This window comes from Gossypium raimondii, chromosome 1 (assembly GCF_025698545.1).
Source record: "Gossypium raimondii isolate GPD5lz chromosome 1, ASM2569854v1, whole genome shotgun sequence".
NCBI classification, from domain to species: domain Eukaryota; kingdom Viridiplantae; phylum Streptophyta; class Magnoliopsida; order Malvales; family Malvaceae; genus Gossypium; species Gossypium raimondii.
In genome coordinates, this window is record NC_068565.1 from 51,899,164 (window position 1) to 52,017,836 (window position 118,673).

At 32.6% G+C, this 118,673-nt stretch overlaps 8 protein-coding genes, 2 long non-coding RNA genes, 1 other non-coding gene and 2 pseudogenes across 16 annotated transcripts; 7 read left to right on the top strand and 6 right to left on the bottom strand.

The window, feature by feature from the left end:
- Positions 1-25,936: 25,936 nt before the first annotated feature.
- LOC105786542 (auxin transporter-like protein 2) lies at positions 25,937-31,035 on the top strand. The gene is made up of 9 exons (XM_012613029.2): positions 25,937-26,244; positions 26,357-26,566; positions 27,356-27,541; positions 27,629-27,741; positions 27,875-28,058; positions 28,230-28,327; positions 28,920-29,127; positions 29,781-30,038; positions 30,131-31,035. The coding sequence occupies exons 2-9, from the start codon at positions 26,384-26,386 to the stop codon at positions 30,350-30,352; spliced, it is 1,452 nt and encodes a 483-aa protein (XP_012468483.1). The 5' UTR covers positions 25,937-26,244; positions 26,357-26,383; the 3' UTR covers positions 30,353-31,035.
- A 3,925-nt stretch (positions 31,036-34,960) lies between these two features.
- LOC105786545 (30S ribosomal protein S31, chloroplastic) lies at positions 34,961-36,088 on the top strand. Its single transcript, XM_012613031.2, has 3 exons — positions 34,961-35,164; positions 35,256-35,320; positions 35,837-36,088. Exons 1-3 carry the CDS (start codon positions 34,999-35,001, stop codon positions 35,969-35,971), a joined length of 366 nt encoding a protein of 121 aa, XP_012468485.1. The 5' UTR covers positions 34,961-34,998; the 3' UTR covers positions 35,972-36,088.
- An 803-nt stretch (positions 36,089-36,891) lies between these two features.
- On the bottom strand, positions 36,892-40,398 carry LOC105786544 (receptor-like protein 7; annotated as a pseudogene).
- A 2,481-nt stretch (positions 40,399-42,879) lies between these two features.
- LOC128032512 (uncharacterized) lies at positions 42,880-44,378 on the top strand. Its single transcript, XR_008188787.1, has 2 exons — positions 42,880-43,135; positions 43,449-44,378. It is a non-coding gene; the product is annotated as an uncharacterized LOC128032512 (long non-coding RNA).
- A 779-nt stretch (positions 44,379-45,157) lies between these two features.
- Positions 45,158-49,208, bottom strand: LOC105787128 (receptor like protein 27-like; annotated as a pseudogene).
- A 2,513-nt stretch (positions 49,209-51,721) lies between these two features.
- Positions 51,722-52,200, top strand: LOC105786547 (uncharacterized). The gene is made up of 2 exons (XR_001131390.2): positions 51,722-51,852; positions 51,985-52,200. It is a non-coding gene; the product is annotated as an uncharacterized LOC105786547 (long non-coding RNA).
- A 1,760-nt stretch (positions 52,201-53,960) lies between these two features.
- LOC105786548 (uncharacterized) lies at positions 53,961-63,980 on the top strand. Of its 5 annotated transcripts, none has more exons than XM_052620982.1 (24): positions 53,961-54,448; positions 54,545-54,654; positions 54,852-54,924; positions 55,130-55,191; positions 55,353-55,494; positions 55,821-56,039; positions 56,176-56,242; positions 56,849-57,248; positions 57,507-57,678; positions 57,770-57,930; positions 58,279-58,378; positions 59,006-59,080; positions 59,203-59,337; positions 59,767-59,856; positions 60,061-60,243; positions 60,331-60,435; positions 60,633-60,791; positions 60,943-60,987; positions 61,107-61,325; positions 61,673-61,779; positions 61,858-61,914; positions 61,991-62,072; positions 62,582-62,832; positions 63,691-63,980. In XM_052620982.1, the coding sequence occupies exons 1-23, from the start codon at positions 54,308-54,310 to the stop codon at positions 62,741-62,743; spliced, it is 3,066 nt and encodes a 1,021-aa protein (XP_052476942.1). In that variant the 5' UTR covers positions 53,961-54,307; the 3' UTR covers positions 62,744-62,832; positions 63,691-63,980. The 5 variants fall into 5 exon arrangements, with proteins under 5 accessions (XP_052476942.1, XP_052476945.1, XP_052476950.1 ...); XM_052620985.1 differs by having other exon boundaries at positions 62,000-62,072; XM_052620990.1 differs by having other exon boundaries at positions 62,024-62,072.
- A 398-nt stretch (positions 63,981-64,378) lies between these two features.
- On the bottom strand, positions 64,379-67,028 carry LOC105786550 (ran-binding protein 1 homolog b). The gene is made up of 4 exons (XM_012613038.2): positions 66,758-67,028; positions 66,505-66,656; positions 65,998-66,123; positions 64,379-64,941 (listed from the first exon to the last, which is right to left on the bottom strand). The coding sequence occupies exons 1-4, from the start codon at positions 66,928-66,930 to the stop codon at positions 64,712-64,714; spliced, it is 681 nt and encodes a 226-aa protein (XP_012468492.1). The 5' UTR covers positions 66,931-67,028; the 3' UTR covers positions 64,379-64,711.
- A 1,684-nt stretch (positions 67,029-68,712) lies between these two features.
- On the bottom strand, positions 68,713-73,398 carry LOC105786549 (ERBB-3 BINDING PROTEIN 1). 2 transcript variants are annotated; one of them, XM_052620996.1, is made up of 10 exons: positions 73,235-73,398; positions 73,002-73,119; positions 72,819-72,903; positions 72,582-72,731; positions 72,325-72,478; positions 69,952-70,167; positions 69,722-69,858; positions 69,543-69,634; positions 69,262-69,441; positions 68,713-69,018 (listed from the first exon to the last, which is right to left on the bottom strand). In XM_052620996.1, the coding sequence occupies exons 2-10, from the start codon at positions 73,090-73,092 to the stop codon at positions 68,942-68,944; spliced, it is 1,182 nt and encodes a 393-aa protein (XP_052476956.1). In that variant the 5' UTR covers positions 73,093-73,119; positions 73,235-73,398; the 3' UTR covers positions 68,713-68,941. The 2 variants fall into 2 exon arrangements, with proteins under 2 accessions (XP_052476956.1, XP_052476957.1); XM_052620997.1 differs by having other exon boundaries at positions 73,002-73,115; positions 73,235-73,391.
- Positions 73,399-76,050: 2,652 nt separating this feature from the next.
- Positions 76,051-76,123, bottom strand: TRNAA-AGC (transfer RNA alanine (anticodon AGC)). The gene has a single exon. It is a non-coding gene; the product is annotated as a tRNA-Ala (tRNA).
- Positions 76,124-78,359: 2,236 nt separating this feature from the next.
- LOC105786551 (omega-3 fatty acid desaturase, chloroplastic-like) lies at positions 78,360-81,362 on the top strand. The gene is made up of 8 exons (NM_001309354.1): positions 78,360-78,835; positions 78,943-79,032; positions 79,164-79,230; positions 79,329-79,421; positions 79,505-79,690; positions 80,427-80,507; positions 80,599-80,736; positions 81,186-81,362. Exons 1-8 carry the CDS (start codon positions 78,360-78,362, stop codon positions 81,360-81,362), a joined length of 1,308 nt encoding a protein of 435 aa, NP_001296283.1.
- A 10,080-nt stretch (positions 81,363-91,442) lies between these two features.
- Positions 91,443-93,062, bottom strand: LOC105786552 (trihelix transcription factor GT-3b). The gene is made up of 2 exons (XM_012613046.2): positions 92,294-93,062; positions 91,443-92,205 (listed from the first exon to the last, which is right to left on the bottom strand). The coding sequence occupies exons 1-2, from the start codon at positions 92,579-92,581 to the stop codon at positions 91,714-91,716; spliced, it is 780 nt and encodes a 259-aa protein (XP_012468500.1). The 5' UTR covers positions 92,582-93,062; the 3' UTR covers positions 91,443-91,713.
- A 10,820-nt stretch (positions 93,063-103,882) lies between these two features.
- Positions 103,883-112,951, top strand: LOC105786553 (probable methyltransferase PMT7). The gene is made up of 7 exons (XM_012613047.2): positions 103,883-104,355; positions 105,287-105,701; positions 107,081-107,370; positions 108,405-108,788; positions 111,398-111,644; positions 111,759-111,897; positions 112,587-112,951. Exons 1-7 carry the CDS (start codon positions 104,184-104,186, stop codon positions 112,743-112,745), a joined length of 1,806 nt encoding a protein of 601 aa, XP_012468501.1. The 5' UTR covers positions 103,883-104,183; the 3' UTR covers positions 112,746-112,951.
- The last annotated feature ends 5,722 nt before the right edge of the window (positions 112,952-118,673 follow it).

Below are 118,673 nucleotides of genomic sequence, written 5' to 3' on the forward strand. Positions count from 1 at the left end.
AGATTAAATCATGTTAAATTAAAATATAAAAATTAGTTTTTCAAGTTTGAGTCTAGCATTGGGATGAAACCACAATTAAATCATTTCATTTATGGCTTGATCAAAAGGAGAAGTGCTCTAAGTCTACACAAGATTTCAATAAAAAAAAGACTCGAATTTAAAATTAAGTCGAAGTTGTTGAAATAATTTGAAAATTTTAAACCCGTATCACTATTGAATTACAGGGGATACATGTAACCATATGAAATGATCAAATAAATGGGAAAAGTATTATATACTAAAAGTCAGATTGTATTTTGATCAAAGAATAAACTGATCATTTTTATTAAAATTTCCATCCATTCCTACAGTTAAAAACTGGTGTTTCTAACAAAATAGTCAAATAGTTATACGTAGTGTGCCATGTATACCTTATTTTGACATGTAAGGACATATTTTTAACGATAGAAATTAATGAAATTTTTAATAAAACTTACTCTTTAATTTGAAATAAAAAATTTAACTTACCTATTTCTTAAATAAAAGGTACAAAAAACAATCTAACTCTTAATACGAGGTCCTCAATAATACTTTTATCAAGAAATTCTTAACAGCATTTTTCAATTAGGACAGTTGTTTTAAATGGTCTTATTAATGCTCCAAGCCCCATAAATGTTGGCACATTTAAGGCCCATCTCAGATGCAAAGCCATTTTTATCACTTAGTTCAAAAACAGGCCTGGCCTAAGTTAGAATCCAATATTACTCCAGATTCAAAAGACCCACTAATTTAATGCCATTTGCAGTTTGCTTGTAGTTTCTTTTCCTGTTGAAATCGAAGTATAATTCATGTTTATTTTATAGTTCATAGAGTAATTACTTCCGGACTCGTACCTGTCCTCCCAACAATATCATCTTTTAATTCAAATTCCAATTTTCTTATTGAAAGTACAATGTACTTTATCATTGCATCGGACACTTGTTGATCAATTCTTTTTATTATTTTGTAAAAAAAAACATTTAGCGATTATATAAAAAATGAATCAAACCCGTGTAAATTCATCACTATCAAAAAGAAAAATCCCTTGTACTAGAAACTGGGTTCCTCAAACAACATCAAAATCAAGGGATCTCTATTCACGCACTTAGCCATTCGATTAGTAACCACATTCTGAGCTCTCAATATATGGCGAATTCTAATTTTCCAATCTCGTTTGAACAAACTACTGATTAATCATAATTCAATCAGACTACTATTAGCAACGTCACCCTCTAGCAAAGACTCCACTAGAAGCACATTATTACATTCTAGTTCTAACTGCTTATAACCTTTCTCCCATGCTATGCATAGACCCTCAATCATGGCTCTTACTTCAATTCAAAAAATCATTTTCTTACCCACCATCATTGAAAATCCATACAACCATTTCGCATTCATCAATTCTTTTATAAATAATATCCTTATTTACACTAATAAATACGTAACAAAACCCTAAGCCCTAAGCCTACTATGGAGAATCCATTGACTTCGCCAAGAATCTCTTTTTACAAATCCAAAATCTTCAATATATGCAAGTCTCTAATGTGAGGTTCTTTCATGTCTGCCACAAACTAGCCAATCCATTCGTGCAAAGGGAGGCAAACGATAGTGGAAACTAAAGAAGAAATTCACTTTAAACATGAAGTTGTTATCATTCTTATACAGAAAAGAAAAAAAAATCCATTAACTCGAAACTTGAAAAAGACTTTGCCGTAGATATTCTTTTCATTTTTTTCAATGCATTTTACCTTCAAATGTTTGAGGAGATATCTACCAAACTGGTTCATCTGCACATGTAGCAATTCCTAATGTTTTGTAGGTCATGGATCCCACTTATTCGTTTTTGGTGGAAGACTCTTTTATATTTGGTAGGGTGTTCAAATTTTAGATTTAAATTTAATTTAACAATTGAATTAAAATTTTTAATTAATTGGTTGGTGATTATTGATTATATTTAGACTTGTTCATGGATCGAGTCGAAAGTCAGAGGGTTTGGACAAAAATATAGACTTGAAGAATGGATTTAGACAAAAAAATAAAGCTCGTTTTCTAAACGAGCCGGGTCTCAGATAAGATTTTCTGGCATAGGCTCAGTCCGAATTTGCAAAAAAAAAAAATGCTGCAATTTTTACTTTTTTTTATTGTTTTGTTATCATTTCGCTATTATATTACTATTATTTTGTTGTTATTATTTAGATATTTTATAACTCTTGTTTTATTATCAATTTTGCTGCTATTGTAGAGGTATTTGTTTGCTAAGTTGTACTTATCTTAGTATTATTTAAGTATAGTTTTTTATTTTTTTTCATTTATTGGGAAACATTTATTTTAATGTTTTTAGTGACTTTGATGTGTTATATTTTTAAATTTATTTTTATATAAAAAATAATATAAAATTTTTTAATACGGGCTGGATGAGATGGGCTTGGGCAAAATTTTAGGCCTATTTATTTTTACTTGGCCCTGCCCGAAGTTGGCTCAATCTATAGACAACTCTAATTATATTTCATTGGAAAAGTCTTTTTATAAATTTCGGTTTTTGATTAATTCTATTTGGATCAACTGAATTATTGATTTAATTAAAATTAAACTCTAATTTACTGATCAAAATAAATTTTTTCGATTAATTGTCATTATAATTCAATTGATCATTGGAAGACATCTTTTAAAAATTTCGGTTTTTGATTAATTCGTTTCAAAGAAAGGTTAATGACTAAATTACCCGTTTAATACCATATTATTTAAGTCATAGTTTACATATATAAAACATTTTAGTCATTTTAATATGTTTAAATTTTATATTTTGTTTTTAAATCCGATTAGTTTAAGTAATGAAATTTAGATCGGTTATTAATCAAACCAATCATTTAAATATCTATAATATCGAATAACCACGCTAAGTCTTGATTAAATTTGTGATTAAGCTAATTTAAATCTCTAAATGGAGTCAAAACTCTAACCCTAAAGCTTTTACTTAAAGGGCATCACAAGAACCCTTGACCTACTAGGAGTTGGTCATGAATGCCACTTATTTGTTGTTATAGCAAAGTTAAAAAAAAACCTTTAGCTTTGTTTCAAGGAACCCTAACCCTAAACCCTATATCTAAATGAAGTGTTTGGATATGAAAAAGTTGTGGCAAGGGGGGGACTAAAATGAATAAGAAATGCTAAAGACAAATAAAAGAAAGATAAAGCACCATTCAATGTCCCATGCTGAATATAACAACCTTAGAAAGTGGGTCAGAAAAGAGCTGAAAGCAAGGCAAAAAGACAAAGCAAAGGTAAAGAGGTTTTCACGTGTAAAGTGGAGGGAAGAAGAAGACACTCTTTAAATCCTTTATATGAATATTTTGAAATAAAGAAAATTTAGTCACACTAATATTATATGCCAAATAAGCAAATAAAAATGCTAAATATAAGTAGGAGTGAGGTTAGAAATTCTTTTTGGAGGAGTCAAAAATAAATTATAAATGTTTGGGAGGCAAAATGAAATTTTATAACTGTACTAAATTGTATTCTTACAATTTCCAAAGGGGCTCTAAAACAATTCTACCACTTGGGGGGGACTTGCCACTAAGTATGGGATTGTAAGATTTTTATTTATATTGTAAGTTTCTTCAACATTATTTTAAAAATGCCCAACAATCTAATCTAATGAAAAGTGTTATTAATTAGACTTCAATTATTAAATCAAAAGAGAAAAAAACTAGATTCTTCGGATTAAAAGTAAATAAACTAAATTTTAAATGCGTGAAAAATATAGGGGCTCAGACATAATTAGATCATACATATGTCCCCTACATCCAATAGTGGCTAGCCCCCTATTAGGCCCATGAAGGCAATTAATTAGTGTTAAGTTAGTGATAAGGTATAATATACGAATCTAGGTTTGAATTCTGGGGATAAAATTGTTAGTAGGGACAGTCACGAATATTGAACCTGAACCTTAAAATAAACATAAAAAATACCCCAAAAGTAAGGATTTATAATTTTATTTTACGATTATTCAATCACATGAGACTATATGGAAATCAGATCAACTATGTTCAACCTATAATAAATTAAATGTTCGTGGAATGTTTTAAAACTATTTTTTTCTAAAAGAAAAACCCATGTTACCAATTTTGTTGACAGCAACTATCGATGATATTAATTTGGACCTAATAATATTGTGACAATAAGTGAAAGGACCAAATACTATTAAATTAGACTATAAAGGATTAAATCTAATTTCAGTATAATAAAGGGACTAAAACCACAATTGAACCTTTCAATCACCTGCAAATTGGCTCATGTGTCTCGTGAGCTTTTCTTTTTTATAGCTTTGTGGAGCCCATAATAAGCCATTTACTTACCAGTGTGAACCCCCCCCCCCACCTCTTTTTGTAGTCAAATAATAATGGGGTTAGAGGAATCCTCTTAGTCAAAAAGATGCCCACAAATTCAATGGTGCCTATAATCTGAAAGGACAAATCGAATTGGGAAAAAATAATCATTTGATAATCAGTTTGATTGGATTCCATCAAAGGGTCTCCAAATATATCAAAAGATTCTAGGCTAAAAACAATTCTAAAATAGGCACAAGAGATAATAGGTTGTTATAGGGCTAAGTTTATTAATTATGATTTTGGATACACGATACATTTATCGCTGATAAGGTTAAAAATAATGTTTACAGTAAAATTAATTATTGTAACTATAAAGTAAAAAATTTCACCGCATCACAGTCATCACTCATTTAAAGGCACACTAAATTATGCATTTTCATTTGCCAAGTTGACAAGGTTATAGTAGCTATTGTAACAAAGACATTAGAAATGTTAGAAGAAGAGAATAATTCACATAGACAAACATGGAGGGATGAGTAAGGGTGGGGTATAAGGAGAGAGATGGTCCGAAGTTTAGATCATTTCAAATCTAAATTAATTCTGGGTTTTAGTCATTTTAGGTTTAGATCATTTATTTTATTGATCGAATGTTTTAGATCAAGTTATTTGAGAGTTAAGCCATTCAGGTTTTAGGATTTGAAACTTGGGTTTTGATAATTTTAGGTTATTAGCAGTTTTAACAAGGATATTAAGCAAGAAATGTTAGAAGACAATGATTCACAAGGACAAACATGGAGGGATAAGGATGGGGTATCGTTGAATGGGTTCGATTGATTTTTGATTATTTTGAGTTTAAATCATTTATAATTTAAGGTTTGGGATTCATTTCAAGTTCAAGTCGTTTTGAATTTAGACTAATTTAAATTTGGGTCATTCGTGTTTACTACTCGAGTATTTCGAGTCATGTTATTTCAAATCAGATTATTTAAAGTTTAGGGTTCGACACTCGCATTTGAATCATTTCAAATTAGTTGTTTGTATCTCTTATTTCAGATTCAATTTATTTTTAATTTTAATTATTTTTCAAATCCAACTAAATAAAATTATATTATTTATTTTTATAATCAAATTCAATTAAATTTGGAAGGGAGGTTCCAATGTTGAATGTTTGTCTTGGATAGCTCCAAATGATTAAATACACACCCAAGCTACTTCATTCGATTCATTTTATGTCATTCAGAGGGGCCATTAATGCTCGAATTGACAATCTATGAAAATTATATACATCATAATTTGCCCCTCTAAATGTAGCTAAATTGACATAAAAAAGATTATCAAATATATAATATGTTCATAAGGTGATGATATGCATCTAAGTGAACAAGCTCATATTTGAGCAATAGGTCCATTTGTGGGGTGTGGGGTACCATTTAACAGCTAAGAAAATAATTGGGGTTTGTGAGGGGAATAGTCAAGCTGTAGGAGACATAAGCATTTAACTCTAAATTAACCCTTATCTTCAAACATCTAAATGGATCCCACATGTTATTTATTGGATTTATATGGGACGGAATTAGAAATTATTTTTGGAGGATTATAATTGAATTATTAATTTTTATGAGATTAACATGTAATTTTAATGTACAATGTTGTAAGAATTAGATTGATGATCAAACTGATTAAACCATCGATTTTTGGTTCAATTAATTGAACCATCAATTTATCTGTTATAAAATTAAAATTTTCTAGGATCAGTAAGGGTGGACGTTGATCACGAGTTTTAAAGCTGTTTTATACCCAAAACGAGGATCGAACCCCTGACTACTGATTAAAGTAAAAGAGACATTTACCATCTCGCTTAATTTTTATGTATAGATTCAAGATTCAACTGATATATAAATACAAATTGTTACCTATTTTTGAAGAATATTATATAGGTGTTGATGGCCTAATGGACCTTTAACAAAACCCAAAACTAGTCCTCCTAGTTTTGAAAATAATGGAAATTTTAGCAGGTAGAAAACATTGAAAAGATTGATGTGAAATTGAAATCCAGGCACCCTTTTCTTTGTTCCCTCATTAAGCCTAGAGATTTTCAGGTTTTCTCCATTGAATGGAATATGACGTGAAAATGAAATTACACCTGTTAATGAGACAAGTTTCGTTGTCTTTTAACTCGGTTGATATTAAAATTGTTATCAGTGTAGAATAATGTGAATTTATGTGTATTGAAACGCATTATCCTTCTAATTAAGGGTTGAAGAAAGACTATAGGTAATTCCAAGTATTATATAAAAAAAGGTGTTGGTGTTCCTCTTCAATTCCTCACTTATTCTTTTCATACTTATTTAAATACACTTTAATTAAATTCTCTGAATATCATTATCGTATTAATCATATCTTTTATTAATGTAATTAAGAGTTTGGATGTTAAATTGTAGCTCGAATATGAAATGAAGTATACTTAAAACATGTGAAATAAATTTTAGCGAAAATATGTGATTGATATAATACTTGATACTTTCATGACTCAATTAAAATATTTTAAAATTTAAGAATCAATTTAAAATTAGAATCATAATTTAAGGATGTTTATTGTAATTAACCCATTAATTATGTTATTGATTTGACTAATTATGAACCAATAATGCTATATTGTTTAGAACATAATCGCATCAGTTATCAAAGTTGATACTACACTGAGAAAAAAAAATACATGGTTGAAATATTATTGTAGTTTAAGAGTGGGTTTGGATGGACGGTGCATTTACCTGCGATTAGTGTAAAAATAACAGTGACGGCGAGATTAAATATTGTAGCGTGAGACAAAAAGTAAGCTAAGCGCACCGCACCTCACCGTTCATCAAACCCACCCTAAATATTTAATTGAAACGATATAAAAGTTAACCCATAAATTAGAATGCAATTGACCTTACTATTATGGGTAAACATACATTTTGTTAGATGAATTTGACTTCTAGATTGAAATTGGTATTTAAGATTTTAATTTTATCAAATTAGGTATTTGAACTTAGTTTTAATATTTATTTTGGTATCTAAAGTTTATTTAGGTCCAATTAGGTACCTAAACTTGGTTTCTTGATTTAAATTGGTACTTAAACTTGTCTGAACCGATTTGAACTATAAAGCCAAGTTCAGGTACCTAATTGGGCAAAAAAAATGTTAGGTACTAAATTGAACCTTGAGGCCAAGTTTAGCTCCTAATTGGATTAAAAAAAAAACCCTTAGGTACCAATTTGAACCTTAAAGCTAAGTTTAGGTACCAAAATGTATATTTACCCTACTTTTATTCATTAGCCAAATTTTTTACTGAAGACCTTTTTGAACAACTCTCACATGGCTATGTAACCAAAAAGCTAGGCATCCGACAAGTCTCCTAATCCAATACCATCACCATTATCATCTTTCCCATGGGCCAAAAATTTCTTTTATATCCCTAATTTAATTACTTTTTTTTTTTTGGCCTTCTCTGAGAATTACACTCGAAATAAATAAAAAAAAACCCAAGCTTGTTGAATTTCAAAATATATAGCTTTGAAATACACCAAATACATATTGAAGTTGCAATTTTGTCATGCAAGTTGACAAATTAATTTGCCCATATTGCAATTGCTATATTGAAGTTGTCAACACACATATATATACGGTTGTAACTTGTGTAGATTTTAGCTTACTCTAAATTTCTTGGACAAAGAATTTGTGTTTGCTCACTAAATTTAATGTGTATTTTTTTACAATACTAGGGGTAAGGATGGGGATAACCAGTGGTGGATTCAGAAATATAACTCAGGGGTAGGGGCGAAGTTAAAATTTTTTAGGGGTAGGGATTAAATGGTATATTTTTATGATAATAAAAATGCGATTTCGCCATTTTAATAGCTTATAGGATTAAATCAAATATTTATCATTTTTTGGGGCTAAAGTATAATTTTATCATTACTAATTTAAAATTTTATAGATTATAAAGAGCCTAAATAAAAAAAAATCCATTTTAGGGGGGTTGGGGCCCCTGCCAACCCCCTAGATCCGCCCCTAAATATAACAAAGTTGAACTCTTTTCAAACGAGTGTCTGACAAGAACCTTAACCATCGTTCCATTCAAGTCAAGACAATTTAATATCTACTTTTAATTTCATCCAATTAAATAAATTTCATCACTTTATATTAACTTCATTAAATCATTTTAAGGTGAAAGATGGCATGAATAATTTAATTATTTTAAAACAAAATTAACTTTGAGATTTTGTGATTGAGTTGTATATATTTTGAGCCAATTTTTTTATTTACGAGAATTACTCAAATGAATTAGCATAAGTTTGGTTATGTAATTTGATACCAATTACAATCCCCATAATTTGGAAATGTTAGAGAATTGGTCTTAAAAAAGTTCAAAATTGAAGGGTGAACTACATAAATATCACTTATATTCCGGTCACTCAATTATTAAAAGTTACATTATGGTCACCCACATTATTGTAATGTTACATTTCGGTCACTAGTCCATTAACTTGTGTTACCCCCTTAATAAAATGATGATGTAACACCGTTAACTCAAAGGTCAATAGTTAATTTTACCCTTGAAAAATAGCTAAAAAAATCAGTTTGACACTTTAAGAATTTTCTAGAGATAATTTTAAAAATAAAAAAAAACCTAAAAATTATTTTAAAAACTTGAAAATTCATAATTATTTTTGGTGTACAATATACCAATAAAAAAGCTCATTAAACTACTAGTATTCGGTGGATTCTTTGCAAACAGTTGCAAGCCCTCATTCTGGTCAAAAGCCAACTTTGCAATGCGATCAACTTCCATGTTTTCTTCTCTAAGGAGATGAACAAATTTTCATTGAATCATTTCTAACCAAATCTGTTGAATTCGCTTGATAAGTGCTGAATGAGAAGGCCTTGTAAACGTTTCCTTAATGGATTGTATAACCTCCATGCTACCTGTCCGGATTGACACTTTGTCCCATTTCTTGTTTTGAAGAATAATCAATCCATGCAGAATACCCCATAATTCAGCATTGAATACAAAACACCACCCCAATCTTCTATTAAATCCAAGAATCCACTGGCCATGATGATTCTTCAGCACTCCACCTGCAACAGCTTCCTCCAAGTCCAACTTGACTGCTCCATCAATATATAATTGAATCCAATATGTTGCCCATGTATTTGACATTCTGGCATTTATTTTTAAAAATTATAATTATATAAAAAATTCAAAAGTTTATAAAATTCTAATAAACTTGAGATGTACATTTAAAAATGAATTGGCACGAAAACTCATAAAAATTAGATATTTAAATTAATAAGTATCGAGTGTAGTGATAATGCATATTGTATTTCTAATGAAAACATAAGTTTAAATATTGAAAATAATATCATTAAAAAAATCATAAACTCTAAACATAAATAATAAATCGAAGATAAAAAAATACCGAAAAAAGAATTGCATATTTGAGCCTAGGAGGGCCACGTAGGAAGGATTCTTTCATGAAAATTTCTAGTTACGTGTTTGTATCATTTTCACCAAAAGTAATTATTAGTCATTTAATCACCAAGACAAAATTTTGTGGCCACAGTATGTTTTAGTACGTAAAATTGGTAGTTGAGATTGCCTTGTCCACCTTTCTCTCCACATGGTGTCGAGTGGAGGATTATTGATGGAAACTCTAATTTATTTTTAAGAATCGGATTTATATTCTATCTATTAATATTCATAATGTATAAATTTATATTTAATTTTTTGTTTCGTTTTGTTGATTGAGTCGTAACTTGATTGGTATAGATATTGTTGCCAGTACATGAGGACGTGGGTTCAAGTGCATTGAAGCACATTAAGTACCGGCATCCGATACCTCACTTAGATGATATGCTTGACGAACTAAGTGGTGCCAAGTTATTCATGAAGATTGATTTAAAGAGTAGTTACCACTAAATTCGTATGCGAGAAGGCGACGACTATCCTCATATTTAAGGGTTGGGGAGGGGCTATGAATAGTTCTAGGCATTGTGTGAAAAAAAAATCAGATATGATCAGAACCTATAATGAGACCATATAAATCAAAACTCATCTAAGACTTTCGTATCTAAATCCCTGAGCAGAAATCTCCAATATAGTGGTTTGCTCTATTTTCAAAAGTGTACCACCGATTGAATCTTCGATTCTCAATTCAACCGGCCGATAGGATCCAATTTTGATAACACTGCCCTTCCTAACGAAATCTAGCTTTTCGTCTTGTCTTTGCTCTTAAAGATATTAATTGGGTCCAATTTCTGTTTTGTTCTTATTCAAATTATGATTTTGTTGTTATACTTAATATTAGGGGGGAGCCAGAAATTCAGTTTTAAAAAGTGAAAATAAAATTTTAGAAGATTGGAGGAGCTGAAAGTAAATTTTTTATTTAAATAGTGCTTAAATTTAATATTTTACAACTGGAAGGGGCTAATGTCGCTATTAATCCAATTAATGTTATGCCTTAGTCAAAATCACTAACACTAGCTTTAATTGGTTGATTTAACCATAATTTTACATTTTCACGCGGAAATAAAATTTTAGAATTGGAGAGAGCGGACAAAGGTACAAAATTTATTTTACAAAACCTTAAGTTAAATACTTAATAATTAAAAATAACTAAAATTAAGGGTGAATGTAATTTTTTAAATGGACCAAAATTTAATTATAAATTTTAAGAGGTCGAAACATAATTTTATCCTTTATTAAGTTATAATTTCATAATTTTAAGAGATTAAAAGGATTTTTTTTCATTTTGGGACTAAAATGTAACTTTATCATATATATTAATTTATAATTTTATTATTTTAGAAGGGCTAAGTAAAATTGATATTATTTTACTTAATCAAAAGTTGAGAGACTTCTATCCATCAACAGGGGTGAAGCCAGAAATTTTTTTTAGGGAGGACCGAAATTAAATTGTAATTTTACGATAGTAAAAATATAATTTCACCATTTTAACAGCCTATATCTTTATAATTTTTAAAGGATTAAATTAATTTCTTATCATTTTTAAGGGGGTCAAAGTGTAATTTTATTTTTATTAATTTAAAATTTTAAAAATTTCAAAAAACCTAAATAAAAAGATTTTCTATTTTAAGAAACCCGAGCCTCTATTAGCCCCTAATTTCGCCCCTATCTATCAAGAGGCGAAAAGAGAGTGACCTTTTTAAAATGATAAAATTAAAATTTTATAGTTTTCAAATCCACTAACTTAATTTTCTGGCTTGCCGTATGAACTATTGAATTGCTTGCAATATCGACAAGTGAAAGTACATTAATAAATAAATAATGAAGAAGAATCACATGGCATCATTCTCATTTAATTTCCATTCCCCCCATAGTATAACAAAATTTTATAATCTGATCCTCTTGCCATATCAGATTTTGGGTTCAAGAAACATGCACGTCGCAAGGCTTGGATTTTTGAACCACAAACTTGTACCAAAAATCGATGAAATTTTAAGCATAAAACATACACCAAGGGGCATGAACTTAGAAAAATATAGAGAATCGAGGTTTATATCTAAAATTTCAGAGTCAAAAGTTAATTATGATTTTTACTCGAAGTTTGCAATTTAAATGTGAAAAGATAGACAAAAAATATGTTTGCTTCGATTTTGTGAAATTCCCTACAGTTTTTGTCGCTGTTGATCTTTGCATCGGGAAATTCTTGCTGGCTGACACCATCGGTGGCGCCGCCTCCGTAGGCGGTTTACTCATCAAACGAGGAAAAGAAACTGTCGTTGGCAATTAATAATATAGAATTTGATGGCCACCTTAAGAATCGCTACATTAATAAGCAATGTTGTTTAAATCATATTTCACCAGCTGGTTAGTTTTATTAGATTAAAAATTGTCATGGTGTTCGTCATTATTGATCCGCTATTCGATTAAGATCAACCCAATCTTTTTTATTTGAGTTTGTACAGTTCACTTTTATGAGTTTGCACGTGGTAGATTCGTATTATCATGTAAGCGAATTCATACTTAGGGAACATGTGTTGACCCTAGAATATGGTTCGTGTTGGCATGTATGGAGACCTATTTAGCACGTTACATCCATGAACCGTGTCCTATAAATAGGAAAATTAGCTTACATGGAAGATAAACTCACAAAAACACTCAAAAGAAATCAGCCAGAATATTAACCCCTAGAAATAAGTAGGTTATGAATAACTTGAAATTGGATTAAAAAATCAATTTTTTTTATCTATTTTAAACAAAATTTTAATATATTTTTTAATTAAACTGACGAATTAATTCAATTAATGGTCTACTTTATTTGATCACCTATCCGATTTTGATTCATTGCTAATAAGCATTTAAATTCCTCAATTACACTAATTATTAGCTTCTATTTTCCTCACAAGTTATTATACTTTTATATATTTAAATTTTCATTTTTACTTGTTAAGAATTTAATTCTTTTATTTTTCAGATTTCAAAATTAAATCGTTCAAAATTTTCATATAAAATTCACTAATGTTAGTAATAAAAAATGACGTTATAATAAAATTGAATTTAACAAAAGAATTTGAATGTTAACGATTAGACTTGCATTTTTATATTTAAAAATCTTGAGAAGAATAATAAACCCATTGCAAAGGCCATTTTCCGAATCATAATTTAACCCTTTGCTCATCCTAAATACACTCTCTCTCATTTTCCGATGCTCATCAATCTTGCCTGAATTTTTTTTGATAGCATCTTTGGCTATATATATATATATATATGTATGACATATAGACACATATTCCTCTTAGTTTTTTTCCCTTTCTAATTCTTCGTAGACCCTAAATTCCATTAGAACTCGACCATTCCTTGGTACACAAGTCCCATGCATGCCTTTCCAAAATTAGATCAGTAATGCGTGCATATATATATATTCATCTTTAATACTAGACGTGGATAATGATGATAAAACGATCGCAAAGTAATAAGAAAAAATACACATAGATTTTACGTGAAAAGTCTGAGAAATTCACTAATATTGAAAAATAAATGATACAAGAGGGTTGGAAAATCATGTTCTAAACAATTCTATACAGATTCATTTTGTGCTGTATGGTCCATACAGATCCCTTTATTTTGTCACCGTATTTATTTCTTCAACAAGTAACGTGATTGGGGTCACACAATCTCTAACATCATCGCAAACAAATATATTTTTTTGGTAATTTTCGTATTCGTTTTATATCTATATTTAGAGTTCGTGGTTATAATTTCTCTTATCGTTTTTAAAATTCGAATTTACGTTTTTTCTTTAATAATGCAACATACTTTACCATTCCACTCAACATTTAATACAATCAAATATACTATTGATAAGAATTGACATGCACTATACATTAGATTCTCCATAATATATATATATATACACACATATATGACATAGAGGAAACACATAATTCGAATCCTTGTAAATCGAAAGATAGTGGAAGCACATTGGATGTTGTGTAATTCACCATATAATATATACTTACATGTACATTCAATTTGGCTATTTATCAACCACACGTAACACTGGCAAGTAGTACAACAATAATAGGTTAGGCAAGGTTTTTATTCCAAAATAATGCAAACAGCTGGCATGGGATGGGATGGCAGCATAATTTATGAATGATAATACATGATCAAATGTTTCGATTTATCTCAGCATTAATAATTAGATGTGAAATTTGCATCTAATTTAATTTATTTTTACCTTTCTTGGTAGGGGTTTATCAATCATGTAGATAGAATATTATTTACAGAATATAAATATGATAAAGGGCCAAAGGCAAATTCTTGGGAGGAGTTAAAAAAAGAAGAAGGTAATTTTATAATTTTAAAAGGATTAAATTATAAATATATCATTTTGAAGGATCAAAATTAAATTACAATTTTCAAAGGTAAAAGATAATTTTAATATTGTATAAATCTAAAATTTTACAATTTTAAAAGGTTATATAAAATTGATATTTTTATATCTCAATTTATTGCTTGACGCCGTTCTTGAATATAATACAAAATATTAAAATTTGATATCGTTTGTAGATTTAGTTTTTTTGAGATAATGCTTAAAATTATCCATAGTCCCACCCTAACTCATAAATAGGAGGATAATGTGCTTTAGCACACTTAAACCCACGTCCTCCTGCATTGACAACAATGCCCATGCCAATCGAACTAAAACTCAATCGACATTTCTATAGATTTTATTTAAAAATATAAAAAAATAAAAATACCCTAATAATTGTAAAAGAACTTTAATCAAGCGCGATTAACTTGTGAGACCAGTTCAATCAGATACTTAAATATAATATGGATAAGGATAAATTCCAACAAAGTATATGTATATATGCTTTTCAAATTTAGTCCCACGCCTAGTTCCAAAGCTATAAAAAGTATATGCTTTCATATAAAGGTGGATAGAAAACTCATACAATTTCCAAAGAAAAATGAAAGGTAATGCTTGAATGTGGAATTAAGTGCGCAAAGTAGAGCAAGAGTAAGTAAGCCATTTATAGCTTTGATATTAAGACTCCCCCATAGGCCAAAGCCAGTAGGGACCAATACTAGATGGTTAGGTACAAAATAGTATATATGCTGGCCCTCCCTTTACACATCAATTGTCTTTTGAAGGTCCCCCATTCATTACCAAACCAATGGATTGCCTCTTATCCAAACCGATGATTAAAGATCATAGCAATTAATTTGAAAGAATGGTTGGATTTGTTTTAAATTGGGTTAATTTGGATTAAATTGATTTTGATTTAAAAGTTTTGGGGTATGTGTGGTTTCAGGTTTTTTTTCATGTTAGTCAAATTTAAGTTTCTGTCATTCCGGATTGTTGACATTTTATGATAAACTAAATTAGGTCAATTTAAATTTAAATTAATTGAATTTAAATTTTTTTCTTTAATCAAAATTGTCGGTATAGATAATTAAAAGGTAAATTATAAAAAAAAAGTTATATATTTTTGTTTGTTTTAGATTACATTTTAGTCACTTATATTTGAAATGTTACGTTTTAGTCACTTACGTTATCGTTTTGTTATGAAGTGGTCACTCTACCGTTAAGCCTCGTTACCTCTCTAACGGTACATGGTAGTCCAAATGGGTTTTAAATGCCAACTTGGATATCCAGTTGTTGGGATGAAAATAGGTTTTTAATTAAATAAATCTAATTTGGCATTGAAAACCCATTTAGACTGCCACGTAGGCTCGCCGTTAGGGAGATAACGGAGCTTAACGGTAGGGTCATCACTTCGTAACAAAACGATAGCGTAAGTGATTAAAATGTAATCTAAGGCTGATAAAAGTGATTATTTTTATAATTTATTAAATATGACTTAATCTCCCTTTCCGATTTTCAACTTATGTTTTAATTGTTTTAGACATGATCCCTCCAAATATGAAAGAATTTGAGGGGAAAACAAACCAAAATCACAATTTTTGGGGGTCATTGGATTTGCCAAATGCTTGACCAAATCATCAAATTCATTTTAGGATGCATGCATAACACTGATAATTAAGAAAATTATCTGAAAACTGACCATTTTCTTCTTTCTTTTTCTTTTTTAAATGATCGAATTTCATTAAATTAAAGTAGGGAGTAGTTAGTATTAATTTATAGGGGCTGCAATGATTTCAGGTTCAAAACATATGGTTTGATAGAAGCGGTGGATATGGGGAATTATTGAAAATATGAAAGGGATACACAATAATATATTGTGCTATGTCATAGCATATGGTACTTATGTCCCATCTCATTATTCTTTATGAAAACTTAGTTTAACCATTAGTATGTCTTCTTCATTTATTAATTATATTTATCTTCTAGGATTACATTGACCATAAATTATAAATATAGGCTTTTAATACTATAAACTATACCCTAAAATCTAGGTTCCTATAAACATTACATTGAATAGTCCATAGCCCACTATAATTGAATATAAAACATGCTTCATTTGCCTGCATCGAAATTTAGGGTATGCAAATGCTTATTTGCCAATGAATCGAGTTTAGAAATAGGTTAGGATTTTTACACGACGAAGATAAATTTAGAAGTATGGGAGTTTGGGCTCTAAAATACTTTTCAGTTAATTCAAGAGCTTTTTAATGAAAAGAGTAAAAACATAAAGGTGGAGGGAAAAAGATGAATAAGAGGAAGGATATAGGCATCTCGTGAGTAGATAATATTGGTGTTGTCGTAGTCAATACCTAGCTCGATAAGATATTGTTCACTTTGGGCATACATGCCCTCACAGTTTTGTTATTGGGAGCATTCATACACCCTCAAAAGGTCTCTTACCACTTAAGTGTTGTTACCCTTTTATATAGCACATGCTTTTCCCGTGCTTTGCTAATGTGAGATTTGCCTAAGGTTTTACATTATAAATGTCATAACCAACACCCAGCATGGTAAGATATTTTCCGCTTTGAGCGCACATGGCCCTCATGGTTTTGTTATTGAGAGTTTCTATACACCCCAAAAGGCCTCTTACCACTTAAGTGTTGCTACCCCTTTATATAGCACATGTCTCTCTTGTGCTTTGCCGATGTGAGATTTGCCTAGGGTGTTACATTCACCTCCCTTAGGGACTCAACATCCTCGCCGAGGTTTGCCCCACCATCGCTCAAAAAGCATAATGAGTTGCTCTGATACCAATAAATGTCATAGCCAACACCCAGTCCGGTAAGATATTGTTCATTTTGGGCGCACATGGCCCTTACGGCTTTGTTCTTGGGAGCGCCCATACATCTCCAAAAGGCTTTTTACCACTTAAGTGTTGCTACCCCTTTATATAGCCCAGGTCTCTCCTGTGCTTTGCTGATGTGAGATTTTCCTAGGGTGTTACATTCACTCCCCTTAAAGACTTAATGTCCTCCCTGAGGTTTGCCCCACCATCACTCAAGAGGCACAGCGAGTGGCTCTGATATCAATAAATGTAATAACCAACACCCAGCCTGGTAAGATATTGTCCGCTTTAGGCGCACATGACCCTCATGGCTTTATTCTTGGGAGTGCTCATACACCTCTAAAAGGCCTTTTATCACTTAAGTGTTGTTACCCCTTTATATAGCCCAAGTCTCTCCCGTGCTTTGCCGATGTGGGATTTGCCTAGGGTATTACATTCACCCCTTAGGGACTTAGTGTCCTCGCTAAGGTTTGCCCTACCATCGCTCAAGAGGCACGACGAGTGACTCTGATATTATAAATGTTATAGCCAATATCCAACCTGGTAAGATATTGTCCGCTTTGGGCGCATATGGCCATCACGACTTTGTTATTAGAAATGCTCATACACCCTTTTAGGTTTAGCTACTCATGCTGAAAAAAAAAAGATGAACATGGAAATGAAAAGTAAAGCATCCATTAAAGTAGAGGTTGAGGAAAATATAAAAGTTGAGATTTTTATGGAAGAAAACTTAAAGAACACGAAACTAAAAGCTTAGATAATGTTGGTTTCACATATTATCCTTTGAAAATCATATATGGGGGGAGTAACCTAATACTGTTTTTAGTATGTTTTTTTCTTTGCAAACGAGTGCAAGTGCTATGCAATAGTAGTTTTCCCTTTCAAAAAGAGTTAGAGAGAGTCGTTTATTACTTGATAATGACTTTATTATATATGATTCCAATCATGCATTTAAGGAAAAACTATAGTTGCCAATAGGATCGTGGTTTAATTACATAGTTGAGGTTATGAGATCTCAAAGATTTCAAGTTCAAGTCTCATCATATGTAAGTTCTCTTGAAATTTATTAGGAGTTAAATCTCACCTTATGTGGGTGCTATCCAAATTTATTCTAGTTTAGGCTTGGATATATTTCAATTATATTTGCAATTCGGATTTAGTCATCTGTGTCAAAGGGTTCTTTATTAGTGGAAGTATGCCAGAGGACTTCAATGTTACAAACATTGTTCTCAATCCAAAAGTAAAAAACCAAGAGACTATTGTCCATTTTAGACCTATTAGTGCATGCAATTTCAATTACAAAGTCATTGCAAAAGTCATGGAAAATATACCTAGAACAACCCTACTGCTAGTGGTGCCTCCTTTTTAGTCAGCTTTTAGGCCAGGACATCATATCCAAGACAACATTATCATTTCTCAATAAGCCTTCCATTTTATGAAACATGTGAGAAATGGGAAAAAAAGAGGTTGTGGTTTTTCTCACCAAAGCCTACAAACATGTCAAATGAAGTTTTCTCGAACTTTTTTTTACGTTAGGTTTTCGAGAATGGTGGGTTCAGAGAATCATAGAGTGTGTAACCACCACTTGTTTCTCCGTGGTTGTAAATGGAATAAGAGGAAATGAATTTCTTCCATACCAAAGATTGAGGCAAAGTGACTTGCTATCACCATCATATCAATTGGTTTAATGCTTGTTGCTTGTCTTGTAGGAACTTTGTGTACATATTTTTATTTTGCTCCCATCTCAAATCATTAAAGAGATTATAACATTAAGGTCTAATGTGACCTTATCACAAGAATAACATATTGGCCTTTTGGCATTTTTGGGGTGTGATTTGTTCTTGCTTCTAATTTCGTTTGGTAGCAATGTGTATGGGCACATAACTAGCTGACACATGACAATTGCTTCTGAAATTACTAAAAAATCATATAGCATTGTAATTTGATATGGCCTACTAGATCATAGTAAAAACAAGTAAGGAAAAAAGGTTTCTTTACTATTATCAATAACCTAGGCTTTTGTGTACAATTTCCTTTCTTCCAACAACCAAGATCTCATCAAATTTCTCATAACTAGAGTCCAATTTCATCAAGATGGTTTGATCTACTATCAACTATTCAAATCAATAACAAAGCTATTCTTCTCTTGGATAATTTTTTCAAGGTTCTCATTAGCCTTCTCTAGATCAACAATCACAAAATATTTTTCTTTTATAACCTCAAAAAATTTTAGATTGACCTCCTTTATATTAGCAATTTGTTGACTCAAGGATTTGTTCACATCACAAACCATTTTCCATTTCTCTAACCAAACTAGATTTATCCATGGGAGGGGGACATAGAGTTGAACTCCATTCCTTCCATTGCACAAATAGCAAATGCAGGCTCTCACAAGTACTTTATGTGTAGCTCTAATGCTAATTGGAAAAATTCAAAGTTTGGTAGTAAGCTATGGCAACTTAGGGTGGGTTTGGATGGGCGATTGGGTGCGGTGCGGTGCGTTTAGCTTGCTTTTTGTCTCACGCTACAGTATCGCTACAGTATCTAATCTCACTGCCACCGCTGTTTTTACACTAACTGCAGGTAAACGCACCGCCCATCCAAACTCACCCTTAGTGTGCTACGCAATGTAGATAGAAGCCTTGTCACACAACCTAACAAATGCAAAGATAATGAAATAGCAAAACACAAAATGTTGTTAACCTAGTTCAAACTTAACCTACATTTGCAGGGCCTCGCGTATAGAAGAATTCTACTATAACTTCACAGTACAAGTAATGGATTAAGCCTAATCTATCCTAACATTTGGATAATTGCAACCTCACCCAAGTACATTTATGAACCCCCTCCCAAATGAGCCTTTCATGCTTAAAGCCCTCAACTCTCAAACTTACCAATAGTAAGTGAATAATAAACACTCAAATGTGCCAAACAACTATACTTTACCAATTACCCAATGAACATAAAATATGCCCTAAGCCTATGTAACTTCCATGAAATAGGCACATATATATTCTATGAATATTGGCTTCTCTTTCTTAGTTTTCTCTCTTTATAGTGTGGATAAATACAACATATATCAATACTCTATCACCAAGTCATTATTTGAATGCTTCAAGTCAATCTTCAAGTCTCTTTCTTGGACTAAAACTTCTCCAAGATAAGCACAAAGTAAAAAACTACCAACTTTAAAATCAGATGCATCAACTATCTACAACATGTGGTTTATGATGTGCCAGCATACAAAACCACACTAGGAAGAACACCGCAAGCCATGGACCAATATATACAAAGAATCATTCCTTATATATTTCTTTTCATGCAAGTAAATATGAATAACTAGGCTATTGCATTTTTCTTAAAATACAATAATTTGAGAATTTATAACGATAATCAATTATTGCTTTCATATATCATATGTATCACTTAATAACTAATCGAAAAATCAAACAAGAATATATTTAGATAGCTCTAATATATTGTCAAACTCACATATGGTGTGACTTAAACTTGAAATATCAAAATTCTCAAAGACTTTCTCTTGTCAATAATCAAGGGCGAATCCAAGGACAATGAGAGACATTGGTCCCTCTTGATTAAATGAAAAAATTAATCTTTTTGACCCTTTCGTCAAAAAATTATAATTTAATTTCAGTCATTTTAACGCTTGTTAAATGAAAAAAATATCATAATTTTGAAATCCAAAAAATTAATAATTCAATGTCCTTTTTACCTCTTTAATTAAATGAACAAAATTTTTTATAGTCTTGACTCCTCTTAAAAATTAATTATTTAACTTATTTAACTTTACCCTTTTAAAATTTTATAATTTCATCCCAATTCCATTTGTAAATGAATAATATATGGTGTCCAATATGACCATACACATAACTGAAAGGCTAAGTAAGCAAAGGCATCGATTACTTGTCACCCTAAGCGCACTAACCCTGATCCAATAAAAGGCATTTTCTGTCTCTAGGTTCCCACTAAACCCTAGACCCTCCTAGGCTTCTACTCCTATATTTAATTAAAGATTCCATTTTTTTTTATCATTTTTTCGGTAATAAGCATGCTTTTTAGCAGAAAACTTTGGGGAGGGCAAAGATCCACTACACATTAAAATTCATTATTACAAGATGTACTGCCATGGAATTTTAAGCTAGTGTTCATGTAACCATGTTCATTAATTGAATGGTTTGGCAGACAACTTAATTACAAAGTACTTGTCATGTTGAAATTAACCTTGTCAACTTTGATATTACATGATGCCTAGTTTTGAAGAACCAATTCGGTAGAATGATTGAAATTTGCATTGGATGTACATGATGGTGCATAAACGTGCCAACAATGCATGTTTACTAAAGTTAAAAAATCACTTTAAATATTTATTATAAATTTAATTAGTGCCTAAATTAAAATAATAGTTAAATAATTTTCCATTAATGCTTTTAGATATAAATTAACTTATTAATTTTGACACAAACTCAAAAAACTGAAGTCGTTAATATAAGTTCATCATTAAAAATCAACGACTCAAGTTTGACTAATCCAAATTAAAAAAATGACTCAAATAAAAATTATTCGAATCTAAAATGATTTCAACTTAAAATAGTTTAAATCCAAAATAACATAATCTAATATGACATGAACTTGAAATAACCGCAGGTGCGACACTAGGGGTGGCAAGGGCTCTCCCCCCTCCAAATGAATAATTTTACTTTTGGCCCTCCCCCAATTTTTTATTTATTTTACCTTTGAATAATCAGAACAAGTAATCTAAAATGACTCGACCCCATAAGTTAAATTTGAATGAAAAGAAGAATTAAAATGTCTTGACTCGAAAAACCGAACAAAAAAAAACTTAGATAACCTGACTTTAAAATATTCCAAACATAAAATTAACCTCAACTCGAAACAATCTTTAACCCAAAATTGATATAATTCAAAACTAATTCAACGCAATGAAAAGTAGGTCTAAAGCAACCAAATCCTCAAACAATTATGTGTCAAATAGCATTTACTCAATCTGGATTTGCTGTAATTAATGACTGACAAGTGTACATGATCTTACCTACAAGGATAAAAGTTGAAAACAACATGATTAAAACATCTGTGATAATCTTTCTTTAAAGTCTTTCACAGCTATCCATCAATATGTTGAAGACAAAACCCAAAGGGAGAAAAGAAGTGAATTTCAAAAGATTGGGAAATATGAGGGACCCATGTGAGAGTCATAGATGCAACATAATACTCCGAATTTTGGTACTCTTAGGAAACACCAAAGCAAATTAAGGAGTAAATTTCTATTCACTAATCATTACTTCTCCCACTAAATCATATATGCCAAAATAAAATTTTGTTAATTGGTTAAATTATGATTCTAGTCCTTCTTATGTTTAAATTTAGATTTTTATTTTATTTTTTTATCAAGGATAAAAGAAAGAAGTTGTCTAGATTTGAACTTGCGACCTAATGTCAATAAAAACTTACACAATGCAAGTCTTTTGACATGATTTAATCTTCTATTTTTATAATATCATTAGTTAATCCAAAATAATTAACAGTGTTAATCATTCCAATTAGAATGCAAACCAAAATAGTTCACACTTAATTGTATTAATGATTTGAATTATGGGTAAATTACACTGAATGCTTCTTTAGTAAGCTCACTAAGTGACACAATAGTGAGAATGGTTTGTAAGGAGATTGGCATTTGAGCGTGTAATGGATACTTGTCTAGGCAATGCCTTATAAGTCACAAATGTAGGTTGAAGATAAATTGCATTGTCTTCCTATATTTGATTTTTTTTCATTCTTTCAGTGTTTACTTATCAACGCATTAATACGTTTGAACAGCATTAACTTCTTATATTTGAATTATCTTCAAGTTTAATAACCATAACCAATTTCATTAATTCTCGTTAACTTTGTGATGGAAAGATGATGCGATAATTCAAATATAGGAAGTTAACGCTGTTCAAACGTATTAATGCGTTGATAAGTAGACATTGAAAGAATGAAAATTTCAAATATAGAAAGATAATGCAGTTCATCTTTAACCCACGTTTGTGATTTGTGAGGCATTGCCCAGAAAAGTATCAATCACAAAGTTAACAAGAATTAATGAAATTGGACTAGAATAGACAATCGTGGCTAGTTAGGTGTTGATTTTGTAATTTTTTTATAGTTGGGTAATCGAAAAAGAAACATAAGTATAGTTGAGTAATTAACATGCGGTGTAGTTTACCCTAATACAATAAAAATATAAAAAAATTATGCAATAATCATTAAAATTCTTGTTAAATTCCGTTGAACACTGATTTAAATTGTGTGGCGTGATTTCCTACCCAACATTAAATTAAAAAATTAAAAAAAAACAAATTTCATTCAAAACATAATAGATTTTCACTTTAAAAAACCTTAGTTTTTCATGTCGAGGTTCACTTTATTATTAGTCAAAACGATTTAACTCGATCACTTGAGAGTTTTTTGTATTTTTTTGGTGGGCAAGTGGAAGGATGGTGTTGGGTGGCGAACCCTCACCAAGCCGACAAGTTAACGCTTAAAAGGGGACTACGTGGGGTGTTTTGTATGGAATATTATCAACATTTCTTCCATTTAACATGGACTTTCTTCCGCCCTTATACCTGGTGGCTCCACCATTCCACCACCATTTTGCCACCGTCACTTCCATCGTCATCTCCTCCTTCATTAATTATTTAATTTGGATAATTAGGGTACAATCTTTTATGATAAATTATGTGATCTCTTATTATAACAATAAATTTATGTTAAGGCTATAAAAAATTATACTTAAAGTAAATCATATAAACATAAATAAAGGGTTAATTTTTTAAATAATTTTAATGGTTTTAATTTTAAAAATATTTTTATTATTTTAAAAATTATATTTTAAAATTTTAATTAAATGTTGAAATGCCATCCACTTGGTAATCCACATGTATGCCATATCAACAAAGTTAAAAAACGTTAATTTTTCCATCTATTTTAGGATGATTTGACAAAAAAAACATAAGTTTAAGAGCTAGAAAAGACTAAAAATTAAATAAAGTGCTAAAAAGGAGAAAAATTAAATAGATGACTAAAATGATTTTTTATAAAATTAGAGGACCAAATAAATTATTATGCCTAAAAATATTATTCACCCAAAAGTGAGTGTGAATGTGATGAATTATAGTAATAACCAATGATACTTGCACACATCTATTGTATTTATATTTGAGATATGATATAAAAATGGAAATCAATGTAGATTTCATTCATGTTTATAACTTCTGAGTAACTATAAAGTAGAATTAAACCAATACTAAGGATAAACGTATTAATTGTAACTAAAATCTACACATTTCATCAGCACATGACGAGACTAGAGATCTACACATGACAATTGTGCATAGTTAGACTTGAATCTCAACCTTTACCATCAATATCAAGACCCCATTTGTCAATTGCATTTTTTTTTCCTAAATGAAAAGTAAATTGAAAAGAGAATCCAAGAGTTGGAAGGACGAAATTATAAAAAATGAGAAACAGGACTTGGAAGTTGGAAGGATGGAGAAAATAAAAGAAGGTTGAATTGTGAAGACAATGAAGAGAGAGGGGTCCAAGCATGTACACAATAATAATGGGCCACATTGTGCGCGTGTTTTCCTTTAAAAGCGTGCCGCGTCGTCTGTGGGTCCATCTCGGCTTGGCGGCTCCAGCCATTCCTTTTTCCATTTTCTCCGGCCGCGCCGATATTGACTTCTTTTACATTTTCTTTTTCAAATAATTAAAGCTTTAATTATAAGAAAACCTTTAATCACTATTAAAATATATTATTTTTTTAACTTAAAAAATCTGTGTTGTGAAACATAGTCAAAATCACAATAAAATAATAATTTACTAACACATGCTTTGTTTTTTAAAAGAATATCCAGTCGATTGAGTCTTAACTCGATTGGTACGTATATTGCTGTCAATGTAAGATGACGTGAGTTTGAAAACGCTGAAACGCATTGTCCTCCTATTTATAAGTTGGAGAGTAGCTATAGATAATTCTAGATATTGTGTCAAAAGAATAGATATTATCCCAACCGAAAATGAATATAATGGATTTTTAATGTTTTTATATTTTCCAAAAAGAGGAAAAAAAGTGAAAATGGGCCTTAATTTTCAATGGTTGGTTGGGTTAGGCAGCCCATTAGGAAAAAATCATTTATTGTGATACCCACTCGCCTCTGGCAAGCGTGGAAAGAACAGCATCATTTTCCCTCTAGCAAGTGAATGCACGCGCGAATGAAAATGAGTGGGAGATTAGAAAAAAGAAACCAGCATCAGAAAACAAGTTAGAAAAAAAGAAAGAATTTAATTGGAAACAAAATTTAATTATAATAAGAATCCCCGGAATTATTTGACTGAGATTTGGATTTGGATCTGAGCATCATTTCTTAATAAATAAATAAATAAAATAAACAACCGAGAGTTTTAGTTCGATTGATACGGGCATTATTACTAACGTAGGAACACATGAGTTTAAGTGAACAAAAACGCGTTATCTTTCTATTTATGGGTTGAGAGGAGCTGTGGGTAGTTCTAGATATTATGTCAAAAAAAGCATATATGATCAAAACCTATAATTAGATTATAACAATACGAAGGATATGGATTCAATCGCACTTAAACCTATTTGTAAGGAATCGATTATAATGTTTTTGAAGATAAGGACTAATTTAAAATTTATCCATAGTCTAAGCACCTCAAGTAAAATTAACCCATTATATATACTAATGTTAGCCGTTTGAAGTGAAAAAGTTCACCAACGGGGAAGAGGAGTCTGTATATAAAAAAAAACCCAAAGCTCTCTATTTTGTGATGAGAACAACGTCTAAGTCACTTATAGATCTCTAAATCCTCTCAACTCAAAAGAATCGAATCGCAAGTGGAATACGCAGAGAATTTTTGGGTTTTGTCACTCTCACCCCTTTCTTCAACCCTCTTTCATTACAGTCCTACTATATATATATATACATATATATAATAGGAGCTGAATAGGAGCAGCCAAAAGGATCTTTTCTTCAACACCATTGTTGAGCTGAGAGAAAAACAGAGAAAAATTAGAGAATTCTCTCTATATATACATATACATATAGAGAGAGACAGTTCAAAGGTTTGTTTCAAAGTATTTTTTTTTCTTTCTTTCTTTTTTCTGGGTTTTGTTTTGTTGTGTCTCATTGATTGTCTTTTTTTCTTTTTCTTTTTCTTTTTTTTTTATGTTGCAGATCTAGTAGATTGGTAATAAAAAAAGAATGTTGGGACAAAAGCAAAGTGAAGAAGCAATAGTGTCGAATTATAACGAAAGTGAACAACATCATGTTGAGAATAGAGATGAAGAGAAAGAAGAAGAAAACCAGTCATTGTTTAATGTTAAGAATCTACTTTGGCATGGTGGTTCTGCTTGGGATGCTTGGTTCAGCTGTGCTTCTAATCAAGTACACCCCCCTCTTTCCCCCACTTACCCCTCACCACCATTTCTTTTTTGTGTACTAGAAGTCACCCAACTTCTTTTTTTTTGTCATCTAATTATGAAAATTTACAAGATGACCACTCAATTATTCAATTTTTTTTCTTTTTTATCACCTATTGACTAATAAAAACGAAAACACCAAAAATTTTCAAGATAGTTAGGTGACAAATTTTTTTTACCCTTTCTTGTTATACCAACTCGACATGTTGATGAAAATATCTTTATATGACATGTCGTATGATTGACAGAAAGTAAACACGTGGAGGGTGAAAATATTAACAAAAGTTAATGATTGTTCTTAGGTTTTTAAATTGAAAAAAGTTCAAATTTTAACTTTTTTTCATATAAGGGCTAAATCTTGAATTATGCTAAAATACAAGGAGTGTAGCATATTTTGACTTTTTTCTCCAATAATTTTTATGGATAAAATATGCTTTGTGCCTTTGTATTTTGAAAAATTCGACATTTAGTCCATATACTTAAAAAGTTAAAAAATTTTATCTTTCACTTAAAATCTTTAATCCAATCATTAAAACTAATAGTATTTTTCATCAAAATTTACCATATATGACATGCCATATGTTTATAATCTGGACTAGAATTTTCAAATAAAAAAAAGTAAAAGGATTTAATTATTTTCAAGTATATGGACTAAATTTTGAACTTTGTCAAAGTACAGGTATTGATAGTATATTTAGACTCTTTTTCTTTTTTGTCTCTTAAATTTACATTATTTATTTTTTGATTCTTATAGGTAGCACAAGTGTTGTTAACTCTACCATATTCATTTTCTCAATTGGGCATGCTATCTGGGATTCTGCTACAAGTTTTCTATGGAATTATTGGAAGTTGGACTGCATACCTCATAAGTGTACTCTATATTGAATATAGAAGCAGGAAAGAGAAAGAGAATGTTAACTTCAAGAATCATGTCATTCAGGTCTCGAACACTAACCGTTAAATATTTTTTAAAAATATTTTTTTAGTAGTAATGCTAAACTAAATCGTAACTTTTTAAAATTTGCAGTGGTTCGAAGTGCTTGATGGGTTATTGGGTCCATATTGGAAGGCATTAGGACTTGCCTTCAATTGTACTTTCCTCTTATTTGGATCTGTCATACAACTTATAGGCTGTGCAAGGTTTGCATCAATCTCAAAACTCGGGTTTTTTAGGTCAAATTATAATTTTGGTCCTTTTATCGTAGAGGATCAAAACTATAATTTGACTATTTATTTTATTTTATCTTATTTTGATGTATTGGTTTAATAACAGTAATATATACTACGTTAATGACAAATTGGACAAGAGGACATGGACCTACATATTTGGAGCTTGTTGTGCAACAACAGTTTTCATACCATCTTTTCACAACTACCGTATTTGGTCTTTTCTTGGCCTTGGGATGACTACTTATACAGCTTGGTACTTGGCTATTGCCGCCCTCGTTCACGGCCAGGTAAAATTGTGCGGAACCAGTCGAATCGAGTTAAAAAATTTGAATTAAATTTTTTAAAGATATTTTAAATAATTTATTTGATCTCCATCCCGGCCGGTTCGATAATGATCTCCCATTTCGTGCACTTGCAAAACTACCTTTTTCAATGTTTTTTCTTTGGTTATTTTTTAGGCTGAGGGCGTGACGCATAGCGGTCCGACAAAGCTTGTGCTTTATTTCACCGGAGCCACCAACATTCTCTACACTTTCGGCGGACATGCCGTCACCGTGTAAGTCCTTTTTTCTACTTCGTGCTAATTTAATATTGTTTTTGAAAACCACTTTTAAAAAGTGCTCGAAACTTTGATGAATTACGACGATTTCACTCTTTCTTTTTTCCTTTCTTTCTTTCCTATTCTCCATTTTATCAAGGTCAAGATAATATAAATTATGGGGTTCAAAAGGCAAAAATTTTAGACTAAAAGGACCTAAAATAAATTATATGTTTTCAGTAAGGGCCAAAAGTAAAATTTCACCATATTATCCAATGCCTTCCCCATTTCTTTAGGAAGATTTAACAGTGAACTGAACATAGGGTTAATTATTCAAGTTGGTCCCTCTACTATCCTCAACCTTTGGATTTAATTTTATATGTTAATTTAACGTAGACCTTTAGCTGACCATAATTTCTCTATCGTAGGCTCAATAGTTCATAGTTCATTTCACCCCAAGAAAATTACTAAAATATTAAGAGTATTTTGGTCATTTAACCATGCTTCATAATTTATAGTCAATATAATGAACATAATTATTGTTTTTTATCACCTTCTTCAATTTCAGGGTAAAAAATAACTATTTGGTTGAATTTTTTTTTATTTTCAGGGAAATTATGCATGCAATGTGGAAGCCTCAAAAATTCAAGTACATATATTTATTGGCCACACTTTACGTTTTTACCCTTACACTTCCGTCAGCTGCTGCCGTTTACTGGGCCTTCGGTGACGAACTCCTCAACCATTCCAATGCCTTCTCTCTCCTCCCTAAGAATGGCTTCCGTGACGCCGCCGTTATCTTAATGCTTATTCACCAGGTTGGGTCTATTTCTGTTTTTGATCCCTCCATTTCATTTTGGTATATAATTTAGTTTCTTTACATTAATAATGTCATTAATACGTAAAAATTGATAGTATTGTTAACTACTACAATTAAATTGATGGTGCGAATTTCCATGAATGCGTTAACGCTATTATCAATTATCAATTAACACTGGATGGGTAAAAAAATTGCAGGTCAAGTTGGTTTTCGATCAAATCAATTTGGGTCAAGTTTTAGGTTCATTTCTTCTCATGTTTGAGTTTTGTTCATTTTAAGTTTGGGTTATTTTCAAGCTGGGTAAAATTATAAGTTCGGATTATTTTAGGTTTTTTATCACTTTAGTTTTGGGTTATATAAAGTTTAAGTTATTTCGAGTTTGAATAGTTTTGGGTTCACATTAATTTTTGTTTAGGGTTAGTTTAAGTTTAAGCTAATTCAAAGTGAAGCTTTTTAACTTTTTTACGATCAAATCAGGTTTAGATTTAAGTTGGTCGGGTTGGATACTTTTAACACTTTAACGACATCTATTAAAGTGTTATCCATTCGGATCTACAAATAACATTATAGAAGTAGAATGATACAGTATAATTAAACCTGTATTTCAAACCAATTTAACAAATTGTGACATCATGAAATGGGGTATTGCAGTTCATAACATTTGGGTTTGCTTGCACACCGTTGTACTTCGTGTGGGAGAAAGTAATAGGGATGCATGACACTAAAAGCATTTGTTTGAGGGCATTGGCACGGCTGCCGGTGGTGATCCCGATATGGTTCTTGGCCATCATCTTCCCATTCTTCGGCCCCATCAACTCGGCTGTCGGCGCTCTTTTGGTTAGCTTTACCGTCTATATCATCCCAGCTTTAGCCCATATGCTCACCTATAGAAAAGCCTCTGCTCGGCAGGTATAAAGACGAATTGGTGAAATTGTGGTTGTAGTCCCTGTATATTACTAGGATTTTTATTTACTTACTATTTTTTTTCTTTGGTGAAACAGAATGCTGCAGAAAAGCCACCATTCTTCATGCCAAGTTGGACTGGAATGTATGCATTAAACGCCTTTATTGTGGTGTGGGTTCTAGTGATCGGGTTCGGGTTCGGGGGATGGGCTAGCATGACCAATTTCATTAGGCAAATTGACTCTTTTGGCTTGTTTGCCAAGTGTTATCAATGCAAGCCTCCAACGCCAACATCACCAGCTGCTGCTATGCACCATTAAGCTCACTCTAAACCAACATCAACTATTCCCCGTTTTTCTCCAGTCAAATTCCGATTTTGGTCCCTCTATTATGCTCAAATTTGAAATTTAGTCTCTACAATTTGAAATAATTTGATCTCTCTTTTATAAATTCATTAGTTAGCCACAAATAGTTAACAGTATCCAGTTAAAATGCCAACGTGAATTTTTCCTAAAAACACCCATTCCAACACCAGAAGAAAACATATCAGCATGATGAATGAGACGGGTTGTTTTTAAGAAAAAGTTCAATGTTGGCTTTTTAATTGGAATAGATACCGATGTTAACTACTTGGACTAGCTCATGGCATTATAAAAATAAAAGGACAAATCATGTCAAATTAAAATACAGAGACCAAATTCCAAATTTAAACATAGTAGAAGGACCAAACCGAAATTTGACCTTTTCCTCCATATCCCAAAGAGAGAAAAAAAAACCCACCAATGATTTCCATGTTTTCCTCCATATGTTGTATCATATATTGGGGGAGATAGCAATATTCTCCCCTACATGCTTAGTGTGCTGGATTTTTGCCCTTTGCTTTTCCTATTTTTTCTTTCAAATTTCTCCATTAAATTAGTTGATAATTAAAAAAATAGTGTGTTGAATTTGTGATGATTCCTTTGCTATCCAATTAAATCATATATAAATAGTATTATGTTCAGCTTTCTCCCTCTTTTCTCATCCTTAATAACTTATATTAATGTCTTTTTGTAGTGCTAATTATTACATCTATCATGCTTTCGAAAATATTAATTATAAAAAAAATCAACCATAGAAGTTATATGAGATGGTAAGGGTCTCTCCTATCTTAAACAGGGGTCGAGGGTTCGATCTTCACCTTAAGTATAAAAATAATTTGAAAACTCGTGGTCAGCATCTATCCCTTAATAGATCTATAAAATACAAAAGATTAATTATTGAGTTCACTCCGATAGATATCTAAAAAATTATGTTTAAATCTATTGATAATAATGGGTTACCCGCCCCCACATTTCACATGGGTTACACGTTAGCTCATTTGCTTGTCACGTGCCACTCATTACTCCTAAATATTCCCCCTTCATTGAATTTCACATGTGAACATACGATGCCTACACGATATGCATGTATTATTTTATATCATCTACAATCATACTTGGCTAATCATTTCTATCTTTCAGCATTGCTGTCAATTTTAATTATCTGTTTATTTAGATATTATGTTAGTTGTCAATTGAATCTTCACTCGATCGGTATAAGTTAAGAGGATGTGGGTTCGAGTGTGTTGAAGTACATTATCCTCCTGTTTATGAATTGGGGATGGACTATGGGTAGTTCTAGGTATTGTATCAAAAAAAGCAGATATGATCAGAACCTATAATGAGATTATTCAAAAAATATATATCGTCAGTTAGTCGAGCTTTTAGCTCAACTGGTATTGGTACTGCTTTCTGTGCAAGAAAAAGAGAGTTCGAGCACCCTTAAGCGAATTTATCCTTCTATTTAAAGGTTAAGGATAGATTATAGGTAATTTTAGGCATTGTATAAAAAAAATATTGTTAGTCTCAGTACTTAAATGAAATTTGAGTTTAGGGTTAGTATTTTTTATCATATTATTGAGACTATTAGTATTTACCGTCAAAATTTACCATCAACCAACCTATATTATACCAATTTTACAAGTAAATCATTATGAAAAAGAGAAAATATACATGATAATGAACAGATTTCGTCTTGATATCAACAAATGGATTGAATTAAAATTTGATGTATTAATGGTATATTTTGACTTTAGTAGCTTTTATAAAAAAATAAATCACCTAAAGGGTCTTATATATTTTATTTCTTCTAGCACATGCAACCCAAAGATATAGGTTTCTTTGCTTTCTTTTTTGTTTTATAAAGAGAAAGTGTGTGAATGTCCCCATTTGAAAGTGCTGAATCTGATGGGGCTAATCACAAAGTTTGATTACAAGTAATTAATAAAGAAAAAGGGGAGAATGGGGAATCAATTGCAAGCATGATTAGGGTTTCAATTACCATGTTTTAGGTTTCCTTTTGAAGCTAAGTCAAAACCCACTTTGGTATTGTTGCCTTCCTTTTTTGATGATTAGGTAAAGTAAAGAAATTTGACACAACTTGTGATTCATGTGGGAGAGTTGGTTCCCATAAGATCTTGTTGGTATTGACCAAATCTACCCTATCATTTATATTACTATTTTTATGATTAAGATATTTTTTTATGTTCGTTTTATGATTGTCCGACGAGTTCTCTCTTTGAGAGTGCAATGCACCTTACTATTTCGCTTAGAATTCTAATATCATTTTGGTTTACATAGAAAAAGGTTTAATTGTGGTTTCAGTCCATTTACCATGCTAAAATTTAGATTTAATCTATTTATTTTAATTTGATATAATTTGGTCATTCTATTTTTATAATGTTATTAAAATGTCCAAATTAATAACACCGTTAATTACTTCTGCTAAAGCGATGTTGTGAGTTTTCCTTTTTAAAACAACCTCAGGTATTGTCATTAAAACATATTATTGGTTAAATAGAGTTGATTGAATTTCCACATGAACTCGACTATGAGACCAAATATCAATAAAAAACATCTGGTTATCACTTTAATTGCAACAACTATAAGTATTATGAACTTGTGCATGCTAATAACATTACAAAGAAAAGGTCCAAATTATATCAAATTAAAGTAGAGGGCTACAACCATAAATAAACCAATAAAAGCATGACATTAATGAATCACAATTGAAGTATATAATTTGTTGAAAAATGGGTTACTTAAAATAAAGCTGTCAATCTTAACTTGTAAGGTTTTTAGTTGACCATATTTCAAAGCAAGTTTATGAGAAATATAATGAAGCTTAATTATTGCCCTAATTACAGCTTTTTAGAGATTTAAACCAATTGTGTGCCTTGTTCATGGATTAAAGTAAAATAATATAAACAAAAAAAGGAAGAATTAAATGCTTTTAGTATAAGCATCATTAAGAATGGATTAGATTGAAGTAATTTAAGATTAAAGGAAGATTACGACAATAAGCAAGGTTTTTTTTTTTTTTTTTTTGCTTAGCGAAAGCTGCAGTTTTGTCAGAAGTTTAGTTAAACCCAAATCTTGTCTTTTCAGTTACTTGGTACTTCAATTTTGTCAGGTTTGTCATAACCATAAAAATTCTTTATGAGTTAATTGCATCAAATACCCTCAAATTTTGACCCTCATTCTAAATTGATCCTAAATTCCTGAATATTGCAGGTTGGAGTGGACTTAAGCATGTAATGTCCACAAGTGAGTATAATTACTTCATTAGCTAGAAATTGAAATAAATAAAAAATAAAAATAAACTTTTTATGTTGACTTGAATGGTTAGTTTGAAAATTAAATCCAAATAAATATTTTAATGAAATAGTTAATAATTTAATTTCAAAATATCATAAATATAGAATGATCGAATCATGTCAATTTAAAATATAAAGATTAAATCTTCAATTTAAGTATAGTAAAATGTGATATATATTTAACGATCCTTTTATAGTGGAATCCCATTGGATTCTTTTAAATCAACGGTTGAAATAAAAAAGGAAAAAAAGAGATACAAACCCACCGTTGATCATGCCATGTAGGATTTATATTGAGGAACATGAGTTTAGCTTTTAACCGATTCAACTGGTTTTAATACCAAAAGAATGAGAGAGATAGGGGCAAGCAAAATCCGATTCGTTTTGAAAAACTCGATAAAAAATTTAAATTTTGAATTAAATAGTTCAAGTTATTCGGATCAACTCGAAAAAAAATCAAATTTTTCGATTTAACTCGAATATGAATTACACAATTCGAATTATTTGAAAATTCGAATAAGAAAAGGCAAAACTATGTCGTTTTGATAAATGTTTACCTTTTCTAAAGTTAAAAGTCAAAACCATTAAGTTAAAAGAAAAAACTACATTGTTTTGATAAATGTTTACCCATCAACTTTACTTATGTAGTTAAGTAATCTTGTACTTCGTCTACTAGTTAAATAATCAGTCCATGTAAACGTAACATTAAGTATAAATAATAGGATTCGTTAACTCAACTTGAAATTTTTTACTCGATTTGAAAAAATTTCAAATTGAGTTCAGTTGCTAAAACATGATTCGTCAACTCGACTAACTCAAAATTTTTTAACTCGATTCAACTCGACCGAATGCTCACCCCTAGAGGGAAACGTATTCGATAACCAATTTAACAAGTTCTAAGTCATCAACAAAATTTCCTAGTTTCTGTGACTTGATCAAACTGCTACAGTTTTCTTGTTTCTATATTTTAATCACACCTGTTGATTTAATTAAAGCATAGGAAGGGATTAAATCAAAACATTTTAAAGTTTAGACACCCATCTAAAATTTGATCCATGATTGTCTAACCTTATTTATACTTAGGCCGGGATCCTACAATGGGTCAATTTACACCCCCATTAAGAATTGTTTCAATGATCCATGATTTAATCTGGGCTTAGAACAGACAAGGGATATATTGGGATTGGGCTAAAACCTGAAAGCATATATAAAACCCAGAAAAGATTAAGTCCTTTTTTGGTGATATATATGTGATAAGTGATAACCTTATCATCAAAAGAGAAACCAACAATGGCGTCACTACTACTTGGAGCAGCTCCAATCTCAGCTCAATCCCTTAACCTTTCATCAGTTTCTCGTATCTCTTCATCTCATTCCCAAACCCTTGGAACTTCATTATCAGTTTCAAATTCATCCTTTTCACTCTCAGCAGCTTCTTCTCCTTCAATCCCCTATGGTAGCTAAAAAAACATAATTTTGTTTTTGTTATTTTTCTGGGTTTCTTTTGAAGATTACAAATTTTAGGTTTTATTTGGTTTTTTTTTCAGTGTACTGTGGCAGAGGGGATAAGAAAACAGAGAGGGGGAAGCGGTTCAATCACTCTTTTGGCAATGTAAGTGTTATGGTTAAATTCTGCTAATAGTCCCTGTACTTTACTAAAGTTGTGGATTTAGTCTATGTACTTTAATTTGATCAATTTGAGCCCCTGTACTTATGAAATTGGTAATTGTAGTCCCTCTGCTTTTCTAATGTAGAAAATTTAGTCATAACTCAAAATAGTAGTAGTTCAATTCATTTGATTAAATTTAGTTACTAGTCATGTACTATACTTTCCGAATTTTGACATTACACATATAGTATGTTTGTCGCATTAGATTCTGAAAGTAGCAAAACTTACTGAATTTAACAATTCTCATTCGGTGAACACTGGAATTTTATAATTTGAAAAGTACAAAGTCTTAAATTGACCAAATTAAAGTACAAAGACTAAATCCACAACTTTCTCGAAGTACAGGGACTAATGATAGAATTAAACCTAAGTGCTATTGTTATTATTAGTCCCCATTTTTTGTGAAATTTGAATAGATTTTGATTTTGTTTTGTATATATGCATAATGAAATTGAATAGGCAAGGCCTAGGGACAAGAAGAAGGGGAGAGGGCCACCAAGGGTGCCAGTTCCACCAGCACCACCGAGAAAAGATAAGTTTGATGATGATGAGAAGATAAAAATTGAAATTGATGAATCCCTTTTTACTAGTTAATGCTTAATTTCTTTAATTTTTCTATTGTAATGTCTTAAATTGAGAAAACTTGTTGTGTATGCTGTAATTTGCTGTTGTTAACATTACTCTTTTAATTTGAGTTATTCTTCTCTGCTATTGAGTTTTTTTGGGGTTCATTTTATGGCAACTAAGTAAATGTAGATATGTGTATTGAGAAGCAGATTGTAGCAATGGCAGCTCTGTTTTGGGTTGTGTTGGGAAATGAACATAGAAAGCTGAGGTTTTAGTGCCTTGTGTTTGGTTGAACCAACATGTTTTCCACTGGTTTCATTTGGATAATGTATGTACAAGTGGATGGTTGAAAATTATAGCAACACCACGTGTGATTTCATTGTGTTTATGGTTTGTGGGAGAATTAGATTGGCTAGTTGATTTGATGGTTTGATTGGTTCGACCAGTGGTATATAACCGAATATAGAGAAAATTGTTGTGAATTGATAAAAAAAAAAGGAGGGAAAATCGATGGTCTGACCAATTAGATCATCGGTCCAGTTCTGGCTTTATGCACCAAACTGCATCCCTTAATCCTTTGAAATATTTGAGAACAAAGAAACCAAATTGCACCACTACCCCAACTATAAACATGCACAGGTTGTGTTGGTTTTTTAAGGTTTCGAGTTTTTTTGTTTTTGGATATTTTGGGTTTGGATTGTTTTAAGTTCGAATCATTTAGAATCTATTTGGTACTGTCCCAACTTCAGTTCATAACATTTCCAGTTCTTCTCTGTGGCTCCTCCTAATCACTGAGTACTTGCCGGCGGTGTTAACGGTTCTACTTCCGATATCACGGCTGAGTGCTTTTGGACTTAAAGATTATTGACTTTGCTAATAACAGACTTACTGGAACCATGCCTGCAAATTAATCACTGTCCAGAAGCTTGGACATTGACCAGAAATCAATTGTATTGGTAGAAGATAATTCAACTTATTTAATCGAAAAGAAACAGGATACACATATTACAAGCAAAATAAAAAGGGGAGAACATAACCAGCAAAAACAGCATACGGTGGAAACAGAAACCAGAAACTGGATAATACAAGGAAAGAGATAGCTAAGTACCTCTTTTAACTTATTCCCTACTCCTTAATCCCAATCTTTGCTGGGTCCTCCCCCTTTGGCTCTGCTTTGCTCTCCTCCCATGCTTTTTTGTTTCACAACCAAGACGAGGGAAAAGCCTGGAGAGAGCACAATCGATACGCTCGAAATACCAGATCCTCCATCTCTTCCAATAGATAAGAGGTACAATGATAGTTCCCAACCCAAAGATAAACCCTATCTCGATACTTAAATGATTCCAGTGTATAATGCTCCCTGTCTCAGAATCTGAAGGGCTGTCTTCTTTAGCTGGTGGCAATCCGCACTTTGTCTTCAAAGGAGGTCCACATAATCCGGCATTGTTCTCAAATGAAGCTTCTGGAAATGATTGAAGTTGGGTGCTCGTTGGGATTGGACCCACTAGCTTATTATTTGAGACATTAAGACATGAAAGGAAATTGAGGTTTGCTAGCTGCAAAGGGATCTCACCGCGTAGGCTATTGCTTGAGAGGTCCAAGGACTCAAGCTCTCGCAGGTTTCCGAAAGATGATGGGATTGGACCTGTGAAAGCATTATGCGAAAAGTTAAGGCCATGAAGTTCTTTGAATTTGCCGATTACTTCTGGTATTAGCCCTTCAAAGTTGTTCCATGAAATGTCAATGGAGGTGAATACGGGCAGGATCTTCACCAGCTCTAACTCTAAACCTTTGGTGGTAATTGTTATTGCATCTTGATATCTAGTACCGCCTCCAGAACCAGAATCTACAAAATGGAGATGTTTGAGCTCTAACAGGTTACTATATGGGTTATGCTGCATAGCATCCCACGTCCCCAAACATGTCAGATGCAGTTTACCACTAAAATTGTTGGATGCTAAGTCAAAAATCTGAAGCATTGACCATCCACCATTATTTCCAGAACAATCAATGTGACCGTTAAATTTGTTGGAACGTAAAACAAGGACATGCAACTTGGCTATATTCTTCAAATGCCATGGGAATGAGTCATTGATCTGATTGTTGCCAATGTCTAAAACCTCCAGCATTTTGCAATTCCCTAGTGATTTTGGAACCTTTCCTTCCAGTCGGTTTTGATTGAGTTTGAGAGTTTGTAACTTACAGCTTTTTGAAAAAGTGTCAGAAATGATGCCACTGAGATTGTTTTGTCTTAAATCCAATACTCCAAGAGATCCGCTCATCTGAAAGAGGCATTGAGGAATTGGCCCACTCAATGAATTATTAGACAAATCGAGTACTCTAAGAGATGTACTGCTGCATATCGATGGAGGGATACTCCCATGAATGTTGTTATTTGAGATGGAAAAGAAAGAAACATGCTGGAGGGAGTCACCAATGTGAGCTGGTAAAACAGAGCTGAAATTGTTGTCTGAGTAATCCAGAAAAGTGGCATCTAATGTAGGAATTGGGATTTCCCCTTGTAATTGGTTGACATGCAGGTCAATAATCTCAACACTAGAAGTTATGTTCTTCAAAGGTCTTTCGAACCCAACAAGAAAGTTATCAGAAAGATTTAGGCGCGCAAGATCTATTGGTTTCCAAATCCAATCAGGTATTTTCCCATGAATATGGTTGTTTGAAAGGTCAAGATACATTAAGCTGGACTGATTTTTCAAGAAACCAGGGAACTCTGTTAAGTTGCAAGATGCCAGCCCCAATCCGGTAAATGTGGGGAAAGAAAGCAAGGAAATATTAGTAGCAGTGGCATCAATAGACAACCTGTTATGCGAGAGATCAAGAGAAAAAAGATTCCCCAAGTTCTGAAAGGCATTCATTGGTATCAAACCGTTGAAGTTGTTTGAAGAAAGATGTAGGGTTTCTAGACCACGGAGTTCAAACAAAGACGTTGGAAATTGCCCTTGTAACTTGTTGTTGCTAAGATCAAGGGTATTAAGCAGTGAAGAGGCCTTATCATGAAAGTCACCAATGCTGCCATTGAATTGATTGTGAGAAAGGTCAAGTCTCTGCAGTGATGGAATGCCAAACAAAGTTGGTGGAATGGTTCCACTTAGCTTGTTGCCTCCTAAGTCAGCATTTTCTAGCTTTGAAAGGCTTGACCAGTCAGTGGAATGAATTGTGCCGACTAACTTATTATGAGCAAGGCTTAGGTTGGTAAGATTCCTCGATGAAGAGAAGGACGGTATTGGACCAGAAAAATTGTTATTGGAAAAATCCAAAGAGACAAGTTGGGTAAGTTTCTCAACTGCTTTGGGTATGGGTCCGCTGAAATTGCAATCAGCAAGCTCTATTATTGTCAGTCGTCCTAGGTTATCGAGAGATTCTGGAATTTGCCCCCCGAACTTTGTGCCGCTAAGTGCGAGAGCTTGAAGAGAAGCATTGAGAGGAAAATTTGGAAATGAACCTTTGAGTAACATGTTGTATGACAAATAAAGTGTCTGTAAGGTAGGTATCTGGAAAATTTCATCTGGCAGTCTTCCTTTCAACCCAGTGCTACTAAGACTAAGGGAAGTCAGGTTTGGGAATTCTGCAAAGAATTGTGGAACTGAAGCAGACAAGTTGTTGTAGTCCAAGCAAATTACCGAGAGAGATTGGAGCTTGGAAAGTGAAGAATGTATAGGTCCTGAAAGATAACAGTTGGACATGCTCAACACTTGCAACTCAGTCAACGGCGATAATGCCCGACACCATTCATTCCCCATAGCTGATATATTTACGCTATCAAGATAGAGAAATCTTAGCCTCGTCAGATTTTGAGCAAGCATCTCTAGGTTCGGCTTCTCAAGTTTCAATGGTTCTCCATTCAATGAATCTGTAGATAAATCGAGAGTAACCAACCTTGTCAAGCGTGAAATCTTAGCTGGGATTTGTCCTGTAAAGCCAGCTTTGGATAAATTAAGATAACTCAAATTCTCCAATTTATCAAATCCAGCGGGAAAAGCAGTCATGAACTGATTAGAAGCCAAATTGAGTCGCTGAAGATGTTGAAGACGAAAAAGACTACTTGAACCGTCAATTGAGCTTGAAATTGCTCGGTTGCTCAAGTCAAGACCGATAACATGACCACCGCCATCGCAACTTACACCATCCCAGGAACAGCAATCCATGGCTTGATTCCATTTCATCAGCTTTCCTAATGGAATAGGAGATATAAAAAGATCGGAGCTGCTTGTCAAATTCAAGTCGAGCAACAACTGTTTTTGATCGTTTCGACATTGACCAGAAACTAAAACTAAGTTGCTAATACTAAGGAAAATTGCAAAATATGAGCTGAATAAGAGCCATGAAAGCAGTAAAATCCTCATATTTCTCTTTTGTGAGGCTATTGAAAGATGAATGAAACTTGTAAGAGACGTTGAGTATATAAAGAAATGGGGGAGGGAGAAAGCTCGGATGCTATAAGACTATGAATACTCGAGGCACTTTGGGTGGGTGTTTATTTTAGTTGCGATAGGTTTAACTTTTTTTTTTTTATCTTACGTTGCAGTATCGCTATAATATTTTATTTCATTGTCATTGTAATTTTTACACTAATCCAAATAAACTGCCGTAAGATTGAAAAAGTGATTAATAGGGAGAGTGGAGAAGAAAATTGCAAACGTCTCACTTGGTCTAATAATGAGAGAGAGAAGAAAAAGGATTATAGAGTGGTGGGTTAATTTCTCCATCAACCCTGGCCAAGGTTCTCCTAACATTAAATAATTTGGTTATATTTCAATACATGTAACATTTTAGGTCCCATATCGAAAAGACTGACTGAAGAAGAAAATTAAAAGGTTGGTTGGATGTCCATATATCATTTCATTAAGATGAATTCTTAGGTTTGACTTCTCAAGTTTGACTACAAATTAAGATACATTAAGAGTAACTATATCAAGCCTGAAATCTCAATTGGAATTTCCCCTATAAAACCACCAGCTTTGGACAAAGGAAAAGAAAAATAAGGTTAATAATGAATACTTACATAACAAGTACTTAAATAGAAAAATAGAAGGGTCAAATGGGGTAAATAAGAAAAATAGGCAATTAGCAATATTGGAAGGGTTAAAACTAGAGATGCTCATGGGCTGGGCACATAAAAAATTTTGGCCTGGGCCCTACCCGGCCCGAAATATGGGCATAAAATTTTGCCTGAACTGGCAGGAAAAATTATAAGCCGGGCAGGCCTGCCCTACCTATTTTTATTTTAAAAATTAAAAAAATTTTAAAAATATTTTAAAATTAAAAAAGTATTTTAAAAATATTTTAAAATTAAAAAAATTAAAATAGTATGTAAAAAATATTTTAAAATTAAAAAAATAAATATATTTATTATATCGGTAAGTAGGGTGGGCCGGCCAAAAAGTGGTGCCGAGGCCTGCCCGCTTCTAAACGGCCTCATTTTTTGCCCAAGCCCATATTTGGACGGGCCGTCGGTTGGGGCAGCCGCCCGGCCCATGAGCACCTCTAGTTAAAACTACACTTTTTAATTTAAAATAGAAGGCTCGAGACTGAAAAAGACTCAAAAAAGAATATATTTTCAGCTTTTAATATGAAAAAAAAATTCAGACTAAAATAAATTAATTAAATGTTACGGCTTTCAATTTTTCACCATAAATGCTTCATCTCTTAGGGTCTCAAATTTTTTTTTTAACTTTTATTGTATTACATTTTATATATATTTTTTTAAAATGGGCTCAATTTATTGTTTCGCCTATAGCCCCAAAAATGTCAAGAACAGGCCTGCTTACATTTCATATTAATTTACACTAATTTTTTTATTATTCATGTCTGTTTTACGGTTCATATTTGAGATATGTGGCTATCGTTCCTAACAATGTTGTTTTTAAAGTTTAGACTTATATCTCCTCTTAAAAATACAATATGTCTTACCATTATACCTAACACTTATCGGTATTAATTTACACTAATTACAATAACTAAAACTACATTATTTGAAAAAGTAAATAGTTACATGCAACGCATAAAATTGCTAGTGAAGAAAAATGCAAACTATTATTAATTTGGTAAAAGATCTCTCAATTTCTCTCAATTTTGAAATTGAGCAAATTAGTCTCTTTAAAAAATTTGAAGTAATTTAATGTCATCAATTTGAAAATAAACAATTAAGGATAATTAAGCACAATGGTAATGTCTCTTATCAACTGCACATAGTTTTTATCTACATAATAATTTTATTCTTTAATGTTTATATGTTTTGTCATTTTAGCCTTAATTCTAAAAAGTTCAACAAATTCAAGATCAACATTTATACATTTGCACAAATTTTGTGAAATAAATTTGTTAAATTAGAACCAAATTGACAAAATATATGAATTTTAAGGGTTAATTTTGTTATTATACCAATCAAAACCATGTACAATTAATAAAAATATTAACTTCGTGATTAATTATCCTTATTGCTCACTTTCGAAATTGATAGAGATTAAATTACTTTTAAATTTTTTGAGAAGGACCAATTTGCTCAATTTTAAAATTGAGAGTGATGAAATAGTTATTTTTACCTATTAATTCTCTTCTAAAAAAGTTGAGAAGTGTACCAAAAATTCCATGTGGCTTTAATGCAGGCAACAGGGCAGGCTCCTTAAATTTCAATGGTGTGTTCTAAGAACATGACTAATTATTAGTTTGTATCATCTACTTTCCCTCTTTTGCCTTTTTAGTTTTTCCTGGACCATAACCAGTTGATTATAGTCTGCAATAGAGTTGGACGATATATGAGATGAGAGGAGACTGAACAAGGATATTAAAAGGTTGGTTGGATGTCCATATCAACTTTCCACTGAATTAATTCCATACACCTTTTTTCTCACTAATAATATCCCAAAACCATTGACTTCAAAGTTTTTTTTTTTTTTTTTTGCTATGTTCAAGACTATCATTTCACTAAGATGAATTCTTGGCTACTTACAGTTACTGCATGGTAATCTAAGTACAAGTAATAAATCAAGTGTTGTGAAGTGACCATTCATGCAATGACAGAATTAAGGTTGCGAAGTTGCGAGTTCAAAAGATGTGAACTCATCGAAAGCTGTGAGCTCTCCTAAAGAGACGACCTCACCAAAAATACAAGCTCATCAAAATGTGAACTGTTAAGGGTTTTGGCGATCCCTCGTATGAAGTGCGAGCAAGGTTCGCATGTGCTAAAATTGATGTTTTTGTTTAATCATTTTATCTTTGCTTTCCGTAGATGTTTAGTGGGATTAATTTCACATTTATATGGTAAATTTTTGGAATGAAAATGATGATGAATATACAAGCAGATTATTCCATCTGCCAAGTGTTCTACTTATTTAATCCAATAGAAACAGGATAAACTTGTTACAAGGAAAATAGAAGGTGAAAACAAAAGCAGCAGAAACAACATACGGTTGAAACAGAAACCAGAAACTAAAGTACCTCTCTTAACTGAAATGATTCTAGTGTATAATGCTCCCTGTTTCAGAATCTGAAGGGCTGTCTTCTTTAGCTGGTGGCAATCCGCACATTGTCTTCAAAGGAGGTCCACATAATCCGCTATTGTTCTCAAATGAAGCTTCTGAAAATGATTGAAGTTGGGTGCTTGCTGGGATTGGACCTACTAGCTTATTATTTAAGACATTGAGAAATGAAAGGAAATTGAGGTTTGCTAGCTGCAAAGGGATCTCACCGAATAGGACCCAAGCTCTCGCAAGTTTCCGAAAGTTGTTGGGATTGACCCTGTGAAAGCATTATGTGAAAAGTTGAGGGCATCAAGTGCTTCGAATTTACCAATTACTTCTGGTTTTGGCCCTTCAAAGTTGTTAACTGGTATTTTCACAAGCTCCAACTTATTGCCTTTGATGGTAACTGGTATTGCATCTTCATAATATTTAAAATCATCGTCTCCGAAGTCTAAATTTATGAGATGTTTGAGCTCTGATTGGCCTTTATCTGAGTTAGGCTACATAGCATCCCATGTCTCCAAACATGTCATATGCAGTTTACACTAAAATTGTTGGATGCTATGTCAAAAATGTTGAGAGCTGGACTGCAATGCAACATGAAGCCAGCTACTGTCGAGATCAGCAGCAAACAACTGCAGCTATTGAGCTCAACAAATTTGCTTGGTGCGCAAGAATGAAAATCGACCGAATGAAGCAACCAGTTTTTAATTATTTTGTTGTAATGTAATCTAGCTTAGTTGCTTTGTAACTAGTTTATGAAGTTAGTAGGATTAAGTTTTGATTGGATCTTTGATGTAAAAGCTGGTATGTCAGCTTATCTTTGTATTTGTCTAAGCTTGTATTAGTTGTGCATTAGTGGAGGCAGTTAGATTATTAGGTAACTGTCATATTGCATATTGTAACTTATATACATTTTGAATTTTGAATGAAAGTAGTAGTTCAGTTACAAATTTTGCTGAGCATTCAAGTTACATTTTTGCTGTTTTGCTTGTTTTTTTTTTTGGCTCGATCACTCTTGTTCCTGCTTGCAACTTTGTTTGCTGTTTGCTGCTGCCATTGTTCCAACAAAAAATCTAAAGCATTGGCCATCCATTATTATTTCGGGGACAATCAATGTGACCGTTGAATTTGTTGGAACGTAAAACAAGGACATGCAACTTGGCTATATTCTTCAAATGGCATGGGAACGAGTCATTGATCTAATTATTGCCAATGTCTAAGACCTCCAGACATTTGCAATTCCCTAATGATTTTGGAACCTTTCCTTCCAATCGGTTTTGATTGAGACTGAGAGTTTGTAACCAACAGCCTTTTGAAAAAGTGTCAGAAATGGTGCTACTGAGTTTGTTTCGCCTTAATCAGTACTCCAAAAGGCACGTTCATCTGAAAGAGGCATTGAGGAATTGGCCCACTCAGAATTATTAGACAAATCAAGTACATCACAATGACGAAGGGATACTCCCATGAATGTTGTTGTTAGAGATGGAGAAGAAAGAAGCAGATTGAAGGCAGTCACCAAGGTACGCTGGTAAAACAGAGTTGAAATTGTTGTTTTGATTAATCCAGATAGGTGACATCTAATGGAAGAATTGGGATTTTCCCTTCCAATTGATTTCCATACGAATCCAAAACAATAAAGCTAGAAGTTCTATTATCCAAAGGTCTTTTGAATTCTACAAGGAAGTTCTGAGAAAGGTTTTTGGTAACTTAGATATCTTGTTTTCCAAATTCAATTGGGCATTTCCCCATGAATCTGGTTGTTTGAAAGGTCTAAATAGGTTAAACTGGACTGATTATTCAAGAATCCAGGGAACTTCGTGAAGTTGCAAGATGCCAACTTCAATGTAGAAAATGTGGGGAAAGAACGTGAGGATATATTAATAGCAGTGCCATCGATAGACAACATGTTATATGAGAGATCAAGACATGCAAGATTCCTCAAGTTTTGAAGGGCACTCATTGGTATCAAACCGCCGAAGTTGTTTGAAGAAAGTGTAAATATTTCTAGACCATGAAGTTCAAACACAGGCATTGGAAATCGTCCTTGTAATTTGTTACTGCTAAGAACAAGGGTATGAAGCAGTGAAGAGGCGTTACCATGAAGGTCACCAATGCTGCCATTGAATTGATTTTGAGAAAGGATAAGTCTCCGCAGTTATGGAATCCTAAACAAAGTTGGTGGAATGCTTCCACTTAGCTTGTGGTTACTTCAACAAATTCTAGCTTAGAAGGGCTTGACCAGTGAGTGGAATGAATTGTGCCGCTTAACTGATGATCAGTAAGATCTAGCAATGTAAGATTCTTGTTAAGAAAATGCTTCAGGACTGAAACATGTCCAAGTGTGTTTTTTTGTTAAGTTGATTGTGTCAAAGTTTGTTCCTGCTTTTAGGAATTAGTTATTTGTGTGTTGCTTAAGTTTAGGAGAAAGTTAGTGGGTTGTTGATTTTATTTTGTATAAATTCTGAATGATTGTTGAATAAAGTGTGTTCAGTTTCCTTCATCCATTGAGTTTTTTTTTTCACTAAAATACTTACAATTGGTCTCGGAGTTGTATTCTTAAGGGATCTGTGAGTGAGTGTGCGAGATTGCTGTGTCATGGACGTCGAAGCAAGTTCCAGTTTCTCTTCAATTTCTCCACTGGTGTTTGATGGAGACAACTACCAGGTTTGGGCAGTTCGTATGGAGGCGTATATGGAAGCTTTGGATATTTGGGAAGCAGTGGAAGAGGATTATGAATCTATTTGGTACTGTCCCAACTTCAGTTCATAACATTTCCAGTTCTTCTCTGTGGCTCCTCCTAATCACTGAGTACTTGCCGGCGGTGTTAACGGTTCTACTTCCGATATCACGGTTGAGTGCTTTTGGACTTAAAGATTATTGACTTTGCTAATAACAGACTTACTGGAACCATGCCTGCAAATTAATCACTGTCAAGAAGCTTGGACATTGACCGGAAATCAATTGTATCGGTAGAAGAAACTTATTTAATCGAAAAGAAACAGGATACACATATTACAAGCAAAATAAAAAGGGGAAAACATAACCAGCAAAAACAGCATACAGTGGAAACAGAAACCCTATCTCGATACTTAAATGATTCCAGTGTATAATACTCCCTGTCTCAGAATCTGAAGGGCTGTCTTCTTTAGCTGGTGGCAATCCGCACTTTGTCTTCAAAGGAGGTCCACATAATCCGGCATTGTTCTCAAATGAAGCTTCTGAAAATGATTGAAGTTGGGTGCTCGTTGGGATTGGACCCACTAGCTTATTATTTGAGACATTAAGACATGAAAGGAAATTGAGGTTTGCTAGCTGCAAAGGGATCTCACCGCGTAGGCTATTGCTTGAGAGGTCCAAGGACTCAAGCTCTCGCAGGTTTCCGAAAGATGATGGGATTGGACCTGTGAAAGCATTATGCGAAACGTTAAGAGAATAAAGTGCGTTGAATTTGCCGATTACTTCTGGTATTGGCCCTTCAAAGTTGTTGCATGAAATGTCAATGTAGGTGAACACGGTAGGGATTTTCACCAGCTCCAACACTAAACCTTTGATGGTCATTGTTATTGCATCTTGATATTTAACACCGCTTCTAAGATCTTCACATTGGAGATGTTGGAGCTCTGATTGGTTTTTATCCGGATTAAGCTGCATAGCATCCCACGTCCCAAACATGTCAGATGCAGTTTACCACTAAAATTGTTGGATGCTAAGTTTAAAATTTGAAGCATTTTCCATCCACTATTATTTCCGGGACAATCAATGTAACCGTTGAATTTGTTGGAACGTAAAACAACGACACGCAACGTGGCTATATTCTTCAAATGACATGGGAACGAGTCGTTGATATGATTGTTGCCAATGTCTAAAAGCTTCACCATTTTGCAATTCACCAATGAGTTTGGAACCTTTCCTTCCAATCGGTTTTGATTGAGATTGAGAGTTTGTAACTGACAACTTTTCGAAGAAGTGTCAGAAATGATGCCACTGAGATTATTTCGCCTTAGATTCAATACCCCAAGTGATCTATTCATCTGAAATAGGCATTGAGGAATTGGACCACTCAGGGAATTATTAGAGAGATCAAGTACTTCAAGATATTTACTGTTGCATATCGACTCAGGGATACTCCCTTGAATGTTATTATTTGAGAGGGAGAAGAAAAAAGCATACTGGAGGGAGTCACCAATCTGAGCTGGTAAAACAGAGTTGAAATTATTGTTTGAGTAATCCAAATAGGCGGCATTTGATAGAATTGGGATTTCCCCTTGCAATTGGTTACCATGCAGGTCAAGAATCTCAACACTAGAAGTTATGTTCTTCAAAGGTCTTTCGAATCCTACAAGAAAGTTCTGAGAAAGATTTAAGCGCGCAAGATCTATTGGTTTCCAAATCCAGTCGGGTATTTTCCCATGAATTTGGTTTTTTGAAAGGTCTAGGACGTGTAAACTAATCCAATTTTTTAGGAAACCAGGGAACTCTGTTAAGTTACAAGATGCCAAATCTAATTCGGCAATTGTGGGGAAAGAAAGTGAAGAAATATTAATAGTAGTGGCATCAATAGACCACCTGTTATATGAGAGACCAAGAGCAGACAGATTCCTCAGGTTCTGAAAGGCACTCACTGGTATCAAACCGCTGAAGTTGTTTGAAGAAAGATTCAGTGAAGTGAGACCATGGAGTTCAAACACAAACATTGGAAATTGCCCTTGTAACATGTTGTTGCTAAGATCAAGGGTATTAATCAGTGAAGAGGCCTTACCATGAAAGTCACCAATGCTGCCATTGAATTGATTATGAGAAAGGCTAAGTGTCCGCAGTGATGGAATGCCGAACAAAGTTGGTGGTATGGTTCCACTTAGCTTGTTGTTTCCTAAGCCAATAATTTCTAGCTTAGAAAGACCTGACCAGTCAGTGGAATGAATTGTGCCATTTAACTGATTAAGAGCAAGTATTAGATCTCTAAGATTTATGGATGATGAGAAAGATGGAATGGGTCCACTAAAGTTACCGCTACTAAGACTAAGGCAAGTCAGGTTTGGGAATTTTGTAAAGAATTGTGGAATCAAACCAGACAAGTTGTTTCTGTCCAAGCGAATTACTGAGAGAGATCAAAGCTTGGAAAGTGAAGAATGTATAGGTCCTGAAAGATAACAGTCGGACATGCTCAACACTTGCAACTCAGTCAATGGTGATAAGGCTTGACACCATTCATTCCCCATAGCTGATATATTTACACCATAAAGATAGAGAATTCTTAGCTTTGTGAGATTTTGAACAAGCGTCTTTAGATTTGGCTTCTCAAGTTTCAAAGGTGTTCGAAATAATGTATCAATAGATAAATCGAGAGTGACCAACCTTGTCAAGCGTGAAATCTCAATTGGAATTTGCCCTGTAAAGCCAGCTTCAGACAAATTAAGATATCTCAAATTCTCCAACTTATCAAATCTAGTAGGAAAAGCTGTCATGAATAGATTTAAGGCCAAATTGAGCTGCCGAAGATGTTGAAGATGGAAAAGTCTACTTGAATAGTCAATTGGACTTGAAATTTCTTGACCGCTCAAATCAAACGGTATAAAGAAATGGAGGGAGGGGGGAAGCTAGGATGCTCTAGGAGTATGAATGCTCAATGGTTTGGTGTAGACCAAAAAATAAATTGTTGCGGAATGACTTGCATGGTTGTGTTGTAGGAAGACAAAAACAAGTGAAATTTGAAACTGGACAAGAAAATTGCATTCCTCTGTCTCTTTGTATAAAACATTGTTGGTTTTGGTTTTAGTCATGCTGTAAATTATGGAAGGCTTGTTGAATTTCAATAATGTCTTCTAAGAATCAATTATTAATTTGTTTATATTTCAATACATATGAAACGTTAGGTATCATCTATTGTCCCTCTTTGTCTTTTTCTTCAAAAATCGTTCTTCAAGAAATTTCTGCCAAGTAACACTAATTTGATATTGTGACAAGAGCCCCTTAATAGTGGTATCAATAGCCCCTTTTCTTAAGGGATCTGTGAGAGAAGCTCTGTAAGAATCTTGAGAAAAAAAATCAAGGGATACACTTATGAGGAATTGAGAAAAATGGAATTAGAATCAAGTAACATGTTTGTTTTAGCCCCACCTGTGTTTGATAGAGAGAATTATCAAGCATGGGTTGTGAATGCAAGCATACATAGAGGGTTGTGATTATTAGGAAACTGTTGATGAAGACTATGAGATGGCTCCACTTCACAATAATCCAACTATGAACCAGATCAAACTATACAAGGAGAGAACCACCAGGAAGGAAAAGGCAAAGGCTTGCCTTTATGCTTCTGTTTCACCAACCATATTCAATAGAATTATGGTTTTTGGATCAACAAAGGAGATATGGGACTACCTCAAGATTGAGTATCAAGGAGATGAGAGGATCAAGAGCATGAAGGTGTTGAACTTGATCAGGAAATTTGAGAGGCTGTAGATGAAGGAGTTTGAGTCAATCAAAGAATTCTCAAACAAGCTGATAGATATTGCTAATAAGGTAAGGGTTCTCAGGATTGATCTCTCTAATTGTAGACTAGTGCAGAAAATACTAGTATGTATCTGAGAAGCATAAAGCAACAATTGCTTATTTGGAGAACACCAAGAACTTGACTTAGCTGAGAGTAATGGAGTTGATCAGTGTTTTACAAGTAGAGGAGGTTACTGAGGGAAGAAGGAAGCGTAAAAGAAGCATTGAAGGCTAAGATGTAGCAGGGTAAAGGATGAAAGGACAAAAAGTGGAAAGGGAAGAAGAGTAGTGGTGATAATGGTTTAGAAGTTGTTGCAAAAGGTAATGGTGTTGGAAATTTCAACAAGTACTCTTCATGTAAGTACTATGGAAAGTAGAACCACCCCTATTTCAGGTGCTAGGGAAAGCCAGATGTGAAATGTAGAATATGCAACTTGATGGGGAATGTTAGGTTTTGCAAGGAAACAAGAAATAAGCAATAAGGTGGAGCACATACTACAGTTAAAGAAGAAGAATACTAGTTGTTTGTTGTCTCTTACTTCTTATCAAGCATTCCATGTGACAGTTGTTTAGTTAATAATGGTTGCACCAATCACATGACTTGTGATGAGAAGCTATTTAAAGACCTTGACAGATCCACTTATTTTGACACTGTATTTGTTTTTCAACAAGTAACGAAATTCAAGTCACAGAATCTCTAACAAAATCCTAAACACTTAAAATGAATTAGTGTATAATACTCCCAATCTCATAATATGAAGGGCTGTCTTTTTTAGCTAGTGGCAATCTGCACATTATCTTCAAAGGAGGTCCACATAATCCGGTATTGTTCTCAAATGAAGCTTCTGGAAATGATTGAAGTTGGGTGCTCGTTGGATTGGGCCCACTAGCTTATTATTTGAGATGTTAAGAAATGAAAGAAAATTGAGGTTTGCTAGTTGCAAAGGGATCTCACTACGTAGATTGTTGCTTGAAAGGTCCAAGGACTCAAGCTGTTGCAAGTTTCCAATAAATGATGGTATTGATCTTGTGAAAGCATTAGGTCCACAAAACTCTTTGAATTTGCCAATTACTTGTGGTATTGGCCCTTCAAAGTTGTTTGTTGCATGAAATGTTATTGGAGGTGAAGACAGTGAGGATTTTCACCAAACTCCAACACTAAACCTTTGAGAGTAATTGTTATTGCATCTTGATAATCCCGATCGACTTCCAGGACAACAAATTGGAGATATTAGACCATGTGTAAAATGTGGATCTAGTACATGTACTTTAACTTGATCAATTTAGTCCTTATATTTTTCGAATTTGGAAAATTTAGTTTTGACCCAATGGTAATAGTTAAATCTATTTGGTTAAATTATGTCATTAGTCCTGTATTATGCGTATAGTTATAGATTTAGTTCATGTTCACCAATTGGATCATTCTAAGTGGCTATATTTTTGAATTTCAAAATTTTAGTCTTAATGCAAACGTTAATTGTTAAATCCATTAACTAAATATATGTAAGTAATATGTGAAAATAACAAACAAAAATAGCATTTCACATGTGATAATATGTTTGACATATCAAATTTTAAAAATAACAGAACTTAATGAGTTTAATAATTATCATTTGGTTAGGACTAAAATATTTAAATTCTAGACAGAAAATGACCAAATTAAAGTAAAAGTACAAAATCCACAACTTAAGTAAATTACAGGGTCTAATAGCAGAATTTAACCAATCAGAAACATTAATCAGAGTTCGTCATGCAGCCCATTAGTAGACAACTGGTCTAACTTTTGGCCCATCATTTAGAAGGTATAGCTGGATCATAAATAAGCCCTAGGGTTTATCTATATAATGGTGTAAACCCGATGAAGCAGCATCTTCCACCACCTTTAGCTTTTTCGCGCGACCGTAAGCTTTTCGTCATCACATCACCATGAGAGCCAAGGTAATTTTATGAATCCCATCTCACTCGGATGATTGCACTGCGTAGTACATTTCGTCATGCTAAAATTTATTCAATATTATTATCATTTTATGGGTTTTCATTTGTTTTTTTGGGGGTATTCTTCTTAAACAGTGGAAGAAGAAGCGTATGAGAAGATTGAAGCGAAAGCGCCGAAAGATGAGGCAGAGATCCAAGTAGACAGTGAAATCTGTGGGTTCTGTTTTAGTTTTTGGTTTACTTTCTTATTTCGATCTCTTGAATCGGTGTTAATCCAGCAGTGGATGGTTTTTAGATTTTTAAATTGTTGAGAACAGTTTACTGATTTCTATAGAATGGGTATTTTTTCAAGTATTGTCTTTTTGCTTTATTCTGATTATTGATTAGGTGTGTTCACATTGATTGCAAATGTTGATGAATCAAAGTATTGTCTAGCTCATGACAATCACTCTGTAGAGAAAGTAACAGAAAATACTTAAAAAAGTACCTGATATATAGGAAGCTTTGGATGATTTGATCTTAGATCTCTTTTGTTTAGAATCTTCCATTCGCAGCACAGATTGGGTTTGGATTGAATCCATTCGAGTTTGGGTGTTTTAAGTTACTTGTTTTTGTCATTTTGGGGTTTAAACTTTTGGGTATTGTAAGTTACTTGTTTTTGTCATTTTGGGGTTTAAACTTTTGGGTATTTTAAGTTACTTGATTTGAGATAAGTCAGGATTTGGATTTGGTTAATTGGACAGCGGTTGGCCAAATGTACCATGGAGACCTGTAGTAGTAGTCTGGTTGTATTTTGCCATTCTACTTTAAAAAAACCATTTGGTCCTTGGCATATGTGACATATTATGTGTAATTGTTTTATGTGTAATTGTTTGGTAATTACTGACAGTTACACTAGTTTTTAATAGTAAAAATAGATAAAATTTTAATTGGAAAGACTTGTTTGACTCTTAAATTTAACGTACAAGAATTAATTTGTTATTTTTGGATAACGAGAGCAAAATGAAAACAACATTTTGTATGGAGCTTTCATGGTGCTTTTATTGAGTTTTTGGGTTTGGGTTGGATTCAGAGTCAAAATTGTGTTAGTGTCTTGAAAGCAATTAGTACTTGGGAAGATGTATCAGCAAACTGTAAGGTGCCAATTTGTTCTGACATGAACTCATATTTAATATTGATTAAATTTAAAGTCTGAGTTAAATTTAATATTTTTATTCACAGGATTAAGGATGTGTTTTTTTATCACTTCATCTGTAAAAAGAAAGGAGGATTGAAATATGAGATTTTTGCTTTTCAAAAGATATAGCAATAGCCATTGGTGTTACCTTATTTGCATTAGTTTTTCTTCAAAGAGACTGTTGTTTAGGGTACATGATTTGATAAATTTAAAACCATTAATAGAATAATTTTTTATAATTAGTTGAATATTTGCACTATTTTTTTAATTTCAATTTTAATATGGAAATATATTTTGTAATCTATAGTTTCTCTTCAACCTATAAATATGAGAGTAATGCGTTTTAACGTACTACACCGACAATAATGTTTATGTCAATCGAGGTAAAATTATAAAATTTATTTGCAAAATTGAAATGTGGATTTGAGTAATAAATATTTAAATTTGAAGTCATTCAATAACAATTTAGAAGTTTTGTTGGAAATCAACTCGATTAAGCAACGAATAAGTAAAAATAGCGAAAGAAATTGAGAAATTGAACATATGATTGAAATATGAGTCTTTATAATTTTATCTATTTTTACTATTCAAAATTATTCTTTTGTTATTGTTTAGTTATTTTCATTGATACCTCTTTTTACTACTGTAATGTAATCTTTATATTTAAAATAAATGGAATTCCAACAATAAATATTTGAATTTAAATCCATTATCACAAATATTTTATCTAAAAATAAAATGGACCCACAAATTCGAATAATAAATATAAAAAATATAGAAATATTAATATATTTACCATATCCAAATATTATCAAAATTCAAAAAAATCAAATATTAAATTTCATCCATAAAATCAATTCACTATCTTTTTCTGTTTGTTATATATATTTTTTCTGTTTGTTTTAACCTTTTTTAAAAATATATATATATACTACGAGTAGGAAGAAAATAGAGAGAAAGGGCTGAGTGAGTGAGGTGAAGAGCATAAAATAGCTGCGAAAAAGGCTTAAAAGACGGTGGTTCTGCACCATCTCTTCTTCTTCACTTCCTCATTTCATCATCGTCTTCACCAAGATCTGTCGTATCACTTTAGCCAAACAGAAGAGAAAGCTTGAAAACAACTCCATCTAAGAAACTTCACCATCTATCATCCATTTGATGTGAAAAAGCCTCTCCTGCCGTTTCCGAATCTTCTCGCGATTCACCGGTCCGACTCGCTAACTCGACTCAGCTTGTTCTCTTACTAAAAAGTTTTAAGAGAGAAGATTTTAGGATATACCGATGGCGCTCTCGGTTTCTGATTTGTCTGCCATATACTCGTTGCTCGCCAACTCAATGAGTCAAGATGAGTCTAATCGTAAACCGGCTGAGTCGGCTCTTGCTCAATCTGAAAGCAGGCCTGGTTTCTGCTCTTGTCTTATGGTAAATTTAGTTGTAATCATTTTGCATTTTTCTGTACAATGTGTTTGAAATTTATATGCTTTTTAAGTTGCAATTTGTTTTTGTTTATTGATTTAGGAAGTGATTACAGCGAAAGATTTAGCGTCGCAAGTGGATATTCGATTAATGGCTTCTGTATATTTCAAAAACAGTATTAATCGGTATTGGAGGAAGCGACGCGATTTCTCGTAAGCTGTGCACTTTTTTTTTTCTCATGCATGTTATTCATAAGTAAGCTTAAACTTCAAATATGAGGATCGGTTTTTCATTTTAACTCTTTGGAAACTGCATTTGAATTTTTGAGTAGCAAGTCACACTGTACAGCTACAAGCTGATGAAGAATGTTAACTATAGATATATTAATGATCTGAAATTATATATTCAGGGGGATAAGCAATGAAGAGAAACAACATTTAAAACAAAAATTGTTATCACACTTGAGAGAAGAGAATTATCAGGTGTTTCTCTAAACTTTTTCTTGTTGTTATTGGTAAAGAATTTAAGGTTATTTGTATTAGTTGTTTCTCACTTATACTGGCGAAGCAGATGCTTAGGGCTTTGATTGAAGTTGCGTATGAATTGGACCTTATTTATGTTAATTTGATTTTAGTTTAGTAGTCCTTAATAACTTTCTATCATTTTCATTTTCTTTCTCTGATACAGATAGCTCAAATGCTGGCAGTGCTTATTTCAAAAATTGCTCGCTTTGATTATCCCCGGGAATGGTGTATTATCATCACTCACTAAATTTGTTGATATCCATTAATGATTTTTCCCACTTTATTGAGCTAGAATAAGTCTTTCTTCTTCCAGCATTATGACATCTCATTGACATTTCCTTTTCTAGCTAATAATATTTACTGATTTGTTGGTGTAATGACTTCAGGCCAGAGCTTTTCTCATTTCTTGCACAGCAGCTCCCATCCGCTGATGTTCTTACCTCCCACAGGATTTTTATGATTCTCTTTAGAACTTTGAAAGAATTATCCACAAAACGTCTTACTGCAGACCAAAGGAATTTTGCAGAGGTATGTGAATGCTGAAACATCTTCCTTTTTATAGCACCCCACTAAATGAAAGTCTTGTGCTGGACCTCTCATTTTTGCTTAAATTAAGGTGGATGCTACACTGACAGGTTAATTGAAAAACATTTTCATGCTAATGCCTAATATATACATTTAGAACTTTAATTAGTGGCTTCTGCATTTTGGTTTAAGAGTACTTCATATGTGTTACATTACATTCTTCACTTAGAGATTGTAATTTATTTGCTATAGGTACAAACTCCTAATTTTGCATTTACTGTCCTGTTCTATAGACTGAAAGAGTCTGACTTACTAAACTTTGTTGGCAGATCTCATCCCATTTATACAAATATTGCTGGCATATTTGGCAGAGTGATTTACAAACAATATCACACGGTTTTTCTATAATCACACAGAGCTATAATTCAAATGGCAAGGAGCAGCATCATGATGATCTTTATCTAACATGTGAGAGATGGTTGTTTTGTCTAAAGATAATATGTCAATTACTGATTTCAGGGTTTCAAAGTGATGCAAAATGTATACAGGTACTTCTTTCTCTTTCCATTTCCATTTAGAATATTTTGAGGATTTTAGAGTCAATCACCGTTTCATTATATTTTCTTGTTTTCTTCTATAGCAGTTTGGAATGAGAGCATATTATTTGAATGTTTCATATTGCAGGAGATAAGACCAGTCAAAGAGGTCTCTCCTGTGCTTTTGAATGCTGCCCAATCATTTCTTCCATATTGTAAGATAGCTTGTGCTTGATTTCAATTTTTGCTCCCATGTGCAAAAAACCGAATTCATTTACACTTGAACTTTGCCTTTTCCTCTCCTAAAAATTAGGCGATAAGCATGTCTGGTCAAATGAGTTATATTGTAATTTTAATTAGCCACAAAATAAGCAATCAATATAATTAGCTTACAAATTGGTCAAATATTTCTCCTGCTTTCCATTTTGCAGGACTCATACCCGTACACACTATGAACGTGTGATATTTACAACTTTGTTGCAGAATAGTGACCTCATCTAGAATTAGTGTATGAAACTGAACCAAGTTCCTTGGTGTGTTTTAATATCTATATGTGTATGTTTTTCTTGTACATACAGAACTAGGTAGAACCTCTGGAATATAGAAATTCTGTTTCCTTGGTCCGATGGGAATCTATGTTATTCCATTCGCATTGTGGAAGGAACTGACATTTTTATTCTGGAACTTTTGATTTTTTATTTTGGTCAGTAAACAAAAAAGAACTTTTAATCTTGTTTTGAACAATAAAGCTGAAGCCACTCAAATACTTCTTGTAGAAGATTTGTCTGATTGATTTATTTCTATGTTACCTTATTTTACAGATACATCTTTGCAGAATAGACATCCTAAATTTTGGGAGTTTATAAAGAGGGCATGTACCAAATTGATGAAGGTTCTAGTTGCAATTCAACAAAGGCATCCTTATTCTTTTGGTGATATATGTGTCCTTCAACCTGTTCTAAATTTCTGCTTAAATAAGATTACAGATCCTGAGCCAGATATATTATCCTTTGAGCAATTCCTGATTAAGTGTATGGTAATGGCTAAAAGTGTATTTGAATGTAAAGAATATAAACCAAGTGTTACTGGACGGGTTATGGATGAGAATGGTGTTACACTAGAGCAGATGAAGAAAAACATTTCTAATGCTGTTGCTGGTGTTTTGACTAGACTTCTGCCCAATGAACGGATAGTACTTTTATGCAATGTGTTAATAAGAAGGTAATTATGCTTTCCTTCTTTATCTGTTTGTCTTTGGCCTGTTGCATGTTCTGATGTTCCCTTTTCCACCCATTAACCCATCTTGTGGTGCAGAAAAGTGACATTTTGGAAAACCATGGTTAAAATTAATATTTTCTAAATTATTATCATGATTTTACATCAATAGTTCTGTTAGCAAAGCACCCTGTATTTCTTTTCTTTTTTTCCTGCTTTTTACATATTGTTGCTTTAAATCTGTCCGAAATAATGTATTAACAGGTATTTTGTTCTAACCACGAGTGATTTGGAGGAATGGTATGAGAATCCTGAGGTTTTTCATCATGAGCAGGATATGGTTCAATGGACAGAGAAACTGAGGCCTTGTGCGGAGGCTTTATATATTGTATTGTTTGAAAACCACAGTCAAGTATGTGATAGTACTAATCATTTTGTATGTTATTGTGATCCTTTCTTTTCTTTTTCCTTGTTGGCAGCTGTTTTATATGCATGTATGTTTATTCAATTTAACTTGTTGCATTTAGCTGCTGGCTCCTATTGTGGTGTCCATCCTTCAAGAGGCAATGAATGGTTGCCCAACTTCTACAACTGAAATAACTCCGGGGTTACTTCTTAAAGATGCTGCCTATGGTGCTGCTGCATATGTATATTATGAGCTCTCAAATTATCTCAGCTTCAGAGATTGGTATACCCACTCGCTAGTAGGCTATATTTGGTTTATACTTGCTTGATAGTTTTGCTGCTTTTATAAGCTTTCTGCCCTTGTTGATTTGGGGTAGGATTTTTTTTTGGGGGGGGGGGGGAGGGGAGTGTTAAACCCTAAACCTTATTTTGTTAGTAAACCCTAATTTTAATAATCCAAGCAAAGTGGGAATGTTATTTAGTTGCTTTCTTTCTAATATATCTTCGTTCAGTTCTTACTTGTTGAAGTTTTGCTCTTAATGCATTGTAAATAAATAAATGAGTATCATCTTCTTATGTTTCAATAGGTGGTACAATGAATTCATTTTTCCTGAAAAATCCCGGATTGCAGGTTTAATGGTGCTTTATCCCTTGAACTTTCTAATGATCATCCAAATATGCGTATCATCCACCGGAAAGTTGCTCTAATACTGGGACAATGGGTTTCTGAGGTAACATAATATTCTTCTGTAGGCCATTTCATATCTCTGAGTTCTTTCTTGTGAAATGTACGTGTTTGTATGCATGCCACAGCAGTATGTTGAGGCTTCCATCAGTATAGCATCACGGTGACCAATAGTTTTCAGGTCAGAAGCTTGTCCAATCAAAATTGAATCTTCCCCTCTGGAAAACTAATGGTAGATAATGTTTCAGACATGGTAGATTTCTAATTGAGTGTTGCAGTTTGATTCCCTCAGGGAAGAAACTGATGATTCAAGAAAAGTGTGAGATGTAATATCATTTGGCACTTGATCCTGTTCCTTTGGCTGCAATACTTGAATATAGAGTACATAAATCAAATGCAAAGTTTGGATATGTGTCACTAGGAATAGGCTCCAACCTGGCGAGCATTGGATGAGTGCTTTTTACATTGACTTGCATCAAGAATCGGGTAATCTGTTGTATGTTGTGATCGTAGAAGAGTGATGCATCACGAGTCTGGAATTCCTAATGTCAAAATAGTATTGTGTATAATTTGTTGTTCCTCTTTAATTTCTATTAGTGGGAATGTTAATAAAGTGCATTGGTTGCAGCAGGAGAATTGGTCATAAATGATTCTGATGTTTGTGATCCTGCAGATAAAGGATGACACAAAAAGAGCTGTATATTGTGCCTTGATACGGTTGTTACAGGACAAAGACTTATCTGTGGGGGTATGCTCCATACATTCGCTTCTCTTCTATATGATAACTCCCGGCTTTGTTCTCTGCCCCTTCATAATGCGAAGGTTATTTTGTACTTTGCTCACTTACTATGTTGTCTATTGTTGTTTTAGTTGGCAGCCTGTCGATCCTTATGTTTACATGTTGAAGATGCAAACTTTTCAGAGAGAGATTTTTCTGATCTACTTCCTGTTTGCTGGGGTTCATGTTTTAAGTTGGTCAAAGAAGTTCAAGAGTTTGATTCAAAGGTATATTATGCTGCTGTTGTTAATGTTCACTGTTTACTAAGGCATTCTTTCTCCCCTATCTGCTTTTCAAGAGAAGGTGATATGTGTATTTTATTGCATTGTGGAAATTTTCTGGAATCTACAGTCTGAGCTTTAAAAAAATTCTTTCATGCTTGTAAAGCTTCTGATGATAAAGTTGAATAGATGGTGGATGTTACTTGAAAACTACAGATTTTTTCTTTGTCCAGTCCTACTTAAGATCATAATTGATTTCTTTGGTTCTCATTAAAAATAAAAAGTATAAGTCAGAAAATCTAGATGTTTTTATGAGTTTGTAACTCTTGTTTTTTTTAGTGTGTGTATTTGTATTTGTGCTTATCCACATGATATGCATCTTTGTATACTTCTGACATTCAATTCATATGTTGCTGCTTTTCTCATCAATTTCAGGTCCAGGTTTTAAATTTGATTTCTGTTCTTCTTGGCCATGTCAATGAAGTCATCCCATATGCCAGCAACTTGACGCAATTTTTCCAGATGGTATGTTGTCACTGCTTTACTTTCTTCTCTGTGAGTTGCATGTTTGCTGTTACGGAACTTGATGCACTCTTTACAAATAAGTAGTTGACTACAACAATAGAATTTATAATTTGGGATGCCAGTTAAGTGGCATATCTGGACATGTCCAACTATACTTAGCAGCTATCTTTTTAATAATATTTTCTATTAATTTCCTATGAAAAGGTTTGGGAGGAATCTTCTGGAGAAAGCCTTCTACGGATACAGCTTCTTATTGCTTTGCGGAACTTTGTTATTGCCCTTGGATATCAGTCACCTAGTTGTTACAGCATGCTCTTGCCCATTCTTCAGAAAGGGATTGATATAAATGGCCCCGATGAACTCAATCTTTTGGAGGATAGCATGCTGGTTAGACTACTGCACAAATATTTGATTATTTATCTGGCTGCCTTTATAGCCAAGAACATTTTATGCTAAGTATCCTCATATTTGCAGTTATGGGAAGCCACACTGTCTCATGCACCTGCAATGGTGCCTCAACTCTTAGCATATTTCCCGTGTCTTTTGGAAATCCTGGAAAGAAATTTTGACCATTTGCAGGTTAGACTTCTTGAATTATTACTGCCCTTGTTAGGTCTGTGCTTTCATCCCCCTTTTTAGTGATTCATCAAGGAAGAACTGCAATGTCTCCTTTACAAACAGCATTTGGTGCTTTAGGCTTTTTCAAGAAATGATTGTTTATAGCTGACTCACCTGTCCTCTCTTTTAATATCACATTGATCTGAATATACTTGCAGGTAGCTGTTGATATTATTGAAGATTACATTATTTTGGGTGGAAGGGAATTTCTTAGCATGCACGCTTCCAGTGTGGCTAAACTTCTAGATCTCATTGTTGGAAATGTCAACGATAGAGAGCTGCTTTCAATTCTTCCCATCATTGACATTCTAATACTGGTAATATACTGTCAACTTACTTGTCTTCCTTAAATACAATTATTCCTTAAATTGATTGATACCTGTAGATGATAAAATTGTTGATTGATGATGATAAAGGTTTAGATCATTAAAATTGTATCGGAAGTGCTCATTTTTTGCTATTTTATAGTGTTTCCCCATGGAAGTGCCGCCATTAATCAGCAGTACTTTACAAGTAAGCATTGTTCTTTAACTGCAGAGATTATTTATCGTTCACGTTCTCAATTATAATTTCCATGGTAATATACCTTGTCGTAAATCTAATTCCTGTTATGCCTTGTTAAATGTTGGTAGAAACTAGTTGTTATTTGCTTGAGTGGAGATGATGGTGATCCTTCCAAGACTGCCGTAAAAGCATCTTCAGCTTCTATCATAGCAAGGATTTTGGTGATGAATACCAACTATCTTGCACAACTAACATCAGAACCTTCTCTTTCATCAGTACTGCAGCAAACTGGTGTAGCTATTGAAGATAATATTCTTCTTTCTCTAGTTGACGTATGGCTTGACAAGGTTAGTATAAAATATATACCTAAGGAGACTAGTCAAAAGATCATCAAAGTGTTTGTTAGTTTTCTGAGCTATTTGAATCGATGTTTTGACTCCAAGAAAACAACCATTCTGACTATCTAGAGGCTTAACTGGCCAACTAGAATCTATGATAGGGAATCAAATCCAGATATTAAAAGAATCCGACTAAAGGCTTACCAGTACAGTTTGATTGGGGAATGTTTTTGATAAAATAGACACTCTAGGAATCTTTTAAACCCAAAGTGATGAGGTCAACACTAACATAGTTAGATGCTCCTGCATCAGTCTATGAGACGCACAAAGTTATTAACCTTTGTATGTTTATACAGGTAGACAATGTATCTTTGCCCCATAAGAAAGCATTTGGACTAGCACTTTCCATAATTTTAACTTTAAGGTTGCCTCAAGTACTAGACAAACTAGATCAAATACTAAGGTATGAGCTCAATCTTGATTTTGATTCATAGTATAAGATTATATTATAGGCAACGGTGATAAACTTTTATTCATGCAGTGTTTGCACTAGTGTAATTCTCGGAGGGACCGATGACTTAACCGAGGAAGAGTCAAGGTTAACCCTCAAACCCTTGTGTTATTTTAATCGGTTCAGAGATTTGTAACTATTTTTAATCCTAATTTTTGGTAAGAAATTGCAGTGGTGATAACATGAGCTATGGCAGGTCGCACGATGAGGATTTGCTTCCTAGTAAGGAGTTAAGGAGAAGACAGGTTAACATTCTCTAGTTAGGTCATTGGTCGAATTACATTTACTTAGGCATAATGTCAATTTAGCCCTTAACATTTGCACCTTTTGTCATTTTGGCTCTTAATTCTTTTTTTCTTTTAGTAAATTTGGTCCTCAACTTTTTAAAAAGAGTCAAATTTGACCATCAACCTTTTGAAAAAGAGTTTATTTGATGCAGTTTCATGGAAATACTGATTAGAATGTTAAGTTTTTGTTGACATGGCATATAAACAAATAATGCTATGTTAGCATGGAGTACACGTGGACTGCCTCACAGGTTGTCCTGCCAACATATTTAAAAAGTTAATGTTTTAGTCAACATTAAGAAAAACAATGACTTTTTTTTTTTTTTTTGAAAAGTTAAGGGTCAAATTAGCTCCAAAAAATGATAAGGGTCAAATTGACAAAAAAATATAAAAGTTGAGGATTAAATTATATTTATTATTATGCCATTTATTTATTTGTGACGAAGTGGTTGTGCGCCATCATTCAGATCAAAGTCTCGGACCCTATCAACCGGTTATCATTAGAAAACTCAGTGAGAGACAACCTTCAAACTTGTGCTGCCCTTCATGGAGAGTCGTTTAATTCTGCCATTGCTAAAATACATCCAGCAGCTTTTGCACAGTTGAAGCAGGCGCTAAAGATGCCATAAGCCAGCATTGATGTTCTCTTTTATCAACTGAGGTCTTTCTTTCCCGGCTGATTATTTTCCATTTTTCCAAAGATTGAGAAAACATTTAGGTAAGATTTTCCAATCTTCTATATAGTAGGCGTGCCCTTAAATACCATCTTTACCATTGCATTGTTTGGTTCTGGTCTGCTGCTAATCCCTATCCTTGGATGGAGTTGGACATTTAGTCCCTGTTAAATGTTAAACCCTCTTTTAGGATTAAAAAAAACCCAGTCCAATCCTTAGACATGCAAGTATTTTTGTCAAAATGTGTCACTTAACTCTTAAGCAATCATACTAACCTAAAAAGCAAACAATTATGAACTCAATAAGCATACCTGATCTTAGACAAATTTTGACAACTACTAACAGTGTCAACTATAGGACTATTCCTTTTGAATAGGAAAGAATAAAAAATCTTTTAGCTTTCTTAGTAGGGATAAATATCAAATTTATATATGAATTTTGATTTGGTGTAATTGTACACATGGCACTTGAACTGTGGTTCATATATATATACATGAAGCTGTAATCTTGATTCAGTTTTATGCATTTAAAGAATGAATACATACATTTATTTTCATTTTGGATTAATATAATTGTTTGTGTATGCAAAATATCAAATGTAAAATAGTGCTAATTTGATGATATCCATGATTTGTGAAAATTGAATCAAATCAAAATTCATGTGTCGTTTTTATATTTATCCAAGTACAATGGTTATATCTCAAATTTGGCCAGAGTTAAACTCTGGTGCTGTATTTTGACACTTGTTTTTTTTTAACCGTAAATAGGAATTCATGGAATTTTACTCTTGTCAGTAATCTGAGCAAAATAAAAATTTTCCAACCATTGGAATCTTAATATGTGATAGTTATGCCGTACCTGTATCTAATTTTAGGGGGGTTTTTTTATTGGTTTCATTCCAGGTGATATTGAAGGTTTCTGTTGAGATGAATTTGGTGGTGTTTCCTACATTCTTTGTATATTTTCCTAAATGGCCGCTTGGCTTGGAGTGTGTTGATTTATTCATCTGTTACAAGGGCACCAAAAAAAAAAAAGACTGTAAATAGCCCTGCTGCTTCCTTACCTGGGTGCTTTTAAAGCAACACAACAGTGAGTTTATGGTCTTCTAGTCTTTTACTTGCGAGCGAGTGAAATGAAAGTTCTTTATTTTTCTTGAAAACAAATTAAAGAGAATTTCTGGAGGGATTTCTTACTTCTTGGCTTTTCCAGTTTCTTGGGATCAATATCAATGAGTTCGGATTTCATTTGCTTTTTTAAAAAAAGTTTTAAACAAGAAGCACAAGATGGCAGAGTGCTTTGAAACCAAACCTTAAGGTCATTATGAATTCAACCTTTTATTGTAAAAGTAAAGATGCATAAAGCTCGCTCGTGAGAGAATTGGATCATTGATGTGTAACAGACGCAAACTAATACATACTAGAAAAGAACGAAACCTCAAGCCAAAATCCTAAGCCCAAAGGACCTTTTAAAACAATAGCAACCAACAAGCACGGCACCAGCAGCCAGGCAACCGGCCACTTTGGAAAAGGATTTTGTTTTCAGAGAGGGGCTAGACGTTCAAGAAGAAATGGGAAACTCGAAAAGAATACATTATTGTTCAAATTGAATTCCTCTGTATTAATAATGGTAAACCAGATATAAAGGATTCATTCAATTCTACATTGAAATTACTTTTAGAATTGTGATTTTAAATCCAACTAGAAAGCAAATTTCCATCAAAACATCGGTTTGCCCTTCAAACCAAACGTTAATACCTTTAGATTTTCCAAATTAAAAGACTCTTTAAGTTACAATTCCATGCAGACAAACAAAGAAACAAACCCCCCCATTCACAGGTTCCAACATAATTTTCTCCTTAAACCACTAAATATTAATTATATATAATAAACTTACTCGAGTATATTGTTGCTTTCTCTTTCAGGTCTATGCTTTTGAAGCAGCCTCATCTTTCTTATCTTCATCTGTTTTTGCTTCATCTTTGACGGCTTCCTTGGTGTTGGAGGCAACGACCGTATCTTCTTTACTGTCACTTTTACTTTCTCCAACACTCAACTTGTCGAGGAGATCAGCAGTGACCGTGGCGTCATTGTTTTCCTCTTTCTTTCCCTGACTTTCAGCAACCTCTTGAACTGTCTCCATGAAGGTCTTGCAATCTGAACATTCACGAATATGTCAGTGATCCCCAAGCATATATAAAGGGTTCAGTTCAAATTCAGGTTAATCAGGTCGGTTTTTGGGTTCAAATTGTAATTGACACATAACAAATAGATATCTATATCCAACACTCACACTTTAGTCCAAGTAACATTGTTACACGATTGAACACATTCGATCAGAAAGATGTTGAACTCGAAAATGGACATTGGTTGAAAAAATCCCTCATAGAACAAACACTCAAACATGCAGAAGCAAATAATCACCTTACATGCTTCACTTCCCCAAGAGATGCGGGGAATACAAATAAATGGGTCTTGTTTTTTATATCCTCCTTCACTTAAGATTACCAAATAACTGTTTCATCTTATTTCCTTCACTGAAGGTACATTGGCACTAATATTCATAAATGATCTTTTAAGCTTTTATGTACCACAAGAAGCAATCTAAAAACTAAGGGGCACCAAAATAAGTTTGTTATTTCACACTGAATAATGCCATATGTTTGCACTAAAATAACTTTTAAATCAAATAAAGCATGTTTAGAACAAAATTGTTGATATAAGCTAAGCATGAAAATCCTATCCTTAGATTATATTTTGACATAATTTAGTCTGCATTGCATGCTAAACATTTTAAAAGGAAACAATAGAGTGGATTCCAAGTCCAGTGACGGAGCCAGAAAATTTTTTTGGGGGCCGGAATTAAATTGTATATTTTATGATAGTAAAAATGCAATTTCACCATTTTAATAGTTTATATCTTTATAATTCTTAAAAGATTAAATCAAATTTTTATTATTAGGGAGTTCAAAGTGAAATTTTACCATTACTAATTTAAAATTTTATAAATTATAAAGGGCATAAATGGAAAATTTTAATAACTAAATTTAAGAATTAGAATGAGTTAACCACACAAGCATTATTTACTCTAACTAACGGTCGGAGTACCAAAATATATGCAGCAGAAGATGTTGATAAGTGTTATAAAATTAGCAAATAAAAGAAAGATGAAAGAGTAAGAAACAACTAAAGCAACGAAAAGAAGATGCTCACTCTCAACAGAAGCAAATCTGATACAGAACATCTCTTCTTTCAAATTCCCATCAGCGAAATCAGCGGCGTGCCAAACGCATGATTTATCATTTCCAGAATGTTCTTGCACTGTCATTGTTGGAATAACTGCAGATTCAAAAGCATCAAAATCAATCCCCACCAACCAAAAATAAAATAAAATAACCAAAATAAGGTTCAAATATGGCGTTGGCAAAGCTTGAGATTTAGTCATGTACTTAAAATTTTTAAATTAAATTCTTCTAGCTTCAATCATTAAGATCAGCAGTATTTTCGATCAAAAATCCTGACAGAAATACTAACCGTATTAATGATTAAATTAAGATTTTCTAATAGAAACAGTAATAAGATTTAAATTTTTAATTTACTAAACCCTAAAGTAACTTACATCAAAATAATAACACTTCAAATTCTACTTGAACAAACTTCAACTTCGTTAAATATGCAAAATCAGAAAAATAGTAAGAGACTGTAGTAAAAGAAACAGACCGAAATGGTTAGCACAGATCTTAAGGGTTTTAGACTGGCGCATGACGAGACGGACTTTGCCATTGACTTTGTGCTTCAAGAGCTTCACATTTCCAACTCCTCTCTCCTTCCATTGATTCCCTTCCTTATCGAATCGATACAGCTTTGCCTTCCTGCAACGAATCATTAATATTTTTCAGCAGAAAAAAGAAGAAGAGAAAGATCTCTAAAAGAATATAAGAAAAATATTCTAAACAGCAGAGATTTAGCTCACAGATCGAGAATCGGATCCTCGTCTTCTTCACCAGTAGTGACGGCGACTTCCTCGAGCTTGACGATAGGAGCGACTTGAGCACCGGTGTCCTCGTCGTCTACGGCGGCGGCGGGAGCGTTGTCATCGTCTTCTCTGCAGTGCGGCTCTGGACCGGCTTTATCATCGATCGCCATTGGTGCGGCTAAGCAAGCAAAAAATATATATAAATATAAAGAAAGAAATTGAAAAGAAAAGAGAAAGCGAAGTGATAGTATGAGTGAAACCCACTGGCACTCTGATCTGCTATATCTATAAGAGGAAAAAGGCAAGGAAGGAAGGAAATGCCAAGTGGGACGGACCCACGAACAACGGTGTCGTTTTCTCTTGTCAGGCTTTGCTTACGTCAGACAGACAGATGTAAAGATGCTTTTTCTTTCTTTAAAATTAAAATACTTCTTAATTTCATTTTAAATATTTTAAGTGAATTTTTAAATTAAAATATTGCTTTAATCGAGTTGTTTTTTGGACTAGTTCTAACCAATTTCTTTTAATCCATTATGGAAAATTCTAGAAAATACTCTTTGAAAGGGATTTTTCATGAGCTCAAAATATTTTAATAATTTTGTAAGAGATTTTAGTAGTTTTGTTAAATAATTTGGAAGAATTTCAATTTACATAGAGTGAATTCAATAATTTTTGAAAACATTATAATATTGCAACCCAAATTTAGTAATTTTAAGTAGCTTATAATAGAATTCTCTTCTATTTTCAATATCATGTTAAAAATTTTTTTTGGATGAGCGGTACGTTTACCTGCTATTAGTGTAAAAATAATAGTAGCGATGAGAATAGATATTATAGCGATACTATAACGTGAAATAAAAAAAAAAGTTAAAACGCATCACACTGGAGGTCAATACCCATCTAAAGGGGCATTTGTTCTAATATGTTTCAACTCTAAACAAATGTAGATTAATTAATATTTTCAACCAAGTCAAGTTCAAGATGGGACATAATGTTTAAATTGATAGCTATAGTAGACTGATAAAAAAACAAATTGAAACACCTGGAATATATTTCGAGACACTAAAATTAAATTATTGCCAATTGAGACATTGTAATAAGCTTAACCTCGAGATCAGTTTAGGAAGTCTCGAGATAATTGAACTTATGTCTGGAGATAAAATAGTCTTTGTTTCGAGATAAGGGTATATTGAAGCTAAATTCATTTTACCATATTCTAAGTCTTGAGATAAGGAACATCGAAATTAAAATAATGAAATAGGAAAAGTTTATCTCATAAATGCGTGACCTAACTCTCAAATTGATTTAGCATAATCCTATAACTCGATGAATCAAATTATTAAACATTATAAACGTAAGTTTGTAAATAAGATAGATGTTTGAATTGATATGAATGATGATTATACATTGAATGATATGATTAAGAAACAAATTAGTCTGAGTTGTTTCGACAACATAATATGATATTACACAAATCGATAATCAAATTAAGTGCGGAGCATTACATGTAATGGTATCAAATTTAAGGATTCAATTGAAACTTTTAATAAAATTAAAACAGATTATATTCTCCTTTCTAGTTCAAAAATATTTCAATTTTATGCTTTATTAATGCTTTCACAATAGAATATGATTGATGGAAAAATTAAATTGACATGCTTGTTTCAATGAAGATCTGATGATAATTTTAAAATTATTATTTTAATAATTTTCAGTAATTTTTATCACTAAAAAATTTATTAGATAACTTTCGAATTTTAATTAGCGACAAAAAAGATTTCCCATAAATAACAATGTACATAAAAAACCAAGTATTTGCAGAGGAAAAAAAACTGCATTGGTGATCCAAATATGAAAATGTCTTGACTTATTTGGTTGAACATCTAATTTGGCCAGCATTTGCATGCAATGAAGAACAAAACAAGCACTGGATGTATAAAATAAGCAGACGATAGAGAAATGAAGCACATTTAATTTCCTATTAAGTTGCACATCACACACAAACACAAGACTCCAAGTGGATGTCATGCCATAAAATAAAAAAAACTACTCGATATTAAAATTTGAACTCATAACCAACAAGCTACAAGTGAACACAGTATCAAAAATTTTGACAATCATCATAATATATAAAAGGGCAGATTAGAAAATATGCGCAAAAACATTTTTATTATTGTTTCCTTATGATGCACCACCATTTGTCGATGCATCCATGGCCTCACCCTCAGCTCCACCCTCAGCTTTATCACCCTTCTTACCTGCACAAACCAAGTACATGTTCTTCAGTTTTTACTACAAAACCCTCAACATTTGCTTCCAATATAGGTTAAAATATGCCATAAGTCCCTGCATTCATTGTAAACTTGAAATTTAATCCCTATACTTTTATTTTTTAAAATTCAGTCCTCAAATTTTCAGATATCCAAATTTATGTCCAACGGTCAACACTGTTCTACAACATTTTTTAAACCTCCAATATAATATCAACATATACGTCATACCTTTCTTCTTCTTCCCACCACCTTTCTTCTTTGTCTTTGTTCCCAAAGCCAACCAGGCCTTGATTTCGGGATCATCTATCGTCTTGGTTGGCTGCAGTTCTTGCAGGGGATGGGATGTAATCCGATCTGATCCATTTGGCATTAGCAATACTGTAAATTTGATATGAGCAACATAATCACCTGCAGAATTTTGGTACATAACAGGTAAGCTCATTGTGAATATATTACAAGATACAATCTTCTGTTCATTATCAAACAAGATTTCAGCCATGAATGCCTACCAGGCTTCTCATAGAGAACAGGGTATGGCTGCAAGAGATCGTGATTCACACATTCAACTAAACCTAGACGAGCCCTTTTCTCTTCCAAGGCACTGTTTGAGGAAAACCCATGTTAAGTGTCAAACAGCAGAAATAATCACCAATGCAAAACTCAGAACAAGTGCAAAACAATTACAAACCGAGCGGTGAATGGCAGGATGGGGAATCTCTGATTTATCTCGCTGAAAATAAATCTAGAGGCCTTCATCTTTAAATGATAGTTCTTGTCGACAGCTCTCTTATAAATAGTTGTCTGCTTCTCATCCAACAACTTTGGCTGCAATTTCAATAACACATTGAAATCTTCAATGATAAATTAACCCCAACACAAGTATAGCAACAATGTTGAAAAACAAGAGAAGACAATTACCTTGCCTTCACCAGTGCTTGCAACTATATCTACAGCATAAACTTCATTCTCCTCAAACTCTGCATCATCAACTCTTGTATCTGGATTGGAGACGCTTAGTATGACTTTGTTCCCGTCTATCACAAACTGCTTCAGTTGATGGCTAAGAACACCTTCAACAATTTTGCAATCATAAGCTGCAGCTACCTTCTGAATTGCATCAGATACATCTTTGTTCTGCCATTAAAATAATAATGAAAAGAAACTAAGTACAATGAACAATTCTGATTTTAAATACACAATGATGCAAAAACAATATAAATCGCAAAGGAAACTAGCTATGCATTTATTAGAAAAGCAGTTCACAAGCAGTCTGTTCAAAAAGGATAAATGATAAAAATATTTCCCTATCAGAGTAACTATGACAAAAGCTTCACTTGGATGTTGGTCCATAGCTTATGAAAACTATTCATCACATAGGGTGATTTGCAGATGGAAACAAGAAAATTCTTTAGAATAGTGATAAATCGAGTAGTAGACACTAGACAGCTTCTCAATGTTTGACAAAAACAACATTAAGAGTAAAGCCAGCTTTATGGTATTTTTTAAAGAAAATTTAGGTCCCATAGACAATTGGAATAAAACAAGAAACTGTTTAACTCCTCAAGGAGCCTAGCATGACCAGACATAGTATTGGCAACAGGGAAAAGAGGAGACCGATAAGAAATTGATCACCTCGGCAAAGTTGCCCAGCCTTCAAATTTTTATTCTACATCTTACATAGAGTGACAACCACTTCACGATAGTTTGATAAAAACAAGCCCGAGGATAACTACTTTAGATCTAGTTTGATAAAAGTAATCATGAGGGTAACACCCACTTCAAGGTAAGCTTTAAAGAAAATTTAGGTCCCTTGGGCAATTGGAAATAAAAGAATATGTTTATATCCTCAAGTGCCTAGCATGACCAGACATGATATTGGCAACAGGGAAAAGAGGAGATTGAAAAGAAATTAATCAGCTCGGCAAAGTTGCCCAGCCTTCAAATTCTATTCTACACCTTACAGAGTGACAACCACTTTATAGTAACTTTTAAAGAAAATTTAGGTCCCTTGGGCAATTAGAATAAAACAAGAAAATGTTTATATCCTTAAGGAGCCTAGCAAGACCAGACATAATATTGGCAACAGGGAAAAGAGGTGATCCATAAGATATTGACCACCTCGGCAAAGTTGCCCATCCTTCAAATTCCAGCCTACATCTTACAGAGTGATAACCACTTCATGATAATTTGATAAAAACAATTCCTAGAGTAACTACTCTAAATCTTGTTTGATAAAAGAAATCACGAGGCTAACAGCCACTTTATAGTATTTTTTAAAGAAAATTTAGGTCCCTTAGGCAATTGGAATAAAACAAGAAACTGTTTATATCCTTAAGGAGCCTAGCATGACCAGACATAATATTGGCAACAGGGAAAAGAGGAGATCGATAAGAAATTGACCACCTCGGCAAAGTTGCCCAGCCATCAAATTTCTATTCTACATCTTACATAGAGGGACAACCACTTCACAATAGGTTCGTAAAACCATGAGAGTAACACACTTTATGGTTGTTTTTAAAGAATTACACCAAAAGGATGGAAAATTTGATGCAAAAACTGAGTTGAGGTAACAATTCCCCTATCAGAGTAACTATGACAAAAAGCTCCATTTGGATATAGATCCATAGCTAATAAAAAAGAGTTCATCATTTAGGGAATCAAGTGAAAGTGACATTAAAATAGTCTTTTCTCTTTTCAAAAATCAACCACAGACTTAACTCGAAAATCAGAAGTTAGGCTAAAGAATTTTGAGGCAGCAAAAGCAGAACTAGATAAACAAACATTCAAAGACAACAAAAGCATAACATGGAATGTCATAGCCCAGATATAAAAACCAATAAAAGGCCTAGCATGGCCAAACATAATAATAGTAACAGAGAGAAGAGAAGATTGTCCGGAAACCGATCACCTGGCTAAACATAATTTTCTACCATACATGTTACAATCAATTTAAAGAATTACAGCAAAAAGATAGAGGAACACCACAAAATTTGTTGCAAAAACTGAGTTGAGAGAACAATTCCCCTATCAGAGTAACTATGACAAAAAAGCTTCATTTGGACATAGATCCATAGCCAATAAAAAAGAGTTCATCATTTAGGGGGTCAAGTGAATGTGACAAATTAAAACAGTCTTTACTCTTTTAAAAATCAACCACAGCTTCAACTCAAAAACCAGAAGTCAGGCTTGAGAATTTTGAGGCGCAAAAGCAGAAATAGGTAAACAAACATTCAAAGCCCACAAAAAGATAAACATGGAAATGGCATAGCCCAGATATTCAAAACAATTTACCTTTTTTCCAGGCCTTACAAGCCTCAAGGCCACTTCAGCAGCAGTATTTGCAGCAGCAACAACATCAGCCTGCTTACCAGTGATTGGCCCGCTCTGAACAACATGAGTATGAGCAACTACCGCAATAAACCCATCAATGTGGCAACCCATGTCACTACATTCAAGGTAGGGACAAACGAAAACAAACAATTCAGTTGCCACTCAGAACAAGAAGTCCCCATTAAAACATTTAACATAAATGCTAATATAAAGCTTACATCTTGACCATATCACCTTCTTCCAACTCCGAGGTGTCACTAGCAAGTGGAGAGAAATGGCAGACTGTGTTGTTTACAGAGAGACAAGTAGGGAAGGCAACACCCCTCTCAATCTTCTTCTTAGAATTCTTGTACATATTACCTGTTTGCCTTTACATTACACAAACAAAAAACCATAAATTTACTAATTTCATTATCAATTTTCAAACATATATCCAATAGCAATTAAACACTTACTCTCTTATAAATGCATCACCCTTCTCACAAATGTCAACAATCTTAGCTTTGGGCTTACATTCTTTTACAACTAATTGTAACGCTTCTGCAAATTTCCAAACACAACAACAAAAAAAAACAAAATATTAAACAACAATTACATTAAAAACACATTTCCAATAAGCTAAAGGCGAAGAGATTAACTGTTAACAATCTCAGCAGCGCCCTTGTATTTTGTAACAACTTCAGAGGAGCTGAGATCCAGCTCCTTCTCCTCTCTCTCGTCGTCTGACATCGCTTTCGAGTCTTATCAAGAATCTATCTAATTGCCGCAAAAATAAATAAATAAAAATTCTAAAAAAATAAATCTATATCTGAAAATCAGCTGCAATAATCGAAGAGTAAATCAAGAGATTGAAATTTTTAAAAGAGCTCACTGGTTGAAATTGGCGGCGGCGAGTGAAAGCGCTAGGGTTTTGGAGGGAGTATATAAACTAAAATAGGAAGGGCGGGTGGTGAGTAGTGAAGTAGAGAGTTAGGGTTACGGTTCTTTACGGCAGCGTTTGGTTATATAGGAAAATTTCGCTTTGCAGCGACTCGCTAGGGTTTTCTATTTTTGTATTCGGTTTTCGGTGTAATAAAAAAGAAAGGGCTAATTATCTGCATACTCCTTCCAATTATTTAATTTCACTACTCTGACCCCTCCATTTTTCAAATTTCAATTGTAAAATTAAAAGAAAAGTAAAAACAGGTGGTTGAAGAGGGGAGTATGAACTGTGCCAGTTTAAGTTTAAAATTAGGTTTATGTATAATATCAATATCATAAATAATTGTTTAATTTTGTAATGGTTCGGAATTTAAAATTTTAGACAATTTTGTTTATATTATTAATAAATTATTAAATTTTGTTTAAATTTATCTATATATATTTTAAGGGACACTTAAAAAATTATCATGTGTGCAAAGATATGTCGGAATTACGATGAGGATAAGCTTTAAGTGGAGAATTTACCTTTGGAAGCTATGCGGTGCTTCGAAATTGATGGTCGGAGGCTGCACTTGTTGGATTAGATCGGGCTCTCTCTTCGGCTTTGGCAGTGGAGGTCTGAAACGTTTATTTTGTCATCTCAGAGGTCGTGCATGTCAAGTTCTGAACACAAACTCTAGTGATTCTTTCTCATGGGTGAAGCTCTGTTGTGTTTTTCTCTTCTGTTTGTTGGACTTCGATCAGGATCAGGGAAGGGTTTTTATGAAACTAGATACCAAAATCAGCTTGTATCCCCTTCCTTAGCAAACATTTATTGATCATATCATTAACATATCGAAATTTTTAATCTAAATTTTGTATAATTAACTAAAATTTTCCCATCACATCCCAATCTGAATTAAAAATTGTATATTCTATTCAACACTAATCACCAACGTTGTAGTTCACTCCAACGTTGCAACTCTCTAAATTTATTCTAGAATAACAAAATGAAAACTAAAAGATTTGAAAGAATAAAACGGTGAACGGTAAATTTTTAGCTTTTTTATATATATAATAGAGGAAAAGAACAATGGCTACTATACTTAATTATCCTTGTGTAGGTGATTCTTACGTTGTTAGCATGTAAAGTCGATTTAGCTTCTTCAAGAGGTTCATTGAAAAAAACGATATTCAAGTTCCCTTATTTTTGCATCATTAGACAATGCATCGGCTACACCACTTGTCTCTCGATACACCTACTTTAGACAATACATGGATCACAGCATTTGAGGAATGGATTTGTGAATGGTGATATGAGAAATTCAATAAAAAATTTAGTAGAATTGAGATTTTAAAGATTTAAGTTTGAATCTAAACCGTATATAAATTTTGAGTTACAAATTTTAGAAAATGATATTAATTAATTGGTAAAGAATATAAACTAATTTGGTATCCCGATTTCATATAATCATTTTCTTTCTTCTTTCTTTTGTTTGTCTCTTTCTTTTGTTTGTCTCTTTCTTATCGTGGTTTCATATGTTGTTGATGTATTCATTTGTTATTTTCGACTCTTTTTTACCTTTAATGAAATTCGGTTTGCATATTTTCTTTAAAAAAAAGTACGTTTTCTAATTTTTTCTTATTTTTAAACATTTTTATTATACTATTGGACATTTGTCATCCACGACAAAAATATGATCAAAGAGATTTTCAATGTATAAACCTTGTCCCATCAAATGTAGTAGAGATTGTAGTTTGAGGTAAGGAAGGGTCATAAAAATTTATTATAAGACCAACAATGGGTGTCAAGAATGTTTTGCAAGGATGGCAATCAAAATCAACCTTCCCTCATCTCTTATATCAAAGATTAAGATTGGAGATCAAATCCAATGTGTAGAGTATGAAGGTGTTCCCAATGTTTGTTTTGATTGTGGCCGCTATGGTCAATCGATATTATCATGTAGAGATTAGATTTATCAACATACTTTAGATTTTCTTGAAAATTTCCTTTAGTTTATAAAATAGTTTTAAGTGGTAATTTGTAAATGAATTTTAATTTAACATATGATTTATTTAATAGATAAATTTTAATTTGATGAGTCGAAAAGATAAGAACTCAAAAATTAAAAATGGAGAAAAAAAACAAGAAAGAGAGAGTTAAAATGGAGCGAGTTGGGACTTGGAGGTGATTGTTGTTGTTGGAGTAGATTGTTGATATATAGCCTCAATGAAGAAGCTGAGTTGAGTGAAGAGGACATTGAAGCTGAGTTGAGAGAGAGAACTTTTACTGTACGAACAACACTGCCATTTCTACCATGTAAATAGTACTTTTGCATGTATCATCAATTAAAATTTTTGACTTTTTAGTCAAAAAAAGAATTTTGGGTTGACAAAGAAAACCCCCCAAGACCAAAACTGTAATCTTGAGAGCAAATTCAGCCAAGTGGAAGAACAAGTTACAATACTCGTTGCTGAGAGTTTGAGTTGAAGCTGGTTTCTTGGTTGCCAAACACTTGAATTGAGTCCATTGATAAATTCTTTGAAGTTCCTTGCTGTTGTTCCTTAATGAATGAAAGTCTGTTTATATAGAATTTTGAAATGGTTGTATGCATGAAACTGGATTGGTCTGTGCTTGTAAGTGGAAAACATTGTTATGGCTTATCCTCCATTGGAGTCAAGTAAATTCAAAAAGGTTTCTTTACTGGGTTTTCGCCAATATTGAGCTGCAACCTGCAAATCTTCTCATTTATCAACAAAAATGGAAAAGAAAAAAGATAAAATCATTGGAGATGCGGGGTATCGATCCCCGTACCTCTCGCATGCTAAGCGAGCGCTCTACCATCTGAGCTACATCCCCCTTGCTGAAAGTTGTAAGCTGTAAGTAATTAATTAACAAGGCTTAGAGATTTCATGCAAGACTACTAGTGTCAACAAACCTATAAAAATATCTTAAAAGCCTTTGCACTAGAAGTAGGAGTTGAAACACATTTTAAACAAAAAAAAAAAAATGTAAATTAGTATTTGTACATTAAATCAAAAGGTAAATCGATCATTTTTTTAATTTATATTGTTAAAAACTGGTTTGGTTAACAAAATAATGACATTTGGCATGGATAAGATTTTAACAAAAGAAATGAATAAGATTTTTAACAAAATGACCGTTTTGCTTTTTGATCTAGCTTATAGAGTTTTGATCTAGCTTATAGAGACCAATTTGTCTATTTTTTTAATAGAAAAGGCAAAATGCAATCCGATATTATTAAACTTGCATTCTATTATTTGATACATTTGTTTGACCTTTGGAGTATATTATAACCACCTAATGCATCCAACTTAAGATGCTGCAATTACCTTATTTAGAAGAAGAAAAGAGAATTCACCCAAACACCAATAAGGAATTGTCTTGTTTAAAAGGCGCCTCTTGGCCACATTAGTTATCTTATAGACACTAACTTCCTACATGTGTTACATATGAACAAACACTAAAGTCAACATTGACATCAACCACACATGAGAGCTTTCTAGCAAGTTTAATGTCTCATTCATCGCATCCAAAAGGACATGTTGACCACCTTTATAAGTCAATCAACTTTCTCCTAAACGTTGACACTTATACTAAGAGACACAATATCCAAAAATTCGGTCAAACTATTTAAAGAACCTTCTACTATCTCATACAACTCTCAACACCATCAAATGAATCATTGTCAACAGGAACAAGTCCAGGATTTTACTCTAAGGGAGGCGAAACTTTAAAATTCGAACGACCTTCTTTTTAACATAAAAAAATGTCAATTCTTTTTAGATAATTTTTTTCTTATCAAACAAATCAATTTAATATTTTTTTAAAAACATGAACAATTTAACTATAAAAAATTAAAAGAAAAAAATCACAGAATATAAAATTAAATATTTCTTTCCAATATGCAAAAAAGAACAACTAATACTATACTAAAAACTTCATAAATATCATTATAAATCTAAAAATTAAATTAAAAAAAATTAGCCTTAGTCTTATTTATCAACACCAAATCTAAAATATATGATAATTTTTATATAAAATTAAAAAATCTAAAAATTCCAAATTGTGGACCACCCCGCGCCCCCTAGATGCATCCAACCATCACCCTTTTCATTGTGTATTCTAAATAAACAAAACAGGTGTGGTAGTCTTTTAACGTTATTTCCACAACATACTTAAATGCCAATGTAGATTAAAATAATGAAGTTGGGTGTGGTAAAATCACGTTATTCATATGGTTATTTTTTTATGACATGTCTAATGAAACGTTTTGAGTACTAGATTCGTCTAAAGATAGTGAAATACCTCAACTAGGAAGCAGATAGTATAACTTGTCTGCTTTGCCAATAAACTAGCTGCATGGGAACAAGAGCTTGCAAAGATCTAACGTGAACATTTTTCATGATTTCGACATCCATTTGCAGATTTGGTTTGCCAAAGAGATATCATGTCTTAACAAAGGTAGCATACCATTTTAACAATCATGCACTTATGTTTATTTAGCACGTGGTGCAAGGAAATGAGAAAGGTTAAATTGCGAAGGTCATGCAAAAAGCACAGAATCCTAAGTACCATGATATGTATAAATATGTGTGTATTGCTATATGGCCACCCCTACAATGGAAGTTCCTGTCCATGAAAATGGAGGCAAGGAGCACCAGAAGGTTCAAGTCCTAAGCTAAAATCTATGAGATTTTAACCCAAGCCTGCCTACCACATAGCTACAGGCGCGAGAAGGTCCAAGTCCTAAGCTAAAATCTATGAGATTTGAACGCAAGCTTGCCTCCTGTATAGTTACATGCATAGGGAAACTGAAAAAACGATTCAGTGCAGAATCAACGGAGTCTGAGGTTCAATTTCCAAGTCGCAATATTTAAAAATAAGAAAGAAAAAAGAGAAGAAACGTCTCAACTCTTTAACAGGCTCTCATTTAGCCGTTTCTGCTATGAAACCCCCAGTAACCCTAAATATAATGCTCCTCAGTCCTTTACTTCCTAACCAAGTAACCTGCCAGGAACCTCTCAGTTTCTTTTTTTTTTTAAGAACCTTTGAGCTTTTACCTGGGATTTTAATGGAGAGTTTTCTCATATCAAAATCTGGTTTAAAGCCTCTTCCTCGTATCTACATAAGACCCATAACTGGTCTTGTCCCAAGAAATTACTTCTCAAAGCCAAGATTTTTACATACAAGCAAGTGTTTTTCTGATCTAAAGGTGACTACACCATTGAAAGTTGCATCCGTAGAAGAAGATGAAGAAATAAATGAGAGAATGCATGGTATTAACAAGATTGGAGAGCAAGAAGAAGAGACAATATTTGACCCTGCAGCTCCCCCACCGTTTAACTTAGCTGATGTAAGAGCAACCATACCCCAGCATTGTTGGGTAAAGGATCCATGGAAATCTATGAGCTATGTTGTGAGGGATGTTGCTCTTGTTTTAAGCTTGGCTGCTGCTGTGGTTTATGTTAACAACTGGCTTGTTTGGCCTCTTTACTGGGTTGCTCAAGGAACCATGTTTTGGGCTCTTTTTGTTCTTGGTCATGACTGGTAATTCATACAATGCATTGGACACAACCTTCTTTAATTAGGCGTGTGACTGTCTCAATTTATATGTTTATTTTCTTTTCAAGGCTTAATTGGAATACATTGTGCAGCGGCCATGGCAGCTTTTCAAACAACCCCAAGTTAAACAGTTTAGTGGGGCATCTATTGCATTCTTTCATTCTTGTGCCTTACCATGGATGGTAAAATTTTGTCATAATGTTAAACTTAGTCCTCGATGTTTGCATTTTTTTGTTATTTTGTCCATTATTCTTTATCACATGAGTTTCCACACCATAGTTGAATTCACTTTCATTATGATTAACTTTTACAGGAGAATTAGCCATAGGATTCATCACCAAAACCAGGGTCATGTTGAGAATGATGAATCATGGCACCCGGTTGGTTAAACTTTTCACTGATCTTTTATGGTGCTTGCTTGTTTGGTCTATTGCAACACCTTTGTTCTTCACCTAGTTTTTTGTGAATTTTATTACAGTTAACTGAGAAGACATACATGAGTTTGGATAACAATGAACTAACATGGCGGTTCAAGTTTCCTTTCCCCTTGCTTGTATATCCTTTCTACCTTGTAAGTGTTTATAGCTTGCTTGAGAAATTTGATCCTTGAGACATCCGAGTTATTACTGTCTGTTCTGTTGTTTTTAATTGCAGTGGGGAAGAAGTCCAGGCAAGACTGGTTCTCACTTTGATCCTAACAGCGAATTGTTTGTCCCAAGTGAGAGAAAAGATGTTATTACATCCAGCTTATGTTGGACAGCCATGGCTGCTATTCTTGTTGGTCTAGGCTTCACAATGGGTCCTATGCTGTTGCTTAAACTATATGGTGTTCCTTATTGGGTAGGTTTCAACTTTCTTTTGGGATATATTACGTCACCAACTATTAGTAATTTTTTTTTGTTCATTTAACTATGAAAAATTATAATATAGTCACCTAAACTATTTAATTTTGTCATTTTTGTTACCAGCTAACCAGCAATGACAGCTTTTAAAATTAGGATAATAGCAACTTTAACCCTCATTTTACTCCTGTTCTAGAAAATCAAACCCTCAACATTTACACATTCTGTAATTTGGTCTTTTTGCGGTTTTGCTATGCTTTGGGACCCTTTCACCTAAAAAGCTAAAAAAAAGTTTATTAGCTAATTTTGATTAAAAATATACAAAAAAAAAATAAACATAAAAAATCCAAGATAATAATTTTCATCTTTTCTCATTCTTTTAAAATTAATCCTCAACGTCACAAAAAAAACTGTAAAAGGAAGACCAAATTACACAATGTGTAAACATTGAGGATTAAATTCTTTTGAATTAAGACTAAATTGACATAATTTATAAACATTGAGTATTAAAGTTGCTATTATGTCAATTTTACAAATTGCCACAATTAGCCAACTAGTGACAAAAAGATAAAATTGAATAATTGGATGATCGTTTTATAACTTTTTATAATTAAATGACCTAAAAAGAAATTTACTAATAGATGAATAATTACTTGTATAGTTTACCCTTCTTTTGGTCATACATATGTATTTACCAGTTATAGAATACAGCTTGACTTTGTTTTCAAGTTTAGATATTCGTAATTTGGTTGGATTTTGTAACATACATGCATCATCATGGTCATCAAGACAAACTTCCTTGGTACCGTAGGAAGGTATGATTCTCTTACCTTGGTCTAATATGTTCTGTCTGTGAGAAGACATCTTTTTGGTTTATTTTGAACTTGACATTACAACATTCTGCAGGAATGGAGTTACTTAAGGGGAGGGCTTACAACACTTGACCGTGATTATGGATGGATGAACAACATTCATCATGATATTGGAACCCATGTTATACACCATCTCTTTCCTCAGATCCCTCATTACCACTTAATAGAGGCTGTGAGTTCATCTCTTTAGTAGTTTTGGCTTGGGTAAAGATACTATGGAAGTCCCCGTATTAGGATTTAGATTGCATTTTGCCTTATTTACTCAAAAAATTGAATAAACTAGTCCCTTACGTTAAATCAAAGAGAAAATTAGTCCTTTCAGTTAAAATTTCCATCTATTTCTATTGTTAAATTGGCATGACTGATAGAATAACCAGATAGTTACATATGATACGTCACGTGTACCTCATGTTAACATATAGAGATGGATGAAATTTTTAATACGAGGATCATTTTGCTCTTTACTCTAACATGTAGGTATTAATTTACTCATTTTTTAGTAAAGGGGCAAAATGTAATTTAACTTCTAATACAAAGTCCTCCGTGGTAGTTTTACTTTTTGGCTTGTGATATGCTCTTTTTTCTATTTATTTTATGTGTCCTAATGTTTTGGTCTCATAGACTAAGGCAGCTAAGCCGGTTCTTGGAAAATACTATCGGGAGCCAGAACGATCAGGACCTCTACCTTTTTACCTCATCGGGGTTTTTATAAGAAGCTTGAAGGAAGATCACTACGTTAGTGACACTGGCGATGTTGTCTACTACAAAACTGACCCAAACATTTTCAAGTCAGCATGATGCTTCATAAAACTTCAAGCTTTTTGAACCGGACTCGGGTGCTTAACCATAAGAGATCTAAGCACTGAACTTTGTATGGCCATGGTGAGTACCATGGTCATGTGGTACTTACACTATAAGTTATGAAGTAGAATTAACAAGAGAAATTGAATACGGCGAGGCATATAAGTGGGGGTATATCAGTATATATATCTATCTATCCATCTATCTATCTATATCAGCATTCTACTACTAAATGAAACTGTATGTTTTTATTGTTGTACAAGAGAAGCAGTAATTATTTAAAGACAATTAACACATTTATTACTTAATTGAATCCTATGGAACATGAAAGAAGAGAAAAACACTTTCAAGTCTCTTAGATTTCATATTTGAAGACTTGGAAGAGATGTTTGGGGGTCAAATACTTAATCTGGTTTCATGCAAATTACAGACATGTTGAAAAAAAAATAATGGTTTCATGATGCAGCTTTAGGCATAGAATGTATATTTTCTACCTTCGCCGAGGTAGTTGAATCAACTTTCCTTCCTCCGTCAAAGGTGGCCAATACAAATTCATGATTTCAGTAGCAGGAGTAGATGAATTGATCGTCACTTCAGGCTCTTGCCTTCCTTGCATGCCATAGTCCATGTCTTGATTGACTTGGTCTTTGGAATTCAATGGCATTTCACCTGCAAGATCTCTTGCATCAGAGGGTGTTGGCATATTTGGCTCTTGCGTTCCAGGCATGCTACGGTTCGTGTTTTGATCGATGGAACTCGATGCCATTTCACCTGCAGCATCTCTTACATCCTCGGGTGTTGGAATATTCAGCTCTTGCCTTTCTTGCATGCTACGGTTCGTGTTTTGATCGATGGAACTCGATGCCATTTCACCTGCAGCATCTCTTACATCATCGGGTGTTGGAATATTCAGCTCTTGCCTTTCTTGCATGCTACGGTTCGTGTTTTGATCGATGGAACTCGATGCCATTTCACCTGCAGCATCTCTTACATCATCGGGTGCTGGAATATTCAGCTCTTGCCTTTCTTGCATGCTACGGTTCATGTTTTGATGGACTTGATCGTCGGAGCTCGATGGCATTTCACCTGCAGCATCTCTTGCATCAAAGGATGTTGTCATATTCAGCTCTTGCCTTCCCTGCATGCTACTGTTCATGTTTTGATAAACTTGATTAGTGGACCTCAATGGCCATTCACCTACAGCATGTCTTGCATAAAAGGGTCTCTGTATATTCGGTTCTTGCCATCCCTGCATGCTTCGGCTCATGTTTTCATAAACTTGATTAATGGAACTCAATGGCTGTACACCTACAGCACAACTTCCATAAAAGGGTATTCGAATATTCGGCTCTTGCCTATATACTTGATTGTTGGAAATTGGTGGCCCTTGCCTTCCCTGCATCCAATGGTTCATGTTCCAATTGACTTGATTATTGGAACTCAATGGCCTACCTATAGCACCTCTTGCACAAAACGGTGTCCAAACATCCATCTCTTGTCTGCCCTGTAAGCTTTGAGTTGACACGGAACGTCGTCGTTGACCAGAACTAGATTGACCATATGACGCTGTTGAAGGTCGGCCCTTTCCGATCCGAGCATCTTTCAGCATCTCAACAATTGTAGAACAATCAGAATTAATAGCACACTCAATTGCAGTGGCTCCATCTGAAGTGGAAACTCTAACAACATCGGCCTTAAAATTTCCAACTATATACTCCACCACTTTTGGACTATTAGTCATTGCAGCAATCATCAATGGTGTCCTCATCAAAACCTTAAGCTCGTCTTTAGACCCAGTTAATGGGAAACACCGGAAAGGAATTTCGGCATCGATATCATATGTTGAACTACAGAGGAGGCGACCGAAATATGTCACGTTGTCCAAGATAATTGCTTGAACCAAATCTGAATAAGAATCAGTTACCATCTCCATACAGTCTTGTCTGCAACATTTCAATGTAAAAGGATTTCATATCATTAACACAGAAAACATATATAATAGGAAACAAGATCAATATCAGCTAAACTAGGATTCCAAATGCTATTCTTTTTAAAAATTGAAGATCATGCAGTAACTATTAAACCAAGAAGAGACAAAAAGAACTTAAAAAAAATCACCCAAGAAAACACCATACATATATATATATGAACAATGGTGTAATAAAAGTTGGGTTTTCTTGTACAAGAAGTAAAGATCAAGAATCAAAGCTTTTGAAACAAGAAAATGGATGCAGAAGAAAGAAAACAGAAAGGCTTACTTACATGATTCACGTTCAAAGAACTTGAAAAGAGTGAAAGACGGACTGTACAATCACCTTTGGAACAGACAAGTTGGTAGAGATACGCCGATGCAAAAACAAAACAGAGTGTATGTGTTTAAATATATATATATATATATATATATATATATATATTCTTGAGATTGGAGTTGGAATTTAGAAATTGAGAGCTTTTGTTTTGTTTTATTTAGAATAATATCAAAAAGGGAAGGCAAAGTTGTTCATTTATATATGTTATTATGACTTGATTGTTTATCTGTTGGAATTTGGATTAAAAACGAAATAAGAATGTTTAATGATCATGTTTTTGCATGTGGGACGTAGAAAATATACTTATGTGATGATTTTTTTAAGTATAATAATTATTTTATGAAAATAGTTTAAGTGCCAAAGCTCGTTTAAAAGTTCGTTTATTGACTCGTTTATCTAATAATGATATTTTCTTATAAAAATTCTATTAGTATATATTAATAAAATTATATTGGTTTGTATTTTTATAATATAATTATTAATATTTATATTTAACTATTTTATATCTAAACAACGTGTGTATTTATTGTTTGTTTGTTTATTATTTATTAACATTGTTCATGAACATGTTCGTAAATATTAAACAAACGAACATGAACACATAATTTTAAATAAATGAACATGAACAAAAATTTGAAATTCTTAATGAATACAAACTGGAACGAACAAGTTTAAAAATAAACAAACGAACATGAATAGAGGTTTGTTTGTTCAAGCTCGGTTCATTTACAGCCCTATTTGGGGTTGAGAAAGACTACATGGTGCATAGAGTTCCATTGGACTTGGGCTAACAAAATTTTAGGCTCGATTGATAGGTTCGGCCCAATCCAAAAAAATGGGTTTAAATTTTTATCCAAGTCTGACTTGGATAAAAATGTTAAAATTCAGGGCCATATTAATTTTTTTTTACTTATTTATATAAAATGTTTAAAAAAACATAATATATCAAAAACACTAAAAACATTAAAATAAAATATTTCCCAACAAATTAAAAATAAATTAAAAAAATTATACTTAAATAACATTAACATAGGTGCAACTAAATGAGCAAATGCCTTTAAAATAATAATAAAATTAACAATAAAACAAGAGTTATACAATATCCAAACAATAACAATATAATAGTGAAATGACAGCAAAATGGTGGAAAATAGTGGGAAATAGAGGTGCTCATGGGCCGGGCGGCCCGGCCCGGCCCGGCCCGACGGCCCGCCCGAAATATGGGAGGGTTTGGGTAAAAATATAGGCCCGAAATATAGGCTTGGGCAAAAAAACGAGGCCCGTTTAGAAAACGGGCCGGGCCTCGGGCACACTTTTTTGGCCCGGGTCCGGCCCGGCCCGGCCCGACATAATAAATATATTTATTTTTTTAATTTTAAAATATTTTTTACATACTTTTTTAATTTTTTTAAATTTTAAAATATTTTTAAAATACTTTTTTTAATTTTAAAATATTTTAAAAATACTTTTTTAATTTTTTAATTTTAAAATATTTTAAAATATTTTAAAATACTTTTTAATTTTAAAAATTTTAAAATAAAATGGGCGGGCAGGTTGGGCCCGGGCTTATGATTTTTTCCCGGGCCTGGCCTGGGCAAAATCTTAGGCCCATATTTCGGGCTGGGCTGGGCCCGAGCCTAGGACCCGGGCCGAAATTTTTTTATGGGCCCGGCCCGACCCGGCCCATGAGCACCTCTAGTGGGAAAACAACAGCAAAATAGTTTTTTTTTTTTGCAAAGTCGGGCTGGGCCCAAGAAATAATACCCGCAACCCAACTCATTTTCTAAACGGACCTTATTTTTTTTGCTTAAGTCTATTTTTAGGGTTTATATTTTTGCCCAAACCATTTCACCTTTCGAGTGGACTTTCAGACCGAACCGAGTGACCCAACCCATAAAAAATTCTATTGGTGCATATATTGATACGAAACTAAACAAAGTGTGTATATCAAGATTGAAAATTGGAATTTAAAATGACATTAACATAAATTTAGTCTTTTAACTTTTATTTATTTTATCATTTTGATCTTGATTTTTTTATTGTTTTGACTCTTAATCTTCAAATTTTAGTAAAATTAGTTCGTTTTGAATGAAAAAGTTGATTTGTTTTGAATGAAAAAGTTGATTGGAGTATATATTTTAAAAAAATTCGACAAACTAAAATTCATGAATTAAATCGCAAATTTAATATAAAATTTAACACATTATAATTGTTTTATATAAAATTTAACACTATTAAGAAAATGAATAAAATAAATAAAATTGGATAATCAAAATAATTTTTATATATAATTTATTTTTATTATTTATTATTTTGAATAATGCTACTTTGTATTAATTATATAATATAAAACCATATTGAATATAGTAAAAATCTTATAACTATATACTATTTGAAATTTTTACTATTATAATATTAAAATTATTAAAATTAAATTAATTAATATAATTTTAATTATGTTCAATAATTTGAATAATAAAAATAACTTTACATTAATTACAGTAATTAAAAGCACTTTTGTAAAAAAATAATTAAAAATTAAATTCATAAAAGCACACACTAGGCATACTATATTAGAAACTAATACAATTATAAAATCAAAAGTATATATAAATAAATTATCTGAATCACCTTTGCGTACGCAAGGATGAATATTTTGTAGCTTAGAATTATTAGAATTAGACATGGTTTTGGTGATTTCTCTAGAAGATCTGTTTGAACAGTAAAAAGATTGAGTAAAAATATAGGTTCGAAAAATGAGTTTGAATAATATTGTCTAATTTTTAAATGGATTAGGCCTCGGGTAGGATTTTTTTTTTTGCACGGGCTCGACCCGATCCGAATAAACTATTTTGCTACCATTTCGCTATTGTTTTGCTGCAATTTCGTTATTATATTGTTACTATTTTATTGTTATTGTTTGTATATTGCATAACTCTTATTTTTTTTGTTAATTTTTCTATTATTTTAGAGGCATTTGTTTGCTAAGTTGCAACTATTTTAGTATCATTTAAATATAAAGACTTTTTTAAATGTATTTTCAATTTGTTGAGAAATATTTATTTTAATATTTTTAGTGTATTTGATGTATTATATATTTTTAATTTATTTTTACAAAAACATAATCTAAAATTATTTAATATATGCGAACTGAGTCAAGCTTGAGTGTAACTTTTTTAATCTAAATTGAACTTGAGAAAAAAATTAAACTTTTTTTTCAAATCAATCCTGTGCTTAGAAAACAAACCTAATATTTTGTATCCACTTGCGCCCATGATTGGGTCTACTTAGAATATATATATATATATATATAATATAAAGTAAATTTTGTTTTCTACTGCCAAATTGTCGTCCAACATTTTGAAGTTTTGTGTGGAGACTTGGTTCATATGTTTATTAATTATACGTCATCATTATAAACTAATTAGCTACCCTCTTGACTTTCTAGCATCCCAAACATTCCAAAGATACGATCAAACGTAGAATAAGTTGGCCAATTTTAATATAAAATTTATATAACATGAATTATTCATGTGTTAGAATTTATATAAGTATAAAATATATTAAATATATTCGATTAAATCTTAATTCAGGTTTGTATCGGTATTGTTATTAGTGTAAGAGGATGTGAGTTTGAATATATTGAAGTATATTATTATACTCTTATTTTTAAAATGGTACTTTTTGGGGCGAAATTAAATTATATATTTTTACGATAGTAAAAATACAATTTCACTATTTTAATAGTCTATGCTTTTATAATTTTAAAAGATTAAATCAATTTTTTATCATTTTAGATGTTAAAATATAATTTTATCATTACTAATTCAAAAATTACAAATTATAAAAAAATCTAAGGTCAGGGTCTCTGTCAACCAAATGCGAAGCTAAGGGGGCTGGCAGGGGCCTCGACCCCTCATAAAATGAAAAATTATTATTTAGACCCTTTTAAAAATTTTAAAAATTTAAATTAGTAAAGATAAAATTGCACTTTGTCCCCCCTAAAAATTATAAAAATTTGATTTAATTCTTTAAAAATTATAAAAAAAATAGACTATAAAAAATTAAAATTTCATTCAACCCCTAAAAAATTATTCTGAATTCGGCCCCTGCTATCAACCCTGACTTAATAATGTAATTAAAATATTTTAAAATTAAAATTAATTTAAAAGAGGATGATGAGTGCAATTAAGTCTAAGTTTTAGGTTAGGTCTCAACCACAAAAACCTATTGCTGGATTACGTTCTCCAATATCCATCTTCGTTGATCAACCATAAGTGAAACCATTTGAAAATAAAACGAAGAAGATAGTCAAAGAACACAGTAGAATTAATTGTCTGGCTTTTGAATGCCGCAAAACACGACATGATCTGTCTATGATGATGTAATGTGTGAGGTAGTGGAATAACTGTTGCTATTGCAATATCATGATCTTTTGCGTTCACACTTTTTCATATTTAGACTCTCTTTTACTCCATCTCGACTTAAAATTACTGTATACACACTTATTATTATACTACATGTAAAATTAAAATATATGTAAAAGTGGGTTACACCTTCTTTCGAAAAAATGATTCCATTACTATTTTTACCATAATCAGGAGCCGAGAGAAGAGAACTTAATTGCAGATAATTTGGCTAAATTAGTTCATACTAGAAGTTTCCTTTGTTGATCTAGTTTAATTACTTTCTAAGTTTAATTTTAAATTAATTTAATATTTTATTATATTAATTAAAATATTGTTTTTATTAATATTTGTGATTTATTAGTTAAAATCTTTTTTATAATACGAATAATCAAATATTTTTATTTTATTCAAAATTTGATATGCATAATTCACATCAATTAAACCCACGATAAAAATATTAATTATATAAAAAATGATGTGAAATATAATAAAAACATAATTATTATAAAATGAAACACGCAACAATATTTAAATCTTATGATTTATCATATAATAACCTTAAATATAAAAGAAAAGCAATAATAAAAAGGGTTATAGCTACCACAAAAAACAATACTCCAAACTTGGAAGGTTTATATGATAGCTAGCTTGCATGTAAATGAAATATCATCCTAAACCAAAGCATAATAACATGAATCTTAAGCAAAGTAAAGGAAAATCAACTTTAATTATCTTAAATAAATTATAAGAAAAAGGGCTATTTTTATGTTTTATTTAGAAAAACTTTGTGAATTAATTTTATGGAGGATTTTGTGATGTTTTCAAATAATCGTATACATTCGTGGTTTTTATAAAGTTGGGTGATAAAATTCTATCATATATAAGTATCGACCTTAAAAGAAAAAGCTTGTCAATTGATCTTATGGAGGGATTTTGTTATCTTTTCAAATAATCGTAGACATTCAGGGTTTTTATAAAGTTGGGTGATAAAGTTCTATCATAAATAAGTATTGACCTTAAAAGGGTTTTGTCTTCTAATTAACTCTATGAAGAGCTTGAGTACTTGAGGTTGTCTAAAAAGGTGACAAGTTCAACAAAACGCGAGTGACTCGTCATCGTGCATTGTACGCACCCACCTACCAAAGAAATGTAAACATTTGGGGTTTGAACCAAAGGCGAATCCTTATGGGGCCTAGGGGTCCTTGGTCGCCCAAAATTTCGAGATATTTTAATTTTTCTCTTGAAATTTCTAGAAAATTTTAATTAGGTCTCATTAAAATTTTGAAAAATCTCATTAATTTCACAAAATTTTGAAAAAAGCTCCTAAAGTTTTTGAAAATTTTACTAACCCCAAAATTTAGTCTCAGGATCCACCACTAGTTTGATTCCATGCTCTTATATATGATATTATTGGGCATCTATGCTACCACTTAATCTAGTAGGGGAGGCCAAATCTTTTTGGAGAAGTTTTTGAAGTGTCACCAAACAAACTTCTCAACAGGTCAATATTATTCTCGGTTGTGGTTTTGTCACGTAACTCTATGGAGAGCATAAGTGATTGAGGCTACCTAAAGAGGTAGCAGATTTAACAAAGCGGGAGCAACTTGTCGGACTAGACTATGCAGTGTAGCGCACAACCACCTATTGCTACCACTTAATCTAACACCTTGCCAACTATGAATGTCGAGGACTATTACATGCACAACACGTGGAACTCCTTTAATTTACTTCACCAAATACATGTGTGGTCCTACCAAGATTATATCGATCGCATCACCACTTATCTAGAAGGCTAACACTCGCTCACACCTTACACAATAATGACTTTACCAACTGTGACTTCAGCACCAAGTAACTCCTCATCAACTATAAACTTCACAAACAAATACATGCATAACATGTTAAACTGCTTCGCCAAAGATAAGTGTTGGGTTACTCTTAGCATGTATTACATGTAGGATCCTATCAAATCTATATCAATTGCATCGTCATTTATCTAGAAGGTTAGCATACTCTTTGAATAGCTAACCAAAATAAAATAGATGCAAACCATGTGTCAAGACTCAAGGTCAAGAAGAGATTACCCTCTCCTATAGATATTCATCCTTGACCTTTATGCATTGTACACCCTCCTCTTCCTCTTACTATTCTCAACACTTTGCCATCATGATATCCACCATCCTCCACCTCTTATCTCTTTCCCCTCAACAAATTTATATTACATTTATAACTTCAAATTGAGCATGCATATGCATGGCCTTTATCTTGAAATGTACCCATGAAACAATATCCACGGACCAGCCTAACAAGCCAAATCATGAAGGCCAAACAATAAATCACTAGAATTCATCAAGAAAAGAGAGGAAAAAAAAAACGAATACATCACGAAATTTATATTTATACCACATGGAAATCTTGTTCCTCGTTTAGTTCCCATTATGCTTCCTTTTTCATATTTGAAGGTGGTAGTTAGCTAGGCATAATGGTAGATATAACATAGATAACCCAAATGTAGTGATCCATTTGTTATCATTATCCTACCACTAACACATAATATATTTAACACCTTGAAATGTGAAATCCTAAAGTTAATTATTGTTCAAAAGATCCTCATCATTTTAGAAGCATTAATTTTCATATCAAATTCATCCATTAATTAGGGCTATTCCAAAGTTATTTTTCTTGTTTTTAATAATTAAGTTGGTTAGGTTTAGTGCATGCATATTTATATAAGTAATATATAGCTTTCAACACAATAAATTTTATATATATATCATTAATATTTCAACAAGTTGATGGTTGAATTTAGCAATATTATATAGACATAACAAATACAAACATATACATATAATTATTTGCAGTGGTAAATAATTACCCTAATGCTAATTATCAAATTTTTTTAATAACCTCATTATAAGTTCTGATTCTATCTGCTCTTTTTGATACATTAATGCCTAGAATTACCCATAGTCTCTCTCCAACCCATAAATAGGATAATACGCTTTCAGCGCACTTGAACCTACCTCCCCGTATTACCAACTCTTAAACATGAAGCAATGTACAAATCACCCAAATAAGTATCAATAGTCTCGGCTTTTAGGCTAACCACGAGAACACTTATCCAAAACTACTTCAGCACCCGCTAGTCCTTCTCTTACTCTATAAAACCTCAAACCATCAAAACCATTACTAACAAAATGGATCATTACCAATAGTGTCCACTATGAATCAGTGAATTGTTCCATTACAATAGAATATTTAGTTTTGACTTAGCATTATCTATAACACACTTGTTTGTGGATCGGATGCTATATAGATTGTTTAATTCCTTTACCTACACCAAAGATTTCTAGACCTAGTTGGAAAAGATTTTTATTCATGGTGCTTTTGAAATGTGCACCTCGTAATGGTAACACAATGAAAAGGAAAATAGCAATATTTAAAAAAAAAAACACTAAAAGCTCTCTTTTACTTGCAATGGAAGACTCGGGTTTGCAAAAGAGATCAAGCTTCCTTCCATGATTTTCTTATCCGTTACCATTAGATACAAGTGTAACATGAACCGATGGTGATTAGTACATGAGTAACAGATAAAATGAAAGGAATAGGACAAATTACCTCTCAAAATAATCACTTCATGTGATCATCTCTTGTAAGCTTGTTCAATAGTGTTGTTACAAGAGCATCAATTCTCTCAGACCTAGCTTCTTCCCTTATTCTTCTTTGTTCTTCCTTTTCCCTCCACCTTATATCCATCATTACCCTTTCATTCTCCAATGCTTCCATTGTCCTTCTCCACTCCATTTCTTTCAATCTTCTTTCATTTTCCCTCACCTCCAATGCTTCCCTCCATTGTATCTCCAATTCCAATTGTTGTCTCATGAAACACTTTAAAATCTCCTTTGTATCATTACCATCATTTATACTTTCGCTAGTACTTCCACTAATGCTTACACCCTTTTTGCCTTTCTCCTTCCCCCTATACCTACCCTTATCTTCTTCCTCATCTGAACATAGCTTCTTTGAAGTAGTTTGTTTCCTTGCCGAGAATATGGCCTGCAAGTCATTATAAAACGGGAACTGTTGTTGTCTCTTAGCTTCTTCTTCCACCATTTCACATCCCTGAATTAGTGATATATATATATAAGTAATAGCCTAATAGGGTTTCGTTAACCTAGTAAAGGGTTAATTAAATCAAATATTTGGTTACCTTGTATCGAGTAACGAGGTTTTTCCACTTGCACTTGCACTGTTCGGCGCTACGATTATAACCCTTTTCTTTCAACGTGGTAGAGATAAATTCCCAAAGCTGCTTGTTCCTTTTGGTTTCCATGAAACTTGGGTCCAGCTCTGCTCTGATCATTAAAAACTCCTTCGTCTCTTGAATACTCCATTGAGGGAGCCTATCAACATCAACGTTAACATTCATAGCCAGTTGCTGGTGTTGTTGCTGGTGATGTTGACGATGATAATACTGATGGTGATGTAGTCCTTCCATAAACAACTACCACACGCAAACAAAGAAAAAACCACACACACACAAGAATACAAGATCAATAATAACTTTCTTTTTTTTTTTGCTTTTGCACCCACGGAAAGAATTATTGATTCACAAAGAAACAGAAAACAAAAAGGTAGCAATTATTTATATGGAGATGGTGTGAACTGCAAGTATGAACCCTTCCAGAAAGATCATCAAAGAGGGAAAAAAAAAAAAAAAACCTGAAGAATTCTATATGAAAGAAAGGTGGGTTATTGATAGATAGATCATGGATTTTGTCATAAGCTTAGGTATAAGAGGCGGCTTCGTTCAGATTCAAGGAAAACGAAAAAACTAAAGAAAGCTTTTCATTTCTTCACTCATTCTATCCATTTCTCAATACCCAAACAGTCTCTACTCTCTCGGTCCCTATCTGTCTACGCGGAAACACACTCTCTTCTAATATCTTTTTCTTTCAATTTTGTATTTATAAATATTATATAGGTTAGGATGATAAGAAATTTTTTTTGACTAATTTATAATTTATTTATTTTAAGAAATGAATTGAAATTGAATAGAATATTAAGTTCCGTTCAACAATTGGCTGATAGCTATCGATAATTATGTCATGTTCTGAAAAATTTTGTTAAGTAGCATATTTCAATTAATACATAGTTGTATAAGAAATTATTTTATACTAGTAAATTGAAAATAAATTAAGAGTACATAAATATTTAAGAAATAGTACATATCCAAACAACTAAAAACAAATATTTAAGAAACACGAAACTAGTAGTGATCTCATTTCAAACTTTTGTCATTTCATTAGTACCCACACGCTCGATTTCTTGAGTGAAAATGCATTTGGCATCCGAAAATGCTTCAAGAGGAATAAAATCCAGATATGCATCTATGACCCTAAATGTTGGGTCAAAAACTTTACTTTATCTGATGTAGTTATGTAATGCAAATGCATAGAAAGAATTAACCTTAATGGATAAAATCAAATTGTAAATGAATCTCCATAGTGGAGGATTTTTTTTTTTTTGAGATTTACTTTGAATTTTGAAGGTGAAATTGAAAATGGGAGAATGGAGGCTATTGATACATTGACACCCCTATTAGGTTTGAAAGCATGTGGCAAAGGGAGTAATATTTTAGTAAGTATGGTTAGATATGTCATTCCACATATATCATTCCCAATCCGCTGTGAAAAAAGTTGTCCATCCTTGCATTTTTTGTTGTAGAGGTTTTAGTTCAACAAGCTCTTGCAAATCTCCATTCACCAAACACTACAATTAGAGGGTTTGACTACCCAATCTTCCATTTGTGCCCAAATCATCTAAAAAAAGCCCAAAACTCTGTTTATCAAACACCCTGAAAATATTTGGATCTAACTTAATTTTATTGGTTCGAATAGGTTGAATTAACCATTTTCAAAAATTTTGAAAAAATATATTTTTTACCAAAATTTAAGGTTTTGAACCAATTTATATTTATATTATAAAAATTAAAACTAAATATAAATAGAATAAAATAAATTTCAATTTGTTTTATTTTAAGAGTGTGATATATATATCCTATTACGTATAATAAAAATAAAAATCAAATATATAAATAAATGATTACTCTTTTTATGTATAATATTTTTTAGACATAATAATAAATTTAACTATCAACGTTTACATTTTTTTTTGTAAATTTGGCCCTTATTCTCTTTTTTTAGTTAAATTTAGCTTTTAACTTTTTAAAAAAGAGTCAGATTGTTTTTTTTAACGGAAATAATGACTAAAACATTTTTTTAACGTTGTTGGAGTGACAAGTTGCATGGCAGCCCATGTACACATCATGCTAACATAACATGATTTGTTTTATATATCACGCCAACAAATAATTCAAAATCTACAAAAAAAATCAAATTAAAATTAAAAATACATAGAAATTTCACAAGAATTAAAAAAAATTAGCATAAAGTGCACGTGAATTGCCATGCAAGTTGTGCTTAAAATTTTAATATTTTAGTTAGTATTGTTGTTTAAAAGATATCATTTCAACTCTTTTCTAAAAGGTTGATGATCAAATTTAGTTTAAAAAGAACAAAAATCAAGTGATAAAATATAAATGTAAATGTGAAGACTAAATTTAATAGTATGCCTATTTTTATATTATAAGCAATTAAATCTCAGTATAAATTAAATAAAATAGAGTCAATTTGGTTCAACAATAGCGATAGTTTATCTTATGATTGTTTTTCTAAAAGGTGGATGATAGCAAACCAAACACTAGGGTTCGAAGGAATTTTTGGTTGTTTCTCATTACTCATCTATTTAATATTTAAAGCATTAATATATATTATATTAATTATAGCTATTGTCAATCACGAGAGTTAAGTGATATGGTGAGAGTTTTTTTTACCTTAATTAGTAATTCAGAGTTCGATTCTCGCTTTGGGTATGGAGCAACTTTAAAATTCATGTCCAATATTTATCCATTTAATAAACTTACAAAATGTAAAAATTAGTTACTGAACTCGTTCCAATAGATGCTTTGAGGAACTAAAAGGTAATGGCTTTAATATTTAAATTTGGATATATTATATATGGATTTATATATAATAGTATTAATATTTAAATTTTTTTTATCCTAATTTGGCCTTTAATTTTGTTTTAATGTTCACTTTAGTGTTTAAAGTTTTTAATTTAATTCTTGAAATTTTTGTATGAATTTAGTACTTAAATTTTTTTATCCCATTTGCGTACACGTGGCGTCACGCTGACGAACTGGAAAATCTTACTGGGATTGCTGGTGGGGGGCATTATTCTCTGCAATTGCGAATTCTTTACAGGATTTTGATTTTAATTTAATTTAACTTCAACATTTCACTTATCATTAAGCCGATGGTGTCCCACGTGTAAAATTTCCCATTATCACCACCCACGTGGCACGCATGCAATAAAAGATCCACTAGCCTATGGTACTTCACGGTTTATGTCAATGTTGTTGAAATAGGTTTAACTTTAATTGTATGCATAAATTATTATATTTTAATTATATATTTTTTAAAATTAATATTTTCCACACATAAATATTAAAATGTACTTTTAATAATAAAATATTGTAAAATATGAATTATTTAAATATTATATTTTAATACTATAAAAATACTATATTACCTTGCTTCAAAATTTTAATTCAAAATTAATTATTGATTTGTCTAAAATTGAGGTAACATTATTTAAATTTTTATTTATTATATCTTATTATTTTATTTTATAAAATATTTTAATCTACGATTATTTTCTTTTCATACTTTTATTAATTATTATTTGCATATTATTAAGAAAAGTTGGAATAGCTTTATTCTTTGTGACTTATAAATTATTTAAACAATTTTCTTTAACTTCAATTTTCTGATTTTCTATAATTTGTATTTTTTAAAGATAAACTATTTTTAGAGTCACTAAATTATTAATAAGTTTACGTTTGAGTCATTTAACTTTAAAATAATTACAAAATGATTACTAAACTATTTGAAAATTTTCATTTAAGTCATAGAATTGTTAAAACCATTATTGTATGACCTTCTTTATTCGCATCGTCTACACCAATTGAAAATTATTTTTCCTTTCTCTTTTATAGTTCATTTAAAAAAAACAACTTTGAAAACGTCTAACAACTTTCTAATCTCATCTCGATATTAAAGTATGCTTATCTTCTCGTCAATGGGAACTAATCCTTGTATCAATCATTAAACTTTCTTTTAAAAAATTTAACAACCCGATAACTTAAATAAAATTTTTAAATGATTCGATAATTTAAATAAAAACTTTCGAATAGTTTAATCGCCCTTTTGTAACTTTTAAAATTTTTTATACAAATAATCCTTTAAAGTTTTATTAAATCATTGACTTGTCCATATATGAACTGAAAATTAATGTAAAGGAAATTAACAAACCGGATTATTAACCCATGATTCACACGTATAAGCTTACTTGACCCATTTTAGTTCTAGTCCCTTTATCAGGTATTATTTGATATCTGACTTCGGCAGCGAAATTAGATTTTATTTTTGAGAAATCGAAATTAAATATAATCTTATCATCTTAATAGTCTATATATTTATAATTTTGAGAGAATTAAATTAATTTTTATTATTTTTATTATTAAATATAATCTTGTCATTTTAATAGATATTTTATATATTCTTTATTTATTTTTATTAATTTAATTTTTATAATTTTTAAAAAGATCTAAATAAAAAAAAAATCATCTTAGGGAGGCCAGCCCCCTCCTCCATTGTCTGACTTGACTCATTTTTATTTTTAAGTTAATATGTGGGGAAAGGAAATTAAAATAAAATAAATAAATATATATATTTGATGCACTGTCAGAGTTCCGCGCGTTTTTAATGAATAACAATATGACACATCATCGTTAATAAAAAAATAGTAGAGAATTTTTAAATAAATACTAATAATATATTTTTTATGCTTTTTTTAGGGTGCAATTTATCTTATCACTTCACTCAATATTTTAAACTTAAAAGCTTGAAAAAATATAATAATTATAACTAATATTTAATTATGTTTGAATAAAGTTATTACTATTTATGAATCATGTACTATTTTTATTTTATCCAGGCGCGAAGGAAGGGGCAAGTAGAGACTTGACACCTCAACATGGAAATTTGTTGCTTTAGTTCCTCAAATGTATAAGAATTTTAAGTTAATATAAGATAAAATTGTAGTTTGATCTCTCAAAATGCTAGAATTTCAATTTAGTCCATTTGAAAACTATCAAAATATAAACCAATATATGAGTGAAATTGCATTTTAGCTTTCATCAAAATATATAACTTAATTAATTTCGATCCTTATAAAAAATTCTGACATTGCCCCTATTTTATCTAATAATAAAGTATTGTGTTGTTATTTACTGGTATTACCTGAAAATCGAGGTAAATTTGAAGAAAATGTCGTTTTTAAAAAGTAATTAAGAATTTATGCTGATTTTAGAGAGAGAAACAAAAAACACGTCCAGCAGGAAGCGTTTTCTACCGACGTTTTTGAGAACGTGTTTTCTTTAATAACTTGACACATCAGCTCTTTTAGTTAGATAATGTTAATAGTTTAATCCTTTAGTCATAGGAGAGGAATACTAACACCTAATCATCTCACAAAAAATACTAATATATCAAGTTATTAAAGAAAATACGTTTTTTATTTTCCTCCAAAATCGACCTATTCTCTTCGTTATTGGTTATTTATCCTGAAAACGATATATACCCCACGATACATTAAATGTAGAATAAATGATAATTCAATGGGATACAACTACATCTACAATATGAACAAAAAGAGTATCTATCCGTGGGCGGAAAATGCATGCAAGGTGGCCAAAGATAAAATCATTACTATATTGCTTTTTGTATTGTCGTATGGAAATTTTATTTTAAGGTTGAAAAGAGGAAGATTTTTCATTTGACATTTCTTATTTTTGGTCCCTTTTGTTTTATAAGAAGTCAAATATAGAATTTGTCCATATTTACTAGCTACCTTATTAAATACTATACCAGTTTATATAGTAATAAATATTATGTAATTATATGATATATTAATTTTATTCAAAAGGACTTAGTGGAAGAAATCCCCTAAGAGTTGGACCATTTATTGATCGAAGATAGTGGTAGAGGCTAAAGGATGTCAGGTAGGTAGTTGTGCACTGAGACCGGAGGATTGTAGGGTTATTTGAAACTCTGAAGAATCTCGATGAGCAGTAAGGATGGAGGGTAAGGTTTGTTAAGGATTTAGGCTAAGAGTTGCCAATTCCCACACTAGTCTTTATCTGATGCAAAGAGGAAAAATGAGTTCAGGAGAAGGTTAGATTGCAATTAGGGTTTGTTTGCTAATTAGTATTGTTTAGGACGTTTTAGTTTCCCTTTTTAAATTGTTATTTTTTAGGAAGTTGATTTTATTTTAGGAGCCTAAGGCATCGCCCATCCGGTCTGCTGCTTATTTGACCGCTGGACGAGATAAAAGGGCTTTAAAGCATTGTTTAGTCTTTTCAATTTTTTAATAAATGCATTTGGTACTTTATTAAAAAAAAACACAAATTTAAGTGAATTATCACAAAATAAAAATAAAAATAATCGAAGCATAAAGGATAAACGACACCCATGGTCACTTTTGTTTACCTCAGTTATATTTTAGTCGTTTACATTATCGTGTTGTAAAATTTTAGTTGCTAAACCGTTAATTATTGTTAACGGTATAACGATAAACTGATATGGCACGTTAAATCATCATTTCAAACAAAAAATTGAGGTTAAATTATACAACCGGTCTCCATATTTTTTCGTTTTGAGCAAAAAAAATTATGTTTTTTAAATTTTCTTTTAACACATCTAGAAGTAGAATTGATGGTGAAAAAAAAGCAGGAAACCGAAAGTGATCATTACTTATAACAAAAACCCATAAAGCCTTAACATGTTTTTTTTTTATTCATTATTTTTTATGTAAATTTTAAACTACCCTACAACTAGACTTAGATTATTAATCGGATTAAGTTGAGACTAGGTGAATGTAAATTTTTGATTACATTTTACCGGGCGGGATCTTCCACACCTCCTGGCTTAGCCAATGGTATGATGTGCCGTGCCTCTTGACACGAGGAATGTCAAATACTTGGCTTGCATTAGAAAAACATTGTTAATAAATTTTCTAATAAAAAGTTTTAAATAATTAAATAAAATAATTTATATGAGTTTAAAACAATTTTTAAGACTATGATTGTTAAATATTTTTAATTATTATTTAAATAATAATTTGATAAAATACACTAACAGTCCAATGGATCTCACTAGAAAAAAAAAATTAGTATGAATTTATAGAGTATAAAGAGTTAACTATTTAAACTAAAGTTTTATGCTTTGAGAACCAAAACAGAATATTTAATAAAATATTAACAGCAGTACTCAGCAAAACAAGAGACAGTTAAATCGCATAAATAAATATCATAAATAAAAGAAATATCTCGATAATTTTAGAGAACTGAATTAGACCTATCCATGCCGCCCGGCCCGACGGCCCGCCTGAAATATGGGAGGGTTCAGGTAAAAATATAGGCCCGAAATATGGGCTTGGGCAAAAAAATGAGGTCCGTTTAAAAAACGGACCGAGCCTTGGGCACCACTTTTTTAGCCCGGGCTCGACCCGGTTCGGCCCGAATATAATAAATATATATTTTTTATTTTTATTTTTTAATTTTAAAATACTTTTAAAATATTTTTTTATTTTTTTATTTTTAAAATAATTTTTTAATGTTTATTTAAAAATAGGCTGGGCCGGACCAGGCTCGGGCTTATGATACTTTTCTCGGGCCGAGTTTGGGCAAAATTTTAGGCCCATATTTTGGGCCGGGCCAGACTAAAAATTTTTCTGGACTCGGCCCGGCCCATGAACAGGTCTACAACGGAAGGATCGAAACAGTAAAAAAAAACACAAAACCAAGTAATTCCTTAATGTTGGTATATTAAATGTAAACATAAATGTCAGTGATGGACTAAAGCAATTAGATTCAAGTTCAGCCTCAATTAGTTTCAAAGCCGCGATGGGCAACTCTCAATTTACTGCATAAGCGTTGACCAGACCAAGTTCTTCCTTAATGTTGGTATATTAAATGGAAACATAAATGTTAGTGATGGACTAAAGCAATTAGATGCAAGTTCAGCCACAATTAGTTTCAACGCCGCAATGGGCAGCTCTCAATTTACGGCATATGCGTTGATCATTAGGGTAGGCGTTAGGGAGGCAGGGGTCTTAGCCTCTCTTAAAATGGAAAAACAAAGTTTTAGTCCTTGAAAAAATGATAAAATTATATTTTGGCTCTCTTAAAATGATAAAAATAAAATCTAGTCTTTTCAGAAAGGCATAATAATAAATTAAACACTTAACATTTACATCTCTTTTCAATTTGGCATTTATTATATTTTGAAGTTAAATTTAGCTCTCAATATTTAAAAAGAGTTAAATTTAACCATCAACTTCGAAAAGAATTAGATTTTTAAACAAAAATATTGACTAAACCGTTAATTTTTTACATGGCAGCCACATAACAATCCATTTTATTTAAATTTTATGAATTTTTATAATTTTTAAATTATTTGATGAAGTGACATTTAAGACAAATAATATTATATTAGCATGAAGTCCACGTAAATTGCTATAAGAGTTGCACGCCAAACATACTTTAAAAGATTAATGCTTTAATCAACATTTTGTTAAATTTAGCTAAAAAAGAATAAGAGTCAAACTGACAAAAACTATAAGTATTAAGTGTTAAATTTACTACTATACATTTTAGAAATTGTAAAGTTATAGACTTACAATGAAGAAATTGCATTTTCACTCTATAAAATTTATAATTCTATTTCGATCCCTCCAAAAATTTTTCTAGGTTCGCTCTTGCACTCAACTTAACAATTTTAATGCCATCAACAATAGCTTTCAACCAAAAAAGGGACATCAATTTTATCATAAAAACAATATCTCTTAAGTTGTGTATTCTTTTATTTTAAAGATTATTTGAATGAGCCGACAGAATACGAAATATTAATTATTGGACTCGTTCTAGTGGATATCTTAAGAAACCAAAAAAAGACTCCGGGTTGCACACCAAATATAAAAACCACTGGAGTACAATGCTCTCCACTTTGACTTCAGCTGTCTGCAATCCCAGCATTTGATCAACATCATGCATGGATCTTTTGGGCAACAGCAATTAATTAGCCACCATTGGGCAAACCAATTGGAAGACCAACCTCTACTCGCCAGAAAAATAACCATCGTTGGTAATCTTTTAAGAATGATGAACCCAAGCAAACTTTGCAGCTTAGCTGAGATAATTTCTAGACCAAGAAGGTCCTTCTTTCATCCAATTTTCAAATGATGGGGTCTTCCAATTTCTTAAGATTTTTCAAAGATTCGTTTTTTACAATCCAATAACTGTATGAAAAAAAAATATTCAAGTCAACATCCAACTCTAAGTAATATTATAAATTCGAATCTAGTATCTCATCCTTTTAAGATTGTTATTGCTTGCATGGTGCATATGTCGTGGTTTAACTATGAGCAATGACTCAAAGATGCAAAGCAAGCCTCTTAGTGCACTTAAAGGCCACCAGGTTTGGATAGAGCCACCAAAGGCCTAGAGAGGCCCCTCAGGTGTAGTACACTTTGGAGAAAAAAAATTTAGAAGTTCTCGAAATGTGTCAGATGATTCTAAAATGTATAAAAATATCTTTAAAATTTAAAAGAGACCAAAAATTTAAGAAATAGACCCAAATTTTGTGGAATCAAGTATAAAGTTTCGAAAACTCTAAAAGAATCTAACTTTGTATAGAATTGCATTCTTCTAGCCTTGTATAGAATTGTGTAAAACATTATAGAGATATGATGTTAACCATTGCTGTATAGGGTGAGTTTGGATTGGCGATTGGGTGCGGTGTGGTGCGTTTAGCTTACTTTTTGTCTAACACTACAGTATTGTTACAATATCTAATCTCACCGCCACCGCTATTTTTACACTAACCGCAGATAAACGCACCGCCCATCCAAACTCACCCATAGTCAACGGTACTCGGCCTATATATATGCCCTCTCTCATTTAGATGGGCCTTAACATTTGAGTCAAACGCTTGTGTTTATATAAACACATTAGTGCCTGTTGGAGGCTAGATAGACATACCTAGGTTAGTCATTAGTACCATAAAGTCTCAGCCTCCGCCATGTGGAACTTTATGTTCAGCAAATCAAGAGATGTCTGTTTGATGTTTGATTAGCACTTATATTATTTGAAATGTGCAAATTAACTTCTCTATTAAATTCTATCTGTTAAATAATTGTTAAATAATTATATGGTATGTTAACATTAATCATATTATGCATATATTTCAAAAATCGAATTTACCATTCAGCCTAGGCAAAAATAACACATTTTAATTAAAATAAAATGGGTAAAAGTACTTAGATGTGAATTACTTTTCGGTCTTTTCTTTGAAAAAATAGGTAAATTAATTCTTATACTTTTGAAATGTTCAAATTAGTCTCTTCGTTAAATTTTATCATTAAATGATTATGTGGTACGTTAATTTAAATAGTTAATTATTAATTTAGTCCCTAAACTACAAAATATCATTTTGAATTGTTAACATTTTTCTTATAAATAATTCTAAAAGGTTAAATCATCAAAATTTATCTATTAAAGGATGATGTCACAATGATGGACCACTCGACAGCTGACATGTGTCAATTATTATAAAAGCTTTTTTTCCTAATTTTCTATCTATTTCTTATAAAACTTTACCCCAATGAGTAATATAATTTTTAATATATTTTAAAATCATTAAAATTTTAAAACAAAATTAAAATATATAAAATATTTTAAATTCTAAAATTACTTTTTAATATTTTTAAAATAAAAAAAAACATTTTAGAACACCTCAATCTTCCTCGAGTTACTCACAAAAAAAAGATATCAATGTTAATCTATTAAAAAGCAGGAAAACATGCAAAATAAAAACTAATGAAACAATCACGAATTTCTCGAATGTGCAAATAGAAGACTAATTCGCTTCAAGGTTCATAGTTAACTCCCAACTCCCAACCTAGGTTTTAATCAATTAACTAGTAATTAACCTAGTTATTACTCTTGGTCTCTAACTAACCTAATTAGTCAGCAAAAACTACTTATCTCTCTCGACTTTATCTACTTAAATAACTTCCTAGGGTCGTCAAGAGTAGGATTTAATCTCTCTCAACCTAATCTAAGTAATTTTAACACAAAGCCTAAAACATTCGTTAACTAATCCACATCCACTTATTATTTTCCCTCAGATTTTAATTACCCATGGTCTAATTATAGAAAACCCTAAATTGAATTCAAACATTAGTAAATATCAAAATACGAAAAAGATTAGGAGAGAGAAATTGGATCCCAAATATTAATCATGCGCAAGAATTGAAAATTCAAAACAAGTAGTGAGTCATCCATAATTCGAAACAATAACATCAAGAATTGAATAATAAAATTGGAATTGAAAGTTTACAAAGAATCCAAACCCTAATCTAAAAACTAAACTAAAAATGAAAGGAGAAGTCCCCAACATCCTAATACAAATGATTAGGCATAAGTGATTGAAACTGTATGGACGAAAGCACCCTTGACAATTTAAGTGGCCTCGTCCTAGCGGTGTTACAACATCCTCGAGCCAAAATATGTTTAAGGATTAATTTGGGCCGAAATGCAATCCACATCTACGAAGAGCAGCTTCACAAGTACTTTTATCAAATAAAATGTAGTTTATTAAGAAAAGTTTTTATAGTAAAAAGATGAAGAAACACTGAGTGTTTTCCTGTAATATTGATCGTTTGCAACACTACTCCATTTAAAAACTTACCAGAGATATGCGCTTTACTAACTGGGAGCTCTAGAACTCTAGAAGGGATTGGGAGAGGATTTATTGCTGAACTCCAAGCTGAAGCTCAAGGAACAGAGATCTGAATTTTCAAGTTGTTTCTGGGGTAACAAAGAAGCTAAAGAGCACAGAGCAACGACAGAAGAAATGGGAGGGTACGCGCTGGGCTCGGCGTTTGATTCAAAATCAGGGCAGATGATAATGGTGTCATTGCTTTTAATGTTTGGATCTTTCTTCCTCGGCAACCTTTTCGGCAATAATGCTCCCATTTATGTCTCTCAAGTTTCTGAAACTTCTTCATCGTATTCGTCTTCAGCTGGTAGCTTTCGGTCTTTACTATTAGCTCATCATTCTCTTGAAAATGGCTCATCCCCATTACCAATTAAATGCCTAATACAAAGCAATTACATTTATTATTTATTTTTGTGCCATTTGGTGTCTTTTTCTTTTATTCCTAGCTTCAACTGTAAGGAAATTATTATTTTTTAAATGATATAATGGATGGCCGATTTTCCAAAAGTTGAATCTCAGGGAAAAAGGACAGCTTTTTCATAGTTAAGTTGTAGGGTATGTTCTCTTGTGTGAAGTCACATAAGATGATAGCTTCTGTGGAAGGATTGTTTACTTTTGTGATCTTTTGGTTTCCATTTTTTCTTCCCTTCTCTAATTTTTAAATTTCATATTGTGGATTGAAGTTTACTTGGGCTTAGGTCTTGATGTGCAAAATATCGCTGCTTTGCTTGCTTATTGCTTGTTCAATTTGCATTGCGAGATGATGATGATGATGATGACCTTTGATCACTAAAATAGATTGGATTGCTTATAGGCATGTCCATGTGTATATCAAACTGTTATTAATGATGCGAAGAGTAGGTCTAGCCAATGTGCCCCGTTGGAACTTATAGGTATGATTCAGTATGCAAATTAGTTTCTTCCTCTTAGAAAGGAGAATGAAGAGACCTAAAGCTAACAAAAGGAAGCTAGTTAAATAAACTGTCTGCTAATCTACATGGTGGAGGGCACTGGGTTCACTGTATGTAACATCCTATGCCCCACATTTTAAAACGGGAGCTTGTGTAAGGTTTTGTTTATTAAGTGGAAATATTTGGATTCAGTGATTTACCTCATTTTAGCCTTTGGCAATGCCCTCATGTTGAACTGTTAATGGCATATAAAGTTTCTAGCTATGTTACTGAAAACTTCAAACCTTTTATTGGCAATCATATGGGTTTATCTTTCTACATTTGCAGCTATCTCTACATTTATTAACAAAGTTTCTCTTACTTATCGAGAAACACCACTTGTAGTCCCAGCAAATGGAATGAATATATGTCCATTGAAGTTCAATGAGTATATCCCTTGTCATGATATCTCTTACGTGAAGCAATTGGCTCGAGACTTGAATCTTTCCAAAAGCGAACAGCTAGAGAGACACTGCCCTCCACTTGGAAAGCGTTTATTTTGTTTGGTGCCACCACCACAAGATTATAAAATTCCCATAAAGTGGCCAGTGAGCAGGGACTATGTTTGGCGAAGCAATGTGAATCATACACATCTAGCTGAAGTTAAAGGAGGACAAAACTGGGTGCATGAGAAAAATCAGCTGTGGTGGTTTCCGGGTGGTGGCACTCATTTCAAGCATGGTGCAGCTGAGTACATTCAAAGGTATGGACATTGATATTATTTCATAAATGGTCTACATATTTCTTGCAATTGCCTTGAGATAGGTTTTTATCTTAACAGAATTCAGTGTTACTTTTCAAATTATTTTAACCTATAATATGGAGTAGAAACTATTTAGTGTAGCATTGAGGAAGTTTTGGATGGATTTCCATCTTAGCGATCTTCTTCTTTTTAAAATAAATACTTGTTTAAAAAGTAGGAAGTCTGATCGGCGTGTAAGAAAACTTATTCAAAATATTGTTCTAGTGAAATGGGAAGAAGGTATAAATGTGAATTCTGGTTGCTGTAATATGATGAAATAATTAGATGAAGAGTTTCTCCCAACTCCCAGTTCTCCGATTGTGCCAATTGTTATTCTGTGTTTGGGTATATAGTAACTTGTCGTTATCCCCTTCTTTGTTTTCTTTTGTTACACATCACAGAATCCAAGATGGGAGCAGGATTTTGAACCTTGGACCTTATTACTCTTTGGTAGCAGTCATATACCTATCTTTTGTTGTTTATCCTATTCAGTTTTGACTAGATTGGAAAATCACATATATTTTGATTATAGGTCCAGCAAATATCTCTTCTATATGGTTCCTGGTGGAACGTTTTAAATATGCCTCTTTTGGGGAAATCTGAACATACTATGGTCAGAGTCCCTGCTTGTTTCCATTGGGTTACTTGCCATAAAGAATATAAATGACTCCTCTTGCTATCCACAACTCTTCTATTCATAGCTGGAAAAATTAGATGGAAATCTTGCTTGCAAATCATTTTTTGGGAATTAAGAAGATTTCTAGCCCTGTGTAAAAGTGGGTAGGGGTTAAAACTGGTAATACAAGTCTACTTGTAGGACATAGACTTCCTTGCATCCCTTTCTGAGTCTGTCAGAATTTTGAGATAATATTACTGATTTGTGTATGCATGAATGTTCTTACCTTCCAATCATTCTGGTCACTAATGATATGTGTCATTGGGATATAAATGATTGCTTAATTTTGTCTTGAAAAAGGGACTTGTGTAGCTAAGCTCATCCAGATTGAGGTTAAGATGTAGTTGATTTCTGTACCAATGCCTGGGCACCAATTCATCTTCTTTATGGCGGGCCTGAATGAATTGAATTGTCCATTTCCATCTTGAATCATTGACTGTCTTTCCCCTAGGCCTGGGTGAAAAATGAGGGTGTTGAATTGTTAATGTGTGGATTTCATTTAGGAATTATATATTTAGTTTATCCATTTTTATTGTGCATGATTTAGTATTTGAACTAAATTTAACAATTTCTTTTGTAACATGTTTGTAAGCACCATTTTTTTTTTTTTAGTTCCAAGAGGCGCTATTGATTTTCTTTTTCCTGCATGTTGTCGGACTTTCAGACTAGGAAATATGACAACTGACGAAACAGGTGACCTGCGTTCAGCGGGGTTAGTTCAAGTTCTTGATGTTGGATGTGGGGTGGCCAGCTTCTCTGCTTATCTTCTTCCATTGGATATACAAACAATGTCTTTTGCACCCAAAGATGGTCATGAAAATCAGATTCAGTTTGCTTTAGAGCGAGGAATTGGTGCAATGATCTCTGTCATAGCCTCAAAACAGTTGCCATATCCAAGTAACTCTTTTGAGATGGTTCATTGTTCTAGATGTCGTATTGATTGGCATGAAAATGGTACCTTTCTGTTCTCTACTGCACACTTTATATTCAAGTTAATTTCTGCTTCTCTTCATGACCAAAATGCTCAAATATTAGGTAAATATAAGTTTCTGAACAATCTTGCTATCAGAAAATCCATTCCGGATAACATTCATGATATAGAAATAAGATCATTAGCCTATTGGTAGTCACACATGTAATCAACAGCAATTAGTACCATCTGCTGCCTGATTAGATAGTTTGGAAAGGTTCTTTATTGTTGCACCTAGCAAGTTCCTTTTCAAATCTGTAGCATAAATCTCCACCTATGGATCTAATTCCTAAAGTCGCGTAATGTTTGTAGTTTTTTCTCTTTTGGTTATTATAACTGTGACTTTTTCTTCCCCCCAAATTGAATGAATATACTAAAGACTTGAGCATTCTTGCCAGAACTCAAGAGGTTTAAAAAGGATAACTAGTATTTGTAAGTCCGCACTGAGTTTGACTGCTTAAAGTTGGTGAGCGGAGGGCAAGCAACCTGATGAGGTGTAACATTTTTTATGGTGTGGAAACCTTTATTCATGACTTCGATATATTTTGTGAAGTAGTCAATTCATGATTTGCAGGTACTTTAATTTTTTTAGTGCCAGTGTTATGTTTGGTAGATTACTAGTTGGATTAAAATGAAAGACACTCAAATATGTGCTGCTGAAATGTTTCTGTGAGAGTGTCATGTTGGTAAAAAGAAATTCCTGTCAGTTAAACTACAAATTATAATACTCTGATGTCCTGTGGTCCTTAAATATTTTTATGCATTGAAATCATGAGCTAAAGATGATCATGCTGGAGGCAGCTCCTCCTACTCAGCAGCCTCCTTTTCCTGCTTTGATGCTTATTTCCTGTCCATTTCTGTTATGGGTGGTAATATGTTTTTAAAATATATGATTGAATCTAAAAAGGGCATGTTTGACACCTATAGGTTTCAGATATCACATTGTTAGCCTTTTTTGTACATTATTCTATTCTGATTTGAGTTCCCTAATTTCAATTTGTATCATATTGTTTCTTAGATGGTATTTTACTCAAGGAAGTGAACCGCCTCTTGCGACCTAAGGGATATTTTGTCTATTCGGCTCCACCGGCTTATAGGAAGGATAAAGATTATCCAGTAATTTGGAACAAGTTGGTTGATCTGACTACTGGAATGTGCTGGAAACTTATTGCTCGAAAGGTTCAGACTGCTATCTGGATCAAAGAGGAAGATCCATCATGCCTTAAGCATAATGCAGAGTTGAAAGTCATTGATATTTGTGATGCCGTAGACGAGACTAAACCATCATGGAAGACTCCTCTAATGAATTGCATACAGCTAGCAGGTGCAACAACAGCTTCTAAGAAGCTCCCTTCTAGGCCTGAGCGTCTGTCAGTGTATTCGGAGAGCCTCAGTAGAATCGGTCAGTTCAGCTTGCATTTGTCTAAATTTGTTTTGAGATCACTCATATTTTCCCATTTGGTATCCAACCCAAACTTTAGTCAACCACTTTTAGCTTCTCAAGTTTAAAAATGCACGGTAAGTATTTGAACTTTGCTTCAATTTATCAATTAGGCTAACATTGTTAGTCAAATAGATGATTCGTCCTAAAACAGATCATCCTAAAATTTGTTCTCAGATCTAGTGCTCTACTTTCAAATTTATCTCTTTAGCTTACTTGCAAAATGATAGTTTATATTCTTTCCTATACCCTGTACCGTATAGAACATACTGGGATAATTTTTTATTTCATGCCATGTGGGGGTTATATATACATAAACACATATTTTCTTCTTCTTTGATCATTGCCTAAATTACATGCAAGAGCAAAGTCATTGGAAGCTAAATAAAGTACTAAACTGAAAGCTGCTACTTCACATACGAATTACCTTGTTATAACCTTTTTATGAATGTTTTTTGATTAACTTTTGTAATTTTGATCCGTATTTGTCACGTGTGTGTAACTTTTAGTTATATTAATTTTTTTATTTTTTATTTTTATGAAATAAATTAAGAATAATTAAATATTTATATTAAATTCCTTTTTAATGATGTGGAGTTAGAATCCCCTTCTTTGCTAAAACCTTGTGGGGATGGAGAGAAGATTCCTCCCGAGGATGAGGATTGGGACAGGTGCTTGAAAAGTTGGGATCAGGCATAGGGAATGCACGCCCTGTCCCATACCCGCCTCGTCATTATCCCTAAGCAGGGCAGATTACTGCTGCCCAACCTTCCCCTTTCTCCACCATTCTCTTTATCTTCCCTTTTATCTCTTTCCTCTCTCACCTATTTTTTAAAATAGTTCTTAGTTTTATTAGTTTTTGTTGAATTCTTTCTAATTCAAATTATATATTTTTAAAAAAGTCAGTGTTAAAAAAGTTACATGTTATTTCTTGGAAATGTGGCGTGCTTTTATTGGATATTTTGGACACAATACTAATTCGATTAATGGACTTGATTTCATTTGCAAACTGATAAATGGAAGCAAAGTCTTAGTGCCTAATTGGACATATTTGAACTATTGGCACAAATAAAACCCTAAACCCAAAAATCCTTAACGCTGAATTTTACATGTTTGATCTTCCAACAAATCATGACACTATTTACTTTATAATTTGATCAGCAGGTCCTAATTGATGCTTTTTAGATGCAAGTACTTTTAATGTTTTTAAAGTTATCATAGCTTATTGCCATTTACCAGTTCGATATTGTGTTAAAACTGGAAGCAGTTGCCTGCATAATATCTTTTGCAGCACACATAATATGAGTCATCTAGTTCAAGATGGGAGAACAATTTTGTTGTTAAAAAAAAAAACTGTTTATTTTTACTTGATTCTAGCAGATAATTAAGCATAGGAATGGGATTATGGTTTCTTTTTTACATTATAGCTGATATGATTTGACCTATTGTTGTATCTTTGACTTACAACCAATTAGGCCTTAGATGATATCATCTTTCTTCTTTCATGGCCTTGACCAAGGGTAGTAGGCACTGACATGCTATAGCTAACTTATGTATTGGACTTTGCTCTTGAGCTTTCAAACGTGGTGTCTTGTTACATGCTTTAGAGATATCATCTGATAATATGAGCTATGGCATAGGTTGGTTACCCTTGTGGTCGATCTTTGTCAAAAAAATTTCTTGATCTGGAAATGGTGCTGGCACATGCTTATTTTAGCTCCTTTGTTGAAAAATAGTTTGGTTTTAATATTACTTTAGTGCCATGTTACATGGAGATTGATTGCAGGTTAAGTGAATATTGATCAATTGCATTCAGTTATCATGAAACATCTATAGATACTTGATTTTGGCTATTAATGTAATATTTCGAAAAACCAATAAAAATGTTTTATAGGAAGTTACATTTTCACATAAAATAGCAAAAGTAATCATGGGCACTATAATGTCACTTCCTTTGGTTTGCTTTGCTGAAAGTTCTTTCACCGGAAAGCTCCTTGTTCAGAACTTTATTTAACAAATGTTAAACTTTTAATAAAAAAACATGCTCAATATTTAATTCTTATAGATGCATAATTATTATGTCATTGTGAACTCAAATTCTACGACTAGTCCCTGCACCTGTTCTCTTTTTGACCCTTTTTTATCATCTTCTTGTATCTTAGATTCAAGTTGATTGATGCGTCTCAAACTTACATACATAACCATATCCCAAACTCAAGTCCAAGCAACATAGTCTTCTCTCTACCAAAGAACTCTCTACACTGTCAAAATACAATAATCTAATTTTCTAATAAATTTTTAATAAAAAAAGAAGGATTTATGGACTTGAAATCTATAATTCTAAACCATTTTCATTGGTTCTGTTTTCCTTCCAAAATCCTGGATCCTCTATCTCTTGCTAAGTGTTACTGTTTCATTTTGGGGGGTTTGAGCTGTTTGACTTGGAAGGTTGTACTGGACTACATCATGCCATATTTCACCTTATTTTTTGGGCATATCGTCAGTGTAACTTAATACACTAGGAGATGTTATTTAATCCAAAATGATAATCTTTTTATATATTATAACAGGCATCAGCAGAGAAGAATTTAGTTCAGACTCCAACTTCTGGCAAGACCAAGTTCACTATTACTGGAAGCTGATGAATGTTAGCAGGACAGAGATACGAAATGTGATGGACATGAATGCCCTTTTTGGTGGTTTTGCTGCAGCTTTGAATGAATATCCTGTTTGGGTAATGAATGTAGTCCCTTCAAGCATGCAAAATACCTTATCTGCAATTTATGACCGGGGTCTAATTGGTGCTTTTCATGATTGGTAAGAAAGATTTTATATAATCTCACTTTATTGCTAATATCCATAGGCAGAATGATAGTTCTTTTGGCTACTTCAGATCTTATTAGTAGTTGCTGATACGTATATGATTTTCAGGTGCGAACCATTTTCAACATATCCACGTACTTATGATTTACTGCATGCCAACCATCTTTTCTCTCAATATAAATATAGTGGAGAAGGTTGCCAGTTTGAGGATATCATGCTTGAGATGGACCGCATTTTAAGACCTCAGGTACTTGTTTCATTGAGATGGTGACATGATATTTCAGACCGTTCTGATTTTGAATCATTCATTATTTCATTAGTGTCATTAGCATCCAACATAAACATATAATCGTTCTTTTTTTCAGAAGTGCCTAATTTTTGGGGGGAAATTATTGAAATTGTCTTGCAATTTTGACCTATTTTAATGTTGTGGATACAGGACATGGGAAATTTGTGCCATAAGTTAGGGATTTACTGAAGTTTTCTTTTATGTGCTTATTTGTGTGTGTGTGTGTGTTTTCAGTTATCTGAATTAGTTAGTATAGTTTATTTACCAAGTATTTACGTCGGGTGGCTAGGTAGTGTTATCAAGTACTTCCCGCTCATGGTTCTTTTTTTTCCAATCTTTACCTTGTTTCTTATATTGATCTCCCCAGAGTTCCTCTATTTCAGCCTTTTTTGTCTAATATTGTCTATTCTCTATTTCATTCCTTTTCCTTCCCTTTATTTGCCCTCAGCTACAAACCCGAGTTAGTCATGTTGATGAGGCCCAAAGTAAAAGATTTAAAGGTTTTTTTTTTGACATGTTCCGGCTATTATGTCTAGTGCAGGTGGATGGAGACTGACATCTAACATCATCTCTGCTTGGTTGGTTACTTAGTCTATAAGCCAAGTTGCTAATTATGATTCAACTCTCATTTTACATTTTTGTCTCAGGGATTTGTTATTATTAGAGATGAGGATTCTATTATATCAAGAATTCAAGATCTTGCTCCGAAATTCCTTTGGGAGTTTGAATCACATATTCTGGAAAACAAGGAGAAGCAAAGAGAAACATTGCTAATTTGCAGAAAGAAGTTCTGGGCTGTTCTTTAAAACATGTTTCTACAAATAACAGGTGCTAACGAAGCAGCTGTATGTATTTCCAACCCTCTCTATAAGCGTTGTAACTTATCTACCTTGAGTCTAGGTTCGTGCTTTTCGCCTTTTTTGTCTACACCCCTGTACTTTATATAAATATTAACCTTATTAGTGGGAGAAAACACGAGGTTATATATTCATAATTTATTCATTGCATTAAATCCCCTGTTGAAGTTAGATGTTGGAGATCATTGTCAAGGTGATTAACAATCGTGATTAACAATCTTCGAGGCCTCCCCTTCCAGTTCTATAATCATGAATCTCAAGTCCTCAGCAAATTCAAGGTTTTGATTTGTTTGGTAGTTCTGAAAGAAAATTGGAAAGATGAAAAATTAAAGGGATAAACAAAATAGAAAGATGAAAATTATAATTTTTTCTTTGCACAGTGTGTTTGGTAGGAAAGATAGAAAAATTGAAAGGAAGTTTTTTTTTCCATCCAATGTTTGGTGAAAGGAAAAAGAAGTAAAATATTTAAAAAATGCATATTTTTAAGCATCTACAATCAGTTTTTTTTTCCATCTTCAAGCAGAATTTTGTGTTGACACAATGTGGGACTAATGCCTTTAATGTTAGCAATTGTCCAATAGCCTTCTGTTTTCTCAGAACGTTGAGCAAAGTTAGTTCTCTTTTTGAAGATAGATGAGCAACGAGGATGTATTGTTGTCTCCCAAATACTTGAATTTAAAGTTCTTTGATAGAGGCTTTAGTTCCAACATCGGGGGTTTAACCACCTAAGGGATCATTTTTTTCCGACGCATCCTCTAATGGTCCCAGAGATTTCTCTCCACCAGTCTAATTGGTTTACACGAGCTTGTTTGAACTCTATATCTACCCATCCTTAAATCTTCATAATGAGACGATTCAACTTCTAAGGACTCGCCATATCCTTGCTCAATACTCAATTCTCCCTCTTAGGGGATAATGTTGTTCAAAAATTCGATAAATTTTAGTTTAATTCAAATTGAAGTAAATAAACTAATATTCTATACATATAAAGGAAAGTGGAAGAAAGAGATGAACTTCATCATCTTCTTCCTTCAAATATTGAAACCAAAAAGAGAGAAAACCTAAGAAAGATTTGAAGCTTTCGACCTTAATTTGGTATGTGCAATCTAGTCATTTTCTTGTAATTTTTATAATTTTGAGGTCATGAGAGTTTGATTTAGTTAGCCCATGTGCCAATTTATAAAACTGTTAAAGTTTTAGAAAGTTACTGTTGTTGATTTCTTGAAGATTTAGGTGTTAAATTTATAGATTTTAAGCTTAGATATGAAAAATGACTAAATTATAAAACTTAATTGATTGTTTTGTACATTAGGGACTAAAGTGAATAAATTGTAAAATTGATTGTAGAAATGAGAAATAGGAAGTCTCTAACGAGTAATAGTGAAATCGAAATTCAATTTGGAGCTTTAAATTGGAAGTTAGGTAAGTCTCAGTTTTAGGGGCTAAATTGAATAAATTGCAAAATTTAGATAAATTAATAATTGATTGTGAATTGGCTGAATATTGATAGTGGTGTATGTTTATGTTAATTTGTAGCTAACATCAAACCATATTCATCAAGGGAGAAAGGGAAATCTAAAGTCGTCGACGAGTAGCTCGAAATATTCAATTTGTAATTCTATGATTTGGAAAACATTTATTTGCTGCATATTTATATCATTCTTCATTATATGGAGTTGGGGGTGAGTTCTTGATGATTGCTTGAGCTAAATTGATATTATTTGGATTGGATATCGAAATAAAGGCTAAATTGAATAAAATAAAAAAATTTATGACTTAATTGATATGTGAAATTGGTATGAGCTTAAGTTGGTATATGTATGTTATGTATTGAATTGATAAGTTGATGATGAAAATTAGAATGAATAAGCATGAATCAGATTGAATATTGAAATTGAAATCTGGTTATCCTATTAACCGTCGGACCGAGTCGAATATAATTGGCATGCCATAGGGTCAGAGTATTGAAAAAAACATCATTTTCGGACAATCCGGGGTGGTAGATATTATGAGTTGAGTCATAGTTTCCGGGTAACCCAGGGTGATATATTTATTGAGTTGAGAAAATTATTGTTGCTAAACAATCCGGGGTGGTATTACATATATTATTATAGCGTTATCGTTGCTAGACAACCTGAGATGACGAATCCATGTATCCGTACCAAGTCCATGTCTGATTAAAAGGGTTAAACATAAATGAATCGATTAAATGATTATGAAATGAAATAGAATGGAAATGCGAAATATGATGCCATATAAATTGAGTTGAAAATGAGCCTGAGGGCTACTTGAATAAGACCAAGCTATAGACTCGAGAGTTATTGAAACGATACTTGTAATTCAGAATATGTGAATGTGTAAATAATATTAAAGAATTGAATTCAAGCTTATGATATGTTTGGTAAGATAATTTGGTAGTTGATGAATAGACTTGTGAATGAAAATGAATAGGCTAACATAAAGATACACTTGAGTAGGAAATTAAAATTGGTTTAAGAATGGTTATTTGGAATTTGAAGTATTTGATATAAACGACATGAGATTGATTATGAATTGAACTTGAATTATACGTATGCACTTGCATAATCATGTTTATGTTAACTTGAATCATAGGTTTGCCACTGAGCGTTTTGCTCAGCGTACGATTTATTTTTTGTGCTCAGGTTAGGTTTAATTCATGATCCCGACGAGTGTGGACTTCAGCATCCAATCAACGATCATGGACTCAACAATGTTTGTGTACCTCTTTCACTTGTTGTTTGGCATGTACCTAGGTTGTGGCTATTTTGTTAGTAGACTATGTCTAAATTCACTTTTGAATTGAGAATGTTGATGTATGCTTTGGTTAATCATCTTGTAGTAACTTATAAATAGTTGATGAATATGGTCGAAATGGTATAATGCTGAAAATGATAATGATCCTAATGATATATAGGTGTGAATGTTTGTGTTTGGTTGGAATTACTTTAGTAGTTAGCTTGTTGGATATGAATATTTTGTATAATGTTGAATAAGGTGTAAATATTCATGTCTTGTGTTTTAAATTTAGTATAGAATGGTTGAATACTAAGTTGAATGAGTATATTTGTTGTTTGGATGAAATTGCAAGACAAGGGTATTAGATTTTGCAGAAACAGTATGTGACGTCGCAACGAGGAACCCTGTCATCTCGGTGAGGTCAAAACAGTGAGTGATATCACGACATCAAGTGACATGACATCCTGACGTGACAAACTGTTTAACGACATCATGATGTTAACCTTGTAATTTGAATATTTTACAATTCAATCTAAACTTGACCTTGGGATAACTTTAAAGCTTTTGTAAGCTTGTATTAGACCCAAAAATGTATGATTTCTATGTTGTTTGCTTATAATGTTTGTATTTGAATGTTAAATGGTTTGCATTGTGTTTATTTTGATCGCGATTACTCCAGAAACAAATGTGGCACATTGTAGCTTGGACCCGACGATCGGGTCAAATATAGGATGTTACAAGTCGTCTTATCAACGCTCTTTATTGCCTTCATTCCCTCATCTTCAATAGTCATCCCTTTTTAAAAACTTGAGTACTCTCCCACACTATTTGAAAGGGCACAAAAGATGGAAGATAAAAAAGCCTACAAATGGAGGCCAAGTTTAAGGGTTGAGACTTCAATAGGAGAGGTATTGCTAATTCACTCTTACTATCATCGACCAAAAGGGCCAAGGATTTTAGAGGTCACTCATCCGTTTCTTATAGCTTCAAAGGAGGGGAGAACCAAAGTATAGCAATCGAGGGCCAGAAACTATATCTGTTGCTAGTATTAGAAGTGTGAGAGGAACCCCAATATCGATTTGTAATCAATGCGGTAAGAACTACACCGACACTTGTTGGAAGATTAATAGGGGATGTTTGTTGCGGCTTAAAGATCATAAGGTGAAGGATTGCCCAAAGAGAGTTGACATGCCTTGGTTCATTTTGCAAGATCTAATCCCACAGCTTAGTGAGGTAGGGGGACTAGGGTGAGCAACTACACGGGAGTAATTAGAGGATTTCGAGGGGAGCTTCTACTAGATTAGAGTCTCGGTCAGCAGCCAGAGCCTACGCTATTAAGGCTAGAGATGAAATAGATGCACTCGGCGTCCTTACTAGTATATTTTCCTTATTTGATTTATCTATACATGAATTAGTTGACCTTAGGTCGACTCATTCATACATTTTCACTGCATTGGTTGAGGAAAAGAGTATTCTAGTTGAGTTTATTGAGTTTGATGTATGTGTGACTAGCCCGTTAGGTCAGAGTGTTATTGTTAATAAAGTGTATAAGAGTTGCCCTTTAAAAGTTTAGGGGTATGAGTTTCCGGCCAATCTTATGACACATTTGTTTAATGAATTTGATGTGATTCTTGGTATGGATTGGTTGATCACTCACGACGCTATAATGAATTGTAAATTGAAAAACCTTGGAAACTCCCAAATGTATTGAAGTGAATTTTATGAAGGAGAAGTCTAAGTGTCTCTCTAATGTAATTTTGGCCATGTCGGCTCAGAATTTGTTGAGGAATAAGTGTGAAGCTTATGTAGCCTATGTGCTTGATACTAAGGTCTCTAAATCAAAGTTTGAGGAGGCCCCCGTTGTTTCTGAAAATTCAGATGTGTTTCTCGAAGAGTTACTAGGATTACCACCGAATACGAAGGTTAAGTTTGCTATAAAAGTGGCATCGGGGACTCCACAAATTTCTATTGCACCATACCGAATGACTCTAACCAAGTTGAAGGAATTAAAAATTCAACTACAAAAGTTACTAATACGTGATGGCAAGATGGAAGCAAAATGGAAACTCGTTAAGGATGGTCAAACTGTGAGTTCATCTTAGGTGATGATGGAAGTTTATACTTCCAAAAGAGGTTGTGTGTTCCGTATGATGTCAATTTGAAACAAGACATTCTCTGGGAAGCTCACCATATTTCTTATGCTATGCACCCGGAAAGCAACAATATGTACAATGATTTGAGGTCATTTTATAGGTGATCCGAAACGAAGGACATCACTGAGTATGTAGCCAAGTGTTTAGTATGCCAACAAGTAAAAGCAAAGTATCAAGTTCCTTTGGGATTGGTGCAACCCATATCAATACTCGAGCAGAAGTGGTAACGAGTTACTATGGATTTTGTTGTTGGTTTGCTAATAAGATCTCACCTTAGTTGTTACCTAAAGATGGCAAGATATAATTCCTAAGAATCAACAATCTCATCCTACGTCAACCATATGTTTATCCATAAACAGAGTACGGATAAATCAAACTAATTAAGAAATCTCTATCACCTAGTTTCCAATCACAAATATAATTCATATGTTTGCCACCACTAAATTTCAAGAAAGAGATAAATACAAGTCAAAGTTGCCATCCAAAACACATCACTATTTGTTACATAAATTGTGGTTACAATTGTTACAACAAGGTCTTCCAGAAATCATGGAACACTTACACTAATAGATTTTTATTTTATTTTATTTTATATTTTAACAAAATATAAGACTACTTATGATTTTACTCCTTCTACGATGTTAAAATTAATGATTTAATCCCACTACTTTAAAAAAGTTTGGCCCCTCTATTTTTTTATTTGACCTCAACAAAATTCAAATTTGAGCCTAATAAAACCTCTAAATAGGGGAAAAGCTCTTGCTACATTGTTGTCTCCATTTACAAGACTTGAACTCAAAAAACCTTACTTAAGGAGCATCGAGCTTCTTACCGGTCGACCTAACAACTATTAATTGATCTCTCTACTTTTATAATATTATTAAGAGGTCCAAATGAATCGAAAAGCATTTGTTCCATAATAAGGATTTGATTACAGCAATATTATTAGATCAAACAGAGTTTAAGA

Bases quoted from the DNA above. Each gene is read 5' to 3' on its own strand.
- LOC105786552 (XM_012613046.2), bottom strand. From the start codon at position 92,581: ATGGAAGGACTACATCACCATCAGTATTATCATCGTCAACATCACCAG. The intron at 92,206-92,293 runs GTAACCAAATAT...TCACTAATTCAG, and splicing joins ACCTCGTTACTCGATACAAG to GGATGTGAAATGGTGGAAGA.
- LOC105786553 (XM_012613047.2), top strand. From the start codon at position 104,184: ATGGGAGGGTACGCGCTGGGCTCGGCGTTTGATTCAAAATCAGGGCAG. The intron at 107,371-108,404 runs GTACCTTTCTGT...ATTGTTTCTTAG, and splicing joins TATTGATTGGCATGAAAATG to ATGGTATTTTACTCAAGGAA. The intron at 108,789-111,397 runs GTCAGTTCAGCT...ATATTATAACAG, and splicing joins GGAGAGCCTCAGTAGAATCG to GCATCAGCAGAGAAGAATTT.
- LOC105786550 (XM_012613038.2), bottom strand. From the start codon at position 66,930: ATGGCGATCGATGATAAAGCCGGTCCAGAGCCGCACTGCAGAGAAGAC. The intron at 66,657-66,757 runs GTGAGCTAAATC...GATTCGTTGCAG, and splicing joins GAGGATCCGATTCTCGATCT to GAAGGCAAAGCTGTATCGAT. The intron at 66,124-66,504 runs GTCTGTTTCTTT...TTGAATCTGCAG, and splicing joins GATCTGTGCTAACCATTTCG to TTATTCCAACAATGACAGTG.
- LOC105786542 (XM_012613029.2), top strand. From the start codon at position 26,384: ATGTTGGGACAAAAGCAAAGTGAAGAAGCAATAGTGTCGAATTATAAC. The intron at 28,328-28,919 runs GTAAGTCCTTTT...TTTTATTTTCAG, and splicing joins GGCGGACATGCCGTCACCGT to GGAAATTATGCATGCAATGT. The intron at 29,128-29,780 runs GTTGGGTCTATT...GGGGTATTGCAG, and splicing joins TCTTAATGCTTATTCACCAG to TTCATAACATTTGGGTTTGC.
- LOC105786549 (XM_052620996.1), bottom strand. From the start codon at position 73,092: ATGTCAGACGACGAGAGAGAGGAGAAGGAGCTGGATCTCAGCTCCTCT. The intron at 72,479-72,581 runs GTAAGCTTTATA...CCTTGAATGTAG, and splicing joins GAAGGTGATATGGTCAAGAT to TGACATGGGTTGCCACATTG. The intron at 69,635-69,721 runs GTTTGTAATTGT...TTCCTCAAACAG, and splicing joins ATCCTGCCATTCACCGCTCG to TGCCTTGGAAGAGAAAAGGG.
- LOC105786551 (NM_001309354.1), top strand. From the start codon at position 78,360: ATGGAGAGTTTTCTCATATCAAAATCTGGTTTAAAGCCTCTTCCTCGT. The intron at 78,836-78,942 runs GTAATTCATACA...TACATTGTGCAG, and splicing joins TTTGTTCTTGGTCATGACTG to CGGCCATGGCAGCTTTTCAA. The intron at 80,737-81,185 runs GTGAGTTCATCT...TTGGTCTCATAG, and splicing joins ATTACCACTTAATAGAGGCT to ACTAAGGCAGCTAAGCCGGT.
- LOC105786545 (XM_012613031.2), top strand. From the start codon at position 34,999: ATGGCGTCACTACTACTTGGAGCAGCTCCAATCTCAGCTCAATCCCTT. The intron at 35,165-35,255 runs GTAGCTAAAAAA...TTTTTTTTTCAG, and splicing joins TTCTCCTTCAATCCCCTATG to TGTACTGTGGCAGAGGGGAT. The intron at 35,321-35,836 runs GTAAGTGTTATG...GAAATTGAATAG, and splicing joins TCAATCACTCTTTTGGCAAT to GCAAGGCCTAGGGACAAGAA.
- LOC105786548 (XM_052620982.1), top strand. From the start codon at position 54,308: ATGGCGCTCTCGGTTTCTGATTTGTCTGCCATATACTCGTTGCTCGCC. The intron at 54,925-55,129 runs GTGTTTCTCTAA...TCTCTGATACAG, and splicing joins TGAGAGAAGAGAATTATCAG to ATAGCTCAAATGCTGGCAGT. The intron at 56,243-56,848 runs GTAAGATAGCTT...CTTATTTTACAG, and splicing joins CCAATCATTTCTTCCATATT to ATACATCTTTGCAGAATAGA.